The following is a 122,161-nucleotide window of genomic DNA, read 5'->3' as shown; positions in this document are numbered from 1 at the left end:
TGAATGCTTTGGATCCCCCAAAAAATGTGGTCCCCACCATGGTTTGTGCAGCTGCACACAAACCATTTCCTATATATATATATAGGGAAAGGTGTGCGTACTCGGTCGAGTAGATAAGCTTATCTACTCGGTCAGGTTAAAAACAGTGGGGGCCCACATTTTTGGGGTGATCCAAACCATTCATTTGAAAGGCCCTTACCTAGATAAGGTGTCCACGAAAAATCAGCCCCATAGGATCATCCTAACCCATCCAACAGTGGAGGGGAAAATGGGCAGATTTGTGGACAAGCTATGTTTGTCCATTTTTTCCCATTTTCCCCTCCACTGTTGCATGGGTTAGGATGATCCTATGGGGCTGATTTTTGGTGTACACCTTATCTAGGTAAGGGCCTTTCAAATGAATGGTTTGGATCACCCAAAAAATGTGGGCCCCCACTGTTTTTAACCCGACCGAGTAGATAAGCTTATCTACTCGACCGAGTACGCACACCTTTCCCATATATATATATATATATATATATATAGAGAGAGAGAGAGAGAGAGAGAGAAAAGTGTAGCTACACATACGTGTAGCTAACTTAGCTACACCGACCACTTAAAATACAGTGGGCCCCACATTGTTTGGGTGATGCAAACCATTCATTTGATGGGCCCTCACATAGATAGGGTGTGCCAAAAAAATCAGCTCTATAGGATCATCCCAACCCTATGATTTGTGGAGGCAAAAATGGACGTGCAAAAACCTTCACAAATCTGTCCATTTTTGCCTCCATAGTTTGAAGGGTTGGGATCATCCAATGGAGCTGATTTTTTGGGCATACCCTATCAATGTAGGGGCCTATCAAATGAATGGTTTGGATCACCCAAACAATGTGGGCCCACTGTATTTTAAGCCGTTGGTGTCGCTAAGTTAGCTACACATGTGTTGCTTCACTTTCATTTGATGCAAACCATTCATTTGATGGGCCCCACATTGTTTGGGTGATGCAAACCATTCATTTGATGGGCCCTCACATAGATAGGGCGTGCCAAAAAAACCAGCTCTATAGGATCATCCCAACCCTATGATTTGTGGAGGCAAAAATGGACGTGCAAAAACCTTCACAAATCTGTCAATTTTTGCCTCCATAGTTTGAAGGGTTGGGATCATCCAATGGAGCTGATTTTTTGGGCATACCCTATCAATGTAAGGGCCTATCAAATAAATGGTTTGGATCACCCAAACAATGTGGGCCCACTGTATTTTAAGCCGTTGGTGTCGCTAAGTTAGCTACACCGTCGGCTTAAAATACAATTGGCCCACATTGTTTTGGTGATCCAAACCATTCATTTGATTGGCCCTCACATAGATAGGGTGTCCACCAAAAATCAGCTCCATAGGATCATCCCAACCCTACGATTTGTTGAGGCAAAAATGAACGTGTAAAAACCTTCACAAATTTGTCCATTTTTGCCTCCACAGTTTGAAGGGTTGGGATGATCCTATGGAGCTGATTTTTGGTGGACACCCTATCTATGTGAGGGCTAATCAAATGAATGGTTTGGATCACCAAAACAATGTGGGCCCATTGTATTTTAAGCCAGCGGTGTAGCTAAGTTAGCTACACCGGCGGTGTGGCTTCACTTTCCTCTCTCTCTCTCTCTCTCTCTTTATATATATATATATATATATATATATATATATATATATATATATATATATATATATATATATATATATATATATATATATATATATATATATATATATATATATATAAACAGCTTAACAAACTGGTTCATACATGAAAACATAAAATAAAGAGAGGGAGGGAGAAATTAAGAGAGAGCACTATCAATGGGGAGAAGAATCTTTTCCACTTACTTAAAATATCCAAGTGAGGAAAAGCGTGGAGAAATTGAGAGCCTGCCCTTGTTCTTATGCTTTTCTCTTTGTGCTGACTCTGAATTTTAAAATCGTTAAGAAACTATAGCATATATAAATCTCAAAAAATAATCAAATACATAAAAACAAAGGTCGTTACATAAATTAGGGAAAAAGTGAGCGTACTCGGTCGAGTAGATAAGCTCATCTACTTGGTCTGCTAAAAACAGTGGGGGCCCACATTTTTGGGGTGATCCAAACCATTCATTTGAAATGTCGTTACGTAGATAGGGTGTCCACAAAAAAACAACACCATAGGATCATCCTAACCCTTTCAACCGTGGACGGAAAATGGGCAGATTTGTGGACAAATTGTGTCTGTCCATTTTTCCCTAATTTTCCCTCCACATTTGGATGGGTTAGGATGATCCTATGGAGCTAATTTTTTGTGGACACCCTAAGTACGTAAGGACCTTTCTAATTGGTTTGGATCACCCAAACAATGTGGGCCCCCACTGTTTTTAGCTCGACCGAGTACGCTCACTTTTCAGTAATTTATCCTTCGCCAAATATTTAAAATATGTGACACTTATTTTTTTCAACTTTTGTTTCCCCATGCGAAATGATATATTCACCCTTTTTTACCGGGGACATGCCGCTCTGGTGTACTTATGACCAGTCATTTATAAAAACTACCTGTGACCACTCTTTTACACTAGAGGGGTCCGTCCCAAGTAAAAAAAGGAGAACGAATATATCACTTACCCTTTATAAAATCCATCTCACAGATGTGTAGGTCTAAAGTGGGCGTAAGAAATATTATTTTATTGGTCCTTTTGGTGGGACCCAATTAAGGGATCCTCGTGTTCAGCCACCAGAGCTCTCACGGCATGGTCGTTGTTGTCCGGATGATTCTCTATTTGGGCCCGTCTCAAGTAAAAAAAGGCGAATATATCACTTGCCCTTTATTATAAAATCCATCTAACAAATGATAACGTGTAGGTCTAAAGTGGGCGTAAGAAATATTATTTTATTGGTTCTTTTGGTGGGCCCCAATTAAAGGATACTCGTGTTCAGTCACCAGAGCTCTCACGGCATGGTCATAGGTGTCCCGATGATTCTCTAATGCTCTGTTTGGATGCTGGTAGATGTTGGGAGGATTTGGAGAAGAAGAAGTCAGAGAGAGATTAAAAGCAAATCAAAAGGAAATCAGTTAACGGGGAGATTGAGAGCAAATCTAAAAGATGTTGTTTGGTTTGGCCAAGATTTGCCACTTCCTAATAAAACTCAAAAGATAAGATTTGCCCGAGAATTTCTCCCCTTTTTTATTCGATTTGGAGAAATTCATCAAGCGAATTTTGAGGATTCCACATCACCGACAAAGCGCCGGACATCCCCGGCGATCAATCTCCCCAATTTTGCTAATTCCCTACCAAACACCCTTATGCTATGTTTGGTTGCCGGTAGATGTGAGGAGGATTTGGAGAAGAAGAAGTCAAAGGGAGATCAAAAGGAAATCAAATCAGTGCAGTCAACCGGTGGATTAGCTGGGGATTTAGAATTCGTTGTTTGGTTGCGTTGAAGATGTGTGGGAGATCTCTGAAATTAAGCCAGCGATTTGATCTCCCGAGAATTTCTCCCCAAATGTTTTCGATTTGGCAAATTTTATCGAGTAGATCTGGAGAGCGTCATGTCAACCGACAAGAGCCCGACAGAGGCAGTGGTCAAAGTTCCCTAATTTGCTAAAAAGGCAACCAAACAAGCTTCGGCATTTCAAGAGAAGTTGGTTTAAATAGTAAAAAGAAGTTGGTTTCAAAATCTATAACTGGCATAATTTTAATAGTAATAAAAAGTAATCAAATGACACCAAAAAGCCCATTAGCAGTTCAGTCGGATGGGCCCATAGTGAATTGAATAAATTTGGATATGTCCACTGCAAGATACCACACCACAAGGCTAATATTTCTATGAAATACAGTAGATAGGCTCATAGGCATAATAAATGGCTTCCTCTTTAGTCTTCAAAAGAGCAATATGTCAAAATACTTTTCTGGATTAAATTAGAGAATCAAGACATGACTACGTGATTTTTGGCCTCTCATTCTTCATGTTAAAGATGTAAAAGATATTATTACAAATCCTACACCACAATCTGATAGATTATAGTCATCAATCTGGTTGTCTACAGATAGTTTTCCAGCAGAATAAGAGTAAATAAATGTCTCATTAATTATTTTATTAAATGTACTTTGGTGAGAAGTTTGGAAGGTTAGGTACATTTGTAATTGCCTGGCAACCATGAAAAAATATTCCAGGGAACTTTTGTGGGGCCAGTTGTTAGACGTGAGCGTAAGTTGTTAGACGTGAGCGTAAGAGGGGTATAATTGAGATGGTAGGCATGAGCGACAATGAAAAAATACCTAAAAACCATGAAAAAACCCAACTTATGAAAAACACCTTAAAAACCCTGAAAAACCCCAACTTTAAGGAGTAAGGATTTTTTTTTCATGATAAATTAGTATCTCCAGGTGGTGAGAGAGACGTAGGGCATTGGGAGAGGGAGAGAGATTTTAGAGGGCACGATTGAGATGAGCATGAGAAGTGGCTAAAAAATCGGAAAAAGTCATCCTATGAGTATAGTTTTTTGGTTCCTGACTTTTAGCCACTTCACTTTCATCTCCACTTGGAGACACCGATTTATCATGAAAAAAAAATCCATGGTAGCCAAACGTGCCCTAAGCAGTGTACTTCTTTTCACCATTTTTAAGGATTTCCCATTCTTTGTCCATCCCTATCCTCTCAAGTCCCTGCTTCTCCGTCTTCCTGCCATCTCTCACAATTGGGCCAACAGATATTCCATGGAATAATTTTTCATGGCCGATGAATGGTAGATTTGGTAAACTTAGAGTGTGTAAGAGACATAGATGTATTGATTAGGATAATGATAAGGTGATACATGAAGTCCAGCCTCGTAGCGTTATTTGATGCACTATTGGTTGCATAACTAATTGAAACCAGTGGACCAGTAAGTCATTTTGAGAAAAAATAAAATAACAACTTTTTCCACACGTTCTATAAATTGCACCGATGGGAGTAGCCCACCCCGTGACTTTTTTTCATAGCCTAAGAAAATAACTGTTATGTGTAGATGATGTGCACGCATGGGAGTTTCTTGATCATGGCTTCAATATTGAAATCTGAGTTTGAGTTTATCCTCTCACTCCAACCAATTGTGCTTATGAGATTCCACACTCTCATTCAATTAGATCTACCTAAGCTTTGGTTGTGAACCACCCTCATTAGGGTGGTTCATCTTGTCTATTCTGCTTTCTTTTTGCTGGTTATATGTGTTAACTTACCAATTTCCTCAAAAGCTTAAGCTATTGGATAAATGCGTTATTTGTCTTTCATACTTTAACACTCTCTCGCACATGTGGCCCACTTGGCAAACACGCGGCACATGTGGTCTCACTTTGGGCCGACCATCGCATGCGGATTTTTGTTATCCAGGAGATTTGAACTCGAGACCTTTGGCTCTGATACCAGACCAACTTCTCCAAAAGCTTAAGCTGTTGGAGAAATGCGTTATTTGTCTCTTATACTTTAATAATATGGTCCAAAATAACCAAAACCTAAAGAGTGGCACGAGTCTTCCATCTTGTTTACAAGAGATTTGCCAGGTACCATCGTATAAAGGCATTTCACGTGTTGGCTGTTGCATGAAAGAGCAACCACATATGCTCGGATTTTGTCTCATTCATTTAATTCATCTGAGGTGGCTGCTTTCTCAATGCAACAACTGGTCCGCGATACGCCTTCTGCGATGGCCCCTAACAAATCCTTGTTTACAACACTTGGTACATCTTGATGTGGACAAAAATTACCAAGAATAGTTTGGTTCGTTGTTGTGGAACAAGTTTTTCAGTATTTTTTTAGGGCATCAAATCTTGTTCTTTTGGCCTGATTTTGGTGTTTTTAGAAAGATTTTTAGATTACCTATCTAAAGAGCTCAAGATTACGCGATTTAGACTTGAGTTGGCTAAGTTATAGGCAGTTTTAGAATATGGTAAGTGTCTATTATGTGATTACTATTTTAGGTAAGTTTTGGTCAAGTTTTAGGTTTTATTTATGTTATTTTAGATGGACGGCTATGATTAGTTGCTTGGGTATTAAGTTAATTTTAGGGCTTTTTTCTTATAATTATATGCTATGTAAGCATTGTAATGGACTTGCTTTTTGAATGAGATCTGCCTTTAGGCTCTGAGTTATTTTGAGAACTTTTGGTTGCTTAGATTAGCAGCTACATGAGTATTTTTTAGTTTCGCTCTGAGAAACTTGACTTCGACGGGATCGAAGTAAATCACATCCCCTTCGACGGTAAACGAAGTATTCTATTCCCTACGACGGTGTTCGAAGGGCTCATTTTCATTTATTTTATCAATTTTGCATCCACTGCTGCGCAACGAAGAGCGTCCAACATTTTGGACTGCATCACATCTTCTCTTCCATAAGATTGATAATGCACACATTTAAAATCCCTGCTAACATTCACATATTATCAAAAGAGGTTCGCCGATGTCACTTGTTTGAAGTGTTGCTTTTTTATATTTAAATATGCAAGGTCCAAAAGTTTTTAAGGATTCGTTAGGGTCCATCGCAAAAGGCATTTCTCGGAACATCTGTTGCATGAGAGAATAAGTACCTCATGAATAATGACAAAATCTATTGGAAAGTGAACCTATGTGGCTGCTCTCTCGTACAACAGACGTTCTGCGAAATGCCATTTGCAATGGGTCCTAGCAAATCCCAAGTTTTTAACATTCTCTGGGTCGGATTGAATGTTAGGTTTTGTTTTTTGTTTCTTTAAATAAGATCCTACCCTAGATTGGGTTAGGTTTTTCAACCTAAAAGCAGGTTCAAATTTTACTTGAATTTCTCGAGAACGGTTTTCTCTCTCTTTTATCTCTCTACCTTATCTGATATCTCTTCTCTCTTTATATCGGGTATAATGACACCCTGTACCATTACTATCCGAGGTTGACAACCAGACAATACTTACCACTATTCTCCAGGGTATGTTCTAGGAAAATCCAACGCCTGTCTCCTCCCTCAAGCCTACTTATTATTCCACTACTCTATTTCTGTCTGTGATGTACTGATGTGCAACCAAACAGAGGATTTTTCCTCCATGTGGAAAGTCCATTCGAACTAACAAAACAAAGGATGATTTCCTCCTAGCATTTCTGTCATATAAGTTATTTTTTCTCCTTCACTGACAGCGATCGACATTTCGAAGAAGGAGAGAAGAGGAAGAAGGATTCCAAAGGTAATCCTCCTTTGTTTTCTTTAATCTTCCTTCTTGTTTTCCAAGTGAAACCCCATTGTTTTGCATCATCCAAGCCCTCGAATCTGTAAATAAAATGCTCAAAGACCCTCTAGGTTAATCACCGACTTCCCGGAGTCATTGAAAATTAGGTTTTCATCTGGTCGATACATGTCATTTTAGTCACATAGGCCTTAAGGTATCAAACTATTTAAAATGCCCACCACCTGTTTGTTCTGTGTATTTGCATTTTTGTTACATATAATGTTCGACGTTCAAATGTTGGGATTCATATTTTTATGAACAATCTCACTGCAGACAGACATCTGGTTATTCAAGATGTTTATATCAAGGTTTTTTGGGAGGACCCTTTTTACTGCAGCCAAATCAGAAGCTTCTGCTGCTGCTAATGCCTCGGTTAGGACCATGCGCAACCCTCTCGAGGAGTTTTTTGAGGCAGATCGAAGTCAGGAAGAGGACAAACCTGTTGTTTATGGTATTGAAATCTTCTCTTGTTTATCATCACTGGATTAGGAGTTTATAATATTAAGTTTCTAATCTTGGAAGGGTACTGCCTATTTTGTCATGGAAACATACTAATCGACAGCCTGTTTAGTTATCACTGAGAAACTGACTTTTAAAAATAAAAATCATTGTTCTATAAGGATGCATTTTGTGATTTACAGTAACGTGGCATACCCTAGCAATTTTTTTTATTTTTATTTTTTCTAACTCAAACATAGTAAGAATGTCTCACACTCCCACTGGTACTTTGATACAAAAAAGGACGCATTCCCCCATCTCTTAATAAACATAGTAAGAATGTCTCATACTCTGTTATGTGCATTTTCTATTTTCTTATGATGTATATGGCGTGGGTCAGAGTGTAGTTTTTATTTAGTTATGGCTGTAATTTTTATTTAGTTATGGTTTATAGGTTTTAGGGTAGTGGGTGTTGGTTATGTGTCTTTTAAGTGGGAAAATGAGTAGCACATGTGTAACTACCTTTTGTGTTTGTATTTAAGTTATTTATTTCAATGAAATGGAAGGGAAGAAGATAATTTACTGCAAAGGAAACTTTGTTTTGGAGAGTCATGGCTCCTCTCGAATTGAGCCGTTGGGAGGTCTGGTTGCCTTGAATCAGCCCCTATCACCCTCTTTTTCTATTTTCCTTTGTTTATTTTGGTTACGGCCGATTAGGCACGTAACTGTTACTTTGATACAAAAAGGGGACTCTTTCCATCTCCTAACTGCATGTAATTCAGGTCAGATTAATGTGGCCTGCTTCTGTTTCTGTTACACTAGAACCAAACCCAGCTCTTCCCATGGTTATCACTTCACGGCACACCAATATATTTTACGGAGGGTTGCATGGAGGATTTTGGATTGAACAGATCTTATGCAATGATACCATTCTACTTGCACGTGCTTGTTCTTACTTACATATGTTTACATGTGCAAAACCAGTGTTTAAAAATGCGGATGCGGGTTAAAATGTGGGCAAGAAAAATCCTTGTCAACTCGGCACGGATGCGTCCAAGAACGTGATTCGGCTGATGTTGTCATAACTCGGGAGAGTCAAAGGAGTTTTTATTGACTCTGTAGGGTAAAACGCGGAGCACGACCAAGGGAAAAGGGAGTCAACTTGGGGGAGTCCACGATGACGCGGAGGGTTTTTAAAACTATGTGCAAAACCAATGGCACACAGCATTCCAAGATGCTCTTCATTTAACTTTTGATTCATAGACATACTTATCTAGACAAGATTACGATATTTAAATAAATGCATGCATACTGCTTGAACATGTATGTATACTCACAAGGATTTTGATTAAAAAATGTGTGGATACTTACAAGGTGCATATTTAACAGGATGCATGTATGCACAGCTGAAGGAAGAAGGGAAACCAAGCAGAACCCATTTTTTGGGGGGGCTGTGGTCACTGACTCCTTTCTACATATCAAGTTTAGGGACAAGTCCTCGTTTGATTTTATTCAAAACTAGGGTGCACTAAAAGTCTAAAACTTTTTAATATGTCATGTTATCCTCTATTTGGCACCATTTTTTAATATCTCAGCATTTCCTATATTTTAGTGTAATTCTTTTCGTTTGTATGTGTGGGGGCTAGCTGTTGTCACAATCAAACACAATCTGGTTTTGTGTCTTGGGCCTCTTGGCTATTGGTACACACTCTCTTTGCTTGGCAGTTGGCACGCTACCACGAGCATACTTCTTGTTGGTGATCAAGGCAAGAATCACTCTTTTCTATTCAGAGCATCACTTGAAATGATCCCCGTTTTGTCCATTTATTTCTCTTTATCCAAAGTAATGTGACCTTTAGTATTTTTGTTTAATTTTTTTTCTCATGCTTGAGATTGTCCCTGATGTCTCCTAGACTCAAGATATATGGAAGAAGCCTAAGGTAATGGAAACAAATTGTTCTTTTGGAATTTCACCTTTTTTTTGTTGGTATTTGGAGAATTGGTTGGAGAGGACACCCATATTTGGGGTGACAATGACTCCCTCTTTAATATACTCTTTATTTAACCGACAACCCTGGTATGCTGAAACGTAATCGAGTAGGCATCAACATAATCCAACACCTCTTCAAGAGCATTGACAAATCTCCATGGAAATCATCTCCCATCCTTAACTTTGATCACATTAAGGGAATCGTCCTCAGCAATCAAAGAGTTAAGGGCATCAGGACCGAGGAGAAGAATGCCATTCTTAAGAGCCAACACCTCCTCATGTCAGTCTTTGATCTCAATTGGACCCAAATACACCAAAGAATTCCGCGCTATCATGACGATGAAGAATTCCGTGCTATCACGACGATGAAGAATTCCTCAAATTCCACTGACTCTATTTCTTGAGCTTGAACCATCAAAGTTGAACTTGGGAGCAGCAAGAGGAAGAGGGAACCACCTAGGAGAGGGGGACTCATTAGATAGCAAATTTGTGCAGATCGCATCCCATGAGAACCAATGACCTGACTTTGATGCCTCCACAACACAATGTATAGTGGAAGAGAAGATCGTCTAACAATTGCAAGATGAGTCAGTGCAATTATCAAAACATCGTAGTGGCAACATCAATAGCCTACAATTATTATTCAATACCTATCAATTTTTTTTATCACGTTGACTTCAAGGTTTTGACTGTTTATAATCTATGTAGTCTGGAAGAATTACACATATAGATGAATGGCATTCTCCTACATTTTGAGAAATTCAATGAAACTTCTCTGCGAATGTTGCTCCTTTGTTCAGGTAGAAGTTGGAAGGCATCTGAACTACGTCTTAAATCTTGGGATGATCTTCAGAAGCTATGGTATGTTCTTTTGAAGGAAAAAAACATGCTTATGACTCAGCGTCAAATGCTCCATGCACAAAACCTTCGGTTTCCTAATCCAGAGCGTGTCCCCAAGGTATGTTTTACATTCTTTTGGTAGTAAGTAGATGCCAAAATTTTGCTGTTGTTATCCTGAACTTATAAGTTGTTCTATTTATACAAACTTAGTATATCCATATGAGAAGCTTTACTCCCTTAAAAAATTTATGTTGCATATGGATTTCATCTACCTTGTATTATATATTAGCGTGAGGGTATTGTTCTTTGTACTGAGTCAGTGACTATTTTTTTCATTAAGTGAAATCTTATAAATGAAAGGCAAGCTAGGGCTGGGTGCCACATAAAAAACACAGAAGGAAACAAAAACAAAAGGAAACAGCAAAGTATACTACAAATTATGCATCCCATGCCATACTCTCAATTCTGTACATTTCAATTCAAAATTTGCCTGTCGATCTGCAGACGAGTTTCCATAATTTATGGATATGGGAGGAAGAACATTCAACACTACTAAGTCGCTAACTTCAGAATGACATTTATTGATCCAATTATTTAGAGAAATGTTTATTGTTGAAATCAGAGCAGAATTAGGGGTAGATCAAATGAAGCATTGAAAAGAGAAAAGACTTAAAAGAAGAGGGCATAAGATGATCAATCTATCATCAAGCAAATAGATCAAGCTCTAAACTCTTCAATTTGTGAAAATGTATCATGAGAATATATCCCTAAAAATAACTAGCTCAAGCTCTTAACTTTAATCGCAGCTGATGGGGACCATCTTTTACAAAAGTCAGAAAGGGGCTTATTTTGAAAGTGAGACTTATTAGAAATATTTAGGGTTTTTCTTTATTTTGTAGGATATACTTGTCTTTATTTTTATAGGGACATATTGCCATATTGGTCATATTGGCAAATTTAATCTAATGGGGTTGGGTTAATAGTTTTTTTTAGTCGGTTGGTTTTCTATTCATGCATCACTATTCACATGGTATTATTCACACACCACTATTCACGTCAATATTCACTTAGATGATTAGTCACCGTCTTTTTTGATGTCCAAAACAACAAATCACCTAATTATTGTTTCTTCGGAAGCCCCGAGACTATTCTCCGCGTCATGCCTTAGGCTATGTTTGTTTTTTTCATCTTCCGTCACATGAGGAATAAACTTTCCCCTCATCACCAAGTTTGTCTTTGTTGGATATGTAGATGGTTAGAAAGGCTACCATTGTTATGACCCTCGTCAACTTCCTACGCATGTCTCACATCATTTTGTTTCTTTAAAAGGTTTACTTTTCCCCCTCCCACAAGAGCCATGTCCTCCAACAATTTTGTCTCTCTCGCTATCCTATGAAAGAAACTTCATTTGGTTTTGATGCCTTTTCCTCCTAATCACTTACTATGGAAAAGGCATAAAGACACCCCATTGCTATTTGTTTAATTCTTTTCTCTTTTCAATGCTTGATTTGGTTTTGATGCCTTTTCCTCCTAATCACTTAGGGTGATATTTGTTTACTTTCCCTAGAAACCTCTCCCTCGGATGAATGTTAGTTCATCATTCTAAACATCATACTCATCCCCCTCTATCATCTTGGATTTCCATCCCAGTCTCTCTTTGTCAATCTTGAAAAACATTCTATACCTGCCACATATAAACAACCAAAAAGCAGTACTGTTGAAAAACTGCTGTGAACGAGGAGCTTCGTGCTCTTTGGGATAGTGACACTTGGGTATTGGTTCCATGTGCACATGATACATCTGTCATTGGAAGCATGTGGCTTTATTATAGCAAGCTCAAGTTTGTGGGTACCTTTTGTGTGTGTGTGTGTGTGTGGTTTCAAATAGATGTAAAGAATGCTTCCTTACATGGATACCTTATTTAGATAATATATGTGTCCCGCCTCCCCTGTATTATCTGTTCCTACATCTCCATCTCTTTGTAAAATAAAGAAATCTCTTTATGTTCTCAAACAAGCGTTACGAGCATGATATGAAAATTTTCAGACAACAGTAGTTACCCATGAATTTTTATTTCTTTTGGAATGGTACCCATGATTTCGAGTAGAGCATGACAAATCATACTTTTTGGGCCTAGAATTATCATGAACCAAATGAGGCTTTCTTGTAAGGCATACCAAATATACCATGTGTTTAATTCATGTTGCAAATCTGACTGAGAACCAGGTAGTCAACAGCCCTCTTGAGTTGAATGTCAAGTATTGAGAGTCTGATGATTTACTTCTTGATGATTCGATCACATATTGACTACTTGTGGGGAGCTTAGTATATTTGACAATGAATAAATCAGACAATGAGTCAATTTGTTTTTGCTCATACGCATCATCTTGGAGCAGTTCATTGGCCATTTGATTCTTACATGGAATTGTGTCAAAGTCGCTTCTTGCCACTATCTTCCTTAGAGTTGATTGCCTATGCTGATGTTTATTCAGACACACATTGTTCCACTACGGGTTGGTGTATATTCTTAGGAGATACTCTAATCTCATGGGAATATAAGGAATAGGATGTTGTTTCCAAATATGCTTCTGAAACAGAATATCGATCAATGCCAGAGGCATCTATCGACATGGTCTGGCTTCGAGCACTTCTTTCGGATTTTGACATTTCACTTCCATCCACCTTTCTTTATGGAGATAATAAGAGTGCTCTTAAGATTGACAAAAATCTAGTCTTTCATGAGCAAACAAAGGTGTATTGGCACTATATACGACAATTCTATTCCAAAGAGTGGATCACATTACCCTATGTTCCTTCGACACATCATCTCAGAAACATCTTTACAAAACCAATGTTGGCGCTGGGCATGAATTTTTTTTATTTTGCAAAGTGATGCTTCATGACCCAGTGCATCAATTTGAGGGGGAGTGTGGAGCATGTGTGACTCATATACATCATTACAGGGTGTATATGAGTCAAATGGGAGGATCTCTGTAATATTGTAAATATACACAACTGAAGGGGGAATTTCGGAGTTTTAATCCCAGCTTACCTATCAATAAAAACTTTGGGGAAATGATAAATTCACCCTTTTATTTACCAAGGCCGCTCCCTCCTAGTGTTTTCATAACTTTGGAAGGGTGTTTCAAAAACACTGAAGGATGGCCATGGTTAAAATTGGGGGCACATTTCTCATGAGCCCAACTTAAGTATGTAAAATGAAATAGGAATATACCCGTATGCCCCTCATCTCATGTACAATACAACAGGTGTACTTTCTCGTTCTCCCATTTTCGTGAGCAATGCTCAGGCATCTTCTTCCTTTTCTTCCTTGTCACTTCTTTAAGATATCTTGCTTAATTTGTCATATCAAACTGAACTTTGATGGTTACTCAGTTGGGAACCCCGATTTGCTATGTATTGGTGGGTGTTTTCAGAAATAGTATGGGCTCGTTGGTATGGGATTTCTTGGGTCCCATTCGCATGGCAAATTCTAATGAAAACTGAAGCAAAGGCTCTTAGAATGGGTCTTAGAGTTTTCTGTTCTAAGTTTGATTGTTGTCTTATTGTTGAAGGCAACTCCAAAAATGCCATTGGGTGGGGGCTGGAAACAGCAGGGCTCCGTTGATTGTCCTTTATTAACAAGATCATTAATCTATCGGGAGTCACGAATTGCACATCCAGCATGCATGTCCTTGAAGAGGCTAATGAAGTCGTCGACTCATTGGTTTTGTACGTCTTGTTGGATTTCTGCTGCCGCTTTTGAATAAATTTAGTTACCATTTAACAAAAAATGCTAAACCACAGTAGGGGTATTTGGACAGTTGTATTATTTACTTAATATATATTTTCAGTTTGGAATACTTTCATATTTGTAATACTACTCAAATATATTTTGTAACTATACTTGGTTGGTGAACCCTATGTGATATCCATGATAGCTTGAGGGGAAGCACTAAAGAGTAAGGGGCATATTGCGACACTTGTAAAATTAATTTAATATATTTTTAGTTTGTGATAGCTTAGTATTCGCTATATTATTCAAATATATACCACAGCTTTTCCTTTATCTTTATATACTATTAACCCAATTTGTGCCCAGCCATGGAGCGATTAGTCATGATCGTTCTTGGTTTTCCTCTAAACCTCAAGATGGAAGGTAAGCATGCTGAAAATCTGATGTAGAGCGGGTCCCGGCCAAAGATTATGGGTACTATTTCGCATAGGGAAACTATTTTTCTTTTCACCACTTCCATGTAATAATCCATATAAGGGGTAGTTTTGTCCTGTTATTGTAGTAGGGATTAGTATAAATAGGGAGGGCTTTGTCATGTTAGAGGACTTTCACAAAATATTGAATTGGAGAATTAGGGTTTTTCTTCTTGGAGAGAATTCCAAGTTGTTCTATCTTTGGGAGTGTTCTAGGAGCGAATTTCCGAGTGAATTTTCAGCGTCTTGGACTCCTCTTATCTTCCCTGTTGCAAGCAGGTATTTGCATTCCTTTGATTTTATCTTTTATTGGATGTAAAGCCCCATTTCATCAATCTAATTTCATGTTACTTAAATGGCAAATGGAGATTGGAGCTTGATATTTTACATTAAATTTGTCCTGTAATTCCTTCACGAGTTCTGCCCTTCAATTTGTCGTGTATGCGAAATCCTCCGAAATAGATTTAAGAGGCCCAGCTGATTTTAATCCATGAGTACTTTGAAGTTGTTGAAGGAATTGAATGTGAAGGGGTCAGGTTCAGCTTGCATTATAGTAATTGTCTGATGGTAGAATTGTAGACCAAGGATTTTGATAGCCTAATTCAATATCATTTGACACTGGGCATGCTCTCGATTAGGTGAGATTGTTGAATTCGTGCCCTATTAATATGCTTCTATGTAGTTATTGCAGATGAGTGTTTTGGTTTTCAAGAGCATCAACTGCTTGTGAAAATGTTAATTGCCAAGGGTTTATAGATGGAATTTTGTTCCTTGAACCTCTGTTCACAAGGCATTTTTACAATCTTGCTCATGTTCGGTTGAGTTGCATCAACATTGGAATGCATAGTTTCATGTATGTCCAAATTGCTTGCATGTGTACTGTTTGTTGGAAGACCCCAAAGAGGTGGCTTGCATGTGATTGTTTAATCCTTGGAGGATAGGGGTTGATTGACTGCCTTTGAATCTTAGTTGCATCCAGTCTTGAAGTTTGAAGCTTGTCCACACTTGGTACCCTTGTTTCGGCAAGTTACCCTACGTCAAAATCCCACTTATTTTTTAATAAAAGAAACAGCCCACTTCATTTTTTTTTTTTGAAAATGTAAAACACCCACTTCATTCCAAACCAGTAATACTATTTGTGCAAAGATTGGCAGTAGGAACCTGTTTGTGATGCTCTATTGAATATCTTTCATTTTTTCTGAGATACAGGTGAGAAAGTCAATGTGCCGAATCAAGCATGTACTTACAGAGAGAGCAATCGATGAGCCCGACCCTAGGAGGTGTTCCGAGATGAAGAGGATGATCAACGCCTTGTGAATTGTGATGCTTTCCAAGTTCCAACTTACAATTCTTGTCCCTTTTTCGTTAGATACATTTGTTCCAATCATAATCATATTTCATGCTGTCAATTCTAATGTTTCTATATGTATTAGTTTTGAGAATAGCTAATTTGCATGTAATGCCATAAAACTATGTAGGTAGTTGTTATTATGTTATATGATATCCTGAATTTCATTTTAAGCAGCTGTGAGAACTGTCTGATTTTGATTGGACGGCTATCGCACGTCCGGATTATGGCTTGAAACTGATCAGGTTTCAGGTCCACCAATCTAACAAGAAATTTGGTGTTGGGCATTTAACCAGAGTATTCTCCTTTGAATAAATAGTAGACTACTAAGGACTAGTCTTGTTAGCTTTGCAGCAGTACCAATTGAATCAAAATTAGTTTATTATCAGTCAGATGTGCTTCTAGACACCTGTTGTGATTATTGCTCGAACAAAATAGTCTTGTGGTCGCCAATCTAGCGGGAAGTGGCCCCATCTGTGACAGTACACAGATTTAAGTTTGCTTACATTGAAATATTAGGTGCTGATTGATTAAGCCCAGATTGTTTTCCTTTGGATAACTAGGAGGACTAGTAATGGAGAGTCATTTATCTTTGCAGAAGTACTTTTGAATGAAAATTATCTTATTACCAATCAGTAATGTGCTTTTAGATACAGTACTTAACTATTTTGGGTTTTCTGTAGCCGACAAGGTGTGTAGTTTTCTGTGGGCTTGAGATGTTTAGGAGAATGTAGAAGCTTTTTTATTTTGGGGTGGCGATGAATCCGCGCCCTCCCCCCGCGCGGAGCAGTCCACATTCACCCCATTTGACCATGTAAACCACTAATTTCTCCGCTAAGTAGCCCAGTACCAAAAAAAATCTCTCTCCCTCATTTTTCTTGGGCAGCTTATTTTATAAATAATGCAACACATACCTGCATTGAACTGGGTGTCCATTTTTCTTGGGCAGTTCCCTTCTTCACCCCCTCATAAATGGCAATTCCCAAGAGCTAAGTACCCAAAACTTTAAATGCCCGAAGCTAAACACAAACAAAATGTGAAAAGCTTCGAGCTCGAAGCATAGACAACAAGAAATTGCTCGTAAAACATGGGCCAAAGCCAAGAATTGCAGCAGGAATTCATTACAGATTGGTTTTATAAAAAGGCCCCAGCAGTAGGGCTCTTCACTATTTTTTTTCTTTTCTCGTTAGCTTCGAATCAGACAAGATTTCTATATTGTGCCCTTAGGTGTGTAATATTTTGGTGCAATGCATAGGCCATGCTTAAGAGCCCCATCTTCTTAAGAGGCCTCCCCAAACACGGACAAGATTTGTAGTGCTTGTGCCCTTTGGTGTAAAATATATCTTGGGTTTAGATTTGGTTGGGGTGCGCCGGGCCCGTGCAGTAGTGCAACACATGGGCGACACTTAAGAGCCCCAATAGCAAGCTATTGTGGTGGGCCCTTCCCCACAAAAAATTAGGTTAATATCATGTGGTCCGATGGACCACGTATCAGATATTAAACTGATAAGAACAGATACTACACTTGATCTTAGCCAAAAGGCCGAGAAAGGTATGCTTTCTCTCCGTGCTTCCTACTCTTTTTTATACACAAGCACCCTCCACCTAATTTCACTCCTAGTCGATGTGGGACTAAATGAGAGCAGCAGAAGAATCTACAAACCTCGGAACCCTTTTTTCCCTGGCCACCTCCTTGTGGTGTAAAAAGAATAGTCGTAAATACACTTTGGGGGTGGCCTTAGGAAGAAAAGGGGGGAAATCATATATTCACCCCTTTCTACAGGGCCATCCCTTTTAGTGAAATCAGGACCATTGATCTTGTTGAACATCATGAGATAAGCCCCATGGTTTTAGTCCCATTCCAAACGGGACATCCCATGCGTAGGATAAACAGATCATAAACATCAAAGGTTTAGCTTTTCTTTTGTGGAACCCGAGAAAAGGCTCGATGGATCGAGAGACTCTGATCATCCCTCTAGATCACTATGGTCACGTAAACCACGCAAAGGTGGAGCCTGGTAGGTTTCCTTAGGAAGCGTAAGAGGCTTTCTTTTTAGCATTTTAGTCATGGAAGATACGAAAGAGAACATGATGACCGGAGTTAGAAATTGGATGTGGCTTTCTCAGTATGTATTGTTTTTAGGAAATGCACCGGGCCATTTGATTTGGAAGATTAGGCATAGGCGGATGGGAGATTTATGAATCCATTGTCGATGACTCAAGATAAGGGTGCAACTTGGGTAGGTGGACCGTGGGGTTAAGCTTTTCTGAAAAATGAGTTGGTATTAACCTGATTTTACGGTAAAAGTTCAACCCGAATTCCTAAAAAATGACCCAAGTTGTACGGAGACTTTGTTTGGATTGGGTATAGTGACGAAATTATACTCTCAACTCAACAAAGCCTTTGTTCCAAACTAGTTGGGGTAGGCTAAATGAATCATTTGGAAAAAAAATTATAAAGAAGGTAAAATAAATTTATTCGGCTCTAATCCTGGTTCTAGTTGGGTTCTTCTACGTGAATCATTTTCTTCCATTCTATCATATCCAAGGTCATGTTCTCTATTATGTTCCTAGTTAGCAAGTCTTTCCTCACTATTTCTACACAAATTGTTTTCGGTCTGCCCCTACCTCTTTTTACTCCATCAATTTGGCACGAGTCGCCTCTTCTCACCGTAGCATCCAAAGGCCTACGTTAGATATATCCAAACCATCTTAAGCGGTGCTCTCTCATCTTCTCCTCAATTGGTGTCACCCCCACTTTTTTACGAATGTCTTAATTTTTAATTCTATCTAACCTTGGTTGGCCGCACATCTATCTAAGCATTCGCATATCTGGTACACTAATCTTATGCACATGTTGTTTCTTTGTGGCCCAACATTCTGAGCCATATAGCATGATTGGCCTTACAGCTGTCTTATAAAACTTTTCCTTCAAGTTGGTAGGGATTTTATGGTCGCAGAGAATTCATGAGGCAACCTTTTACTTCACCCAACCTGCTCTTATTATATGGTTAACATCCTCTTCAATCACTCCTTCCTTATATAGAATTGAACCAAGATAGTGAAAGATATCCCTCTTAGATATCTCCTGTCCACTCATATTTATTACATTCTCGTCCCGCCTCCTTACATTAGTAAAGTTGCATTCCATATATTCTGTCTTAGTCCTACTCGGTCTAAAACTTTTGGATTCCAAAGTAGTTCTCCATAACTCTAATTTAGCATTTACTCTTGCTTTGGTTTCGTCGATTAATCCTATATACCCTCCTCTGTAAGCTCATCTATAACCATGGTTTAAAATTTTGGTCTGAAATTTGGTAATTTGGTTCGAAATTCCGACAGAATTTTTGAAATTTCGTTCAAAATTTTGTAACACTTAAAAAAAAATAAAAAATAATGGCATTTAATCGAAATTTAAAATTTCGGATTTCGGTCGAAATTTAAAACCATGTCTATAACTAGCGTAAAAAAAATAAGGGCTTAGAGTTGATCCTTGGTGCAATCCTATTGTAATTAGAAACTCGCTAGACGTGCCATCGGTGGTTATATCTGTTTTAAATACAAAAGTGGGCCCCATCATTCAGTGATCTGTACCGTTGAAATCATGCAATTCTAAGGATCAGTTCATAGGGCAGGTCATGAGTGCAAACTATAGATAGCAGTGGAGAGGAACGAATAATTTTCAGGAATAAGGTGAGCTCGACAATGATTAAATGAATTTCTACCATATATCTCTGAAAATTTCAGACATTTGATTTAGGTCTATAAATCAAATCAAAGTAGGGCCGATCATTCACTGATATACACTGTTGCTTCTTTGTTCACGCCTCTAACGTTCTAGACTCTCGAGGATATTCTTGTGACACACATATATGGAATATGGTGATCAGGCCTCTGTTCTGTTCACCCAATTCCCATGATACTTTACTTGAAAACAGAACAGAGGTCAAACTGAATAGATGAAACCAACCAAGTCTATTCGAGAATTAAACAAACCCCGGTCTGCTATCCCATGTGAACAACCCCATTGGTTGTAACGCCCATCCTGTCTTACATGGCCCCTCCCTTTGAATAATCTGTAGAGATATACTATAAAAAACACAGGGATTGGTAGAGACCGTTAGAGAAAACTACAAAAGAGCTTACAGAGGAAATAAATGATATCGGCACACCCATGTCTTACGAGAGCTTTCTGGGAACTGCAATAACTTTCGACAGCTCTTTAAATAATAAAAAGATAGATAACATGAGTTAGTGCCGATATCAAATAAGGGTTGTGCTGATATCATCTCCCATATAGGTAATCTTCCCCAAGATCTTTCCAGAAACACCGACGAAATGTAAAACCGACGGCACAAAGCTGCTGATTCTCACAAAACCGAGTGCCAATGGCCAAATCTGCCATGTCAGATGATGACATGTCACCCTGGCTGCCACGTGTTACACTTTGTGACCATTCTGAGCCACGTGTCATTACTATGCCGACTTGGTTCGAGAACACGTGGCAGATCGTTGAAGTAACTTAACTTAGCCTCGAAGTCGTCAAACATTGACACGCTTGACTAAATCCCTTCAATCAAAACTCGCCAAGTGTCATAACGCTTCGAATCATAACCCTTGGATGTCGGTCCGATCTACGGCTGGGAATCGAGATCTTCTATAAATAGGGATTATTGTTACACCTTTTCTTCTACCAGAGATATTCAATAGGGTTTTTGCCGTTTGCGAATCTTACGTTTTACATATAAAAAGGTTCTCTTTCTAGGGTTTCAACATAACTCCAAAAAATCACAACAATGGCGGAATCAGATCCAAAACAGCAAACAGAAATAGTAATTCTCTTTCCATTGAATTTAAATCCTGTACAAATTAGGGTTTTTTTTTTTTTTTGTTCTTTGCTTATGTTTTTTTATTTACAGACTGAAAAAGAGGTTGAGAGGCTCAAATATTTGGAATTCGTTCAAGCTGCTGCCGTACATGCCGTATTGTTCTTCTCTATCGTGTACAATTTTGCGAAGGAGAATTCGGGCCCGTTGAAGCCCGGTGTTCAGTCCGTTGAGGGCACCGTCAAGACCGTTATCGGACCCGTATACGACAAATTTCATGACGTCCCGTTTGAGCTTCTCAAGTTCGCCGATCGTAAGGTTAGCTCCCTCTCAGGTTCTTGTACAGTTGTACTACTCCCACGGCGTGTTTTAGAGGGATCCTGTCGGAAACCCTAACTTGCGCCGTGTGTGAGGTTTCCTGTCCATATATTTTTTCCACTGTGATTGATCTATGAATGGAACGATTCTGACTAATATGCGCCGCATTTCCCTGTGGTCGCGACTGTATGCGGAAATGCGCATATTAGTCGGTCCACGCTGTAATTGCTACGGTACGCCACCGGTCCCATGTGCAGCTTTTAATAACTGACCCATCGTTTGTGCGGCGTAAATTAGCTCTGACACGTGTTATGTTCTGTGTTCCTTTGACACTTTCATGATTTCAGCTCCAGATCTCTCCGTATAAGTTAGTCCAGCCTGTACAATATTTGATAGAGTACGCTCGAGGCGCACCCTCAAATCGCAATCGAGTAGTTAGCACAGAATTAGTTTTGTTGGGGAAATGATAATAAATTCGCGCCCCTGTAGGATAATTCGCACCCCTTGAAACCTTAATTCAGGCAGACCTTAACGCTTTTTCACGCCAAATCACGTTACAAGTGGTGCGAAATATCCCAAAAGGTTTGCAAATTTATCATGACCCAACTTGTTGCCACGATAACCCTTCGGAGTTAGTTGCAAAAAAACGACTCAAACTTTTTTTTTGTTTTCGATCGTTTGACAGGTTGATGGATTCGTGCGCGGGGTGGACCGGCACGTGCCGCCGGTGGTGAAGGTGGCTTCAAGCCAAGCCATGTCTGCGGCTCAGAAGGCTCCAGAAGTGGCTCGGGTCGTGGCTTCGGAGGTGCAGAGGCAAGGAGTAGTGGAGACGGCTAAGACGGCTTACACCAAGCTGGAGCCGACTGCAAAGGAGCTGTACGGAAAATACGAGCCGGTGGCTGAACATTATGCCGTGTCGGCTTGGCGCACTCTCAACCGGCTCCCGCTCTTTCCAGAAGTGGCCCACATCGTGGTCCCTACGGCGGCGTATTTCTCAGAGAAATACAACCGGACCGTATGCTATACGGCCGAGAAAGGGTATACGGTATCTGCATATCTGCCGTTGGTTCCTACGGAGAAGATCGCCAAGGTCTTTGATGGGGCCCACGAGAATGGAACCGAGCCGGCCAAGCGGACGGTGGATGATTCGGTTGCTTCGTTGGATTGACGGTTTGGATTTTGCGAGATAATAACGTCTATTGCGTAAAAAAAATTTGAGCACAAAAAGAACATGATTGCTGCTTGTGGTGCTAGTTATTGTAAAATCTGTATTTTGTTTTCATTATCTTGATGAACGGTTCACATTTTAAGTATTATGATCCAACGGCTGCAATGTTGATTTTCACTTTCGGGGTTTTTAACACACGTGTTTGGTAATGTTAAATAGAATAAGCTGTTCCTGGTATTGGCACCCTTCTTGGATAAATTAAACTTGTCCAATCAATGGAGTAAAATGAATCTTGGATAAACTATTACTGTATTACAGTAATAAAATTTGGGGAAGAGGCAGGATAGCCGATCCTAGTAACAGCTTATCCAAGGATTTCTATCCCTGTGAAGAGCAGCTCCAATGGCAAATGGAAAACAGTTGTTTCTCTTGTTTTTCAGTTGGAAAATGAAAATAACTTTTAGTGGAGACGGTAAGAAATCATGGGACATGTCTGGTGTTGTAAAAGTATTAGATGGAACATGGAAGGACCGCCTTTTGTCCTAGATAGGATCCTCCCACAAAGGATTGACCTTGCCCGAGATAGGATTTTTCTCTTCGTAGAGCTGAAATTCAACTGGTCACGAAAATCAGGACCAACTGGCATTGGATGTCTTTTTCTGGTGTTTTTATGCCCCATCGGCAAGTATTCTAACGAGGTTGGGGTTCAAGCTCTCCTTTTTGGCATTTGATTGGTGGATCAGAATTTGTTACATCGGCTGCTCATCATGGAGGGTGACCTTCTTATTGTTATTGGATGGTTGAAGGCCCTTTTGATACCTCCCATTTTGTATTTGGATTTGGAATTGAGTTTTGAATACAAATTGAATAGATCCGGCTGCCCACCTAGAGGGAGACACGTAGAGGGAGACAGAGAGCGAAGGGGGTACTTCCTATTGGAAGGGAGAGGTTGATGAGCAAAGAGGATGAAGGAAACTGCCAGATCTATGGATTTCCAATTTCTTATTTCCACGGCAAATTTAGAAATCTGATTTTTTTCACCGTCAGGTGCTGAATTAGAAATCCAAGAATTTGATTCAATCCAAATTACAATGCAAATAGGGCTGCGAATGTGAGAAATCCTAATCAAAATCTTCTCGGCATCCAAACGGCGGCTCGCTTCATTCTTGTCCCGAATTACCTAAATATAAGTCTTTTTCCCCTTAATTTAGGGCAGTGATAAATTGACTCCCGAATATCTTAAGTCGACTCCCTATAGGTGTCTTTCTCTCTCCTCAGGGTTTGAGAGAGAAAGAGGAGAGAGATGGACACATGGGGGTCGATTTAAGATATATGGGAGTAGATTTATCACTCCCCTTATTTTATTGTAGATTTTATGTGAATTTGTTTCTTTCACGTTATGTTGTTCTTGTGTACTTCACATTTTCTTTTATTTTTGCGATCTTGTTGTTTTCTTTTCTTTTATTGATATTCGTTAAAGACGAATAGGCCTAAATAAGGGATAGAGGACGGTTTTGAGTTTTTGTAAGAACAGTAATATGCATTTTGTTGATCTCACAAGAGAAATGTGACTCAACTTGAATAATTAGGCACGGTGTTTTCAGACCCAGATGCAGGCCAAAACATGGTCAAATAAATCCTTTGCATGATGCGGTTGAGCACTCAACACAGTCATAACTTGAGAGAGTCAAAAGGAATTTGATCAAGTTTGTAGGAAAAATTGCAGACTCGGCCAAGAATGTGGCCAAGGTAAAAGGAAGTCGACTTAGGAGTCCACAATGATGCTGGAGAATTTTGAAACTATGATTAGACAAACTTGAGAACTCACATCGACCAATTGGTTTGGAAGAATTCACCAAAGAAATGTAACATAACTTAAGGCCCTGGAGCTGTTTTCCCTAGAAAATAGCCTTTTTTTTCCCTGACAAGACCTTGACAGGACAAAATTTATGTGTTCACTTCTTTTCCAGGGAAAAATATAATCAGATGTGGAATTTCTTATTTAAAAGCTGAAAATGACGTGAAAATTGACTTTTTCCCTGTTACTCAATATTTGGTTTCCGATTAAATATATCGGAAATAGGCTTTCCAAATAAAACGAAACTTTTTCCTTGACAGTTTCCCTAGATTCATTTTCCTTTTGACATGTCACCTGGAAAGGAAAGGAAAACGAAATCCTTTCATTTCCTTTCCGGGGAAAAGAAGTGAACAGAGCCTAAGGGAAAATTGAATAATTAGACAAACTCGAGAACCCACAAGTGACCGGTTTGGAAGAATCCAAGGTTGAAACCGCCTTTTTTTTCTTCTTCTAATGGTAAGGTTGAAACCACCTTAGTGTATCATTATATTTAAACCTACAAATGTAAAGATTAAATACTTATAAATCTAGAAAATTGGGCAACCTATTTAGCCTTGTCCCCCCCCCCACCTCCCTTTTTTTTGTAACCTGGAATTTATCTAGAAACTTGAGGTGGCACCTTAAATTTTATTGATTGGAATAAAAGATACATGAGGAGGACATAAAACCTTCCTCTAATTCGTAATACAATATAAAAAATAACAGTGAATCCCTTTCCCTTCAGAAAGATATGAAAAAAAAAAAAAAAAAAAAAAAAACACTAAACATTATTTAGTACGAATATGGAATACACATTTGGTCACATCTAGTAGCTCCTCAGGGTTCCTTTGGATGGTTGGGCTGATCCTATAAGACAGAGTTGAGGCCAATATCACATGCATATTTTGCCAAACTGTCTACAATAAGATTGCCTTCGCTACAGATATAAGTGATAGAAATATTGGTCCTCTATCAATGGTTCAGCTTCATGGGTCAAAGGCCTAGGATTATCCGATCAATGTTTTCTAAAGCGCATTATATGGGTTAGGAGTGGGTCCCATAACCACAACTTTTTAGCATTCCTCTATTAGTTAATAAAAAAATTTATTTGAGACAATTGTGTTTTTCTTTTAATTCTTATAAATTTCTAAGTTGGAAATTAAGTATTAGTATATGACCACCATTAGGTTGCTTTTAGTATTCATTTTTTTTCCCATTAGAAATTTCTTATTTAAAAAAATAATAATTATTAATGATTTCAGGGTTCAACCGGTTTGGCTCGAACCGGGGTATTTCCCGGTTTGATCACCTGTCCGGTTCTTAAAACATTCCAATTCGCAGTTTTTACCGAAATAGAGAGAAATTATACGGTGTAAGCCCTTATAAGCCCTTATTTTTCAAAAAGTACTGCATCGACCACGCTGTAGGATGATCCAAACCGTTCATGTGATGGGCCCAAAAAATCATTCCTACAAGATGATCCCAACCCTCCAATCTATAGAGATGAGGGCTAGGATTATCCTCTGGAAATGATTTTTGGGAACAACCTATTTACATTGTGTTCCATCATACGGACGGTTTGGATCATCCTATGATGTCGTCCGCACAATACTTTTTGAAAAATACGGGACCTTGTAAGGGCTTAAACCATATAAAATCTCCGAAATAGGCCATCACCCAAAGTTCCAAACGATCTAATTTATCTCTTGTTGGGTTTTAAACGAGAGAAAAGGAGAGACAGTGAGAAATGGCTTTGGGGAGCTTAGGGTTTCGTAGCTCTGGTCTACAAATACCCATGGCTACTTCACTCTCTTCTCCTCGATGCAGCAGCAAAAGCACGAAGGCCATTCCTATGCCTCCTCTAAACCCTCGTGACCCTTTTCTCTCTAAGCTCTCTTCCTTAGCTGCTGCTTCTCCAGATACTCTTCTCCGACCTCCCGCGGATTCAGATACTCCTCCATATCTCGATCTCTTCGACAGTCCAAAACTCATGGCCACTCCTGCTCAGGTTTTGTTTTAGGGTTCTTGTTTTCTCACACTTCTTTTGTTTATGTTAGATTTTGATGTTCTCAATTGAATTCCCTTGTTTTTTTTGTGGACTGGTGTTTCTTTTGATTTTTTTTTTTCGGGTTCTTGATTGGATTTGTATGCATTTTTGAGTTCTTTTTTATTTATTTTTACCTGAACCAGGTAGAGCGTGCTGTTTCATACAATGAACACAGACCAAGAAAACCCCCTCCAGATTTGCCATCTCTTCTTCTCCATGGACGAATTGTTTACATTGGCATGCCGGTAAGTATTGTAACCTAGCATTTGCTTGATATTTTTGGTCAACATCTGTCCTCGACATCTAAAGAAACTGAGATTGACTGTGAAGTGGTAGTCTGGAGTCCCTGGACATTTTTAAGAAATAAGGAATTTAGCCCACAAATGACTCCTACATTTTTTTTCTTTGATTGACTAGTCTGAAAATCTTGGTTGCCTATTAAACTGAATTATAAATTTTCTGAATTTCATGATTTCTTCCCTTGCCGGCCGTCATGAGAGCTGTTCCTGCTTAGCAATAGTTTGTAGATTCATCCCAGTTTTAGGTTAGTTATTTTAGAGATTGTATTTATGATTGTTTTATATTTGTTGGTAATGGTTGTAGCATTTGGCTGCATAGTTAAACCTGTTATAGATTACTAGGAGGAAGTAGATGCATCTTTGCATGCTTTGATTACTCGTATTGGAATGTTACTTTAGAAGCTTTGCTAACAACAAGGGTATTAAGCACGGGACATCTTTTTGTTTGATTCTCTAAGCATGCTTAATCGGTTATAGGTGGGTATGCATTTTTTAAACAGAGAGTTATCTATTACACAGAGAGAGAGAGAGAGAGAGAGAGAGAGAGAGAGAGAGAGAGAGAGAGAGAGAGAGAGAGAGAGAGAGAGAGAGAGAGAGAGAGAGGGAGTTATCTGTTCGAGATAATTTTGCAACCCAGCGTCTTTGTAACTCTGATTGCTTTTTATAGATTTATCATATTTACATGAAAATAATGCCCTTTGTATGAGGACCGTATTACAAGATATAACGTTACATCCTATTACCCTCCCGCAATTTGAACGAATTTGGGGCAAACATTCAAACTAGATTTTAAAATTGCAAAATGTGAGGATTAGAGTCCTTTGGTGAAGATATCGGCAAGTTGTCTTTCAGTTGGAAGGAAAAATACTTGTAGTTCACCTCGTGCAGCCTTTTCACAAATAAAGTGGTAATCAATATCGACATATTTCGTTCGTGAATACATAATAGGATTTGCCACCAAATAAGTTGCGCCAATATTGTCGCAGTGTACTGTTTTCGGATTTAGGAGAAAAATGTGAAGTTCTCGTAATACTGACTTGATCCAACAATTGTCTGCAACAACATATGCAACTGCATGATATTCTGATCGGTACTCGACCGAGAAACTGTTGGTTGACCATGAAATTAAGTTGTTGCCAATGAATATACAAAATCTTGTGGTTGATCTTTGTGTATCTTGCCCTTCGGCCCAATTCGCACAACGAAAAGCTTGTATATAATTTATAGGTGTGGAATATAGACATATTCCATAGCATATTGTTCATTTTATGTAAGAAAGAATGCGTTTTATTGCTTGTAAATGTATGGCTCGAGGGGCATGCATGTATTGGCAGACGAGATTCACCGCGAATGAAATATCAGGTTGAGCGAATGTAAGGTACTGAAGGGCTCCAACAATATGTCTGTAATATGTTGGATTATCTAACAGTTCACTAGAATCATCAGACATTTGAAATTAATGTGATTGGAGTAGAGGCTGCTTTAGAGTTTTCCATTTTGGACTTTTTCAGAAGTTCAACCGCATAATTTTCTTGGCTTAAGAACAAACCATCATCTGTTTTGGAGGCTTAGTTTCTGAGAAAATAATGAATATTAATCAAATCTGTCATTACAAATTCACTATGCAAAGCGCGGATGATTGAATGTAACAAAGTATCACTTGATGATGTTAATATTATATCTACTTAAAGTAAAAGCACCGCCATACATGCAACACTATTTAAAATGAACATGAAATTATCAGATTGATTATACTTGAATACATTTTCTTTTATAAATCCTGTGAACGTTGAAACTACGTACGTGGAGCTTGTTTCAAACCGTATAAGGCGCGTTTGCGTTTGCATACATGATCGGGGTAATTTGGATGGACAAAACCTTGTGGTTGTGACATATAAACTTCCTCTTATAATTCACCATGCAAAAAAGCATTTTCGATATCTAGTTGTCGAATTGGCCAATTTCTTGATAATGCAAGTGATAGAACAATTCGAATAGTGGCGGGCTTGACAACTGGAGTAAATGTTTCTTCGCAATTAATTTGTTGATTGTAATACTTAGCTACCAATCTTGCTTTATAACGTTGCATACTGCTATCTGTGTTTAATTTAATCTTGTATACCCATTTTGAACCGATGCTATTTTAATGTTTTGGTAATGGTACAAATTCTCATGTGTTATTTGTAAGCAAGACATTGTATTCCAAAGATATTGCTTCTTTCCGTTTTGTTGCTTTGTTTGATGTTATAAAGCAGGTAGGTTTTGAGATTTGATTGGAGTTATCTTAGATTTAAAAAAGAGTGGGAAAAATGCGTACTTTTCTAGTGCCATCTTTTGAACATGTAACCATATGGTGCGTGGGGCCAGTTGATGGAGTTGTGACAGATCTTGTATTTTGAAGAGACGGAAAAAAGGAGATAAAAGTTGATAATATGGCAGTTGAGAAGAAATATGTGGAGAATTTAAATTGGTTTAAGTGTAATAACTTCACATATGACACCTTCTGGAGGTATCTTTTTAAATACAACTCCATATATTGGTTCGGACAGTATCTATGTGGGAATTGATCAACTTTTGCAAATTTCTCATGTAGGAAATTCAACATTAAAAACTGCTAATCATCAGTTTAAAACGAATGATGTATTAGTAGTCCCAAATCTTAAAAAAAATATTATTTCTGTCAAGAAATTTGCGTCCGATAATAATGTTTCTTTCGAATTCAATTTTTCTGGCTTCTGTGTCAAGAATTCGGGGGCGAAGAGGCATCTCCTTCATTGGACTAATCGTTATATCCGCTTCCTCTATTATTGGCTCGTGTAGAACTAGTAAAGGAAGAAGCTTTTTTTGCTGCTCGCATTTCACAATCATCTGGCATAATAAACTTTGCCCTCTTTGCTTGCCTTCTATTCAGCCTGTTTTTTCGTGGAGATGTGGTTTTGAATGATGGAGAAAAATTAGGAAGTAGAAAAGTGGCTGGATTTATGAAATTTGAAAATAATGGAGAACGTGAGTCCTCATGATTTTTATTAATATTATCAGAAAAGGAAAATAGGATTTAAAAAATTGCACATGTCTATATTAGTTCTCAAATGTAGACATATGTAAGATTGATAATTTTGAGCATACCCAACGAAAATACATTGTGAAGATCTTGGAGACAGCTTGTTTGCAGCTGTGGAACTCTGGTTCGGAAAGCATAAACATCCAAAAACTCTTAATAGATGATAATTTGGAAGATCTGTAAACAATATAGAATATGGAATTTTAAATGTTAAATTAGTCGAGGGTAACAGGTTAACAACATGAACTGCAGTGAGCAATGCTTCAACCCAAAAGAAAGGAGGCAAGTTGCTTGAATTGCAGTGAGCAAAGCTTCAACCCAAAAGAAAGGAGGCAAGTTTGCTTGAAGCAACATAGAACGTTCCACGTTCAGTAAAGTTTGATGTTTACGTTCTGATGCACCTTTTTGTTGTGGAGTGTATGGTGAAGAAAGATGAATTTGAATACCATTTGAATCTAGGAAATCTTGAAACTATGCATTGGCATATTCGCCTCCACCATCACATTGTAAATATTTTATTTTTTGTTCTAAAAGATTTTCCACCTTAGCTCTGAAAAGCTTAAACTTATGTAAAACTTCAGATTTGCGTTGTAATGGAAAAACCCAAGAAAACCTTTAATCATCTAAAAATAGCACATAATATTTGAATCTTGAGAAAGAAGGTACATGCGACATCCAAACATCCGAGTGAATAATTTCTAAAGTTTAGAAATTGAGGAACGATAATGAGAAACCGAAAAAGGTAATCTTGTACTTTTACCAATTTCACAGTCATGACACGTAGTGTCTATACATTTAGTCCTTTCATGCTGAAAAACAGAACGAAAAACATGCTGAAGAGAAGGAAAGTCAGGATGGCAAAGTCTATTATGCCAGATGGTTTGTGAAATGTGAGCAGCATAAAGAGCTTCTTCCTTTGCTTGTTTTACACGAGTCAATGATGGATGAAGCGGATATAACGATCCACGATTAGCGCAATGAAGAAGAGGCTTCTTCGTCGCCAAGTCCTTGAGACAGAAGTTAGAAGAATTGAATTCGAAAGAAACATTATTATCAGAATCAAATTTCTTGACAGAAAGAAGATTCTTTTTAAGATTTGGGACTACTCGTACATCATTCATTTTAAAATGATGATTAGTAGTTTTTAATGTTGAATTTCCTACATGAGAAATTAGCAAAAGTTGACCATTTTTCACATAGATTCGGTCTGAGCCAATATCTGGAGTTGTAGTTGAAAAGATACCTTTGGAATGTGTCATATGAGAAGTTGTTACATTCAAACCAATTTAAATTCTCTACTTCTTCTCAACTGCCACATTATCAACTCTTAATCAATTCTCCTATTTTTTTTCCTTATTTTCAAAATATAAGATCTATAACAACTCCTTCAACTGGCCCCACGCACCATATGGGTGCACGTTCAAAAGATGACACTAGAAAAGTACGTATTATTTCCTCTCTTTTTTCAATCAAAGATAACTCCAATCAAATCTTAGAACCTACCTGCTTTACAGCATCAAACAACGATACGAAATGGAAAGAGGCCATGTCTTTCGAATACAATGCCTTGCTTGTAAATAACACATGGGAACTGGTACCATTGCTAAAGCATAAAAATGTATATGTTCAAAATGTGTTTACAAGATTAAATTAAACACCGATAGCAGTATTCAACGTTACAAAGCAAGATTGGTAGCTAAGGGTTATAATCAACAAGCTAGAATTGATTACGAATAAACCTTTACTCCAGTTGTCAAGTCTGCCACTATTTGAATTGTTCTATCACGTGCATTATCAATAAATCGGCCAATTCGACAACTAGATGGCGAAAATGTTATTTTGCAAGGTGAATTACAAGAGGAAGTTTATGTCACAACCACAAGGTTTTGTCCATCAAGATTGCCCAAATCATGTATGCAAACTCAAATGCGCCTTATACGATTGGAAATAAGCTCCACGTGCGTGGTTTCAACTTTTCACAGGATTTATAAAAGAAAAAGGATTAAAGTGTAGTCAATCCAATAATTTCATTTTCATTTTACATAATTCTACATGTATGGCGATGCTTCTACTTGATGTAGATGATCTAATATTAACATCATTAAGAGATACTTTGTTACATTCAATCAGCCGCGCTTTGCATAGTGAATTTGCAATGACAGATTTGAGTAATATTCATTATTTTCTTGGAATCCAAGCCTCCAAAACAGATGATGGTTTGTTCTTAAGCTAAGAAAAGTAATGTAGTTGAACTTTTGAAAAAGTCCAAAATGGAAAACTCTAAAGCGGTGTCTACTCCAATCACACTCAAATGCCTGATGATTCTAGTAAACTGTTAGATGATCCAACATATTACAGATATATTGTTGGAGCCCTTCAGTACCTAACATTTGCTCGACTTAATATTTCCTTCAGTGAATCTTGCTTGGCAATACATGCATGGCCCTCGAGCTATACACTTTTAAGCATTTAAACACATTCTTCATTACATAAAAGGAACAATAGGCTATGGATTATGTCTATATTCCACATCTATAAATTCTATACATGCTTTTCCTGATGCGAATTGGGCCGGAGGCCTGGATACACGAAGATCAACCACGGGATTTTGTATATTAATTGGCAACAACTTATTTTCATGGTCAACCAATAGTTTCTCGGTCGATTACCGAATCAGAATATCGTGCAGTTGCATATGCTGTTGCAGACACTTGTCGGATAAAGTTAGTATTATAAGAACTTCACATTTTTCTCCTAAATCCGGTAATAGTACATTGTGATAATATTGGCGCAACTTATTTGGTGGCAAATCCTATTATGCATTCACGGATGAAACATGTTAATATTGATTACCACTTTGTTCGTGAAAAGGCTGCACGAGGTGAACTGCAAGTATTTTTCCTTCAAACTGAAAGACAACTTGCTGATATCTTCACCAAAGGACCCATCCTCACGTTTTGCGGTTTTAAGATCCAATTTAAATGTCTGTCCCAAACCCGTTCAAATTGCGGGAGGGTATTATAATGTAATGTTATATATCTTGTAATATAACCCTCATACAAAGGGCGTTATTTGCATGTAAATATGATAAATCTATAAAAAGCAATAAGAGTCACAAAGACGTTGGGTTGCAAAATTATCTCGAATCGATCACTCTCTCTCTCTCTCTCTATGTAACAGATAACTCTATATTGGAACATGGAACTATTGGAGTTTGGATTGGCTCGCGAAGTTTTGGAAAGTTGCATGGATGTGTTGATTGAGACCTATCTCGTAAATTGATACATATTCGTCTGAGGGCAAATGATATGGGACTTAGGACTGCAAACGAGGCGAGCCGAGTCGAGCTTTGGGGCGTTCGTGCTCGGCTCGCTTAGTTTGAACAAAGGCTCGAGTTCGTCTCGGTTCGTGACGGGCTTAATACTACAGGGCTCAAGCTCAGCTCGCTAAATATTCAACCAAGCTCGAGCCTGACTCGGCTCGGCTCATCAAATGGAACGAACCGAGCTTAAGCTCGTTATCAAGTTCGGGCTTGGGAATTTACAACTCCAAACACATTCCAAACTCCAAACACATTCCAAGAGCATGATATCAAACAATTACCGTTAAGTTATATATATATATAATCCGAGCTTTAAAGCTCAGCCTGTTTATGAACCGAGCCTAAAAAGTTCACGAGCTTGTCCAAGCCGAATTATATAAGGCTCGAGTTCGGCTTGTTTATTTGACGAGCCTAATTTTTGGGCTCGGGTTCGTCTCGTTTAGTAAACAAACGAGCCTGGGCCGAGCTTTTAATGAGCCGAACCCAAACACGTTCATGATCCGGCTCAGTTCATTTGCACTAGCAAGCTCTCTTGCTGAAGTAATCGACAAAGCTGAGTTACCAATTGGGCTTGGTTTTCTCTCTTGTATTGCGATTATCTTTATTTCTTTGGCGGATCATCTTGCTCCCCTTCACTCTATTTTTATATTTTTAGTGACTTTTTCTTGTTACTTCTCTCAAAAAAGAGATTTTTGAAAGAGCATGCACATTTAATTTCTTTGTTTTTTGGATAGGTAAGCTGGGGTTAGGCAGGACTCCTACTAGTGTGTTAGTATAAAAAAAGATATTACAATCAGGCACACAAAGCACCACCCCTTCACTCTATTCTAATTCTTCGAACTAACCCTAGAGACAATAACTAGGTTCCCAATGATCCAATATATGATGTGGATGTAGCTCAACACTCATTAGATGAGTGCTGAGTGACATAATGGGAATCTATTTGTTTATCGTTTCTATGTTATGAGCCAGATGAAATCACTCAATATGGATGTAAATTAGATGAAATCACTCACATTATCTTCATTAGGAAAAAAAAGGATGGGGTGTGATCATATTTTCCTTCAAAAATCATAAAATATTAAAATTATTTTCTAGAGTTAGATCTGATCAAAACAGTTCAGATCCTTCTTCTATATTTTCATAAATGTGAAGTATGAAAAACTCCACATTCATTTAAAAAATCCAGAAAATTAGGTAAAATCTTCATAAGGAATAAAAATAGGAGGATCTCCTTTTCGTCAGACCTAAAAACCCTTTGATGCCTTTGGGTTAATTAGATGTAGGAAGGATCAGGTCTGAACTCTTCGCTTGTCATACACCTGCTATGATACCACCATGCAGAAAATCACACAATGAAGAAAAATCATGGAAAGAAAGGAGGGGAAGAAGAGTAAGGAGAAGAAAGAAGTAAGAAAGGAAAAATATTTCGTGGGAATGAGGTGCTTGTAATCGTTGGATTCCTCTCCTCTTTTATTCACTTCAGGTATACCGTGTAAATTATATAAATGTCATTTCAATAAGAAATCTACATAAACAATAATAATAACACAAAATAACAATATCCCCCAATTAAAATTTATTCCAAAATACATGACAAATGGAGGGAGTATGGAGTGAGAAAAAGTAAAGCAAGACATCTTCACAACCCTCTAGATTATTTACCCTCCTGTACAAGTGTTCTTTTGGTTGACTGAAAAAAAAAAAACTTGGTTTTGTGTTGCAGGTGTTTATACAACACACTTAGACTATATAAAACATAACAGTGGCCCTACGACTACATGCACTCTTGTTTATCCTTTTTTATTGGGGATGCTTTTTTTCACTCCTGTTTTCTTTCTGAGGTTTATGGAGTGCAGAATGCTTGTGTAAGGTGGGACTAAGAAAGTTACTTCATGGACTGTTCTGATACTAGATGGCAGGATCTATAGCCATGTTTCTGACTTGTGCCTTCGATCTGACCTTAGTTTTACCCAGTGAGGAGATAATTTTTGTATAGACCATTTCATTTGCAATATTGTTTTATTATTTTGGCTTATGTAGTTAAATTGATGTTTTGAATAGGGGTTGGCTTTTAATTGCTTTATGTTTCCCATGCAATCTGTTCCCTATTGTTTTCTTACTTTGTTATTATTCTTGCATGTTGATTCTAGTTTCATTTTATTTTAACTACAACATGACTTATTTTGATGTCAGAATGTTTACAAAATTAATTATTTGCATTGATTAGTTGGTACCAGCTGTCACAGAGCTTGTGATCGCGGAATTGCTTTACCTACAGTGGATGGATCCAAACCAGCCAATTTATCTTTATATCAATTCAACTGGAACAACTCGTGATGATGGTGAAACGGTATTTTGTTTCTCAGCTGCCTTTTATTTTGGTCCTAACATTGTTTATATTAATGAACAAGGGCCATTATGCTAATTCATTGTAAATAAGTTCAAATATTGTTAATGGAGTATTATTATTACTATTATTTTCAAATTAACACTTTGTCATGAAATCATAATAATTTTTAATAAAATTACTTCTTTGTGGATACTTTAAATTGGCAGATGTTTTTACATATTTGTAACACTTTTGTTACTTGATTTACATGGTAATTGGCCAATCACTTATTAATAGGTATAGTGTTTTCTGCTTTGTATGGTCCATTATGGATTCAAAATGGTTGCATTTCAGGTTGGGATGGAGTCTGAAGGTTTTGCTATCTATGATGCGATGATGCAGTTGAAAAACGAAGTACATTATTCTACTCGTTCTGTTAATTTAGTTCTGTTTAGGACTTTGTATTTTAGTTTGTGTGCAAATGAATTGTAGTCGTCATTAGTTTTTTGTATTTCTTTTGTGTATACAATTCATATACTGCTTATTTATGTGCTATAGTTTCTTTTTTGGAATGGTTTTGCTATAGTTTTTTTTATAGTTCTTCAAGGGAAAACAGTTTTTTATTTTCACTCCTTGGCCAATGGATCAACCCAAGTACAAAAGGGTTGACAAAATGCTACACAATTTTTTTTATGACATAGGAGTACGAACACACAAATTTCTTTCACTTAAACTGAAAATGGAGAAAGGTAGACTTTAATATTTATAGTAAAATTTATAGAATGTAAAATATGGATGTAGAAAAAAAAATCTCTTAAACACTTATGCAAGTTGAGAACACAAGCTAATTGAGACCTCAGAAGGCATGAGTTAGTGCTTATCACATGACAAGAACTACTCGAAGATAAGTAATTGAACATCCAAATCAGGGAAATTTTACCAATACAAAATGATACCCTTGATATATTTTGTTTAGGCATGAAAACATGATTCACTGTCACGGCCATGCCACTTCTACTTTCAGATGAAAGTGCATATTTACGATTAGTAGCTTGTAAAAGAAAGCCTATCCAGGTCGGTAGTGGTACTAGACATAGTATGCTATTCTCTCACCGCTAGTGTGAACAATTATCCGTAGTTTCTTGCTACCAAAGAAACTATTATGGAACAATCAACTGACTGAAATTTTGTATGCCTGATATTTCAACAATCTCAGTTTCGTGTATGATGATCCATCTGGGAGGATTGTATTTGTAGGCTGGAGGCTGTTAATTATAGCACCTTACTTGCATCACATAGTCACCATATCTGCCTCAAGAATTTCTAGGCAAGGGTGTTTCTCATGATATTTTAATTTTTTTGGCTTTATATCAAGGAAACACAAAGTGAAATTTAAATTTTAAAATATAAAAATGTAAAAAATTTAATAAAAATTATAAATATAGGAAATAAGAAAAATTATATCGTCTAAATTACTTTAGTATATCCTTTAAAGAAATCTTACATGCAAATAACAGGTATATCATTAAATGAATTCTAAAAAATATCTACAGATAACAAATATACTCTGAATAAATTATAAATAACTCCTAAAAATTCAGTGGATCTTTAGGTATTTTGCATTCCTCTCTTGTCTTCGTTTTTCCTTTTATATTTTGAGCTTTGTATTTTGGGGTGCACTTCCTCAGTCGCCCCGTTTCTCTGATTAATGAATTCCGCAATCATTCAAAAAAAATAAAATGTCAGTGGATCTTTGGGTATTTTGCAACATAAGATAATTTAGGTGAGGTTCTTTCAAAAATCTAGACTTGTGCAACATGGCGTTTCATTGGTGCCAAAGTTCTTCGAGAATGCGATTTATATTATGTTGATTGGACAAGTGAGGGTTTGACCCTCATGTTATGCCAAAGAAACATGAGACAGACGGTTTAAATCCCAAATGATGCTGAACGGTGATGATGCCACTTGTGATAAGTGTGTAAGGTCTTCCAACTAATGAGGTTTTCAATGACGTGCGTTTGCGGTTTAGATGGATCGAGCAATGTTACCTTATGGTGATGGTCCCTTGCTTCATTTTTCTTTGTTGCCAAGAAGAAACCGAAGAAGACAGCAAAAAAAAATTACTATACCACTTGAAAATTTTCCTTTTTCAATGGAATAAATTTTAAGCTTAGGTGGTCCCTTCATCTGTTCGTTGTTTCCAATTTGTGTTCCTTTTTAACCTAAGTGCTAAGTTTTGTCTACAGTGTTGCTGAGGGGCTAGCCGTATTTGGGGAAATTATTGTGAAGGTTTGAGGACTGCTATCACTTCCAACAATGTTTTATTCCACCAGCCAGAGTAGTTAAAATCTTCCCGACTGTCAATCTGTAATTAGATGGAAAGACCTGCTGGCACCTCCTCCTACGGGACTAAACATTTGCGGAATAAAGTTCCGAACTTTAAAATTGAGTTATAGGTCTCTTAAAACCTAGACATGTAATAAATTTTTGGGATGGATCCTGTCGGTGGGCTTGTTTGCATGAAATTTACCCTTTTATTTAATAACATTTTGTTTATACCAGTTAAAAGGGAAGATAGATTGAGGATGTGTTGTTGAATCTAATCTGTCCATCTACTGATGATTACTCACTCAGTTGGTTCATTTTCTGTGTGGGCATATTGCCTTCCGCTTAAAAAAATTAAGAATGGTCTTTTATATATATTCAATTTTTCGGTGTCAAATTGTAGCTGTTTTAGTCAATAATATCGGTGTATGCATCCTTGACTTCACATATTAGCAGTAAGCTCTCTTTTGACCAATTCTGATTCTGGGCTTTTAGTTATTACCAAACAGTCAAACACACACCATAATATAAATACTCATCAAACTGATTATTATAGTTAAGTTTCTTAATCTAAAATCATAAAGACATCAAATTATATATATCAGCCATAGCGAATGTGCATGAGAAAAGTATATTGATGTCCGAAAATTTTCATCCTCTCACAAGTCACAACACCTACTGAATGAAAATACATTCTTTTTCTTTTGGAAAATTGAAAGTTTTACATAGAGTTGTTTGCTTCTGGTTGTTTCTATTTCATGGTGAATGTGCATGAGAAAAGTATATTGATGTCCGAAAATTTTCATCCTCTCACAAGTCACAACACCTACTGAATGAAAATACATTCTTTTTCTTTTGGAAAATTGAAAGTTTTACATAGAGTTGTTTGCTTCTGGTTGTTTCTATTTCATGGTGAAACTGAAGAAGCTTGCATATGCAGATTCAAACAGTTGCTGTTGGAGCTGCCATAGGTCAGGCTTGCCTTCTTCTAGCTGCAGGAAAGAAGGGTAGACGGTTTATGATGCCTCATGCCAAAGGTTAATTATTGTTTTGTTTGGTGTTTTGAATTTTTCACCCTATTTTTGTTTCGTTATATTCTATGCTGCAACAAGCAATTCATTCTTATTCTGTCTCAGCCATGATTCAACAACCTCGTGTCCCATCATCTGGCCTAATGCCGGCAAGTGATGTCCTTATTCGTGCTAATGAGGTCAGCTACTCTGATTCTCTCACTATTATTTTCAGGAAGTTGCTAGATACCTTGGACCTTGGTTTAGTTAGGCATAAGTTCTGTTTTGACAAACAAGATGTATTTTCCAATTTGGACGTCAATTGATATAATTAGTAAAGTTGTTTGCGAATGCAAAATCAGAATGTTGTTGCTCAGTACATGCGTATATTTTAGATTTTGACTACTACACCAGTTATTGTATAGACGTGAATTGATGATACTCAGATTAATACTCTTAAGTGTAATGTGAGCCAAGACATGCTAAGATCAAATAAAGCAGACAAATCCATTAGAAAACTGGTCATGCCACTTTCCAATAGAACTGAATTTAATTTTTCAACCTTGGCAATCCTGTAACACGTAAAACAGAACATGGAAATAAAAGCTGCTAATTTCAAGATCCATTAAACCCCTCATTGAAAAGCACCTCAGTTCTAGAAAAATATTAACTACAAGGTTCAAATTTTTTTGCTGCCTACAAACATTGTTTAGCCATTTGTTGTTGTTATGATGACCATTGTCAGTTTCTATAACTTTGAGAATATTGCTACCTATTTTCCGTGGTCCTGACGATGATCACATAGCCTATGCTTTAATGTATTTTGAGTTCCCCTCTTCCCTCAAATTTGGTCAACTGATCTTTAAAGATACATAGTGCGATAGTGCTCTAATTTCTGCTTTATTTCAACATTCCGCCACCGAATAGGTATTTGAATAGAGGGAGTGGGATACCCGATACTCATGGAAGCTCGTGGATGTATTTGAAGATATATTAGAAATATTAGATATTAATCGCATCCATTTTTGTCATGTGAAGATAGAAGGCAATGCGGAGGCTGATAGTTTAGCATATGAAGGAGTACTCTGTCCTAATCTGGTTATTAGAGATCACATGGCTGAGTAGGGAGGCCACAGCAGTCTTTTAGATTCTTTTTTTTCCTCGGCATTAGTTGCTGCTGTTTGGAAAAAAGACCTAGAGCTTAAAAATGATGTGCTACATGGATATTTCATTTGAAAAAATATGTGCTTTATGACTAAGTTTTGGTGAGGTAAAAATAGGCCTACAGCTATAAAGATTTTCTGTCTGGTTTAAAAAAAACATTAAAAAAAAGCCTACAGCTTAAAATTGTAAGGTATTTAAAAGCTAAAAAGAAATTTACATCATGAGGTATTTGATAGCGGGAGAGAAATTAAATGTATAAAATATCTAATATCTATAAAAAATTACATTTATATGGTTTTTAGTAGTTAAAGAGGACTTTACATTTATAAGTCTAATAGTAAAAAAGAAATTTACATGTATAAGGTTTTAAATAACCTTGGTAGCCACCCAAATTGTCCCGTTATATAAAACATAGATAATGCATTTAATACATAGTGAGACATTTACATTTATAGGGTGTTAAATAACCTAGGGGCTTGTGGGCACGACAGCTGGGTTCCCCATTTTTTTTTTTTTTTGAAAAGTAACTTTTATTAAATGCATCAACTAACATTACAAAGAGGGGACAAGAGGTCCCCAAAGGGAATTACATAAAACAGTTCATAAAGTTGTGGGCACGACAACTGGGTTCCCCATTTAGAATGCTTCGTCTTGTTGCTGTCAAACAACCAATTACTCCAAAAGCTTAAGCTGCTGGAGAAGGCGTTGTTTAATCTTTTATACTTTAACACTCCCCCTCACGTGTGGCTCCCCTTTTTAGGGTTGGCCTACATGTGGCACAGATGGACCCTCTTTTGGGTTGGCCATTATATGTAGATTTTTAATATCAAGGAGGTTTGAACTCGAAGCTTTGGTTCTGATACCATGTCGAACAACCAATTACTCCAAAAGCTTAAGCTGTTGGAGAAGGCATTATTTAATCTTTTATACTTTAACAGTTGCAATAAAGAAATCTACATTTATATGGTTTAAATAACTAGGTTATTTGATTTCCTTTGGTATTTAAGATTTTGGGGTTGCGCACAGCAAAGCCAGTTTTCTAGCTATATAGAGTATACATAATAAACTTGTTAGCTTTTCATTCACTTGTCCACATAATTCGATGGTTAATGTGATTTCTGGAAACCTGGAAATGTTATTTATTGATATATTTTTGAAGCGAAAATGTTATTTTTTCTTCTTGTCATGTCCTAGATATGTTTTTTATTTTTTTGAAAATGGTAGCCAGATGGATTAATAAAAAGACCGAGATGGTCAGAGTACAACTAGAAAAAATTGAACAACAATATAAAAGTACAAGAATAGTGATTCACGGCGGAAGAGAGTCAAAGAGAGCTAGAGAGTCCTCGAAAACTCCTACTCTAGCTAAACCATCTGCTTCCTGATTAGCGGAATGACGCACATGAAGAAAGACAACCTCCATAGACTTTACCCAATCAAAAATTTCATCGAACCATCTATCAAATCTCCATGGGGGTTTTTGAGGTCCTTTGAGCCACCGAATTACATTAGAAGAGTCGCCTTCAATTACTACATTATTGACGCGATTTTTCTTAATGAGCTCCAATCCTTGATGCACTGAACGCACTTCCGCTTCCGTAGCGTCTGCCGTCTCAATAGGCCCCGCATACGCCCAAAGAATTTCACCAAACTCATTTCTTAAGACACCTCCTACTCCAGCGGGACCTGGATTACCCAAGCTAGAACCATCAAAGTTAAGCTTTAGAGAACCTGGGGGGGGGGGGGGGGGGTGCTTTCCACTGAAGAACTATTTTCTGTTTACTCTCACTACTATTACAAACTTCTCTCCACCTTTCCCAAAGATCATAGGCTGACACAAATTTGAACAAAGGAAGAGATTTAGCCCATGATATCGAAAGCGCAATCATTTTTACAAATAAACAGGTCCTTGAAATGTTGTTGTCGTTATTGACATTATTATGATTTTTTTTAATGATATTATTATGACTATTATTATTTATCTCAATTAGAGGGCAAGCCTTGGCGCAACGCTAAGGTTGCTCCATTGTGGCCTGGTGGTCACGGGTTCTAGTAACGGAAACAGCCTCTCTGCAAAGCAGGGGTAAGGCTGCGTACATCTAGCCCTCCCCAGACCCCGCAATGGCGGGAGCCTCATTCACTGGGCCGCCCATTATTTATCTCAATTGAGCATGCCCATCGTTTCAAAGCTGTTCGAGGCTAAAAGCACATATGCAATGTATTGTATGAGAAATTAGATGAAACAAGTCACCATGCTAAGTTTTAAGAGTTGTCACTATTGAAGAGAGTGTAATGGCTTTACTTTTCAAATTGCTCTCATGGATTCAAGGTTGATTCACAGATTACTTTCACCATGTATTTGTTCTGCTTTGAAAAATTTCTGCAAGATTTTCATTTCACCAAATCATTTTGCAGGTTATCAAAAACAGAGATACCCTTGTTAAACTTATAGCAAGACATACTCGAAATGTGAGTGTTTAACACATTGAATTCTCTTCCTTTTAATATAATATTAAGATCCTTGTAATCTGACTAGATTGCTCTTCAGCCAATTGAAAAGGTGAAGCAAGTGATGCGAAGACCATTCTATATGGACTCTGTAAGGGCTCAAGAATTTGGTGTTATTGATAAGGTACATTATGTTTTCTACGCCGTTGATGCCATTCCGTAATGTGTTCTTATGTCCAACTATGTGCACAAATGCATGTGTGGTACTGTGGACACTGGAAACAGATGTAGGTAGATTCTATTGTAAGGATACATATACGGGTTAAAGTTTCCAATAAGAGAGATAGTCCAGCATAATCATTTAATACCAATTTTTTGTTCAAACAATCTGAATCTGTGTCAAGATTGTGGAAGGCTGTCATGTGGGTCCACTACCTATGAGGTTGGTGGTGTGGTGTGCCCCATGCTTATCAGTTTCTTGTGGTGATCTCCTCTTCGTAGACAACCTTTATCTTTTTTTTCCTTGTTTTTTGAATGGTTGCAAAATTCATTAAAAATGATGAAGACCGGGGTGGCCCACGAAAGATTACAGCAAAAGAACCTATATCTTCTTGATACTAATAATTGATCACGCATTAAATATTTGACCTTCGAGATACCTTAGACCATTCTTTTACGACCTTGGACCATTCTTCTTACCGTAAATGTAAAACAATGATTTATGGATGATTTCTTGGCATAGGTTCTTTGGCGTGGTCAAGAGAAGATAATGGCAGAAACTCCGTCAGCAGAAGAATGGGATAGGAGAGCTGGCATTAAAGTTATCGATGGGATGTAATTTGCTCCTGATAGTGTTCACCCACACTGTAAGTACGAATCCCTGCATCACTGCTTTTCCTTTTGTAACAATACATCAGTCCCCTGGTATTGTCATATCGTAAACTTACAGTTTCTACCTCCTACATGTAATCAAGGTTGAGCTTGTAAGCAGATGGTACTTTTGATTTATTATTTAAATCACAGGTGGATCAATGCCGAAGAAGAGCTATAAAATGCATATATCCTTCTTAAATCATTCACTACATTTACATTGATTAAAGTTGTATTCTCGTTCCTCCGCCATTAACATTTCTGATTAAATGTGATAAATAATAGTGTGTCTTCATTTCTAGAAGTAATTAGTGCATTTGTTAAATTATTGTATGAGAGACTTGATTGCCTCATCTACAAGTTAGAGAAACCTTAAAGCCCATAACCTGCTACTATAATCTTCCCAGCTGAAACAAATTAGAAACCAAGATTTCTGTAATTTCAGACACAATATTTCAGTCACCTGGTGTTTCCAGATGATGGGTAGTTACCAACCTAAATAAGGAAAGCAGCAGGAGCTTGGGGAAAAGAAAAGGTTGCAGCAGCTTGCACACTGAAGAAGAACTAGCAGCCAAAGGGTTCACGCTCCGAAACTAAGAAACTTAAAGCAGAGAGTAACAGACATGAAAAACTAGGGGCCGTTTGGATATGCGGATTTTAGAATCTAGCTTTTTAGTTTGAAAACAGTGTAAAAGAGAGTTCACGATCAAGCTGCTATGTGCTGTCCTGGCAGCGTTTCTTGGATTTTAAGTAGGAATACCAGGTTTTAGAAACCTCTCCCCCATTCATTTGCAAGGCCCTATCATAGATAGGGTGTGTACCAAAAATCAGCTCCATTGAATCATCCTAACCCCTCCAAAAGTGGAGGGCAAAAATAGGCAGATTTGTGGTTTGTCCATTTTGACCTCCACAAATGGATGGGTTAGGATGATCCTATGGAGCTGATTTTTTGTACACACCCTATCTATGTAAGGGCCTTTCAAATGAATGCTTTGGATCATCCTAACAATGTGGGCCACATGGGTTTGAGAGCTCAAGCTCACCATAAGGATCCAACGCTCAAGCTCACAATCCTTTTCCTCATATATATATATAAAACGATAAACCTTCTTTTATATTGTTTTCAAACTAAAAACTTGGATTCTAAAATCGACCTATCCAAACGGCCCCTTAAAGTAAGCAACAGAAATTCAACTATGAAATTAGTGTGAGGAGGCTGCCCTCTTTATTTATAGACAAACATCTGTTGTCCCAACGCAGAAACTTGTGCCGTCATTGTGGGTTTTTTTTTGCAGAAATCGATGGTGGGGAATTCAGATTAGCCCTCGTCTGGGCCCATCTATGGATCTCAACTCAACTCAACTCAACTAAGCCTTTGTCCTAAACTAGTTGGGGCCGGCCCCATCTATAGGTCTACTAAGCAAATATAATAACTTGAAAAATGAAGAAGATAAATGCAGCCCATGTAGCACTGATGCTGCCTTTGGCACTTCATCAACCCTCACAACGCAGTACAACGAATTGAAAACCCTGACATTACTGGTTTTAACCACGATTTGAAATATCGGTCGGTATGTATTTGTATGTATGTATTCATATGATCTAGGCCTGCTGCTATTTTATGGATTATCAACTCACGACTAGCAAAAAAAATCCTCAGAGAATAAGCCGCTACAAATGAGAAGGTTAGGGCTAATGCAGTTTTAAGTTATTTGAGGTTGTGTGCATGGTTTCGGATTTCGGTGGGGACCGAAACCGGTATTTGGCGAAATTAAATATTTCGCCGTCCGAAATTTCGAGAAAATGCATTTTTTATTTTAAAAAAAAAAACGTTACAAAATTTCGGCCCAAAATTTTGGAATTTCTGTCCGGAATTTCGAACCGGAGTACCAAATTTCGACTTCCCAAATGTCCGAAACGGTTACCTAAGCCGAAATTTTAAACCATGGTTGTGTGACATAACTCAGCATGCATCTGCTTGATTCATTCACACACAAAAACAAAGGGCGATGATAAATTCGCACCCCTTTAAAAGAGGGTATGTGGCAGGCTTCAATGCTTCTTTTTTTTTTAACGTTTAAAAGGGTGCGAATTATCGTACAGGGTGTGCGAATTTATCATTGCCCAGAAAAAAAAAGAAAAAGATTTGAAGCATGAATTGATGGATGGAAGTCGTATCTCTCTTTTTGTGTAGTACATCAAAGTCATTCATGATTCATTAGATACACTCCCCTACTTGGACTCTCATGAGAGCTTACTCGTAAAACTCCCATGTGAGCCTGAAAGCATGCCCTGATAGTACTTTAATGAGGCCATGCGATAAATTAATTCTCAGCATGAGAGTCCATGGATGTGGCCTTATTGGTACTTTTATATGGCCTAATGTATTTCATTCCATGGATGTGGCACGCTAAGGCCTCCTTTGTTTTAGATTTTCAGAATTTACTTTTTGAGGCCAAAATTAATTCTTAGCAAAATCAGGCATCTGGCTGGCTGGCTGTGTAGAATCGTTTTTTTTTTTTTTTTTTCACTCAAATTGATTCTATATCCCAGTAGTGCGTATTTTTTTGTTGGGAAGTGATATTTTCACCCCCTTTTCGTCCTTGGGCCACACCCCTTCTAGTGTAAAAAGACTAGTCCTAAATACACTAGAAGGGGTGTGGCCAAGGATGGAAAGGGGGGTGAAAATATCATTTCCCTTTTTGTTTGGTTCTAGTATTAATTTGAGTCCAAAATTGATTTTACAATTGAGAACCAAACAAGAAATTTTGCCAATAATCAGTTTGTAATCCATCGATTCTCTAAATCTAAAACCAACATGGCGTAAGGGTTGATAAACATCGCCCAATCTTGCAGATCTCTTAGCATTCCAATCTCAACCTAAGACGCCATGGATGCACGTTCATCAATGGTGGCGTGGACTGATCAAATTAAACCGAAAACCACCATTACAACCCCTCTGTAGCACTTCCACATTATTTATTTTTGTGAAAAACTTTAGTTCCATATCTGCCCAGATTTAGAGCATGAGTGTTTAGCTTGGTTTCAGTCTAAATCTCAGGTTTGTTTTTCCCAGAATTTTAGCTTTATTTTCTGCCCAGACTGAGAACTTGCTCATATTCGAGCTCAGTTTTTGTTATGATTCCAAATTTTCCTAGGCTTTAGCTTGATTTCAGCACGGATTTTGGGTTAGTTACAGCCAGTTTTTTAGCTTGGTTTATGCCCAATTTTGAACTTGCCAGATTTTGCCTTCTATAAAAAAAAGGATTTGCTAAGGTCCCTCGCCAAACTGCTAGCATCCATCTCAAAACGCTTTTCGCTTTTGGCAGCTGGTCTGTCGCACGTCAGACCAGCCATCTCGTGAATGGAGATAGCCTTTTTGCTTTTCGCGACTGGTCTGTCACACATCAGACCAGCCACCTCATGAATGTACAGTGTCTGCTGCAAATACTTTGAATCGTGTTCCTGCAACCAAGTAGGCTTTACGATGGTTCCCACTATGATCCAAAAATTAGAGATTTCTTTCCGATCTAAACTTGGACCTCCCCCCTTAAATTGAAATGGCGTTAGCAAAAATATACAATTAAACGAACATTTTCTAAAAAAATATTAGGCAAAAAAAAAAACAATACTCTTGAGTTGATTGAATGGCTTTTTCATCAGCACAAGTTTTTTGTAGTATTTAGGGAGCTTTTGAAAATATTTTCTACAAAGTAAACTCTAAGCAAGTTCTAGAGATTTAGGCTATGTCCAGGATTTTTTTTATTTTTTTATGATAAACTAGCATCTCCAAGTGGTAAGAGACAGGTGGGAGCAGAGATTTGTAAGGGCAGGATTAAGATGAGGGTGAAAATCAGGAAAAAGTCAATCTTATTTTGAGTAGAGTTTTTTGTTCCTAATTTTTAGCCATTTCTCACAACTTCGTTCCTGATTTTTAGTTTCCTGATTTTTAGCCACTTCACCTGCCTTACTGCTCTCTCACCTCTTGGAGACTCTGGTTTATCATGAAAAAAAAAAATTCATGGTAGCCAAACGTGCCCGTAGAGGTTAAGAGTTTGATGATTCAGAGGGTTAGTATTGTGTGCAATATGGGTGCATTTTTGTGTATAAACTTGCAATCTAAGAGCCCAAATCAGTCAAACTAATATTTGTGGCGAAAAAGAAACCTTTCTGTAAAAGCCGAGGGCCATTTAAAGATAGCAAAATGCCTTGAGGATGCCAGGCAGGGCCGAGACGGAGTTCCCACGAGACGAAGATTAGGCCACCTCACCGTGTGATATGCACTTCACATTTCACAGTTCACCTGTCGAGCAGGGGCAAAAGTAGGCCTTAGTGATCCATTGGTGAGCATAAGTGGCGTTTAGGAGCAGTGTCTTATTCTAGCCTTAATTCGAATACAGCGTAAGAGGAAAGAAAGAAAGGATGGATATATGATGGATAAACACAACGGATTTTTTGAAAAGCAGATTCTGAACTGGGAAAGGATTTGGAAAGCTCCAATTCCTCCTAAGATCCAAGATTATATTCGTGGGTTCCGCACAGGATCAACATTTGATAGATTTGAGAGGAAGAACCTGCACTTGCTAACAGGTGTGCATTATGTGAAGAAGCAGTCTTCAAATTCACTGTAAGATGGCAAGAAGAAGCTGGTGTGATGCCAAATGGGTTGCGGTCCTCTGGATTGCATCTTGGAGCCCCCTTTTTGCAGTGATTTGGAGCATTTGGAAGGAGAGAATCAATGTGTTTTTGGGGTAATTTGAAACTTTTGATTACTTGGGCACTTGCAAGAATGATCTTTGGGATGTGATGACACTATAACTTACAGGAAGTGGAAGGAAATTCTTGAAAGTAAGACTAGGAAAAGAAATTTGTAAAACAGACACAGTCGCCTCAACACATGACTAAGATTGGTAGAAGAAATTTGTGAAGCAGACACAGTTGCCTCAACACATCACTAAGCTTCATTTTGACAGTGATTTGCCGGGTGTGAGAGATCTGTTTGGATGGTAGAGAAGAGGCTATTTTGGATTTTCAAGTCTGAGGTATCACCGAATCAAACGAAGCTAAGGCTAGAGCTCAGCTTACAGGGTTGTGAATGTTCAATAGGGAACTTTGAGGGAAACTTCAGTTGAAGGTGATTCAGCAGGCTGTTCTGAGGAGTGCTCATCCTTGGAGCTTGGTTCATATTGTCAGAAAAATAGTGGATGTGTAGTGGTTTTGATCTTTATTTTTTTGTGTTAGTAGTCAACAAGGTGGCGAACGCCCTCACTAAAGAGGGGCATGTAGGATCCCATGAGGCAATTCTGCCCCAGATTTTCCTCCTGCATTTTCTGCATTTTCTCGTCAAAACTATCATCTGCCCTTCATTTTTATGACACAGGCACCACTACTAAAGAAAACGAAACAATCAAGAATCAATGGAAAATAGAAAAGATAGTTGCCATTAAAAACACAGAAAGAGTTCACAGGCGATGAATGGTGAAGGTTCGGACACATGCAATGAATGGTGAAGGTTTGGAGTAACCAAATGTCGGAGTCGTTGGACTCAGTTAAGCAGTCAATTTGTGACCACTTTTTAGAACAGTTTCAAGATCAAAACTACTCGTTACTTTTCATGGCATAGGCACTACTAATGAAGATGAAACAATCTTAAACCTATGGACAATATAGAAGATTGTTGTCATTAAAGAAACAGAAACGATTCACATTCGATTAACTGAGGAGGTGTGATGTTAAGGGCTTTTGATAAACAAAATGAAAGCACTTGGATTTTTTGAAGGTACAAAGAAGAAAGAAATTGTTTTTGCATTGTTAGGATAGATAAAAGTTTCAGAAATCATATGAAAGAATCAGGTAGATCTTCATACTAACAATGAAAGCTTTTAGCAGTAACTGGAACACAGAATAGATATCTTTGATAAATAAATGAACCAAAATCCATGAAACATCAATAATTCCCTCTTGGTTCCATCTCACTCCCCTTACAACTTCCGCCTAATAACAAAAACATAAATAACTGCAGAATTTCTAAACTGAAATAACTAGAACATTATCCGGGATGTAAAAGAAAACATTTTAAATAAACCATGCAAAACATCAAAATGGTTTCTAATTCTTGATACCCTTCTGACCGAAATTAATGACTGAGATGAAAAAGAGAAAATCTAGTGCGTGAAATGAGACTCACCCACCCAGAAGGTCCTGAAAATGGAGGCAACGATCGGAATGATACCCACAAGTGCGATTTGAAGCTGCTCCGAGCTACTCGTGCGAACTGTAATCTGCCCACTTAACTTGTTGTTCAATCCAACACGGACTGCCATCTTATTGTTTCTTCCAATGGAAAACTGAGACTGAAGGTTGGCTCCCAATGCCAAGTCACCCCGCCACCTCATCAAAGACAGACCCAAGGTAGACTGGTCTTGCCCAATTGGAAAATCCTTCTCTTTGAGACGCGCTTCCAAGTTGGCTCCATATGCCACGTCACCCTGTGAACGGATGGCACCCGTGCTACCAACCAGACTCACTCGCTTTCCAATTGAAATCTGATCCTCGATCTTGAGTCCAGTGGCAACATTTTCACCTAAGAAAGTAACAGACACCCCAGCAACAGTCTTGTTCTTTTTCAAGTTTTTAAATTTGGTTTCACCTCTGAGAATATAGGCAAGTTGCTTTCCAACAGTTTGAATGTCGAAGCCTGCGAGGGTCGAACCATTCTCCCCGTGCTTGGTGGAAACTGATGAATCCAAATGAATATTGAACTCCTTCTTATCCTTTGTAATTTGAACTGCCACGGCTGCTGGAAACCGGCTAGCAATGGCGAGACTCTCTTCGATGCTGACACCGTCATACCCGCAATCATGGTCCCACCCATGTGTGTCCAAAACTGGCCTAGTCAAAAGCTGAGAGGTTGGCTCCAAAAATCGGTATCTGTACGCAGGATTATCCCCATCAAAGGAAGGTGGCAAGACCATATCAGGTAATGGAACTGGAACCGCCGCGGGAATTCCATTTTCCTGATCAAAATCTTCACCCATATCTCCATACCCAATATCATTCTGACCTCCCTTTCCCTTCTTTTTGCTCTCCCTCAATCTTTTAAGCTCCTCTTTCCACTGTTTCTTCTGAAGGAGCTTCACCCGATAATCATATTCGTCAAAATAAGCCTTCCTCTGGTCCTTGCTGAGCTTGGCAATTTGAGACTTCTTCAGAGGCTTAAAGGGAGGAAGCTGATCATATTCGTCCTCTTCTCCTTCTTGGTCGGAATCTGAGAAGTCGGCCAAGTCAATATCGGAGTCATCAATCTCACCACCCTGATCACTAGAGAGTTTAGGATGTGCTCGAGACTGCAAAAGCGAAGACAACAAGAAGGGCAGTGGCGGTGAACGGACGCGAAAGCCAAAGAGTTTTCCAGCAGATGGATCCTGAAGTTTCAACAGGGAATTTGCTTCTGATAAGATCTTTGAAGAGTAGCATAAGAGTAATAACTGGGATCTCCAATTTTGGCCATTGGGGAGCACTCTTTGCCCTTCCCTGTTCCTTCTACACGAGGGATGGTTTTCAACGAGGGCCACAGGATTCATCAGACGCATATCACCCGCTGCCTGTCGGATCGAATGCTGGACGACGTGGGATCTCTGAGTAACGAAAACCTCATAGCTCAGTGGGGATCCGGTGGGTCCGTCTGGAGGTGCAGAAGCAGCATGGGTCAGAGCAACAATAGCGTTGAACCAGATGGATGAACCCAAAGTACTACTGATCGATCTTAACAACGGTAAATCGTTAAAGTCTCTGGTCTGAGTGTCAAGTCTATCGATGTACAGAACAATATCAGGTGGGCATTTTTTTGTGAACTTCTTTATAGATGATAAGATCCTCCTGTTGAAAGTTTGGTCCATGACAGAATGTTTGAGACCTGGCGTGTCAATGACCCGAAGGTTAACCCCATCTACGGTTCCGGTGATCTCTTTCACTGTCGTTGTTGCAGGCTCGAATGCACTGATGGGAGTCTTTTCTTCACCGAAAATGGAATTTATGGTAGCGCTCTTACCCACTCCACTTTTCCCGAGGATTAGAACATTGATAGAGAATTCCAGATCTTCTTTCCCAACTGTTTCCAGTTGGGATGCCGCCTTTCGGGCTGCTTCAAGGCTAAAAGCTCGACTGGTCTGCCTCCCCCGTCTGAGCCCCTCAGCAAGGTTCAGCCGATATAAAACCTGTGCGGCTACCGTGTCCTCTGGAGAATGGCCTAGTCTCTGAACCAGGCGTAAGAATTTGACTCTTATCTGATGTATCTTTTCCTGCATCTTCTTCTCTTCCTCATCCATGTTATTGTCTGTGTTTTCCCCTACAACTGCAAGATCCGAGGGGGCAAAAATGCTTGGTCGGTTTGATCGAGGAGCGGGTTTCAAAGAAGGGATCGATGATCCCAATCCAGCAGGGCGCTCGACGGAGAAAAACCTAGCTGCATCTCGTGAGGTGATGGTGACACTTCCGTCAGGTGCCGCACTACCTGCGGCTTTCAAAAGTGCAGCCAAGGCAGCGGAGTCGAATAACTCTTTTCCGTCACCCTCCTCATCAGTGTCTACTTCTTCATCTGAGTCGGAGATGATCTGCCCATCAATTCTCTGTGAATTATCCTGAGAGCTCCCAAATCCTGACTGGGCACTGCTAGAACCTTGCTCCATTTCTTTCATGATCTGTTCGGCGGTTTCAGAGCCACCAAAGATTAGACCTTCAACATGCTCTTCTGAAACTGAACCTTCATCTTCAGCGTCATTCAGGTCAGCATTTTCTTCATCTTCAGCATCAAGAGAGTCATTAATGTCATCTTTCACTTTTGAGCACGAAACAGAAGATAATGCCATATTTTCTGTTGAAATTGCAGGTTCATGGGTGTGGTTATCAGCAACAACCCCATCTTTCAAGATGTCACCAGGAGCAATCACATGGGCAACCTCATTCGACTTATCCGAACATTCGGGACCCTCAGAGACAATAATATGTGATTTAACCTCCTTGTCTATATTCGATTCCTCCTTGTCTATATTCGATTCTGCCGGAGAAGCACTTTCATTAATATCCACAATATCAAGTTTTTCTAAAGGTTCATTTCTCGCAACATCAACAGACACTGGCCCTGCATCCAAATCCTCATCTTTATCACCAGTTTCCGACTCGTGAAACTCGGGTTCTGGGTTTTCAACAATGGTGTTGGTAACAGATACAAGGTTTTTGTCAGAACCAGTTTTCGACTCGTGAAACTCGGGTTCTGGGTTTTCAACAATGGTGTTGGTAACAGATTCAAGGTTTTGGTCAGAACTGCCATTACCAATAGCCTTATTTTTCTCCACAACACCAGCATCTGCTCCGACATCAAATTTCGAATCCACCACTTCTTCAGTGACAGGACTTGCTTGATCAGATACACCATCCAAACCCGCACTTTCTTCAACCACCTCCAACCCTGTGGCTTCAGAAGTTTCATTTTCCTCGAACCCCTCCACCGGTGCCGATCCATGAAACTTGGAATTTTCAGTTTCAACAGCTGAACTCCCTCCTGCCACAGAATTCTGATGGACAACAGGTTCACTAACCAAAATCCCACCATGTTCCACCTCTGCTACGCCACTTTTCAACTCCTGAAACTCGGGTTCTGGAATTTTTGAAACAGCACTGAGAACAGATTCGAGACTTTGATCAGAACCGCCATTACCAACAATGTCATTTTCCACAACAACATTGCCGCCCGCTTCATCGAATTTTGAATCTACCACTTGTTCAATCACAGGGCTTACTTGCCCAGACTCACCACTCTTAGGCACACTTTTTCCAACTACAGCATCCTCCACCAGAGGAGTTTCAGAATCCCCATGTTCCTCAAATCCCCCAACCACACCTATTTCCAGTTCCGCCGATGAATCCCCTCCTATTGTGTAATTCTGATTGATGATGGGTTTGCTACCCAAAACCTCATTTTTCTCCTCTGCATCAAAACCTTTGGTTTTAATTGATTCCAGCTCCCTACTTTCAATAGCAGGGCTTTCTTCAACTCCCAAATTTATACTCTCCTCTGTTGGATTAACTTGCAAAGTATCCTCTTTACTAATAGTTTCAACAACACCAGAACCCCCATCTCCGCCCGATTCCACCCCAATTGAATTCTCAACAACACCACTTTCTAATGAAGGGTCTTTTTCTTCACAACCCAAAACTCCATTTCCATCCTTTTCAGCAATTTCAAGTGGGTCTTTTTCTTCACCATCCAAAACCCTAATTCCAGGGTTTTCCACCAAACTAGTCCCATCCATTTTCGAACTACTTTGAGGAACCCTAACCCTAACCACACCAAAAACCCCATCTTCATCCACCTCGCTGATCAAACCCTCATCGTCATCAAACTCACCAGACAATTGAGCAATCGGAATCATCGCCCTCTGCGAAAAACCCTCAGATTCCACAAAAGGAAACATTTTTCCCTCACTCGTAACAAAAGGAACTGCATCTTCACCTTCCTCCATTTCTAGGGTTTCTTCATCTGGTTCTACTGCAGTTTCAAAATCATCATCTCCACTCAAATACCTCTCTCTTTCAGAACTAAAATCACTCTCTGATTCAGAACTTCTATCACTACCATTAATGGGTTTTTTACTATCTATTTCTTCATCAAAAGAAGGAGGAGCTCTGATGGGAAAAGAACCTGAATTTGAAAGAGATGGGGCCCGATGTGCTGTGAAAAGAGAGGCAGGGAGCTTTGATTCCATGGCTTTGAGCTTTTGTTTCTACACAAAAACACACATGCAATAGGGCAAAAAACAGAACAGTAAGGCAAACCCACGTTATTTTTGGGTTTTTCTATCTTGGGTTCTTCTGGTTTTGGATTGGATTTTGATACGGTGAAGTTATGGAGAGCCACAAAACTACTGCGGAGGGAGATAAGACACAATTCATATGCAGGGGATTCGTGTGTGGAGATACGGATTGTGAAATGACAGAAATATCCCTGCCTCTAGGTTTTTTAAGGCAGAGAAATGATGTGATTATGGCTTTTGTAGAGGGTTATTAGAATGACTTGAAAGTCCTTGAATAAAACGTGAACTGCGCTTGTTCGAGTTATTTATTTCTCTGTGTAATCAAACAGTGGAAAAACAAGAAATTCTGGGGAAAAAAAAATCTCCTTTTCAAACTTTTCTGAAAAATTCGTGCAATCCAAACATGGCATGTCATGAAAGTTTTTACAATTTTACTAATCCAAACATGGCCCCAACTCAAGAAAATATTTTTCATAAACATTTTTATAGAAAAAATTTTCAACAGAAATTGTTTTCCAAATAAATTTTTACCTATTTTCAAGGAAAATTGTAAGCCCGTTAGTCCTTAGATTTTTTTTTCCCATGAATTTTTTTTTTTTTTTTTTTACATCTAATGTCCACCATATGTGGAGTCCACCATTTTAATCCTCATGTGTTTGATGGAGTGGGGCCCACTATTTTATACCTCATCTTTTGATGCGTGGGTCCCACCATCTCAGTCCAAAGCCATACATAGGGTTGGGCCCACCACTTTGCATGTTGTTTGATTGGGTGGTGTCCATTATTTTACACCCATGCATAGCATGCGTGGAGCCCACCACCTGTATTTGATGGGGTGGGGCCCACCATTTTACACCTCATTTGTTGATGGGTGGGTCACCATCTCTACCCAAACCATGCATAGAGTAGGGCCCACCATTTCATGTCTCATCTCTTTGATGGGTTGGAGCCCACCTTTTTACCACATACTATACTTTGTTTTCTTTTTCCCATATAATTCGTTGTCCTTTCGTGAAATATTTTCATAGAAATTTGTTCATGTATGGTTGATTTTTTTACACCCTTCATGCGTAGGGCTATCATTTTACAACACATGTTATGGTGAGGCCCATTATTTTACACCCATGCATATCATGGGTGGGGCCAGCCATTTTAGAGCTCATGTTTGATATTGTAGGGCCTACCATCTCTACCCAAATCCATGCATATGGTGTGGCACACCATTTTACACCCATGAGTGGGGCTATCGTCTACCCAAATCCGTGCATTATGGTGGGGCCCACCATTTTAAACCAAATTTTGATAAAGTGGGCGCTACCAAATCCATGCATAGGCTAGGGCCCACCATTTTATACCATGTTTTGATAGGATGGGTCTCATCAACTACACTCAAACCCATGCAATGGGTGGGATCCATCAATTTATCCCATGTTTTGATGGGGTGGGTCCCACTATCTCTCCCAAGCCCATACATAGAGCAGGACCCACCAATTTACAGTGGTGGGGCCAATTATTTTACACTCATGAATGACATGGACCAAGAATGCTAGTCTCTATGTAAATATATTTCAATTTGCTAGTCATCATGAATAATGATTTCGCCAAAAATATTAACTTTCTAAGTAAGTATTTCTATTGTATAAGTGTTTGCTCCCCTGTTTGTTTCTTGCTTTCTACATGATCTTTAAATATACGTGAGATTTTCTAATCTTTGTTGGTGGGTAAGAAAGAAAAGTAAAATGAAATTAGAAATCTTATGGGTTCATTTTTGTTTTAATTTGTATTCATTTATACTTTATTATGAATTAGACTTCCTTATCATGAATGGGTATTCCTCATTGGCAGGGTGCCCATTTCTGCTCAGCTACCAAGACTATTATGTTTAGCTTTTTATGTCTTTGTTTGGTGGGGCAGGTTTGAATTGAAATGTGATTAGATAGTCTTCTTGTAGTCGTTTTTTTTCTTTTTCTTGATTTTTAACCTATCATATGATGGGCATTTTCTTAGGAGGAAGTCTAAACTGAAAGGAGCCCTTGCAAAAAAGAGGTGAGAGGGCTCCCCCATTGGCTGCACATCACCATCATGCATTAATAACTGCCGAAAACTCAAACATGATGGTGATTTACAGCCAATGGGGGGGGGGGAGCCCTCTCACCTCTTTTTTGCAAGGGCTCCCTTCAGTCTAGAATTCCTCTTTTCTTAGTTATGTATATATTTATATATAACCTACAGAAGGCGTAGGGAAAAACCTATTTTTTTATTTACATGTGAAGGTCACTTTGGGTATTTTCCCTGAGTAATGCGAGGCTTGCCTAACTTGGTTGTCAAAAGTAAAAAAATAGAAATAAATAAATAAATAAATAATCCATGGAATATTATTTTCCCTCAGTAATGTGAGTCTTGAAAATTTTGATTGATGGAATGATAACCTTGATAAGAGGGGTTGTTTGGATATAGGGGAAAGGAGTTATGGAAAAAGAAATTACAAGGTCTAATATGTTCCTAGGTTTGTTATTTTACTTCAAGATATCAATTTCCACAGAGAAAATTTCCTTGCATCCAAACAGCCCAACTCTGTAGAAGATCCCTGGGCTGTTTTTGGCTTTTGGATTAGGATTCTTTGTTATGCCACAAAAGGGCAGCTCTTTTTTGTTTGCTTTATATTTGCATGATAAAGGTATGTTGGGAAGTGATATTTGCATGATAAAGGTATGTTGGGAAGTGATATATCCGTTCTTCAAGGTTTGTATGGTTGTGTTTGTTTTGTTTTCTATCCCTTTATCTTCTCATCACACCAGCTACGTGTTTCTCACTGTCCCTCCTCTTCCTCATCTCAAATCATCGGCTAAAATCCTTCTCATGTACTTTTAATTTAGACAGCTTTAAGCTTTAGGGTGTTTGGAACTGTGGGAAAAAATTTCATGATATTCAAATGAAAAAAAAAAATCAGGGTACATTAGTTTTGCAATTTTTTTTAAGGGAAGTGATATATTCGCGCCTTTTGATCACTAGGAACACCCCCTGTCAGTATTTGTGGCACTCGGGGGCATTGAATTCTTCCGACATAAGTACAACAGCCTCTCTTTAGTCACTGATACACTGACAGGGGGGTGTTTGTAGTGATCAAAAGGGGCGGATATATCATTTCCCCTTTTTTAAATGAGGTTAATTTTCGTTTTAGAAAAAGAAAAATCATGGAAAATAAATTGATCAGAATTCAAACATTGGAAAATACATTTTTCATGGAAATTTTTTTTGAAAATGATTTTTGATGAATTCAAACAGCCCGAAGCAATATCCATTGATGTGGTTAGGAGGAGTGCTTAAGTAGGGGCGACCTCACTGCAATAGTATGAGGTGCCACTAGAGATTCATCACAGGACCATCAATGGACCGTCTGGATCAATCAAAGGTGTTTGGTTACTTTGCCAGGCTTTAATTGTGGAAGAGATGTAGGGGAACAGGACCATGTCAAAGGCAAGAGCATCGGGTTGTTCTCTACTGGTATAGTAAGTCGAACTTTATCTTATCCTTTGATAGGCTTCATATCCTATATGTTCATAATCTAGAACATGCCCAATACGCTTGGTAATTTTATTGGAGTTTTTAAACAGTGAATGCATGTGAAGTGGAGTAATTTTTTATAAGTGCACTGGGCCAGTTCAAAGGACGATCCAAACCATTCATTCGTTGGGCCAAAGCGTAAATATTTGGTACACTGTAGATCAGAGGGTTAGGATTATCCTATGGAGATGATCTACGGTGCATAGTCTATTTATGTTGTGGCCCAACAAATTAACGGTTTGAATTATCCTTTGAAGTGGACCCATTGTACTTTTCTAAAAATACTGGACTTCATGCATACTCAACATGTAAAATCTCAATTTATTCATGATAAAATTACCCACGAATGGTGGATTACTATCCATGGGGAGAACAAAAAAAAAGAATGAGGGAACTACTTAGTATTCCATTATACGAAATTGCAAATTGTACAAGGAGATCGAGCATGATCTCATCTCATATATCAGATCCAGGAAAAATTGAAAGTGGGCCTAGGAAGCAGTAGCTCCCTTAGAACATTCCACCATGAAGCAGTCTATTCGCCCTCGTCCTCCCAATGCAACCAAAGCATGGATGATCCGTAAAAGGCACAGGTACAATCCTTGCATCTTATCCTTACTGAAACATGGATGATTAGTATATCCCTATTTAACCACATTAGAATTAGTTAAATAGATTAGGTCAAATAGAATTCGCTTAAGGGTGAAAATCTAGGAGATCTTTTATATAAATAAGGGGGTTGGTCTTCCCCGTCAAAGATCAGGTCAACCAAAGAGGCAATAGAAGATCCAACCCAGATTGATCACCGCTATATTCAATTTATTTGCATGGTTAGATTACTCGGCTGGGAGTGTTTACACTACAAAGCATATCATCCAGGGTGGTACTGATGTGAGAGTGCTTCAAAATGCAGATGCATGTATGAACGCAAGTAAAGCAAACCCTATTAGGCTCATAACGGCATGGTCGAGTAGTCGGTTGACGCGGCTGAGTAAAACGATGCATTGTGTGATCAAACATAGTAGTCAATGAAGGGAGCCAAAGCTAGCTTTCTAAAGGTGTTTTCTTCACAATTTTGATTTTTTGAGGAATACAGGTTAGCACGCTTGGAAAAGCTAGGGCATCGTCTTTGATTGATGTAGATCTTCCACTCTGACAAGTCCTACTCAGGATCTCTAATGGCCCAAAAAAAATAAACACAAATTAGTTCAATTTTTTTCCGAGTTTTTTTATATGGCGTAAGCCCACATAGTACAATATTTTTTTCAAAATTACTGTACGCTCACACCAGGATGATTCAAACCGTCCATTTGATGGGCCACAACGTAAATAGGTTGTGCACCAAAAATCATTTCAAAAGGATGATCTCAACCCTCACATCTACAAAGGTTTCCATAATATGCAGTTCGTCCATACATTGGAGATCTAGGATCCTGCTATGTAAATGATTTTTTGGGCACAACTTATTTAGGTCATGGCCCATCAAATGGATGGTTTGGATCATCCTATGGTAGACCATACCGTATAAAATCTCCAAAAAATATATACAAATAGAACAGTCATACCTATACAACTGAATGTATTTTTGCCACTAAATGTGGGCCCCTTCCTAACATGCAATTATTGACCGTCCATTCAATGATCGGATAGTCAAGATCATCTGATCATCATACAATGGTGGAGCCCATAAGAGAGTCACTACAGATTGGCTAAACATAGGACCCACATAGATTGTTCCCAGAGCTTAGTGAAGTTCCTTCCTCCGCACCCTCTTTCCTTCTTCTTCCTCCTCTCTTCTCTCTCTGGCCTGTCTGCTGAAAAAAAGAAATGCTCCGGTCCCTCCTCAGAGCAGCATCGGCCACTTTGGCTCGAACCCTAAACCTCCAAAACCCCCAATACCCATCTCACGCTCTCTCAAACCTTCTCCTCCCAACAACCCCAAAAATACTCTCTTCCCCTTTTCCTTCCTTTCCCTTTTCTTCAAAATCATCCTCTAAAGCTAAAGCCTCAGCTTCAAAGGCCAAAAAAGAGAAAGGCAAGAAAGAGAAAAAAGAGAAGAAAGAGAAGAAAGGGAAAAAACCCAGCACTAAGAAGACCGGAAAAATCGATGATATCTCTGCTGCTGCTGCTGAGGACATCGATTTGAGCGATCTTCCTGAAGATGGTGCTCCTGATTACTCGGCCATCGATGATAAAACCCTAGATGTGGGTCCCAAGGGCTACCCCCTTTTCACCACTGCACAATCGATTTCTCAATTGGGAAGAAAAGATATCTGCACTTACATGGACTTTAGGTTTTTATTATCCTCAATCTCTCTGTCTATATATTTCTATGCAGTTTTGTAAGATGTTTTTGGTTTTTTTTGGGTTCTCTCTTACATCAGCTTTTTTGGTTACTCTTTCCACTTCTCTCTCTATCTCTTTCTATAAAATGCAATGAGTTTTGCAAGGGGTTTTGGGTTCTTTAGGTTCTTTCTAACATTAGCTTTTCAGGTTCCTCTTTCCTTCCCCCCGCCCCCGCCCCCTCTCTCTCTCTATCTCTTTCTATAAAATGCAATGAGTTTTGCAAGGGGTTTTGGGTTCTTTAGGTTCTTTCTAACATTAGCTTTTCAGGTTCCTCTTTACATCCCCCCCCCCCCCCCCCTCTCTCTCTCTCAAATGCAATGTAGTTTGTCAAGCAATTTTCGGTTTTGGGTTCTTTGGGGTTTGTTAGTGATGTGATCTGACCTTGGATCTTTTATTTTAGTTGTTAATTTTGCTCATTTAGGCATGTTATTTTGTTACATTGAGTACTTATTATCATTTTTAGTTTTTTATGTAGTTTTAATTGTGAAAATTCACCCATTGAGCTCCTTAAATTCTCCATAGTTGACCAGTTAGGAACCCGAATCAGTTCGCAGCATGATTGATCTTCTCAGAGGAAGATCAGCCTCCCGACCCTCTTTGAAGGAAGGGTCAGTCCTCCTCTGTGCACAAAAACACACTTACCTGATTTAAAAAAAGGCTACTTACATGTTAATTTGAAAACCCACTTTGCAGCTTCTTTCCACTCCCTCTAAAAATGCTACCCAAACCAATCCAATCTTGTATCTGCAAAGAAGGAAAAGATAGAAATGGAGATCAGGAAGGGGGCTACACAGGAACTGCTACCGGGGAGTTTATTTTCTTGGATGTCCTTACCACCAGCACAATCACCTTGTATATATAGGGTTTTCTTGAAGTTCCGTTAAACCCCCTTAATTGTGCAAACGTTATGGAAACCCATAATGTATGCCCTCAGGAGTTACGAGGCGGCCTGTGGTCAGTTGACATAACATTTCCCACTTGGCCACATTGGCCGAGTGAATTCCTTCTGTGTTTATGTCTGGGATATTTTCCCCAAACAATTTTTCTTGACTTAAAATTTCCAAGTCTCGCCCAGCTCACATGTTCGTTGAATTCCGCGGCTGGGATATTTCTCCCAAACACCTTTCTTAGACTTAGACATTTCTAAGTCCCATCAAGCCCACATGCTTGATGAATCCCGCACGAACTCCCTTTGTAAAAAGATCAACAATTATTCCGTCTGGGCTGTTTCTTGGTCTAACAAGAAAAAGGGTTGTGTAGCGAAATACACACGGGAAGTTGAGTATATAGCCTGTAGCATGGCACCTAGATACCGTAACCCTTATCTCTAAGACTCTTACCCATGCCAAACAACTAGATAGCAAACACACAAGCTACACAAATCTAAACTAATTTATTCCACCCAAGTGGGGCCCCATCTTGGTACGTAACAGGTTTTTCGCCTCTTCTCTCTATAAAATGTTTCATTTTTGGGTTCTTCAGGTTTATCTCTCATTTTAACTTTTCAGGTTCCCTCTCTTCCTCTCTCCCTATAAAATGGAATGCAATTTTCAAGCAAAATTTGGTTATGTTCTGGGGTTTTTATGTTCCTCTCCAATTTTAACCATTTTCTTCTTTTGGGGGGATTGTAGTATGGATGATTTGAATTCGGTTTTGCGAGAGGGATTGCCTGTGGGGATGACTAAGGAGTTTGAGGAGACAAAGCGGAGTGCCTTGCTCATCCGACAAAGCTACCTGGAGCTTCGTGATAATTTCAGGCGTGTTGTTGATCCACCCTTGCACGTCAACAGTAAAGGTGAGATTTTTACTAGCTTTCTCTGTCTCTTTTTTTTCCTTTATTTGATCAACTAATTTGTGTGGGTTTGAACAATTCAGTTTGAGTAGTTTATTGAGTTACTTGATTTAGTTTGTATTCGGCGAATGTACTGATTTGTAAAATATGCAGAATTCTTGCACATTGGATTTTTAATCATCCTTAAGGGTATGTTTGGTCGCACAAAAGTGAGGATGGCTTAGGGGTTTTGCTTGGCATTTGAGTGCCATGCCAGCAAAACTCCTTGTTTGGTTGCCAGTACACCATTGAAATTGCTCGAGACTACTAGGGATGTCTACTGCGTAATAATTGCATGTCTGCTTATGTGTGACCCTTGTCTCATTCCAAAGAAATCCGAGCCAAATTCCACAAAATGATGGAATTTTAATTGGATTTCTTGGGACTGATGCTTTTTCTCTCTCTTTCTCTCTTCTCCATCTATATTGGTAATGAGTCTAATGACACTCCCGACCACTATACGAGGCCGGCAACTAAATACAACTTACCACTGGTCTACGAGGTAAGTTCCAGGTAAATCCGAGGCTTGTCTCCTCCATGTTGACTACTTATACCACTACTATACCAGGTAAATGCCTACAACCAAACAGAGTTTAAGGTTCTTGGTGGGTCGTTATTACTAATCTTTTGCCAGTAAGATTAGAAACACAATCCTTTATTAAAGATTCAACCATCACTTTTACCTTCCTGTGGGCATGGTGAAAGCTGATACCAAGTGAAATAATGCTAGAACTGCATATCTTCTCCCCAGTATGTTTGTAGGCCCATGGCATTGGGCCATTAAAACTTACAAGAATCCACCGTGTGACAGCTAGAGAGTTTCCTTCCTCAATCGTAGGGCCAATGGAGATAGGTTATCAAAATCTAAAGGTTTGCTTTGGTCTTATTGAAGTCACTAATTAACATAGTCTGCATAAAATTATCGATTTGAGGCTGTAGAGACAAAATGGGTTGGTCCTTAGAACCCAATATTTGTTACTTGGCGGGATCGTTTTTACTATCAATGCCTAGATATTAGTTTAGTGAGAAGCTAATGTTTGTCAAGGGTAAAGTCGAGGAAGTTGGATAAGCAGAGAAATTTTGAGGAGGAGAGGAGCGAACTGGTTTAGGAGGTAGCAGAAAGAAATAGGGTACACAAATTATTTAGATCGTTGTCTATCCAAAACTGGTAGATCCTTTCACCTTCTTCATGAAAATCCTTCTTCATGAAAATTTTCTAAAGGATGCAGTAGCCGACCCCAACTAGTTTGGGACAAAGGCTTAGTCGAGTTGAGTTGAGTTTAGTCTATCCAAAACTGGTGGCAAAAATCTCGCTCCAAATGGATGAAGGTGACAAGAATACTGTGTTTTTTCATGGGATCACTAATAATAGGTGGAGGAAAAACTGGATTGGCAGATTGATGGTGGAGGGTGTAAGTTATTTGGACCCTATTGTCATCTATGATTTGGTCATTACCTTCTACCAGGACTTGTACTTGGCGGATGTGTCCTATTGTCCCAGATTGGATGTCCTCTTATTCTTTAGGTTGGGGATGGAGAGTGACCATGGTGTGATGCGCCTGTTGACCAGGTTATGGAAGATCCTGACTCTTCCACATGTTCTTGCCTTCTGCTGGAGTGCATGTCTGGGTAATATTCTCATGAAAGATTATCTTATCCATAGAATTCGCATGATCGCCAATCACGCTTTGATATGCATGGCGGACAGAGTTGGTGGACCATTTGCTTGATCTTTGGGATGGCCTCTCAGGTTTGGAGCTTTGTCCTCGGGCTTTTTGGGGTCTTGTGGGTGTTCCCGCGCTCGATTTGATGGGGTTAATTGTTGAGTCCTGGGTCCCTCTGTACCCCATCTGCCAGAGGGAGGGCATCTTTGGTGGCTACTGGGTGGGCCCTTTGGAAGGAGCATAATAGTTGGGTTTATTTATTTTTATTTTCTTATGGTAGCCGTTCTCCATCCATGAGTGATTTGTGCCTCTGTCCTCAGTATGATCATCATTTGGACTATTGTATCGGAGGGCTTTGAGTGAGTGTCAATGGTCAAACTTGGGAGATCCTACGCGTGCTATAGAGATTTTTCTGAGACGGCCCCGAAACAAGGGAACATGAATACAAAAATTGGGCGAAAGGGGTTGGACTGTTGGGAAAGAAAAATCTTTGAGGCCTTATGAATGTTAAAGAATTTCTGGTGATTTTTGTAGGTTTTTATAGAGAGGATATTGTCCATTTAGATATTGTTCAAGAAATTCATAGAAAGATGTGACTAATAGCATGTCAGCAGGCATAGAAATTTATATTCTCTTTTTTAGCCTTCGTAAGTCATTCTAGGATTAATCTAGAGTAGATGCTTAATGTTAAAAGTAAGGTTTTGGTTTTTTTGGCAGCATGTATATTAGTTTTTGTTGGAGTTCTCAAGAAAATATTGGATGTTCTGTTATGTTTACGAAATTAGAAAGCTTATGCTCCATGTTCAATCGTGTTAAAGTATGAAAGAATAAGTAACGCCTTATCCAACAGCTTAAGCTTTTGGAGTAACCGGTCGTTTCACATGGTATCAGAGCAAATGTCCTAGCAAAGTTCCTGAGTTCAAACCTCCTTGATGTTAGAAATCCACATGCAATGGTCAACCCAAAAGTGAGTCCACATGTGCCACATGTAGGCCAACCCAAAGAAAGAGGGGCCACACATGAGCGGGGTGTTAAAAGTATAAAAGAATAAATAATGCCTTCTCCAACAGCTTAAGCTTTTGGAGTAACTGGTCGTTTCACAAATCACATAGCTCACTTTTTTCTTGCTGACTCTCTTGATCTTTTTCTAATTCTCTATCATCCAAGAATCTTAATTTGCATTGCTAATTACCACGTGAAGTACTAGGTTGATTTTGATCGTTTAGAAATCAGATCTCATATGACTACTTCATTTAATTGTGATGCATGAATTTAATAATTTTATGAATGTTACTTTGGGTCCATGAAGGACGTTAATTTTAGTTTGCGTTATTTTTAAGCTATTGATGTTGATCTTGTTTCCTTGTTTTTAGGTCTGAAAGTTCGAAAGCAGATCGTCTTGGATGGCGCAGTTAGTTGTGGAAAAAGTATTGCACTTGCAATGCTTGTACACTGGGCTCGTAGTGAGGGTTGGATGGTTTTGTACGTTCCAAAAGGTAAGGAGTGGACTCATGGCGGGTTCTTTTATACACACCCAGAGACTGGTCTATGGGATACACCCGTTCAAGCTGCAAAAATTCTCCAGGTATGAATTTTTCTTCATCTTTTTGAGAAAGTAATTAAACAAACGTTTAAAAAGAAAGAAGAGAACTCCCATATAAAATCCCCTCAGGTAACCTTTAAATCTATGGTAATCACTTTAATTAAATTTTGAGTGGAAAAACTTTCTAAGCATTTGGAAGAACAGCATATGTTTACATATTACCATCCTTGTTTTGGACGGTTCCACTAAAACTAGCCTGATAGTCCACACCTTTTCTAGCCAATAGGTCGTATTGAGGGACTCACATTTGGACCAATTGTCAAAAGGAAATCTTTGACGGACGTTTCTTATGTTGCAATTTACCTACTATGCCTTTGATTTGAATGCATTTGAATTACCTGTAGGACCAACCCATGTGGACACATCATTGTCCTTGCTTGAGAGAAATTCACCCAGCCAGATACTTCACAGTTTCACACCTTGTCTTGCAACCTTATTATTACTGTTAAAGTATAAAAGACTAAATAACGCCTTTCTCTAACAACTTAAGCTTTTGGAGTTACTGGTTGTTTCACATGGTATCAGAGCCAAAGGTCCCGAGTTCAAAGTTCAAACCTCCTAGATAGCAAAAATCCACATGCAATGGCCAAACCCAAAAGAGGGGCCACGCATGAGGGGAGTGTTAAAAGTATAAAAGACTAAATAATGCCTTTCTCCAACAGCTTAAGCTTTTGGAGTTACTGGTTGTTTCACAATTACTATTGATGTTCCAGCTTAATGGGCCTTTTACGATGTAAGAAGACGCATTAAATGTGATTTATATAGGATCGCTTCGAAAGTTGGCTTTGAAGATTAGATGAAGTTTGTTTTGAAAGTAATAAGTATGAAATATGGCGTAAGCTTTGGAGGTTGGGAATATAGGGTTATTGGGAATGTGGGTAATGGAGTGAGCTTTGCTAGTTTGAGGAGTCTTTCAGGGTTGTTATTAGATATAAGGTAGGTGTTAATCACTTAGGATTAGGTTATGGGAGGACCCAAGGTATGGAGATGCCTCTTCTGCCCTCCTTAAGAGCTTTATATGGGATTGCTTCTGTTAATGATATTAGGGCTGTTGATTTCTTTGATAGATGGTAAAATAGGGTAGTGTTGGTACCTTCTTAGGAGAATATTTAAAGAGCACTAGATAGATTCTTTGACCATGTTTTTTTTTCACTGGTAGATAAAAAGGGCTGCCCGGTGCACGAGGCTCCCGCCATTGCAGGGTCAGGGGAGGGCTAGATGTATGCAGCCTTACCCCTGCTTTGCAGAGAGGCTATTTGCGTGACTCGAATTCGTGACCACCAGGTCACAATGGAGCAACCTTACTGTTGCGCCAAGTAGGGGTGCAAGTTTGGCCCTGTCAGCCCTGACCCGCCGTGAGCCCGAACAGGGTCAGGGTTCATTTTCTTAGACCCTGACTCAGGTCAGGTTAGGTTCTGGGTTAATGCCCCGGGTACCCTCACCCGGCCCGACCCTAAGTTTTCTATTATAGAATTGAACCATCTATGCATGTTTCTTTTGCTAATGTTTTCTATTATCTTTGATTTGTGTTTCTTTAGATTATTATTATTAATTGTCTCTGTTGCCCGTCATGTTGTTGAATTCATAGTCTTATTTTGTTCCCTTTCTATGTTTATTGATCATTTTGTTCTATATGATAAGTGGTTGCTTTATTTTTGGCACTCTTAACAGGTATTTGCACTAGGGTCAATTAGGGCCGGCCCGGCCCGGCCCTGCCCAATCAGGGCCAATCAGGGCGAGCCAGGGCCAGCACTGAACCCTGTAGGGCGGGCCATGGGTTGAGGTTTTTCGGCCCTGACTCAGGGTCAAGGTGGGTCAGGGTCGAGATAATGGAATCTAGGGTTGGGCTAGGGTTTTGAAAAACCCGACCCAACCCGACCCTGTTGCAGCCCTAGCGCCAAGGCTCGCCCTCTTTTTTTCATTTTTCGATGGTCTTGATTTTTTTTTTCGGGGGTGGGTGGATGGGGGGTGGAGAGATTTCTAGGAATTGGATTTGGAGTCAGAAGACTTTTTTTTGTCAACTCTTTCTTTTTATCTTTGGTAGCTGCGGTGTCTGTTGGGTCCTGGGTAGATTGTGGTTTTTCTTGATTTCTCCTATGGTGGTCACTTTCTTTGGTCCTTCATCTCAAAAGAGATGCTTCAACATTCACTGATTTGGTGCTTTCTTGCCTGCAAACTTTGGTCCTTTGTATTTTCTTTTTTGGAGTTTATTGGGTCATGCAAGGTATGATTTTTATTGTTATTGGAACCTTGGGCTTTTGTCTCTTTCCATCTAGAGGGCTTATCCCGTTGGAAGGACCACAGTAATAAAATTTTGAGATAAAGGAAAGGATTCTATGGGTTGAAAAAATATAGTTCGTCATATTATCTAATGGCCAGGCACCATGCACCCAAAAGGATTTTCGTGGTATTAGTTGTTGGGACGTGCAAAGTTGCTGAAATGTAATCGTAAGTGGCAATTTGAGAAGAGATGAAGTTATTGAAAGTTGGATTCCTTCTCTGAACCATATAAAGGCAAATCTTGATGGTTCTAATGTGCGGCAACAATTATTCAATCGGAATCTGTGGTATAATTAGAGATCACATAGGGGAGAATATATTGGTGTTTTTTAGGTTTTTGGGTGACCATTTTAGCGTGATGGAGGTCCTAACGTTACAACAAGGAATCTGATTGCTTTCACCACTTTTTGTGATTTGTAAATGACCTTGTTGTTTGTGGTGGAATGGTAAACATTATTGAGCGGGTAAATTAGAATGATGGATACCTTTGGAGGTTGAAGGATCCTATTCAGAAGATTAAATACATCATAAATCTTTTAACCTTACTATTTACCATATATATTGTGAGGCAAGCGAGGACGTGGACTTTTTGGCTAAAGAAGGGGGTGGGGAGATCAGACCTTGTTATCAGCCAACACTTTCTTATTCTTGAATAAATTCATCATCATTCAGAAACATGAGAAAAAAAAAATCTCATTTCCAGGGTGTACTGCAGTGTTGAGTGCAACCTTCCCTGCCCTTGGTTGTGTATAATGAGATGGAACGAAGAACAAGTAGCGACAAGTGTCACCAACTTGAATTCAGTACAAAAAAAGAAGAGAACAATTGCTGAGAGCACACTATACAGGCACACACACACACACACGCACGACATAAAGAGCTCTATCTACTATATCTTTTTTTGTCCTATCTCTCATTTTTTTTCTTATATCGGAGTCATTTCATCCTTTTCTTTCATCTGCGGGGGTGACCCTACCGTGGATCAAATCTGTCAGCCAATCAATTCATTACATTTGCAAAATAAACAGAAAAATCTCTTGACATCCACCCAATTAGAACTCGAGTGAAATCTACATTATCAATTTGATGGGGAAAACATCTTATTGATTCGTCCAAACTGAGCCGCTACAAATTCGTGTCTACGTCAACGGGAAAATCTTCAGATGGCTGGGAAACAAGCCAAGGTGGGGATTGTTGGGAAAGTTGCCTTGTTTCCCATAGCTTTTGGGATTCAGTTGAACCAAAATAAGAATGTCTATTTAGGATTTTAGGGAAGAGGTCTTTTTTAGGTTTTTGGAAAACCTAGTTATAAAGCTGTAGATACTAAAATTATCTAAGAAATTAAAGATGCAATTCTTTGATTTTGTCCAATCAACCAACACTTTTGGTAAATTGAAAAGACTTTTTCCGGTTGTTGAAATGCCCTGAGAATTGAACTGTGGACTCTATAAGAGATGTCACACTCACCTCAAATGTTTTTCCAATTTTCAAAAATTAATTAGCAGACAGTTCTCCCAAAATGAAGACATTCGTAAAAAGGTGGGGGTGGCTCCAATTGAGGAGAAGATGAGAGAGCACCCCTTAAGATGGTTTGGATATATCCAACGTAGGCCTTTCGATGCTCCGGTGAGAAGAGGCGACTCGCGCCAAATTGATGGAGTAAAAAGAGGTAGGGGCAGACCGAAAACAACTTGGGTAGAAAAAGTGAGGAAAGACTTGATAGCTAGGAACAAAACAAAGAACATGACCTTGGATATGATAGAATGGAAGAAAATGATCCACATAGAAGAACCCAACTAGAACTAGGATTAGAGCCAGGTAGATTCCTTTTACCTTCTTCATGAATTTTTTCTAAAGGATTCATTTAGCCGACCCCAACTAGTTTGGGACAAAGGCTTTGTTGAGTTGAGTTGAGTTGAGAATTAGGAGACAGTTCTCCCAACCAAGTTATTAAGTTGATCAAACCTTTCTGAATTGGCTAGAATACTCAAAGCCGATTGCTTAACTATTTTGATCCCAAGTCTGGCCAATCTTGTTGTCCCTATTTTGATCGGATGGCTGTGGGCCTTTGATCCATCAAGTCTCAACCTCAAGGGAATTACAAGTCATCCAGTTTGCTCACCACTAATCATGATAAAGAAGAGAACCCTCGTGTTGCGTCATTCGACCCCTCTTCTTCATTCAGGTCAAACCACGTCCTCGTGAGGATCTACATCAGGAGGAGGCACTCAGATTATATGGGATGCTGTTTTAGCCATCTATCTTGACAACTATAGCTCTTGACTTAGATATGTGCACAATCTGAACAACCTTTTTTTCCCCATCTTTGAGTAGTTTTTTTTTTCATGAATAACCTTTTTGGACACTAGTACAAACCCAAGAACCTCTTTGGACCCTAGTAAGCTTTTGGAGATTTGACAACCAACAAAAGAACTGCTTCACTTAGAGGCTATGTGGATTCCACTTAGGGGCTATGTGAATGTCTATAACACTATTAAGTTGAAGAGACAAGGCATTAAAGCTATACACCCTTCCAATGGGGCTAACCAGATGAAACTCATATAGGTTGGTGACTTGGTGGTATTTATTGAATTACTAATAGAAAACAGAAGAAACATGAAAGGCTTCAACTGATACATTATATGGCAGTACCAGAAAATGTAGGATTAACTGTAGTTTCAATAGAGTTAATTCTAGAGACAGGGTACTTCAGCTTACTGGTTCATCATATGTTTTGACAACGGCCATAGTTAAGCAAAGTTGGAACTTAGTGCCTTAAATAGTAAAATAGTTTCCTTTCATTTTTTTTTGTAGGTTATACTCAGATGTCTTAGAAATTTAAGCATTATGTGTTTTTTTCTAATTTACTGGGGCGACTTTCCAGGATTTTCTGAAATGCAATGAAGCGCGCTTACGAGAATTACCCATCCAAAACTATGATCCAATTCCCTTAGGAGAGGGTGCTGGTGTTGGTTGGATGAAAGATGTTGATTCCATGGCAATGCCTGATGGCTCTACTCTGTTTGATCTGATTCAAACAGGGCTTACTTACACACATGCGGCAGTTGGGGTAGTAGTTCGTCTACGGGAAGAGTTATCACTGGTGAAAGATATTCCTGTGCTTATTGCAATTGATCAGGTAAGTTAAAAACTACCTCTCGGTTCCATTTAAGGTTCTGAATTATCTCTGGCATAGGCAGTCTGTTTGAACGGCAGTGTTCAAGACCCATAAATAGTGAATTTGTAAATTTTGACCCCATGATTTCTATTATTTCTTCAGTATAATAGTTGGTTTACCTTCAGCGAATATGAGGAACCGGAAACTGTTCGTTCTTGCCGGCCAATTCATGCCAAGGAACTGTCAACGGTTCGTATTTCAATCTCCCATTCCATTGAACCTTTTATTTATGAAAAAATGTTTTAAATGTATCAATTCATTATCGAACTTTTCTTTCCTTTTTTATTTTTCAGACCTGGTTTTGTGACTCTTGAAGTCTCTAAATGGGATATGCCAGAAATATACCACCATAATTCTATTCTATAGTTACATATTTGCCTGTTTCTAACTTGTTCTGCTACCAATTTCATCCAGTACTTTCTTTTATCAGACACTCCCCTCCTCTTCTCTCTCAAATTTGGGATTTCCCCCATAAGTTGATATTTAGGGATTTTTTTGTAAGTTACTTTCTAAATTAACTCTCTCTCTCTCGCGCGCGCGCGCCTGCACTAATGAAAAAAATCTGAATAAGCGGCTAAGAGAATGGCACCTTAGCTACATAAGTAGGGATTTGTTAGGCAAATTCGCGAAAAGCCATTTCGAGGGTGATTTTTACACGTGAGAACACCCACACATGCTCACTTTTTAGTAGATATTGTCTTATTCCATTTATTCATCTGAGGTGGCTGTTCTGTTGTGCAAAAGTCAGCGCGAAATGGCTTACAGGGAAATTAGCTAGCAAATCCCACATAGGGTTAGGATCATCCTATGGAGATGATTTATGCAGTGGCACCTATTTACATCGTGACCCAACAAATGAATGGTTTGTATCATCCTATGGAGTGGGCCCCATATTTATTTTTTCAAAAAATACTGGACTTCATACGCAAACAACAATATAAAATCTTGTTTAAAACACTAACATTCTTGGGCCATTCTATCCATGGGTGTAAAATAGTGGGCCCACCCATCAGAACATGAGGTGTGAACAGTGGGCCTTACTACATCAAAATATGAGCTGTAAATTGTGAGCTCTACCTTATGCACGGGTTTGGGGGGGATGGCGGGCCTCATCTATCAAAACAAGATGTGTAAAATGGTGGGCCCAAAATGGTAAAACAACCCATTCTTTGCCCCCCCTGGAGCAAATTCCTGGCTCCGTCCCTGTTTTTATTACTTTATGGTAAGAAGTAAAAACTAATTGGAGTGTAAATGTCAGTAGCCTATATATCTATAATATAGTCCATATATACTTCTTTTGTATATGAAGATACTTTACCTAAACTCATGGACAAGGTTGGGTGCTGTGTTGCTCTTACAAATTATTTTTATTCTTTTATGCTTTCATCTTGCCCTGTGATAAGGCTTGTTTGGTATTGATTCTTCCTTTATTTTCCATTTGTAGGTGAATGCATTTCGATCTATGATGCATAATGACATGATGGTGGGGGCTTTCTCTCATTCAACTGCTGTAGGCAAGCTACGTCAACACCTGCCAGATGTTCCAATAGATGCCCGTGTTAACTTGCCTCGGTACAGCTTAGATGAGGCTGCAACTGTTTGCCACTATTATCTTAGGTATGGCTTCTAAATCTCTTATCTCAACTCAACTCAACAAAGCCTTTGTCCCAAACTAGTTGGGGTCGGCTAAATGAATCCTTTAGAAAAATTTCATCTATAGGATTCATTTCATAGAAGAGTGGCAAAGTTTACGGCTGGCTGCCAACCTGACGCCAACCCTCCTCCTTTATCCTGGCTTGGGACATGCTGTGAAAAACACAAGCGGAGTTCTTCTAAATCTCATATATGCAATTTATTTTTTTTGAAAGGTAACAAAAAATTTATTCTAAATCTCATATATGGGTTATTGATGAGTACCTACCTTTGGTATCGGTGGTACCACCTAGGGATTGAACCATTCATGTGAAAATGAATTAATTTCATTTTATTATTATGAAGTAAAGAAAGAAAAGGAGGAGGCTAGACGGAAACCAATTGATTCACCTTATTCCAAGGATCAACTACTACACCTTTATATCCTGCAACCCGTAACCAGTTTTCATAATGATCCCGAAAGGCATCTGTCTTTCTTAGAGCAAAAGCGGGATAGTTAGTTATAGACGTCCAGTCCTCGATCCCGTTGATTGAGGACCAAGGCAAGCAGGGACCCGTAGCGGGGGAATAGATATCCGATTCTAAACTAAATACGATATTCCATTCCGGTCCTCGCTAGCTCTTCGCTTGGTTGTACAAGGAGTATGCCTGAGGGGGCTACTACGCTCACCGTGCACTTGCATCACCACCTGAGCTTCGCTACCTCTTCGCCCAACTCCTACGCCTACCACGCACGAGCTTAAACTGTGAACGGCATAAACAAATGAAGCTTTTATTCATTGTACTACGTCTGGCCCACATGAGGATAAACTGTGAATGACAAAAAAAAAATTGTGAAATTGTTCGTCATTTTGATCAAGATTCTGAAGCAAAAAAGATGAATGATTTGGCCTACCGGGGGGAAGGAGATGGAAGAAACTTGACTAACCCATCTTTGTTTCGATGAGCACTCCACCGCTCCCCTTGAGCGATATTAGATGCTGGGCAATACTCATGAACTGCCATCTACCACAGCACCGGGCGGCTCACCTGAATGCCGAGTCTTCCTCCGCCGCCAACTCGACGTCGTCGTAACCAAGTCAGCGTCATGACATGTTTCGATTCCTTAACCTTGTTTGTTCTGTTCGTTAGATCCGGTGGGTGAGGAGGCACCCCTTCTCCCGAAGTTACGAAAAAAGAATAATATAATAAAAGGTAAGGAAGGATATAATAGAAGGTACCTAGATGGCTCATGGAGAACGAGCTGGTGGGAAAGAGCTGGAGATCGTGAGAAGCATTTCCACACAAGGAGCCCTTGAGAAAGTAATCGGCTGGGAAGTGAAGCTTCTAGAATGCCGACTACATGGGAACAGATTAAGGATAATCGAAGCTTCAAAGTCAACTGATGTTCTTGCACCAGTAGCGGTGGGAGAAGCCTCACCTCGTCTCTAATAAGGCTTGGGACTAGCAGCCGGGTCAGTAGGACTGTGGTCAGAGTGTTCAGATAGGATAGAATGACCAAAAAGATGAGAATCATTAATAGCACTGTAGTAGGGACTCATCAATAACGACACGATTCTCAGGAAGGAGGACACCTTCCTTTGCTAGTGCATATGCCATTGAGTTTGCTGACAGCCTCCTGTGCTCAAGCTGGGGTCAAATAGAGCGAGCAAGGTCACGTATCGTATCGAGAGTGCAAGCAATTCTCCAGGGACCGGAGCTCGGACTATCGGCCCATGCAATCCCATTAGCTGAGTCCCCTTTGATGATAAGAGGACTTAAATTGTGACTCGCAAACCACCTCAAAACGAATAACAACGCTCTAGCCTCCGCTTCGTTGTCATCGCAAAAACCTGCTGGACCAGAGAATCTCATGACAGAATCACCCTTCGTTTACGCAGCACACCACCAATGCCGGCGTTGCCCGGATTCCCCATAGAGCTCCCATCTAAGTTCAGTTTAAACCATCCTTCCGGTGGTGGAACCCATTGAGGTTTAATTATAACCTTGTTAGATTTCCTTTCTGAGATCACTGCATGAGAATTGTGCAGGATGGAGCCGATAGAGTAAGTAGTTCCAGCCCCAGCTTTGGACCACGCAATAATGGCCAATTTAATATCCAGTGTGATGTGGTTCCAGCTCTTAATCTTGTTATTAAAAATGAGATTGTTCCTCTCAAGCCAGATCAACCAACCACGCATTTTTCCTCTCATATATGCAATATTGCAAAAGATTATTATTTTATTATTGTTCTCTGTGACCACGCTCATTTCTGTGGCATATTGTCATAAGGAAAGCTGGTTGGTTGATCAAGTGGTAGTTGCTCAATTGAAACTTTGCAATATTGATGAGCCTTGTTTTGATTGATTACTTGTTTTATTGATGATTTACAATCTTAAGTTCCATGGAACTGAATTGGCAATTGAAAATTTCTAGATAAGAGCAAGGTTTTAAATTTCGACCGAAATCCGAAATTTCGGGTTTCGGTTGATACCGAAATCGAAATTGGTTTAACTCGAAACATTACCTTATTTCGACCGAAATTTCGTTTTCCTGAAATTTCGGTCCGAAATTTTAGGGAAAATCACGTTAAAATCTATATTTTATTCATTATTTAATATTTCCCTGAAATTTGGGGCAAAATTACCGAAATTTCGGTAATTTCGCCTGAAATTTCAGCCTAGATAAAATCAAGCTTTTTTTTTATTTAGTCGGATTTCGAACGAAATTTCATAATTTCAGCAAAAATTTCGGTTTCGGTGAAGACCGAAACGCATTCCGAAACCGAAATTTAAAACCCTGGATAAGAGACATGTGGAAAACATTGGTTTCGGCCTATTTTGACTCACCCCTACACCTAGTTATAATCCTTTCTTCAAAAATGATAAGGAATTGTTGCTACCAATAAATTTTATTGCTCACAGTATTGATTTTAACCTCTGGTCCCCAATGTAACTTTCATAGTATCAATAAAATTGTCATCTTTTAAAAAAAAAATGATAAAGAATTGTATCATACATGATTTTAGTTTAAGTGCAAGTGATTGATTAGATTTTTAAACCAATTGCTTGTATCTCATGTTTTCAAATGTTTGTTCTTTTTCAAGTGAAAACTAATTGTTTGGTTAGTGTGAATTAAACTCAGTGATTTCATGTCTGTGGACCAACTCTATTTTATTGCTGTTGTTAAAATCTATGATTTGTGGACACGGACACAAGTGTCACGTTTCGACATTGATGCAGATTGTCGGACACAGCATTCCTCCAAAATTTAGAAACCGGAACAGGGATAAAACAGAAAGTGTGTGTGTGTGTGTGTGTGTGTGTGTGTGTGTGTGTGTGTGTGTGTGTGTGTGCATATATAATTAATTCATTTGTAGACACAATAAGATACTATGAATATAATACTGGAATAAGAGTTTGTTTAGGGTTTTAGATTTAGGGGAGGGGATATAACAATAAATATTAGTTAAAGAAGATTTAAAATAAGAGTTAATAATAAAAGAGGTTAGCACAATAATCAATAATAAAAAAGAATGTCACACCTGGCATGGTAAAAAAATGTGTTGAAACACCCACATTAAGTCTGGCACTTCTAACATTACGTTTACAGTTTACTAGTGTCGAAAGGAGTGTCAACACGTATGGACACACGCGTTAGTGTCGACATGACACGACATGCGTGTTAAGAATAAATTCAAAGTATTTGCTAAATCATAGGTTAAAATCATGCTCTTTAAGTTGGGAGAGAATTCTGAGAAAAGGAAAGAAACTGAGATCTTCCATAATACAACTTATCTGGTATAATGGAAAGAAATCCATGAATGCAACCATTCCAACATGACTTTGGAGATACACAAAGGGGCAATCCAATCTCATCTAGATGAATTCAATACAAAGACACAGTGGGAGTTTGAGTCTCGTGGCTAATCTAATTGTTAGGAGTGTGCATGCCGTAGGGCATTATGGTCTCTGTACTTTATCTAAATATAAATACATAAGTGAGGGGGAGCTAGACTCCAACTTACTCATTCTCTTTTCTATTCTCTTCTAACATTGTATCAGAGCCCCTAGGGTTTGGCTCCCTTGAGACCTTCTTGGAAGAACCCATCTTCCTCCCCTCCCATTTGACAACCTCCATCTTCCTCCTCCTCACCCCATGCATTTCACGCCTCACCTCACCCCTAGCGTCATAGGCTCCGTCTGTCTCCACCCTTGCCGCCGCAGACCACCTCCCTTCTCCAACCCCACGCCGCCTCTACCACCCTCAAGGGCCTAACAAGTGCCGTAACCCTCCCCACCTCCTCCACCGGTCCCGTAACTCCCTCCCACCTCCTTCAACAGTGGTGTAACACCCTCCCACCTCCTCCAGCAACGCCGACGCCCCGAAAACCCTTTTCTTGTTTAAAACCCTACTTCCTCTACCCACTGGAAAACCTAATCCTCATCTCATAGTTCATACTCTTCTTCATGACCTAAATCCTCTGCCTTTGCTTTTTCTTCCTTCCTACGGCTCCGATTCACTTGCAAGCTAGTTGTCTCATCCACCTTGCCAACCCTATCATGTCTATGTCCCCTATTGATGAGAGAGAGAGAGAGAGAGAGAGAGAGAGAGAGAGAGAGAGAGAGAGAGAGAGAGAGAGAGAGAGAGAGAGAGAGATCTTATTGAAAAATGAAAAGTGAAAAACAGAAAAAGACACAAAATCAGAGATTGGCCAATAACCAATTCCACCCTAGAACCCCTTGAACAAGGGTATGAGTAATGAGTCTGTCTAGTCGTTTCAGAAAATTCTACTTCGACGAAGATTCTGTTATTTAACTAGGCACCAAGAATTTGAACCCAATTGAACACTGCCAAATATCATTTGAACAATGCTTCATGTCGTAGACTAAAACTGTCATTTGTCATCTGTCTAGTCATACCCAATTGGGTTTGCAGTAATCATCTTCAATTGCAGGCAAAGACTCATCCGACAGGACGGATTTTCGGAGGAGAAATGGAAAAAGGTTTACTACTTAGCTAATGGAAATGGTGCAGAGATGAGATGGTTGGTTCCTTTCATTTAACAACTGCAGAAAGAACTGGTCACCAGCACTGAGGCGACAATTCAATTATTTTTCCGACAGTTAGTTCACAGTTTCCCGTCCAACATCGCTGAGATCATTCCTTACCATGATGGATTCATTCAGAAAGAAAGGTAACGTGAAATCATCATATTTTATGTGATCTTCCGGATGCTGCAGACATGCCATTGAGAATTTCTTCTCAGATGAAAATGAGTTGTTCCTGTTATGATATGATTCTTTCTTATTCCATTGGAGAGCATTCTGCTCTCATTTTGGCTAAACATGTATGGGTCCCATTTTCAATCTTCTGTTAGCTATTAACTGCTGTAACATAGTTTTTATTTGGTGGCTTGTCTTATATAACTCATTATTGGTCGGATTACCATCTTCGAGTTATATCAGTCTCATCTTCAAAGGCATCCCAGCACTACTAAAGCTTACTGGTACTGGTAATGCTGTGTACGTATACACCAAATTTCAGCATATTTTTGTGCAAAACTTTGCCTCGAGGACAGTGTATTTATCGCGGAAAGATTATTTTACGGACTGTTGGACTCACTGTTAGGATTGCATGGCAAGGGTCGGCATTGACTATAACGTGAGATATGTGCGATATGGGCGGTTTCAGATGAACCATCATGAGCAATCCCCACATGGTCTTGGTCTCATGTTGGACGGGCATTTGATCATCTGATCAAGGCAGTCCATCAACAATGGGTCGCAGCCAGATCAGCGGACCTGATCATGTCCACGTGGCATGCACGATGTCACCTTCATTGTCGAGATGTTTTAAGATCTAACAATGATCCACCACTTCTAGAGGAGCCCCACATTTTTCATCACGGATGGGGAAGGAGAAGGATGGGGAGGTGGAGATTTTATTTTATTTTAGGCGCCATTGAATAAAGGAATTTTTATATGGTGCCGATCGTCAAGTACTGTCAAAACAGTACCCCTCTTGATATTTGATCCAACAGCTGCCTACTTTGTAAGAGGCTGCTGTTGGATCAAATATAAATATCAAGGGTGGTACTTTTCAAGTACCACCTTGACGGGACTTGACAGTCGGGCATCATATAATTTCTCTGAATAAATAACACATTATTCACAGAGATATAAAAAAAGATCGCAGCCATGAGAAGATTAGATTCAGAGAGTGTTTGACTAAAGGGAGAAGATGCGTTGCTAATGCTTTTCTAAATTAATGTTTCAAATATCCAAGGCTTTGTTCTTCAATCTTTCACAGTTAATAGGGAAAGAAATAAAATGGAATTGGAAATCACCATTTTCTATAGCAAAATCACATTATTATGATCATTTAGAGCTTTAGCAATTATAACATATTCAATCTTTCACGTGGTAAGGGGAAGATTTTTTTTTTTCCCCTCGGTGATTGATCTGTTATTATATTCGTAAAAAAAATTTAAACCTATGGTAGAAGTATGAGTAGAAAAATATGAGGAAATAGAAGTATATGCGGTGCCCACATGTTCAATGATCCAAACCTTGTATCTTCTAGGCCTCATTGTGGTTGAACCATGCACTAAAACCTTACTCTCATAGTCTCATGGGATCATTCTAACCCTCAGATACCAAAAAAGCAACGGTCTGTATTCATGGCCACTAAATACCATTGTAATAAAAATGTGTCACTCTAAGTTGGATATATTCAAATGACCCAATGATATTAGTGGGCAATACTATTGCTTGATCCAAACCGTTCATTTGATAGCCCTTGCTTTGGATCTCCTATATCCGAAAAATACTCCAATCATGCAATCATAAAATCCAATAATGTTTTTTTTTGTTGTTGTTGAATGTGACCCGTTGGCTATATATATGAACGGTTTGGATTAATCAAGATTAAGACCTTTTTTTTTTTCAATCGAACAGCTCTGATGACTTATAAGAAGTGGGTCCATGCTTTTGTGTAATGGATCAGAAGTTTGGGGTCATCCTATGGAAATGGTTTGATGGGCACAACCGGGCACATCAAATGGACGGTTTGGATCATCGTACGGTGTTGGCCGTACAGTCCATTTTGAAAAATACCGGACAATACGGGCTTAGACTATATAAAAAGGGAAATGTTATCAGCACTACTGTATTTTGATGAAGGCACTCCCCACTTTATTAAACGTACGGTATGGCCCGCACCATAGGATGATCCAAACCGTCCATTAGATGGGCCACAGCCTAAATATGTTGTGCCCCAAAATCATTTCCATAGGTTGATCCTAACCCTCCGATCTGAATGTTAGAATCTTTGGGGCACAACCTATTTAGGCTTTGGCCCGTATAATGGACGGTTTGATCATCCTATGGTGCGGGCCATACCATACTATTAATAAAGTGAGGAGTGCCCTCATCAAAATACAGCAGTGCTGAACACATTTCCCTATAAAAAAAATCCCTTCTTTTTAATACTCTTCTTGGAGGAATGATAGATGCAAGGGCCCCCTCTTTTTGCAAGGGCTAAAGAACAAAAGGAATTGATTGTGAGTATTAAGAACAAGAGCAACAGGAAAAGAAAGCTTGGGTGCGTTTTTTCAAGGCTTAAGAACAAATAGATTCTCTTTTGCAGGTATTTTCCTGCTCTGGGTTATGGAAATTTTCTTGTTTTTTGTGCTTCAATTTGGCCCTGTACTCGTTTAAAGAAAAAACCCATAAATGAAAATAAATGGGAGCTCTTAGGTTTTTTCGAAACCTCAAGAAGACTAAAGTTCTGTAGTTTTTTTCTTAATTAAAAAAAATGTAATTTTGGTATCTAGTGAGGCAACCCATTTGACGAATTGATGAAATTTCATAAAAATGAACATTTCTCTTGATCTTGCTTGCATTTTGATATTTTAATGGCTGCTGTTCTTCATTTTTTTTCTTATTTTATTGGGTCATGTGGTGGTTTTATGAAGGGGTGATATTTTAAATGTTTTTATAGAATATTCTGAAACATTTTATAATTAAAAGAAACAAAGGGAAAAAAAAAAAAAACTCTCCAACTTGGGTTATGTAGGAAATAAAATAAACAAATCCCTTTTTTATATTAAGGTGATTTTTAAGACTGATTTTGTTGATTGTAGGGAGTGTAAGGTTCTAAATTGGACATCTAACTCTGTTATCTATAAATTTCCTTTTCTTTCTTTCATTAACATATTACACTTTTTCAAAGAAGGAAGAGAAAAATAAAGAAATGGGTACTAATGACAAGCCCAAAACAAGGGTGGCTTTTGTTCTGATCGATGGGATAGGCGATGTATCGCTGCCAAGGTATCGTTATAGGACGCCTCTGCAAGTAGCCAAAATACCCAATTTGGATGCTATTGCTTCAGCTGGAGTGAATGGGCTAATGGACCCAGTTGAACCAGGATTGGCTTGTGGTAGTGACACTGCCCACCTTTCTCTGTTGGGGTATGACCCCAGAGTCTATTACCGAGGTCGAGGCGCCTTCGAGTCCATGGGCGCTGGATTGGCAATGTCTCCAGGAGATATTGCATTCAAGGTCAGTATTTCTCTTTACCTTTTCATATTTTTCTTCTACATTCCTGCTTGTACCTATCTCCATTTCCCCCCCCTTGCAATATGTTATGAGTGTATGAATAGTGTAGTGTCATATTGCCATGTCGTCAAATTAGTATGTTATTCACAAGATTGTATTCATGGATACGTTCAGTATTTTTTGGATTCTTCTTGTGGAGCAATTCTTTAAGGTGTAGAATAGTGTGCTGCTATATTATTGGTGGTGTGATGCTACCAAATTAGAGTCCTCTTGCTCTTAGGTGTGGGACTTTCAGGATAAGGGTATATTTAAGTTGAACAGAATATTGATTAAAATTTTCAGTTTTAGTTTCAATTTTATTATTATTTTAGTTGTTAAGGAATGTTTTTCCTGCATCAATTGTTGTTGCTGGAATGTTTCTTTCCTGCATTAAAATTGGGTAACAGAGCATATCTTTTTTGCATTAATTGGTAACATGATTCCTTTGAACAAATTAAGTACTTAGGTTGGCACTTGCTGAATTCCATCAGTCCACAGATTGAAGTGTGACACACTGACACGTACGGATATTATTTTGCATAAATTTATGGCATTACATTTATGTTATCCATTATATTCGCATTCGTAATATGATCCAACTTGGGTCAGGTCAGATTGAGCTTGCTAAAAACTGAATTGCATTGAACTTCATAATTAATAAATTGAACCTGTAGGTGGGAAGCACGTATGCTTCAACCATTATTCCTAGGATGTGATCTGGTTGAGTGCTGGCCAGGTTGAGTGTCCAAACCCCAGGTGGTCTCCCCCTATCCCTGGGTTTGTGGAGCTAAAACTCGATGGTTCGAGCTTAGGGAATCTGGAACACTCAGACATTGGTGACCTTCTTTGCAGTGCAGATAGCATTGTCCGTTGCGCATTTTTTAGTTCTATTGGGGAGGCTGATTCCAATGAGGTGGAAGTTCCGTATGGGATCTGTCTTGTCGACACCCTCACTCCTATTAATACTTTTTTTTTGTGGTGGAGAGTGATTATCTCAATGTTATTCATTAGATGAAGAACGGTATGGGATAACTGTGGAGGTTTGCGGGCACTATTTAGGAGATCTTGGACGTGGTGGAGGGGCATGTGACTTTGTTACCAACATGTATTCTACTCTGCTAACGGGGATGTGGATCCCCACAACAGCCTATCTAAATGTGTTTCTTTAAAACTAATGACTCTTGCATGCTGCCTCAATTCTCACTTATCACTTCATTCCCTATATGCTTCTGTTTGTTTCCCATGTACGTCATGTTTTCTTACCCTATCACGGTCGAGAGCTTCCCATTCTTTAATCTTCCCTTGCCTAGGGATCTCACTTCCCACCCTGGCAACTTAACCCGAAACACGCTCACAAGGTAAGCTCGACTTGATGACTAGAAGACTTATACCCCTTGCCTGTTATTATACTAGTAAGACAACTTTTTAAAATTGTTTAAAGCATTCTGCTTACTCTGAGTCCTATTTTCCAGGGTTGCCTAGTGTGGTACACATGATTAGAATGTGATCATATGTATTCAAAATAGGGGAAATTTTAATGAATACTTTTTATATGGAACCATGTCGATTCTTGACACTTGTGTTCTTGCCTTTGCAAAATATCAGCAAATGCATATAATGCTGTTTCAATAGCAGATTATAACAGATTGGGCTCACACTTTATGTGTTTGGGTCAATATGTTTTATTTTAAACTGCAGGTTTACATGTTGCTTCTTGATATCATTGGGACTTATTTTGTTTATAGTGAAGGATTATGCTATTTGCATTCTTTTCTTCTTCACTGTGATGTAGGCAATTTATAGAATCCAAAACATCCCCATGAATTATATGTAGACTATACATTGGATGTAAAGTCGTCATGTTAAAAATAATTGTAGACTTAACCTTCCTCATATCCATTTTTAACTCATTCCAACCAGGATGTCTTTTTACTGCTGATATGAAATGTTCCTTCATATTCTATTTCTCAAAATGCGGTTTCTCTGCTTTCCATCTTTCATTCATTGTCTGCTGAAACCCATGGATACAAGCTTTAGCACATGCAATGACTCGCTATTTTGCATCATAGTTGCTTGTTTCTCTTGATAACCCTTAGCTTCTATTGCATTACAGTCTAACTTTGCTACAATGGATACAAACACTGGAGTTGTTATCAGCAGGAGAGCTGATAGGCACTTTGAGGAAGAAGGCCCAATCCTCTGTGCAGCATTGGATGGAATGAAGCTGTCTGCTTTCCCAGAATATGAAGTGAGAGTCAGGTTGAGATACTCCTACTAAATTATTTAAAAAAAAATTGAAAATAAAAATGAATGAAACAAGTTGTTGAGTTTCCTGCAGTAGTCTTTTTACCAGACTGTCCAGAGGGCCCTTTCTCCCTCTGAGTGATGGTGGTGGCCTTGTTTACCTTGGAAAGGATTCAACCGTCAGCATTCATCAATGGATTAGTGCCAATTTTCTAACATTATTTGTTTGTTGGTGTGTTTCACATCAGAAAATAAAGTTCTTTGTTCTGTTGCTAGTGATAATAATGACATTACAAAAACATAAATAGCAACCAATAAAGCTTTTTTTTTTTTTTTTGGGAACTTACCTGAACATTGTCCTGCATAACACTACATCTTCCACCTTCTGATTGGAATATTTTTATTTTCTTAGGTATAGAACCAGTAGTTTGCGGTAATTCTGAGTTTCTGACAGATTTCCAAAATGAAAGATCCACACCAAATAATTTTATAAATCAAAATCATCCCTTTTTTACATTCTTCTTTAAACTTTATAGTCCACTCAGCTTTCTATTAACCAATCAAGACTTTAAATCGTGTAGTGCATGACTTAAAGGCCAGATATACTCTGGTGTGCTTCTACTTTTGCTCCAAGTCAGTCTGAATTCCTTAATTTTAACTTACCTACGAGTAAATCAAAATAAATGAATGAGTTGCTGTCACTTATTCTGTGTTTCAAAGAACTGAGAAGGTTACTGTCTCGTACAGATACGCAACAGAACACAGATGTGGAGTGGTTGTGAAGGGGTCGAACCTGAGTGGAAATATATCGGGTACAGATCCATTGAAGGACAATCGCTTACTTTTGAAAGCCGAAGCCCTGGATGATACATTTGAAGCAAAGAACACAGCTGCAGTTGTCAATGAACTATCCAAGGAGATATCACAAATCCTAGTCTCTCATCCATTAAACAAAAAACGCGCCGAAGAAGGGAAAAACATTGCAAATGTTGTCCTTCTGCGGGGTTGTGGAATTCGAATTGAGGTCAGTTATATCAACCTTTTTTTAAAGTTTTGTCATTTTCTTTCTAGAGAGTTGGTGTTTATGGGATTAACTACGAGTGCATCCATCATGACCACACCAGGATTGGATGTGCGAGTGGTTACTGGTTTTGCAGTTGGTATTCTTACCCACCCTAATCAGCAGCAACTAAGGAAGCGATATATGCACTCCATTGTTTTGAAAATGGCACTCCTCACTTCACTAGACACTTTCCTGATTTCCTGTTGACTGTTTGGAATTGTGATAGTATTTGACAGCTAATTAGAAATGTCTAAATAAAAAGAGGAGTGTCATTATTAAAACAATGGAGTGCTGATATCATTTCCCTGGTAACTAAAACAAGGTATTGGTAGAAAATCTATTATAGATTAGTGACTGGTCTGTATCCTTTACTATGCTAAATGCTTCGAATTTTGTTAAGGACATTGAGATCCTTTTTGCTACACTTTGGTTTCACTTAACAACAAAAGGAATTACTTGTTCGGAGCGCTCATAAAAATTGTTTTTAAACAAGCTTGAAATTGAGGTACCATTGGATTTTTATGTAACAAAAAATATTTGAAATTGATTGCTGGCTTCTTTTCATTTGAAGGTCTTCACTTATCATACTCAAATATCTTTTTTTCGTAGGTAATACTGCTACCAGAAAAAGATAATCTTTGCTTATTTGGGGGAAATTTTGGTATTGTGAGTCTGTGACACATCTCTGAAATATATATTGGTCCTGGGTTTGTCATTTTTTGCAGGTTCCCACATTTGAAAAGAAGCACGGTTTGTGGCCTTGCATGGTTGCTCCCACCAAGATTATAGCAGGGCTGGGTCTTTCAGTGGGTATTGATATCCTAGAAGCTCCTGGTGCAACTGGAGACTATCGAACACTCCTAACTTCCAAAGCAACCGCTATAGCTAAAGCACTTTCAGCTCCATTGCAGTTATGCCCTCGTGTTTTTGTACCAGGAGGAGATGATCACAAACCCGGGCAAGCTAATGGCTATGACTTTGGGTTCCTCCATGTCAAGGTGGAAACTACTTAGCTATTCCATTTCTGATCCCTTGGCCGGTTTCCTGTTCACAAAGCAAAGTTTTGAACAAAAAACAACCAGTTTTTCTTACATGTGTTGTGTTTGCTATATACTTCTCTTTGTTCCTTTTCATCATATTTTCTTTTTTATCGTATGCATGCTTCATTAATTATTGTAGTTTCCTATGATGTTAGTGGCTTGTACTTTACGTCTATGTTCTCTATTTCTGTTTATGTTCATTGATAGTTGTTTATCTGATTTATGGCTTCTACTCCTTTTAAGAATCTTTGCAGTTTCTTTATCCCTTTTAATTGGAGCATGGATTATTCCTCGGAATGCATTTTGTGATCCGTAAAGGGAGATTTTATATGGTGTAAGGCCTTACAACAATATGGTAGGGGTACCGCCCTTGATATTTGATCCAACAGCAGCTCACTTTTTGAGCTTTTTGAGGAGCTGCTGTTGGATCAAACGTCAAGGGTGGTACTTCCACCGTACAAAGGCCTTATTGTTGTAAGGCCTTACACCATATAATTTCTCCCGTAAAGGAGCTATAGCTTTTCTTTTTTGTGTTTTCTTGTAATCGTTTCCTCATCTTCCTCCAACCAAAGGTAGAAAAAGAGAATGTCTCAATGAATCATATATTTGAATAACAGACTGAGTTCTATTTACTAAACTGAGTTCTGTTTACTCCATCCTGATCAATTATGGTACCAAGTACTCTCAATTTCTCATGGACTCGGATATTAACAAGCGGGCAATGTGGATTCTCTCAAGTCTCAACTATAGATCTAGTAGCAGTATTTTCTTCAAGCCTTTTATACTAGATTTGGCTATGGTGTTACTAATCTTTTTAGATGGTTCTTGCTACTACAGGCAATAGACGATGCCGGTCATGATAAGGCAAGTTTGTTCAAAGTCAGAGGGTTGGAAGCCGTGGACAGAGCAATCGGGCAACTGGCCAGGATCCTATGGGAGGCGGAATCTACTGGGAACTTCCAATACTCGCTTTGTGTCACTGGAGATCACTCTACTCCAGTTGAATATGGCGACCACAGCTTCGAACCAGTCCCATTTACTCTGTGCCGGTTAGTAGACTATGTGGGTGCTGTTGGTGGTGAGACTGTTGTGATGGCAACTCCTCTTGATGCTTTCCCTCTTCCTAAAGTTGAGGCGGGCGAAGACCTCAAGGAAGATTTTGAGGTTTCAGAGGATAGCAAAAGCAAAGACTGCAAAGCTTTTGCGGGTGATTCAGTTTGTGAATTCAGTGAAATAGCAGCATCAAGGGGGTGTCTTGGGCGGTTTCCAGGGAGTGAGATGATGGGAGTAATAAAGAAGTTCCTTCAGCTGAAAGCTTAGAAACTGAGGGATTTCAAGGTTCCATCTTTGTTTTTACTACGATGATCATTTGTTAGTTCTGTTGTGGGCTTGAAAAAGAGATGAGGAATTATGTTCGTGCTCTTAAAGAGTTATGTTTCTCATTTAAGCTATGTTCTCTTAAGTTTTTGCCACGTTGGGAAAGGTTGATACCAAAAGCTCTTGTATGACTACAAAACATAAATAATTTTTTTTTAAAAAAGGACTGATGTTAGGGTTCTTCCTAATACACGTTTCGAGTCCCTATCATTCCATGTTTACATGATCGAGTTGATCCGGCCGGCGAGTCCCTATCATTCCATGTTTACATGATCGAGTTGATCCGGCCGGCGACCACAAGTCTCGCCAAATGCTGTTGAGAATGCCTTGATCGGACCAACGTATGCCCGTTGGTCCATGGAGCCTCATACAGGGTCATTCCATGTATAGTTAAACTGTTGATTTTTTTGTAGTCTTTTATCCATAGGATGAGACCAAGGCCTTGCAAGTTGTCTCATGATTATCTACAAGATCAATGGTGTCGATTGCACATGGATGTCCCTGCGTGGGACTAAAAAAATGATTTTTAGCATTGATCTCAAAGCGAAAATTGCCTCCTTGATTTTGATTACAACTCATAATGTACAAGAGAACTCTCAAATGCTTTCAAACCAAGCAATCTATATTCAAAATGCATTGGCAACCGTCGTAGGTGATGGGAAAATTTTGAAGAGTGAACTACAGTAATAGTTGTTGGTTCCACTTCCACAGCTACTGCACCACTAAAAGATGAAGAAATGATCTTATCTTTACATCTATCTGTGGAACAAAATGTAGTGATTGTGAAGACTCGTTTAAAAAAGGAAGCGTTTGCATGTAAAGATAAGGAAACATATAAGGTCTCGTTAGAAAAGAATCATGGAAGGATGCAAAGATAGGAAACCATATAAGGTCTTAATTTTGTTTGGGTCAAGCTCCAGTGTTTTGATAAACATGCGCTCCACTTGTTTGTTGTGTAGTATTTAAAGGGATGTCAGAGGATATTACGGTTCTCAAAAAGCTCTTAAAACCCTTTAAATACTACATGACAAACAAGTGAGCGCATGTTTATCAAAACATTGGAGCGCTGAAATCATTTCCCTAAATAAAATATCATGAAGTGTCATTTGGGAACACAGTTGTAATCAAAATACCTCTTATAATAGTGAAGCATGGTTTGGGGTTTATGGATTCCATTACAATAGATTTTTTATGCTGTGTACATGCGAAGTCCGGTATTTTTCATAAACGTAATGTGTTTTTTTTTTTGTAGGTAAGCTGGGATCGAACCTCACCCAAAAGTTGGAAGGCCAAAGGCCAATGCCTTTACCATTGGGTCTGCTCATAGGATGATCCAAACTGTTCATTTGTTGAGCCACAACGCAAATATATTGTACCCTGAAAGTTTTTCCATAGGATGACCCTCAACTTCCGGTCTATAGAGGGACTGCACATTATAAAAACCTATATAGGTCGGAGGGTTAGGATCATTCTATGGAGAGGATTTACGGTGTACAACCTATTTACATTGTGAGCCAACAAATGAACAATTTGGACCGTCCCAACAATTCTTCTATTTAAAGATTTTTTTTGGGTAGGTAAGCTGGGATTGAACCAATAGCATCTAGCTTGAGATACAAAGCCTAGACCATTGAGTTACCAGCCCCACCCCGGGAGTAACTTTAGGACTTTCCAATAATAGGTCACCCATCCTAGTAGTACTTCCACAGTTCCACCTGAGCACAATCAACTTTCAAGTTTGGATGAGACCCGGTGGGATCGCCATAGCAAAAAATAATGGACCTTTCCCGCACACCAAATTATAAATGGGGGTGCGGTTCGTGAGCTAGAGCTCAACCTGTGCTAGAGCTTAGAATACCTCATCTCCCATAGTGGTTTGACTCATCAAACCTATTCATTCTATAGGACCTCACATATATAGGATGTTCCTAAGAAATCATCTCCACATCATAGTCATAACCGTTCGATCTATAAGAGCGTAATTTCTAGCCATTCATTTTAAACCTCCACAAATAATAACCCTAACCTTAACCCATCACTAACAATAACTATAACCTATAAAACTAATCAGATGACTCAAACAAATATGGCATATATGGTTTGTGAGCTCTAGCTAGCTCAAGCTGGGCTCTAGCTCACAAACCATATCAGGTAGTGGTTCAACATAGTATCATTACAAAGAATTAGAAGTTTAGAACCATGATTCGACATAGTGTCGACTCATTACCTTCATCTTCGGGTGCCTTTGTCAACAAGTAGTGAGTCAAGTCATATATGGCCCATATCAAATTGCCCACACCAATCAGACAATCCTAACCGTCCAAATATGGGGCCTACAAATTCAAAGTTCCACTGATCATATGCTCAAACCGAAACCATGCAGTGGGATCCATTCACCGAAAGAAAATGGCATGAAAACCCATTTTTCTCTAATGCTCAATTCCATGGCATGGTCACAGGCACCGTCCATTCCCTCTTCCCTCTTTCCCCCTTATTCTTCTTCTTCTTCTTGCATTCATAATAAAATGAGAATTAGGGCTTATCGTTCTCCTCCATTTCCTTCAAAACCCATCCATAACAGAAAAAACTACCTACGCCAAAAGCTTTTGAAAACCCTAACCCAAAAACCTAACCCCTCTACTCTCCTTCCTCACCAAACCCTAGAATACGCAAATAACCAGCTCGAGAATCCCTCTGATATAAATATTTTCGAATATACCTATAATCTCGTCCAAGAAGAAGAAGAAGATGATATAAAGGAGCTCGATTTTCAATCCCCCGGTCACGGAGTTCCAATCGAGTTAGGGTTTGTTTCTTCAAGGTCAGTCCTCAATCTAGTTCTGTGTTTTTTCGGATTGTTTGTAATTCATACCGTATGTGCTGTTTGGGTATTTGGTGGGTCTATTGATTTGGACGAGAAATCCGAAAATTCTTTGGTGGAAAATTCGAATTCGGGGTCTGAAACTACGAATGGGAAGAAAATTAGGGATTTTTTATTGAATAAGGGTGGTGGGTTTTTTGGTTCAAAACCTGGTGGTCTAGTTTCCATTGACAACTCGGAGATTGAACAAAAAATCTTGCAAATTAGGGTTTTGGCGAGGGAGGCTAGGGCTAGTGAGCGGAAAAAATCGCACTCTGATGAATCTGTAATTGGGGATGAAGATGGTGTTAGAATAGATATTCGAAAAGAGGTAGATAGCCGATTGATGAAATTAAGGAAGAGCCTTCATTCTCGGAGGAAGGATATGCCATCATTGATTAGTTTTTTGAATGGCTCTGGTAAGATTATAGATGGGAAAGATTCATTGAGTTTGAATTCCAAAGGAAAAGCGGGGAATTCTGCGTCTAGAAAACATCATAAGTTAACTGGTTCTTCTGCTAGGCCTAGAAATAAGCCAAAAGGATTTCCAGGGTTGAAAAAAGATGTTATTTTGACTGAAAATAATGAAAGAAATGCGAGTGGCGATGTTTCGACTGGTAATGGTTTGGATGGTGATTCTCGCGATGGTAGAAGATTAGCCGTGAAGGAAGAAGAGTCACTCTTGTTGAGAGATGAGGTTTTGAAAAGAATTGTGTTAAAGGTTATGGCAAATGAAGAAGCGGGAAGAGAACCATACAGTGGATTTGATTCTGAAGAGATGAGTTTCTTTCGAGCTCTGGAGAGGAAGTTCGAGAGAGAAGGGGAGAGCGCAATACGATGGATGGAGATGAGTGTTGGCAGTGTTGATCTTGACAGTGGTATGACTCTTGAACCCTCCATATCTGCAAGGAGTGTTCGCCAGTTTTGTTATCTTCCACGTTTTTTATTTTTATTTTTCTGATGGTTTTTTTCCCTTGTGCTAACCAAGGACATTGATTTATTTTACTTTGCAAAATGCTGTTAGCTTTCCAATTGGTTAATTCTTGAAACTTTGGATCATGTTGATTTCCATTGGATTTCCTAATTATTTTTGTTCCTATATGTTCTGAAGAAGGATTTGATAGAACACTCATCATAGTTAGTCGTGCCACTCTTTCACCTGGTCCTAGTCTACTAGATATTGTCATCTGTTTTAAACAGATTAAGAATATCAAGAAAGTGAGTTGTGGAACATGAGAACTTCTGGATTGGTTGAGCCACGGGTAACAAAGCTGGACATGGCAGCTTTCTGGGCTACTTTCCAGTTTGGCATCCCTTTTAGCCAGTTAGATCTGCCTTTTCACGTTTTTCTATATAATTATTATCACATTCTTCGAGATTCCCAAGTTAACCTCACTTAGTCCTGCAGGTGCTGGAGTTTCACCTCAGCACAATGATGAGATTGTACAGAAGATACATATCTAGACTATATGTGCAAAATATGTGAAATCACCTGCTGATTACTGCTGTTAGAGAAGCTAGTTCAATGAGTTATTTTGTTTGATATCTCTCTCCAGCCAGTTAGACCTGTACAATGCTTATATAGGATACATATGTAGACTAAGGCCCTGTTCGTTTAAGATTATGACAACCGATTGTGAGTGCTAAGCTGATTATTGTACTTAAATTTAAATGTAATTTTGAGTCCAATAATTGGTTTGAAACTCACAATCGGCTATCATAATCCTAAACAAACCGGGCCTAAATGTGCAAAACATGCAGAATCACCTGATGATTCCTTCTGTTAGTGAAGCTAGTTCGCTGGTCTATCTTTCAGTTTGATATCTCTCTTCCAGACAATTAGACCATTCTCACATTTTTCTAAATAACAATATGACATTCTTCCAGATTTCCAAGTTAACCTCACTTAACCCTGCATATGCTGGAATTTCACCTCAACGCAATGATGGGATTGTACAGAGTGTACGAAATGATGGGATTGTGCACAAACATGTTGAATCACCTGCTGATTACCGCTATTAGAGAAGTCACTTACCCATTTTGCACCCAATAATTGAAAGATCGATGTTTTGCCACATTTTATGAGCCTGAAGTTGGAGCTGCTGGAAGTAACATGGCACAGTACAGTTATATATCTTCTGTTATGCTTTCTAGTTAAATCCTCCTAGCAAAGGTTATTTACTGAAACTTTCCAGGTGAGCTGTAGATGGATCTACAAGTCTACAACTATATAAATACCTGCTACGTCTTTCAAGTATACTGAGATTGAAGCCAGTTGCTAGCATAATATTCTATCCATTAACACAAATTCTTAATTTTACTGTTCTCTATTGTTTATCATTGAGACTGCCTTCCTCGTAAAGGCACAACAATTTCGTTCTATCGAAAACAACTTCGATATGGCATATTTACTCCTTTATCTGATGATCTTTCTCTTCAAGTCTTCTTGAACATGGTAGTTCATTATTCTTATTCTCTTACAAAATTTGTCATACATGTTTGAGGCCCCTGGATATGCTGGCTAAATCTGATAACAGTTAGACAATTTTTACTTCTAGGTGGCAATCCTCAAACTGGGAAGAAAGCCCACCTTGAAGAATCTGTAGAGCCAGAAATGAGAAAATCGAATGCACATGATGTCACCAACAAGTTAATTGAAAGATCGGAAAGCGAACAGGGCACTTCAGTCAGCAGTATCAAGAGTGACGGCAGCTTTCTGGAGGATTCTCAGAATAACCATTTATTTGGAGAGAATGGTTCACACGATAGAAATATTGCTTCTCAAATTTCTGAAGTGACTGGTAACCCAAGCGAAGGCTCAACAATGGGAATTAAATCAAAGGAGTCGGAGGCGGCTCATTTTTCTCAAAGTCTCATAAAAGCAGAGCAGGACACTCCCACAATATCTGAACACCAAACTCTGTTGAGTAGCAATGGCACCAAGCTGGGATCACACACTAGAAGAGTTGGACGAAAATCAATACTTCACAAAGTCAAAGATGGGCAGGCAGATGTTGAGAATAACTTATGGTGGCTGAATCTTCCATATGTCTTTGTACGTTTATTGTGCTCACGTGCTGTGGACTTTTATCAAGTTCTATTCTTTATCAGTAGCTACATTATACTTTCTTTATAAGGTCATTCCAATCATATTTGATGGGTAACTATGACAATTTATTTCTTATATTCTCTCTAATCTTCAATCGATGTTTTTTAGAACATTGTTTTTATGAAGGTAAACAATAAATACTCTGTTTTCTTTTCTTTATAAGTTCTAGATAGATTGTATGCTAAGCACTCTACCATTTGTATCCTGTTTCAGGCTATTCTTTTGCGTAGAGGGTCTGACCGTGAAGGCCCGAAAGGTCTTTATTCCTTAAAGATGAATTCTCATCCAAACAGTGCTAGTTGTACGTCTTACACTATTGCTTTTGAGGACCGTGGTGATGCCACTAACTTCTGCTATCTACTGGAATCATTTTTTGAAGATCTAGAGGATTTCAGTGCTGATATTGTTCCTTTGTCAATAAAAGTAAGACTTTTACCTGATGCTGGTTATTTGAACTTCACATATTCATTTATATAATCCATAGTTTTCTGCAATGGAAACTGATGCATTGATTTCATCAATTGCTACATCATGTGTATTTTCCTATGATATGTGGCCACGGATTTGTGTGTTGAGTGTTGACACATATACGAGGTGTCTGACACAGTAACCCCCAAAATTCTAGAAATGGGGGTACTATGGGTATTTACATATAAAATTACTGATTGCTAATTATAATTTGCAACAAAAAAAATATGCTATTCATTTAATAAACTAACAAATCTTAGGATTATGCAATTATAAGTCTCAAATAACCATGAGATAATCAAATAACAATGAATTTATCAATCTAATCTTGTTAGATTCAATCAGCAGTACGCATCGAGTAAGAGAGACCAATAGGAAACAATGGATATGATATTGGAAGAGTGTTTAGTGTTTTAGGTTCAGGGGAGGGGGATAAAAACAAATATTAGTTAAAGGTGTTTCGATGATAAATAATATTTCACTTGACATCCTCGAGAGGCTCACATTAAGTTGACAGTTCTAGCAGTACGTTTACAAGTTTTGAAAGGAGCGTCGATGAGTGTCGACACACGTGTCCGTTGATAATTCATAGTGTCAGCTAAATCATAGGTATTTTTATGTTATTCAAATTTAAAATGGAATTTTTGTGAATCATTTGGAACATTTTTTCAAACAAGCCTAATAATCAAGGAATTTCCATATTAACTACACCTGTCCATTGAATAAATGCCACATCCTTCTTTCTTGACTTTAATTTATTGGATTTTGATAAATGACCAATATGCTGAGCAGATGTCTAGCTAATTGCAAATTGCAATAATCAGCAATACATCAAGGCATTTATAGTTTATTTATAGAGTAATTTGCTTTGAAAAACTAAAATATCGAGGAAACATATCTTGGTTCATGCTAAGAGAAATGTTTTTCTACTACACTTCATGCATGATTTCATGGATGCATTTATTCTTAAGTCACGTAAATAATATCTAAAAATGGGTATGTTTCAGGAGCTTAAACAGGCAACAAATTCTAGTGCCATGAATGTAGTTGTTTTGAGAAAGGGGCAGCTTCAGCTTTATGCAGGACAGCCTCTTGGGGATGCTGAGATGGTGTTGCGCTCCATTTTGGAATGAATCCTGTGACCAAAGACCCAAAATAAAAATTGACCAAAAAAATAGAGGAAACTCATATGAGGTAGCATCTTCCATTATGAGGAAACTCATATTGAAGACTTCAGAAGCTTGATCCTGACTTCATGATGAGAAAATCTTAACTATCAACACGGGTTTTTCCGGTGTCAATTTTGAAACCCAGCTATGGAACAGATTAAAATAAACAGGTACCTGATATTTGTTTTCTGTTGTCGTTTATCTCTGTATGATAACCTCTTTATATCTGTGCTTTTTTTAGGATGACTGAAACATGTGAAGCAGGGTCACAGGCTTGAATCAAAGCTGGCTGCATCATCTTCAACTATGACATATCCTTTGCCAAAGGCAACCAATGGTGTGATCCCTGGTGTAAGCATTTTAGTAGCTTTAAATGGGGAAAGTGTACAGTTACCCTTTAATATCAGTTATTTACTTATACCCTGGAAGAAAAGTAATTGTGCTCATGCCCTGTCAGATAACACGTGACTTGCAATCATGTCTGTACTTTTTTATTATAACATTGGTCGAAATGTCAGTTACCTGTCGCTTTACCTAGGTTAGGTCCATCTCTAACAGTCAAAATCTGCCACTTGTTGTCTGCCTTTTAAGCAAACCTCAAGACAACAATTACCAAAAAAAAATAAAAATAAAACACTCTTTAACACTCAGTGTACAACTTCCATGATCATACCTGGTGCTCTAAACTTGTTTATGATTGAATCCTCTCTTCCTCGCTTTTCAGGAAGCCTCTTGAGTCCTTCGACCTGTCATCCTCATGTCTCTATAACCTCTGTCGGAGCGAGATCTCAAGACAGACTACCCTAAAGGAGTCAAGATGTGACCAATAGCTTAAGTAACAGTGATTTCTATTCTTAATGAGTCTAAATGTTTAACAAAAGGAAAACAAAGGGTGATTTTTTCCCCACGGGATGATGAACACAAACCCACTCCAATAATACTAGTTGATTGGATTTTTAATGTTTTTTTCTTCAAACTTGTAAAAATATGAAAAAATTTGCATGTTGGGTGATATTGTGCCTACTGCTTTTGTCGTAAATTGGTTTTGCAAATCTGGTTGATGGTTGTAAGATGGCTGTTTGCAACCTTGCTATTGTAGAAAGAACCCTATTTCATTAAGTTACATGCCATCTTTTCTTAATTTTTTTTCTTGGGTATTTTAGGGAAGATGCAATTGCTTGCTAACTTTTTTCACTATCATATGCTCTATTTGTCTTGAACTTTCAACCGTTTTCTCATTTACTTTGTTATTTTTTTTACCAGCTTGGATTGAGAATCATCTTTGAAGAGGCCTACTTCGCTCTATTGTTTCCAGATTTAAGCTGAACTGGTGTTTCCAAGAAACGGAATAACATCTATTGCAAGTTTTTATAATTGGTATGGGGTGCATCTTGGGCCAGCATATTATGACAAAAAGAAATGAGTGTGATTGTGATTGCAATTAAGCTCTTTCTTATTCTTCTTATTTTGTGACTTGAAATCAGTTCAGGCAGAGCAAAACCTTCTGGAGCCCATGGCCTCCCTCATTAGAGGGGTTCCCTTTATCACTCCACCCATTGTATTGGAAATTTTTTGTTAAGTGTACCAGTGCAATTATTTTTTTGCTAGGCTATTAAAGCAATGCATGATATTCCATGAGTATTAGCACAATTTTCCCATTTTTAATGCAACCTTTTATCATGTCTGCAACTACTTTCATTTCTTTAGAATGAAAATTACCAACAGACTGATTGGCAGGACTCATGTACTCGAGTGCTTGAGAAGATATAGAAAAATTGTTTTTACTCTAAACTTTGTGTATGAGTGTATGTAATGCATGTTTCCAGTGAAAAAAATGTGCATGAGAGGATTTTGCAATAATTTATTCACTCATTACTTACCATCCAAAAACAAATATTCACTCACTTCTATAAAATTTACATTAATTTATTTTTTAATGGAAACTTGATCAGTGTGCTTGCCTAAATTGTGATGTAGAGAAACAAGAAAAACAACTACAAAATAGCCAATAGTGTAGGTAGAGAGCAACCAAGTAAGCTTCAACAGATCAGAACCAATCATCTCTGGCACAAAACTTTAAAACATTCACAAAGAACATTTTCGAAATATTCTTTTTTGAATGTAAACTATGCAGGTCCAAACGGATGACAATTTCCAAATATTCTCCATGCTCGAAACTAGCATCAATTGATAAATGGGGTCCATCCCAATCCCAATACACACTTGAAGTGCAATTAATAAAGATGCATATTGCTGCCCTAAATCCCCAAAAGCATGAACCAGTCAATTCAATAACCACTTAAACATGAACCTCAAATAAATAGCTTTGGTTGCCAGAAAATACATGTACTTTGGAGTTATAATAATTGCAATTAAAATGAACTTTGGACTATCCTAATTATGCAAGCACCTACCACTTTCTGAGCAATAACTGGATTTTGTTTAAGAAGTATTGCAGACATGATCGAACTGGTTCATGAAGAGAAACAGTAAGTAGAAAGAATGCAAGAAACACTAGAACACTAACTATGACTGTTATTCTCCACTACAACCTTCTCTCTCCATGTCCCGTGTACATGCCGAAATGCGACACTAATGTGAGAACTCAAATATCTTGGTTTACTACCCTGCACCAGACACATCATCTTTGCTAACCCATTGCATCGCATTCACTGCTTCGCCTTCAATCACGAAAGTGCCTGCAAAACTATTCTAATTGCTCCACACTCTGGCTCAACTGCTCAGTTCAAAGACCTCTGCCTCGCTAGTCTCCTTGATTCCAATGAATTGAAGAAAGCCATTCTTATCACTCCTAGATGATCCCTTTATCATCCACCCCTTCTGATCCCAAGGAAAGGATTTTTTCCCATGGGAGATTTCCCATTAATGATGTTGACTGCATGCAGAGAATCCAATTCAATTCATATGTCTTTGATGCAATTTGCTTTGGCGAGGAGGATTCCTTGATGAATGACTTGAATCTCTAAACCATGGATTTCTTCAATAGCAGTATTGAGGGAGAATAGGCTGAGGATTTTTCTAACTTTGTCTCGCAATATGCCTCCAATTGATGCTCGGGTACAGTCTAAAAATGCGTCCGAGTTGAGTTTTATGACCTCTGGATCTGGTTTGCTCCAATACAGACCTTTGGTTCTGATAATCTTCAACCTTTGTATCGTTGCCCCTAACAGTCCTGAACAACAATGTAAAGGAGGATTTCAAGGAGGCAGCATCACATCATGATAATACCAGAATCTTATTCTATTGCCAGCTACAATAAACCAATCCCTAAATTGAATGGCTCTTCAATCTCACATACTGGCCTCTGAACCCACATTCCTATATACCATTCTGGATGCCTACTCCCCTAAGCCATCACCATATTTGTTTTAGTAACTTGTTTCTGTTGCATCTCCCTCTTTTCCAAAATTCCACAACCTCTTGCCCAACATGCTTCCCTTCTCTTTTTAACCTACACTACTTTTAACTCACCATAAGACATCCCATTCTCCTCCTATCATTTTAGAGGAAATCCCTTTTGGATCCTTGAGCTGATCAATCACACTTGCCAAACATTAGAAAAGGGACATAAAATAAATCTACATATTGAACAAAGACAATTTATGGGAGAAATCCTTCCACAAGTACTAATAGACTCTTCTAGGTTCCTGAGGTCTGACTAAACTCATATATGAACTAGGAAGGTCACCCCAACTACAATCAATCATCGCAATCTCCACTGTGTTATCATCATCTTGGATTCCCATAACTATAGAATTTGCAAAATTTAACGTTTGCCCGGACCCCGCCTCAAAGCACCTTAGGACTACATTCCAGTTGCTTGCTCCACCCTCCTGTTGAGAAAAGAGAGTATAATTTCTGCTGAGGCTCTGTTTCTTTCAGCGTAAAATGGGCATATGACAATTTCTACATCCAAAAATTTGTCTTACAACCGTTTTACGTCGAAAGAAATGGAGCCTAAGAGTAATGAGTAGAGGAGTTACTGTATCGCCCTGCCTTGATCATCTCGATCTCCTGAAGAAACCTTTGCGGAAATCATTTACTAGAGAAAATCAGCTTAAATGACCTCTTTTGTGGAATTCATTGAAAAATCCAATTACCTTAGATTTTTTCAACACTTTCCGACCAACGATTTAGAAGAAGAAGATGAAGAAATGAGGAATCTAGAGACGATCCTTGGATTTGTTCAAGAAAAGCCAAAGAAAAATATGTAGAAATTTATATACTGATAATGATCAGAATATCAATAATCATTCCGTCATTATGATACCACAGAACAAATTCATTACTTAAATTCACATTGAACTTACGCAACGAGAAAATGGGATTCCATCAAGGTGATGCAGAAATTTCTAGGAGGAACAAGTTTTCACTTGAATATCTATAGATGTTCTCTTTGTTTGGCTGTAGGTATTTTCTTCGTAGAGTAGTGGTGTAAGTAGTGAGGGAGACGAGCCATGGATTTACAATGAAGTTACCTCGTAGAATATTGGTAAGTAGTGTTTGGTTATCAATCTCGTTAGTAGTAGGGGTGTCATTACCAATATCTATACTTATATAGCAGAAGAGAAAATCAGAGAATTTCTATCGGATTTACACGTCACAGTTATAATTTTTACCACCACATCCCTATCCACATGTCTCTCAGTTTCTCTCTCCCTTGAATTTTACCATTCACCCCTTTGCTGCTGTGTGTATTAAGTACATACATGAAAGGGTAAAATCGGGACTCTGGAATCCTTTATGCTACGTGTCCTCGGTAGTCAGAGATATTTACGTCTCCTCCGTTATATATATATATATATATATATATATATATATATATCGATATAATAAGATACGGAAATTCAGAATTTTTTTTTACTTTGTTGAAAAAACCATTAGCTTGACACGTGGAAGATTAAAATGTTTAGGGATTTGCTAACATCCATCTTAGAAGACATGTCGCAGATGTTCTGTTGCAGATTTTCTCTTCATTCACGAGGTGGCTGCCAGTTGCAACAAACCATCCGCGCAATGCCTTTAGCATTGGACGCTAGCACATCCCAAATGTTATGCGGATCAAAAGTCAACATTTGCTGCTATTAGCCCACACCATAGGATGATCCAAACCGTCCATTTGATGGCTAAAACCATTATCCAGCCCCACTATTGGATGATCCAAACCATCTATTTGATGGCCAGCATATCTCCCACGTTATGGATGCTCTGTGGAGCCCACTTCATATAAATGTATGCCATTTCCCGGTGATAAATTCACCCCCTTCTACAGTTCTACTACAAGATTCACCCCTATTTTTCAAAATGGACTATACAACCCACACCATAGGATGATCCAAACCGTCCATTTGATGGCGACAATGTAAAAACACTATCCAACCCCCACTATTGGATGATCCAAACCGTCCATTTGATAGCCACAATGTAAATAGGTAAAAAATTTCTTTCGAAGATTTAGAGGGATATTTCCAATCTCACTCATTGTGTTAGTTTTGTATTACCATTGTTATCATGTCCCTTGCTCCCTTTTAACTTCTCTGAATCAAAACTAACTTCTGATTGAAATAATTATAATCAATGCATTACTTTTTTTTGTTAAATAACTATTAAAACGCCGTTTTATAACAATTAAGTTTTTTTTCTCGCCCGCGCATCGTGCGAGGTGATTTACTAGTGTGTGTGTGTGTATATATATATACTAGTAAAAAAACCCGTGCGATGCACTGGACGACAAAGAACTGTACGGACCACGTCATAGGTTGATCCAAACCGTCCATGTGATGGAACAGAACATAAATAGATTGTGCCCCAAAAATCATTTGCATAGGCTGATCCTAGCCCTCCAATCTATAGAGGTTTCCATAATTCCTCTTAAATCAGACGGTTAAGATCACCCTATAGATTTTTTATTAAGAAACCATAAAGGAAAGGGATAAGATTGAAATTATGTGGCTTTAATGGGTGCATTTGTTAAAAAGCATAAAGGAGGGGGTAGGATTGAAAATATGTGAGTTGAATGGGTGCATTTGTTAAAAAAAGTCAAAAAAAGTGATGTGTAATTCTCATAGAATTTTCCAAAAATTCAAAAAATTCTCTTCTTTTCCTCCCAGCTTATAGTAGTAGATACCAACAAAGAACTGTACGGACCACATCACTGGTTGATCCAAACCGTCCACGTGATGGAACACAACATAAATAGGTTGTGCCCAAAAATCATTTCCATAGGCTGGTCCTAGCCCTCCAATCTATAGAGGTTTCCATAATATGTTGTTCCTCTTAAATCGGATAGTTAAGATCACCCTATAGATTTTTTATTAAAAAAGCATAAAGGAGGGGGGGTAGGATTGAAATTATTTGGCTTTAATAGGTGCCTTTGTTAAAAAGCATAAAGGAGGGGGTAGGATTGAAAATATGTGTTGAATGGGTGCCTTTGTTAAAAAAAGTCAAAAAAAGTGATGTGTAATTCTACAAAAAATTCTCTTATTTTATCTTCTACTATATATATATATATATATATATATATATATATATATATATATATATAGAGAGAGAGAGAGAGAGAGAGAGAGAGGAAAATGATTGTGAGCTTGAGCGCACCATCCTTATGGTGCGCTTGAGCTCTCAAACCCATGTGGCCCACATTGTTAGGATGATCCAAAGCATTCATTTGAAAGGCCCTTACATAGATAGGGTGTGTACAAAAAATCAGCTCCATAGGATCATCCTAACCCATCCATTTGTGGAGGTCAAAATGGACAGACCACAAATCTGCCCATTTTTGCCCTCCACTTTTGGAGGGGTTAGAATGATTCAATGGAGCTGATTTTTGGTACACACCCTATCTATGATAGGGCCTTGCAAATGAATGGTTTGGATCCTCACAGAAATTGTGGGACCCATGTGATTGGTGCACTCAAGCGCACCATTTGATTACAGCGCTCAAGCGCACCATTTGATTACAGCGCTCAAGCGCACCAACACATTCCTCATATATATATATATATATATATATATATATATATATATATATATATAGAGAGAGAGAGAGAGAGAGAGAGAGAGTTAAATCATCATTCCTAAGAAATCTTAGCAAAAACTCACCTTGTTGTGGTTTTTGGCTTGGATTTTGTTCGATGGAGACAAGAGTGACACATCAGCACACAAGGAGACCACTAAGGTAGTCTCCTGGGATTTCAATACTATATTGACAATCTAACAAGCAAAACCCTTAAGCCATCTCTTTTGTGCAGTCAAAAAGATTTTTTTATAGTATGCACTGTCCATTTCAAGCGAGGCCTTAGATATTATTAGGCCTGTAGCATGGGATGCTATATACATTGATGAGAAGTACTTGAGTGGACGTGATGGCCCCAAAGAAGCATTTAGTAATTAGTACAAATTGCCTTTTGACTCATTAATTACAAGGTTCAAGTCATTCACGGCCTCCTTGTAGAATCTGGATCACCGAAAGTTAGAGGAAAACACCAAAGAAGGCTAGTTTATTTTCTGAACTCCAATAGGCAGCGAGTTTTCAACTTTACGCCTTGACACGCTCAAAGTACATGTGTTAGACCAAATTAAGATCATTTTGCCCTTCCTTGTTCTACAAGTGGTACACATCACAATCAACATTTTTCCTGCTGATTGCGTCTCTTTTTCTACCTGCATTAAATATACCTCGACATCTCTTTTTCTACCTACAATCGGAAAATACATGGGTGCGAGTGAACTAGCCCATCCGTCAAGTTGAAAAGTCAAGTTGAAAACTCGACATCTCTTTTTCTACCTGTATCAAAATTCAATGCTTATGTCTCCAAAACAGAGAGAGAGAGAGAGAGAGAGACTCACAATTCCAGGTCCTTTTTTAATCTTTCAAAGTTCTTATCCTTGTCACAAATTTACCCAATATTTTTTAAAGGGATTTGCTAACGTCCATCACATAATGCATTTCGCGGATGGGCTGTTCCATGTCAGAGCAGAGCAACCACCTCATGAATGAAGACAAAAGCTACTGAAAAGTGAACCCATGTTGCTGCTCTGACATGCAACAGATAATCTGCGAAATGCCTTTCGCGATGGACTCTAACAAATCCCTTTTTTAAAATATTGTGACATTTTGCAAATTTTTGATAAAATGACAAAATCTTAAAAATTTATCAAGATTCTTAAGAAAACATTGAGATATCTTTACATTTTATTCTTACCACAAAAATAGCACCATAAGTTCAGCATATTATTTGTTCTCCTAACTTTGTTCTAGAATTTCATATCTTTACATCTTTATTTTTCAGCTTTTTTTTTCCTATATAAACTCAAAAAATAACAAACACGAATTACACCTTAATCGAGTATTTACCGAGACAAATATTTGTAACTCTGATTCTTATCTGCAATGAGGCCTTGAGAACGTCCCCAAACTGTTCGAAATATCTTCATGTTTTCTCAGTGGGTGTGCCTCACCAAATCCCCAAAAGAAGACTTTAGCAATAGTGTTAGCTATCAGGCCTTAAATTATGGGGCCTACTTGTTCAAAGATACAAATTATTAAGACTTTAGACTTTGGAAAACGTTGTATCCCCAATCAGCAATAGTGATAGCTATCAGGCCTTAAATTATGGGGCCTACTTGTTCAATGATCCAAACTATCTATCTGCTAGGCCTTACTATGGAGATGTCATACAACAAAAATCTTTCCCATCAGACTATCTTAATTATTAACCTTTTAATTTGTGAAGGATTTTTTAATTAATACAGACCCACTACTTTTATATTTTTTAGTTGTCTGTCCCAAATTGGTGGCATAGAATCATTAGATGGAGGAGAAATTTGGTGTATGGTCCATCCATGGCAAGGCCTAGCATATAAATGGTTCACATCATTAAATAAGTCGGCCCCACTTGCACTTCTCCTTCCACATAATTTTCAAAAGAAAAATATGGCCATCCATCGTACAACAATCCAAGTCTTTAATTTTGACTAATTGTTCATTGTGTTAGAGGAATTAGGTCAAGCAAGAGGTTGCTTGAAGCATTACACCCAAGGTATCTAATTTGGAATACCAAGTTTGTTGCCTCCAGCCCCTATATATAGAGATACACTAGGGTTTTAATAGGTTAATGGGCTCTAGCCCCGATATATACACTCACTGTATCCCCATGTCGAAAGTAGTTTTTCAATATAATGGGCTTGGTGTGGACCCCGATCCGAGGACGGTGCCGAGGGACGCGAGATCCCTCCTGCGATCCTCTAAGATCTCCACAATGTGAAGGAGAGCTCTGCCAAGGAACTCTCGAAACAGGTGCCACCCTCGCAGCATAGCATGAGTGGCGATACAAAACGAATGAGATACATCCTGATCAGGAGCCAGGGCTCGAAACCAAGATGTACCTAAAAATAACTCAGAGTCGCCATCCATGGACACGCCATGGAACCAAAACAAATGCTCTGTTTGCAATGGATAACCAGAGATACAAAAGGTCCGTGCCTGGTGACGAATGGAGAAGGTCCGAAGAGCGCCCCCAATTCGCCCGAGTGCGAACACTTGGTCTCTTATGCCATTTATTATTAATCTCGAAGAGTTTTGGGCAAAAATCATGTGAAATGGGAACAAAATATCCCCGGGAAGACGTCTACCTAATCATGCATGACCGGGGGATAAAATAATAAACACACACAAAATAAGATAAAAGATGTGTCACCTAATGACAGCTAGGTTCTGAGTGACATGCCTAACAGGTGTCTAAGTTCTGGTGGACGAACGCATGCATGCTACAGCTAAAGGTATAGGTCTGCACAAGAAAGTAAGAAAACACAACAATACACACAACATAACAAAACAACAAAGCCTAAGACTCTAAACGATCTAGCCCGAGTCCTCGGATGGTCTGGTATTCATCCAAAGAAGCCTACGTATCCCCGCCTCCACGAGAATCAAGGCAACGTAGTTCTTCGCGCCTATTCTAAGCTATGATGCCTAAGACACCTAGACCTCTATCCTAGACTCGATCTAAAAGACCTGACTAGTTATTAAAGTTTCTTGTACGATTATTTAAATTCCAATGAATTGTAGATTTTAGGACACCCTATATGCCCTAACTGAATGCATGTTAGCCCTAGGCTAATGCAAGTGGTTCCTACAACCTATGTGTAACTAGGCTGAGTGTCCTAAGGGAAATAATGGGATCACTAGCGTATCCAAGACCTAGTCATCAGTCGGTGATGTGAATCGCCAACTGACCGGACGGAGGCGCTCCTATAACTCTAGGACAAACCCCTAACTCTAACACAAACACAAACAAACCACACAACACATCAAAGACAAACTCCTGACTCTAAAACTCTCTATCTAGGACAAACTCCTAACTCTAGAGGAAGATCTTGTTGAAAACAAGGTTTTGAAGAAAAAAGGGGTAAAACATTTATTTACAAAGTTTGGCTGGACTTGGGATATGGATCCCAAGCTGCACTACGTACCTCGTGGAAGAGGATCAAGCCAACGTAGTTCGAAACGAACTTTCCTAATACGCTATAAACTCAACACTTTAGATTTTTTAAAATTTTTGATGTTTTCACCCTTTTGGTCAAAGACCGGAGGGAATATACAAAACAACAACCTAGGGACGAACCCTAGAGCTAAAATGGGAAACTAGGCTCTAATAATACCATTATAAGAGCAAATGAGTCCAAGACTCTCTAATAGCAGTAACTGACGAATAAATGAGTCAAAGACTCTCTAATAAAAGCAACTGAAGGATAAAAGAGTTAAAGACTCTCCAAAAAGAGCAACTGAGGGATACAAGAGTCAAAGACTCTTCAAAAGAGAGCAAATGAGGGATACAAGAGTCAAAGACTCTTCAAAGAGAGCAACTGAGGGATATAAGAGTCAAAGACTCTTCAAAGAGAGCAACTGAGGGATATAAGAGTCAAAGACTCTTCAAAGAGAGCAACTGAGGGATATAAGAGTCAAAGACTCTTCAAAAAGAGCAACTGAGGGATATAAGAGTCAAAGACTCTTCAAAAAGAGCAACTGAGGGATACAAGAGTCAAAGACTCTTCAAAAGAGATGGAAACACGAGTCAAAGACTCCACTGACAACAACACAAGTCAAAGACTCCACTGATAACAACATCACAAAAACAAATGAGCCAAAGACTCTCTTAAAGAAATGGAAACACGAGTCAAAGACTCGAAAAAACACCAACTAAAGAATAAATGAGTCAAAGACTCTCTAAAAGAAATGGAAACACGAGTCAAAGACTCCACTAATACCAACTAAAGGATAGACGAGTCAAAGACTCTCTAAAAGAGAAAGAAACACGAGTCAAAGACTCCAAAAACACCAACTAAAAGATAAATGAGTCAAAGACTCTCTAAAAGAAATGGAAACACGAGTCAAAGACTCCACTAACAACAACACAAGTCAAAGACTCCACTGATAACAACATCACAAAAACAAATGAGCCAAAGACTCTCTTAAAGAAATGGAAACACGAGTCAAAGACTCGAAAAAACACCAACTAAAGAATAAATGAGTCAAAGACTCTCTAAAAGAAATGGAAACACGAGTCAAAGACTCCACTAATACCAACTAAAGGATAGACGAGTCAAAGACTCTCTAAAAGAGAAAGAAACACGAGTCAAAGACTCCAAAAACACCAACTAAAAGATAAATGAGTCAAAGACTCTCTAAAAGAAATGGAAACACGAGTCAAAGACTCCACTAATACCAACTAAAGGATAGACGAGTCAAAGACTCTCTAAAAGAGAAAGAAACACGAGTCAAAGACTCCAAAAACACCAACTAAAAGATAAATGAGTCAAAGACACTCTAAAAGAAAAGGAAACACGAATTTGAACATTTGGCAGAGGTAAAACACCCAGCCGGGCCGGACAGCTACCTAGCCCTAGGGTGCAACAAATGTGCAACCCAATACCCATAAGGGTAGGGGTATGAAGCCAAGCCGAGTAGGGTGTTCTCCCAAAACCAAACGGCGCACAAAGAGGACTAACGAGAGAATGAGACCGGGCGGGTCTCCCAAACACACACAAAGATGGGCTCCAAGTAACCTTATCATTGCCCTTGCAAGGGGGAAGCAAGGCTAAGACAACTAATTGAGAGGATTCTACAAATAAGGCCAAGCAGGCCTTCTAAAGGCTAATTACTTACAAAGCCAAGACAGATGACTCCCTAATAACATCAATAAAGATCAAATGAGTCAAAGACTCCCCCGATAACATCACCACACAAACGAATGATTTAAAGGCTCTCTAAATGAGGCAAGGCATGCCTCCTACGGGTACACCATTTATCAAAATCAAAGCAACCTCCCTGAGGTTTAAGCTAAAAAAGAGGCGTGCCTCCAAAGGAAGATTGCCTAACGAGACAGAGTATGTCTCCTAGTACAGGTTATAGTATCTAAAGAAATCTAACAAAAATCTAAAAGACTGTGCTAGTCTATCCAAAGAGAGAAGAAAAATGATACCAGATAATCTCAAATTTCCAATCAATTATTATAAAAACAAAACAAATATCCACAAAGTATGATTTACAACTAAAGAGTGCACAATCTGTAAGAATATCAATCATAAAATGGTAAACAACATTAATTAGCCCAGACCAGCCGCTGGGTAGCCTAATGAAGTAAAAAAAAATGATATTAAACACTTCAAAGCCAACCACAAACCCCAATACGGGGACTCCAACGAAATCAGATGATGCCAAAGTAATCATCTGATTTCAATACACATAATATTTCTACAAACCGCCTTGAAATCAGACAGTACTCATGTCGATAACATCGAATAGAGTAGTCATCTGATTTCCTTCTCCACTTAAACAATTTATTTAAATAAATACAAGTATGATAAGCCTCAAGATAGTCTCACCTGAACAATCCATTCATTACAGTCTTCAAAACCTAACTCAAATGCTTAAGATAAGAAGAGCATTAGATTCTCAATATATTCAATAATATTCCCAATTTGTAAAAAATTTAGTGCATAACAAGGGGGCATCTACTTGGACTAAATCTTGTGCCAAAAAAAAACGGTGAGCCACAACAACACAAAGACGGGCTCCAAGTAACCTTATCATTGCCCAGAGAAGGGTTCTAACTAGTTAAATACTCTGAGAGAAGGAAATCCCTTAACCTGCGAGAACTCTAAGGCAGGAAGGGAAGAGGTTGGCTCAAGAAACGTTCCATCGTTGCCAAACCCGACAAAGTGTTCTCAAGACATGATGGAACATCGAAACTCGAAGAGGATCCCAAAGAACGCATGAAGAACAATCCCGAAAAGAAAGGAAACCCCTCAAACCTTGTGAAAACCCTAAGATGGGAAAATGATAAGAAGGGCAAGGGGTTTGATTTGCATTTTCCAAAGATTGAGTTGGTATCTCTGCAAATTCTAAGTAGAATGAGCCCTGATGTCATCAGCAGATCAAGCTATACAATGCTCTCTAATGACAAATTTTCTAGGGTAAGAAATCAGTTTTAACAATAACATCTACCCTTAGATACAATCAGATCGTAAAAACGATATATATGATCAAATTCTCGAATTAACAGAAGCCCCAAAATCTTATTTATTAAAAGAAATGAAATCGACCTGTCAGTGCAAAATGATATAAAATGATGAATCTGCTCTTTGTAGATAACATTTGAATTGGGAAAAGTAAGCTAAGGAAATGATGTCTCTACATCTATGTTTTCAAACCTGCACCACCAACACAACTTATCTTTTACCATGGAGACAGTCATCCGTGGCCATTGTAGCTCCCAAATGGGCTGAGAGAGATTACACAAGGGAAGACACAGAGAGTTGGTGCAACTTATCAAACATAGATGTATTGATACCAATCCTCGATGAAATGGTTTTAGTGAGGGGGATCTCAATTCAAAATTGGGAATTGAGAATTTGAATCGATCGCAGGATCTACCCTCCCAGACGATCTACGCTCCCAGACTTCTGTGGTCGGATAGCCAATGAATTGGTAAAAGTAAAACAATCTCACCAACTAGCAGGGAACATGTGTTACACCAATTAACAAAATTCAAGTATTGATCATGAGTTAAGGAGAAGGAAAGAGAATTACCAAAGCTTTTCGGCATCGAAGAGATTGAGACTTTCGGTCAATTGCAGAGGGTCAGTCAGATTTGTTGACGGCAAAGATGGACGGTGATTGAGTTCGCCGGAATTGCGAAAATAGAAGTTACTGGACTCCGGGGAAGGCAGAGATGATGGTGCCGGTTGTTCTATGGTAGCCGGATTCCGAGGGCTCGTCGGATTTGTGTCCTGAGATGGCGATGGCCGGATCGAAGTTCTCCTCCGTCACAGATCTGGGCAAGAGTGAGATCACCTCCAAGCTTCTTTGGACTCCCAAACAAACCCTCTTCAAGTGATTTGATGGAGATGGGTTTTAATGGGGGAGGCGATAGAGGTGGGATTCGGCCGTGGGTTGCAGAGGATGAGGATGGTGGCGGTTGTGGAGTGAAATGGCAGAGGAGATGGAGGTGGGTTTGGGTTTTGTAGAAGACGATGGTGGTTGGTGGTGGAGTGAAATGGCAGAGGAGATGGAGGTGGGTTTGGGTTTCAAAGGCACAGGGGATTAGAAATTAGATGAGAAATTAGAGGTGGCTGTGGAATGGGGTTGCCGGATTCCGACGGGGTGTGGTCGGAGGTGGTTGGCAGGTGATGGGAGGTGGGAGATGATCGAATTTAATGGGGATGTGAAGAAGGAAGTGGTGATGTAAGGAGATGGGGTTGAAACAGTGGTGAGGGTCGGTGGCCGGAGAAGATGCCGGAGGAGATGAAGTTGGGGGAAGGGGTTCCGATGGCTTCGCCGGAGGAAATGGTTAGGGTCAAGGAGATGGTGGTCGTGAGGGGAGGTAGGAGGTGGAGAGAGTGATGGTGATGGTGGAGGATGGTGGGCGGTGGTGGAGATAGGCGATGGCTGCAAATCCCTCTCCTCCTCTCCCTCTCTCTGCAGCTGCTCCTCTTCGACGAAAAATCTCCCTCTCCTTTTTTTTTTGCAGAAAAAATGAGGCGCCTCCTTCCCCCCCTCTCAAACCCTAATTCGTTTGGGTTTAAAAGGAGATGGGAATGATAAATTCGCACCCCCCCTCCTCTCCTAAGACAGCCCCTTCAAGTGTATTTTACACTTTTCCTACCCTACAGGGGGGTGCCTCGGGCAATAGCGAGGGCAAAGGAAAAGAAATGATATTTTAGCACCCCCCCTCTCTTTTCTGAACAGCCCTTTCAAATGTATATTTTAAGATTTATTATATTAGCAGGGGGGTCCCAAGCAGAAAACCGGGGGATTAGGGTACGGTCAAAATGGGGTGTCTACACTTGGCTAAGAGTAATCCCTTGCTTTTCAAAACTTACTTTCATACCAAGAATGGTGGCAACCACACCAAGATCTTTCATGTCGAATTCTTTAGCCAAAGTGGATTTCACGTCACTCACTACAGAGAGATCGGAACCAAGAATCAACATATTGTCTACATATAAGCAAATAATCGCAACCTTATTCGACATAGAACAAAAGTAAATGCATTTATCGGAGCAACTGGTCTGAAAACTAAAGCTCTTTACTACCTTGTCAAATTTTTGATGCCACAATTTAGGTGCTTGTTTAAGATCATACAAAGATTTGTGTAACTTATAAACTTTGTTCTCGAAACCTTCCTTGACAATCCCTTCAGGTTGGTTCATGTAGATTTTCTCTACTAGGTCTCCATTAAGGAAAGTTGTTTTTCAATCCATTTGATGCACAACATACTTCTCAATAGAAGCCAAAGCGAGAAGAATTCTTATCGTTACCAAATGAAAGACCGGTGAGTAAACATCAAAGTAGTCTATCCCAATTACTTGAGTATAGCCCTTAGCTACTAAACGTACTTTATACCGAGCTATGAATCCGTCAGGATTAAGTTTCTTCTTCAAAATTCACTTACAGCCCACAGTCTTAGCCCCTTTTGGCAAATCGACTAGCTGCCAAGTTTGATTTTGTAACAGAAAGCTCATTTCATCATCAATGACTTCTGCCCACAACAAAGAGTCCCTAGATCTCATCGCTTCCTTATAGGTTGATGGATCATTCTCTACATGGTAGGTCACAAAGTCATCACCAAAGTTTTTGGATACTCTATCTCTTGTAGAAACTCTCAAAGGTTCTGATTTAGAAATCAGTGTAGGACAGGTGTCAGAAATATTCTGTTCAACTTCTCTACATGCAATTCTTTAACCATCTCAGTATCTCCAGGTAGGTTCAAACCACGATCTCTGAGAAATTTATTCTCAAAAAATACTGCATCTCTAGATTCTATAACCAAATTGGTAGATAGATCCAAAAACCGATCAACAGCACTATCTTCTACACCACCTAGATAAACAAAAGTGTTGATTCTAGGTCCTACCTTAGGTCTCCTAAGGTCTTGTATCCTCACATAAGCAATACAGTCCCAAGTCTTAAGAGTGTCATATGATGTTTATGCCATAACTCATAAGGAGTAGAGGTCAACTTAGAGTGTGGTACTCTATTCAGGATGTGATTGCAGTTAAAACTGCTTCTCCCCAATAGCTAGTAGGCATGCCAGCTGTCAATAACATAGAGTTTAACATTTCAGTTAACATCATGTTCTTACGTTCAGTTATGCCATTAGATTGAGGTGAGTAAGGAGCAGTAGTTTCAAGTATTATGCCCTAAGAGGCACATAATTCCTTGAACTCTGTCAGAGTGTATTCTCCTCCTCTATCACTCATAAATCGCTTAATTTTCAAGTTCAATTGATTTTCAACACGATTCTTGAAAATTTTAATTTATCAAAAGCTTCATCTTTCGATTTTAGGAGATAAATATGACAATATCTAGAAAAATCATCTATAAAAGTGATTAAGTACTTGCGACCACCTCTAGTAGTAAAACTTTTAAAGTCACAGAGGTCGGAATGTATTAACTCAAGAAGTTGTGTGCTCCTAGAAACTGAACGAAAATGTTTTCTAGTGATCTTGGTTTGTGCACACACTTCACATCTGTCAAATCTAATCGATGTATCTAAAGGTATATTATAAGTTTTAGCAAGTTTGACCATTTTCCTATAGTTCACATGTCCCAATCTAGTGTGTAATAACTTATGATCAATCAAAGTGAAACTAACCTAACTAACGATTTCATTTGCTAAACTCAATCTATACATACCATCGATTAAGAAAGCACAACTAAAATAATAAGAGTTAACTGTTAAAGTTACTCTACCACCCAAAAAGGATGAACGCATGCTAGCATTTTCTAAAAGACTAATAGAAATTAAATTCTTTTGAATAGTAGGAACTACTTTAACATTTTTTAAAGTTAGTATTTTACCTGAAGAAAAGACCAGGTTCGCAGTTCCAGTGTGAGTTACTTCCGCCTCGACTCCACTAACCACTGTAATGGTCTGTTTCACGCCAACAACATCTGTAAGTGGTTTCTTCGAGTTGCAAACATGGCAGGTGGCTCCTGTATCTAACCACCAGTCTGAAAAAGTACTGGCCTTACCATTGCCTAACATGACAACAAAACTCTTAGGCTCAGCACTACTCACCATCATATGAGCTTCTTTTTGTTGTGTGTCAGATTTAGCCTTCTTAGGTTGTTTACACTCTGCAGCAAAGTGACCCCATTTCCCACAGTTGTGGCACTTGCCCTTCTTTTTTTGAAAGATAGTCTTTTTGGCCTCCAACTTGGGATGTTCACTTTTAGGTGACTTGGATTTCCGAGGAAATTTCTTAGGATTTGTCACCACGTTAGCAGTAGATTGTTGCTATCTAACCATCTCCAAGTTATTCCTGGCTCGATTCTCATCTTGGATTCGAATGAATCGTTTGAGATCATCTAGTCCCACTTGCACCTTTTTCGATACATTTCAGTTTTAAAATAGTGTCATGCAGATGGTAACTTATATATGATTGCACCACAGGAAATGAGTCACAGACTGCAATTTTCTCATTGTGCAACTTAGATCTTAAATTCTTAAGATCAGTCACTTGAGGAGTGATTTCCTTGTCTTCTTGAAACTTGAAATCCATGAATTTGTCCACTAGATGAGTCTTGGACAATTCCTCCTCTTTCTTGAATGAGCGTCTAAGTTATCCCAAATTGCTTTAGAAGTATCATATTTGCTATAGGTTTCTGCAAGACGGTCTGAAAGACAATTCAACAAGTAAATCCTCATCTCTAAGCTATTGAGATTCATCAACTTCTTCATCCGTCTCAGCAAAGGCACTCAAAATGGTGTAAATGCAATTCATATATTTTAGACCGAATTGAGTCTTTCGCTTCCATGAATTAAACTCAGACCCACCAAAGGATTGAAGTTTGACCATCTCAAACGAAATAGTGTTCTTATCCATTGTATTTTTAAAGGAAAATAAAAAATTGGAAAGAGTGCACCTGATTGGCGAATTGCGAGAATCGAAGCCAAGAATCGTTCCAAGAACTAAAGTCCAAGAACCGAATCAAATAACCGAACCCAAAGTTTCTGCACCTGATCTTTAGAGCCTCTTCACAGCTTCGGATCAAAGTAATGTTGGTTCTAAAGGTTGCACCAACAATTTAAGATCCAAGGATTGTTCGAAGTGTGATCCCAACCTAAAAAAAAAGGTTTCGGCCTCCGCGGTTTGCAAAAGGTATTCTACCCTCGAAACAATATTCAGACCCAAACGAGAGACTCAGCCACCAACGTTATTTGATGAAAAAACAAATCTTGCACGCAAAATGGACAAACAAGGCATGGGCATATTCCAACTAGGAATAAACCCACATAAAAAATAGTGAGTTTCCAATTCAAAAAACAAGCGTGGCCTACTTGCCCACTTTAGAACAGTTGTCTTTTTTATTTGGCAAGGAAAGAAATACCAAGAATAGCCCCACTTCCATGAGAACCTCCTCCCTTCTTTCTGGCTTGATAAACGTGCTCCCAAAAGAGAGTTTTTGACTACGGATTGGAAAGAGAGGCTGACTTCCTCCTTGTTTTTTAACAAGCAGACGATCCAAAACGAGAGGGGTTTCTACCAAGAATCCAACGTCTCTTTGTGTAATCCGATTGGGATTATACCCACGCCCTATATTTGCAAGTGAGACAATCCCACGCCCAGAGATGGAATAAACCCACGGCCAAAGAGGATGATGGATACGGTCAAGTCTAAGCAGAAACAATTGGCTTTAAAAAACAATGGTAGCAGAACTCCCAACGGTGGTAGATCATTTTGGCAAGAATTCCCAACGGTGGGAGAGCTGAGACACCCAATTACTGCCGTTTATGAGAGATACAAACCCAAGAATTCCCAAACGTGAGATCCAAGGCAGAGAAACGTAATTTCTTTCTTGTAAAGAAAGAGGAGCAAACAACGTATTTAGGGTTTTCCTACTGTTTCAAGATTGTTAGAGGAATTAGGTCAAGCAAGAGGTTGCTTGAAGCATTACACCCAAGGTATCTAATTTGGAATACCAAGTTTGTTGCCTCCAGCCCCTATATATAGAGATACACTGGGTTTTTAATAGGTTAATGGGCTCTAGCCCAAATAGGCCCGCTACACCAGTCCATTATCTTATTGGGCTTATATTAGAACATAATATGGTTATATTATATACCCAACAAATTGAACATAAGTTGATCAACCTACTATTTAAAAACTCATAGACAATCATCGACTCACTCGAGTCACCTCTCTTTTACCTTTGGTTGAGTTCTTGTTTGTGTCCAAGTTTTGGCCTACTGAGTCCATCGAAACTCCTTTCACTCGGCCGAGTTAGTAAAATAATAAACGCATTAAGCATGGACTCGCCCGAGTCGACTCACTTATACCTTGACCGAGTTCACAACTCACTCCAAGTTTTGAGACACTATCTACAAGTCTCTAGATAAAACAAAGAAGATAACTCTTGTATATGAAAAAGGGAGTGCTGCTAAGTCACGATCCAGTGGCAGATTATCACCTTTCGCAAGTATTTTTGGTCGGCAGAGTATACTTGATTTGTGCCTTTGACAGGTTTGTCTTTTGCTAAACACATGCATTCTTCGGATGATATTGAGATGATATGTTGAGATGATATGTCAGCTTGATGAAAGCCTCTCATCCTATGGGCCCCCATCCTTGAGATGCGCCGCAGATGATCCTAACCGTCGTATTTGGGACGTCCAAATCCGATCGAGTAAAAATTAAAGTAATTAAATTAAGCAATAATCTAAATTCAAGGCCATCATCATCTATAGGATGAGAGAAAAATTTCAAGTTAAAGTGTTTCCTAGAGTGGGTCCCACTGGTGACTGGTCATGTTGAAATGTATTCTATTTTCAACAATTGAAGACTTTTCATGGCACATAATTTATGATGCTCTTATTAATTTTTTTGTGGTGGGGCTTTGGTTGTCACAACTCACAATCTAATCTACATGAACAGTGGATGATGTTGAAATGGTGGGTATACATGCCAAAAAAAGGATAAGAGGACATGTATACTTGGTCTGAGAAGAACACATGTTAGAGAGAGAGAGAGAGAGGGACTTGGATATTTCCGGTGGCAAATTGATGTGGCCCACCATATGGATGGTCTCGATCAATGATTGGATTGGACCCACATGCCTGCTTGTATGGGAGCTTACCATAATCTTTTTTTATTGACTGGTATGCTTACTATAATCTAGGGAAAACTAGTTGCATAAAATTACTTAATAAATAGGGAAATGATATGGGAGATGGTATTTTCAGTTCACCCCCTACAATCCGCATGCGCCCCTTACAACGTGATTTGACGTGAACAGTGGGCAACTTTAACGCTTTTTTATGTGAAAATACGATCGCCCAGTGATATATGCACCCTATTACTATTTTGTCTGTCTCTGCTTTAAAATGACAACATTTCCACTATCTTTTGTGTGTTTATTCAGGGAAGATACAAACAAGGTGGGAATATCATTTCCCAATAAAATATGCATGACTAGAAAGGGTGAAACATAGAGAGGGGGGTGGTTTTATCCTCACGTTGTCATATTTTTTATTCTATGACAAGTGAAAAAGTTCAGACCTCTGTTTTGATTGGTTGTTAAGAGTATCTTAAAATTTTAAACTGGCATGATTAAATCAATTTTTCTATACTGGCACTCCATACTTGATGACAGCTGTTTTGATTGGTTGTTAAGAGTATCTTAAAATTTTAAACATCTTTAAAAGCTGATTAAAAAGTGCAATGTGAGTGTAAAACCATTATTGGAAACAGGGGGTTGTGGTATCAATTTCCATGTTATGCTGCCATGATCAAATCATTTTTTGTTGGGCGTCCCAGGTAGAACACACCTTTAAAAGCTAACCGATAAGGGGAGGGTGCCAAAGCCATTATGAGCCCATGCACAACTCTTTCACTTTTGGATCTTTGCTTTCACATGGAACCCCCAAAAATCTCCCCCTCCATGCGGAAGCAACACGGGAACTACGAGATCTTCCCTAGGTAATTTTTCTCCATCCTCGAGGGCAAATAGGGATCGCCGAGGTCTTCAACGAGGGATTTCCTCTGTCCACAAGCGTACACTGGGGCCGGGTTACTACACCCTGGTTCTGATATCCCTTGTTGAGACCCGGGTAGAACTCACCCTTAAAAGCTAGCGTTAAGGGGAGGGTGCCCAAGCCCTTACAAGCTCATCCACGTGTCTTTAAACATTTCCAATGTGGGATCTTTTCTTTCGCGTGGAACCCTCGATAATTTTAACAGTTGTGGCCTACTGCAAGATCAATAAACATGATAGATGATCTGGTCGGTCTATTTCGGTAGGTTTCATGTCCATGTGTAGTCCATTGTTGCTATTCCTGCCATGATCAGATGATCATAGCCCTTAATATGTGTTCTTATCCGGGCTTTTCCAAGAATAGTTTAGCCAATTTTTTTAGGGTGATGATATATTCGAACCCCCTTAGGATGATTTGCACCCCTTATAACATGTTTCGACGTCAAAAGAGTTAAAAGTCTGCTACAATTCACTTATAAAGGGTGCGAATCATTCTACAAGGGGTGCGAATTTATCATCTCCCCTTTTTTTTTAAAGCCCTCTAATATAAGGGACGATCTTTGTTCAGACCTAACTAAAGAGAAGCTTCCTGCATGGTTTAGTTGGTGAGTGAAAGATAAAATATGGAGTTGGAGAGCTGAAGAAACAATAATAAAAAGGCAAAAGATTCAAACCAAGGTTGACTAGTAATAGCTTTTAACATTAAATGGCCACATGATTGTGATGAAATAAAACAGGAGTGGGTCCATAGAGAGGACTACTTAAACAACCTTCATGCTTAGTAACTCATTACCATTTTCTTTAACTTTTTATTGGGAGAGATGGCTCATGAATGAAGTGTCATGATCGGGGAGTTAAACAGGTGAGAGTGGGAGTGTAATAACGCAAAAGGAAAGACTGAAAAGATGATTTCCTTTACTAGTTTAAGGGAATAGTGACTGATTTCCTTTACTAGTTTGAAAAAGGGGCTTTCTTTGTCGTCAACATACAAAAGATGAAACAAATTGGAGAGAGAGAGAGAGAGAGAGCAATATGGGGAAATGCTATTTCCACCCCTTCTTCAAGCATTTTTATCTGCTCTCTTTTGTTTCTTAAAATGAAGTCACTTTTAGGAACAGACAAACAAAAGAAGTGGAAATATCATTCAGATATGTAAGATTTTATATGGTGTCCACGTATACTTGTGCATATTTTTCAAAAAATTATAGGGAGCCTACCTTGTTCGAAGATCCAAACCATTCATTTGGAATGCCCCAACCTACATAGTTTGGGCCCCAAAAATCATCTCCAAAGGATTATCCTAACCCTCTCATCTATAGAAGCATGGCACATTATAGAAAATTAGAAACTCTACAGAGAGGAGGGTTATGTTCATCCTTTGGAGATGATTTTTGTGTGTAGGGATTTGCTAGGGACCATAGTAGAAAGTCTTTTCGCGGCTGACAGTGCATGAGAGAACAGCCACCTCAGGTGAATAAGACGAATAAGACAAAATCCCTGCTGAAAAGTAAGCCTGTATGGCTGTTCTCTCAGGCAAAAGTCAGCCCAAAATTCCCTAGAAGACCCCTTTTTTTTTTTTTTTGCTATCTATCCCTAATTTGCAGAACATATTCAATTAGTCTCAAAAATTATGAAATGACCAGAAAGTTAAAACCTTATGAAAGATATTTAAAAAAGGTCCTCTAATATTATAACAAACTTTGGTTGAAAAGTCATGATTCTTTTAGCCTAATTTTGTTACTCTTATTGTTTCTTATTTTAAAAATGATTAAAGGTTTCATACAAATATCAATACCATCCTAAAAAAAAATTCTATGTTCAATGAGCAAAAATTTGATTAAGTGGAGGGTTAGAATTGTTTGATCAATACATTTAGATCAAAATATATAACCATACATTTAATAATGATACCAAGAACCAAGGTGTTTCTACTCAAAATGTAGCTTCTTGAGAGCTCATGTGCTCACCAACCACCAGATTTTAAAATAAATAAATAAAATGCTTTGTTGCTGGATAGATAGTATATGATATGATATGTAATGTGGCTAATCCAAAATTTGAAATTGTTGTAAATCGAAATACTAATTTAAATGGAGAATGAAAATGTGCTAATCAATCTTAAAGACAGAAGTCTTGTTTGAAACTCTGCATGTTAAATGAAGAAGGAAGGAGATTGGTCACTTTCCTTAAGAATCATATTCACCCCGGAGGATGCAACTTGGCTGTACGAATCGACACTCCAAGATAAAACAGCCCGACAAACTCCGGTAGATGTGCACTCAGTTACTAATCCTCTTCGAACCACCTCATAATTGTGCTCATACACGAAATGGATACGGAGGAACAAAGGGTAGAAACTCAAGAAGAAAATGGCATTTTTTGTTTGCTTATATGTATATCTTGGGTGGATCAACTCTTCTCTTTTTTTATAAAACCTTTTGAGAAGAACCAACGTTTTTCTCTGCGACAGTCACTTTGTGTATCTGAGAATACAAAACGTTTTGAAAATGGTCACAGAAACAGTAAAAAATAAATGAGTCACACAAACGACGCTTAAATGGTGTCCGTTCAAGAAATTAAACCCGCATAATTTTTTGGTTAAAATGTAACTACAAAGCGTTGGAAAATAAAAAGATAATTTTTTATCTGAATCCGGACCTCGGTCCAATACCCAACATGCGCGCGCGTGTGGTAGTTCTTGTTAAAATTGGTTCACCCAAACAAATCCAGTGCCCCTTGAAAGGCCCTAAGCCTTTGTCTCAACACCACCTCTTATAAGGAGGCAAAATTTTCTTCACTTTCTAATGTGAAACTAAATGTTTTGCTTTGGATTTCAAACCCCCTCTAACAACACACATTGTCTTGGGTTCAAGTTTCAATGCAACATTAAAAGACGAATTTAAAAGCAAGAGGGAGGTTTCTATTTTGAATATTTTCTCTAAAATTTTGAGTAAAAAATTCCCACATTTGCCCTTCGGGGAAGATTTGTATCCCCACCTCTCACTTCCCTCCCTCCTCTATAGTTGATTAGTTGTGAGGTGAAAGAGAGATGCTAAGCTTTAGGGTTTATATTATATTTTTGGACCCTAGATTGATTCTTTCGTAACTCATGTTTGGGAAAAAAGAGACTCGGTTGAGGAAGCCTCATCTAGCACTAAGACCGGTTGATGTTAAGAATATATGTACTGTAAGATGTTTTAATAAGTCAGTCCCCATGAACCTTATATATTGTACCAACATCGTCTTAAATCTAGAGAGAGCATCAGATTTAGCTTTTAATAGTGTTTGGATAGCTAAAATCTTGGATTTTATAGTCTTAGATTGAAAAAATCTGGATTATAAAATCGCCGATGTGATTATAAAATTGGTGAATATGTGATTATAAAATTGGTGAATCACATCGGGTTCCTGTTCCTTCATCTCTTTCCCTCTACTTTTCCTCTTCCCATTCTTTCTAATCTCAAAATAGATAAATCACCAAATTGAATCCATGAAGATGATCGCCCAAAACCACATCAATAAATCTCGTTGATTTGAAGATTGAGGCCTTTGCAAGAATAGAATCGATACATATCCTTGCTTCATTAGAGATTGAGAAAGGACGTGTGTTTTTCTAGCAGGATGCCAAGGATGGTGGTGTTCCTGCATGTAGACTAGACCGCACAGGTTTTTCGGCCCACATGCAGGGTGCAGAAGGAGTGGGTGATTGCCCTCCGTGGGCATCCTCAGATCAGTTTTCTTTGAATAAACCTCCATAAAAATGTGAAACAACATATTACTCCAAAAGCTTGAAATGTTAGAGTTGGTGTCATTTAATCATTTATACTTCAACATTTCCCCACCTGTGTGGCCCCTCTTATCTGTGTTGGCCGTACACATGGCACGTGTGACCTCTATTTTGGGCAGGCTGTATACGTGGATTTTTAATATCAATGAATTGCTAGGTTTTGAAACCAGGACCTACCGTAAGGTAAACTCTGATACCATGTTAAACAACCAATTACTCCAAAGGCTTAAGCTTTTAGAGTTGGTGTCATTTAATCATTTAACCAATTAATTCAAAAACCAAGATTAAAGGTAGATTTGGTAGTCAGAATAGATTAGCAACTAACATGGATTAAGTGGGTAGGTTTTCTATCCTTATCTCCATGTCTATGTTAATCTCTTCCTATATTTATCCCTTTGAGCGTTATTCATATATACTTTCATTAGGGCTACTTGTATGGCAATCGAGATTAAGATAAATTTTCTTTCTTATCAAAAAATGAATCTTGAATGCATGTGAATGGAAAATTAACATTATATATACATCATGTGTTCAAATGATTAAGAGTCGTCGCTAACTCATACACGGCGCCAGAGCGGCCGGGCCGACATGATGAGTCCTAGTTAAACTCGGAATTATGGTAGGTTTAGAAGTCTTGTTTAATAGGTTTCTAATCTGGGATGGAGTGCAAAGCATAGTAAAAGGAAGTGAATGTGTTGAGTAGCTATTTTTGGTTTTTATGGAGTCTATTAGAATGGGACTTTAACTATTAGTTGATTTTTTAGAGAAAGAGCAAAGTTGTATGTGGTTTTGTGGTTAGTTTTGAGTCATAGTTAGAAGCGGTTTTGTGGTTAGTGGAGTTTGCGTTCTAGTGGGTGTTTGTCTTTAATTTGTTTATATAAGGGCAAGTGCAAAACGTGAAAGTATATGGACATAATATTTTGAGATATTATTCAAAGAGAAGAGATTCTCTCCTTAACCATGAGTTTTGTTGTTTGTGTTCTTATTGCTTTGATTCCTTAAAATAGCTGGTATTAGAGTCATTCATCACGGACTGATGTACGTTCACAGATTGAAGATAAAGCTACAGGGACGAGATCCGATACATCTGTGCTCAGGATCATATGTAGAAATTATAGATCCGGGATCCGACTTCGATCTTGCCACTTGCCAGAAACTAGATCAAGAACAATGAGATGGATTCACCAATCCTGTCAACAGTCAATAAACGATGCATGTTAGCCTCGAGGGCGAACTTCCCCTTCCTTTCTAGCATTACTCTATGACATTGAAAGGGCCTTAAAACAAAAAACAGGCAACTGATATTGGCACTACCTTGTTTTGATAATTGAACTAACTCGTGCTTTATGATTTTGAACACCTATCACTATCAAAGGTCATTATAGTTCCCAAAAAGTTCTTAGAAGCCAAATTAAAAAGAAACAAGCTGAGTTTCGACAATTATCAAAATATGATTGTGCCAAAGTAGTTTACAAATGACGAAGTTATATATAAGAGGACTGCTAAAATGAAGGGCGCCCTTGCAAAAAACCAGACATAGAAGTGCCTCCGTCAAATCCACCCTGTAAAAGTGCATTTGTAATAGCACTGAAAAATATAGAATTAATGGAATGCTTAATGCCATTGCCCTTTGATGATGCGGTTCCAATTGGGGCGTCCCCTGTGGCCCGCTTTTTTGTAGTGGCCCCCTTCACTTTAGCATTGCTCTATAAATAATTAGGAGATTTAAGCAAATTTATAATCACTTGTAATAGTTATCATGTTGACTCACTGAGTCAAACCGTGAAAGCTCGTCCTCTATAATAGGCAAAATAAAATACGGCGATAAAAGGGAACTGATATATTGGCCCCCCTTTTCTTCCCCAGTCCACCCCCTTTGTTGTATTTAACTATTTATGACTTATGAGTAGTCTTTTTACTCTACAAGGGCAGTCGGGAAAGAAAGTGGGGCGAATATATCATTTCCGAAGATAAGAAAATCTAGAAAAGATCCCCAAATATTGGGCGTCCAGGAGAGGACCGGGGGGACGGTTGGGGATTTCGCTTGTCTTTGGATTTGGAGAGAGAAGAAAAAAACTAAAACCATCGACCTCATTTTCAATATTCACACCCCTTAAGTAGAAAAACTCAAATCACTTTCTTTCTCTCTCTCAATAAAAGAAAAGGGTACCGATACCTGCACGACCATATTTTGATAACGAAACGAATCACCTTGTTTTACGCTTTTTAACCACTTGTCAAACGCTATTACAATTTTATAAAAGATAAGTGATACATTCACCCCTTTTCCTTCCCTGATCCACCCCTTCTAGTGTATTTATGACTGCTGTTTTCTAGGGCTGCAACTTGGGCCGGGTTTAAGTGGTACATTCACCCCTTTTCCTTCCCTGATCCACCATTCTAGTGTATTTATGACTGCTGTTTTCTAGAGCTGCAACTTGGGTCGGGTTTAAGTGGTTCATTCATCCCTTTCCTTCCTGATCCACTCTTCTAGTGTATTTATGACTGCTGTTTTCTACGGCTTCAACTTGGGTCGAGCCACATCGAACCGACCTGAAATAACCCGGGTCGGGTTTAGAAAACATGGGTCTTGGGCAGGGTAGGGTTTTAGGATGAAAAACCATACTCAATCTTGAGTCGAGTGGGGTTTAAAGGAAAAAAAACCCGACATGACTCTTATAGGTGAACTATGACTTTCTTATATCTCTTGACTAACATGGCAAATCATTTTCTAATATACTGATATAATTGTTTTTGTTGAGCTGATTATGTTACTGATGTGAAGTAATAGTTTCTTTCTTAAAATTATACACTTGATGATAAATCTAGAGATTTTTGGTGTCAAAATTTGTTGTTTTCTGCAATCTTTGAAATTAGTCATTGTCCAA

The 122,161-nt window shown here is 38.7% G+C and overlaps 7 protein-coding genes, 1 long non-coding RNA gene and 1 other non-coding gene across 15 annotated transcripts; 6 read left to right on the top strand and 3 right to left on the bottom strand.

Annotated features, from left to right (window-relative positions):
- Window positions 1-6,776: 6,776 nt before the first annotated feature.
- Window positions 6,777-16,230, top strand: LOC143853318 (uncharacterized). Of its 3 annotated transcripts, XM_077363041.1 has the most exons (6): window positions 6,777-6,937; window positions 7,144-7,190; window positions 7,506-7,683; window positions 9,317-9,436; window positions 10,461-10,618; window positions 15,919-16,230. In XM_077363041.1, exons 3-6 carry the CDS (start codon window positions 7,527-7,529, stop codon window positions 16,024-16,026), a joined length of 543 nt encoding a protein of 180 aa, XP_077219156.1. In that variant the 5' UTR covers window positions 6,777-6,937; window positions 7,144-7,190; window positions 7,506-7,526; the 3' UTR covers window positions 16,027-16,230. The 3 variants fall into 3 exon arrangements, with proteins under 3 accessions (XP_077219156.1, XP_077219155.1, XP_077219157.1); XM_077363040.1 differs by lacking the exon at window positions 6,777-6,937 and having other exon boundaries at window positions 6,965-7,190; XM_077363042.1 differs by lacking the exons at window positions 6,777-6,937; window positions 9,317-9,436 and having other exon boundaries at window positions 6,989-7,190.
- A 1,187-nt stretch (window positions 16,231-17,417) lies between these two features.
- Window positions 17,418-17,613, bottom strand: LOC143853637 (U2 spliceosomal RNA). Its single transcript, XR_013237252.1, has one exon. It is a non-coding gene; the product is annotated as a U2 spliceosomal RNA (small nuclear RNA).
- A 3,119-nt stretch (window positions 17,614-20,732) lies between these two features.
- LOC143853385 (stress-related protein-like) lies at window positions 20,733-22,546 on the top strand. The gene is made up of 3 exons (XM_077363137.1): window positions 20,733-20,889; window positions 20,977-21,201; window positions 21,887-22,546. The coding sequence occupies exons 1-3, from the start codon at window positions 20,854-20,856 to the stop codon at window positions 22,367-22,369; spliced, it is 744 nt and encodes a 247-aa protein (XP_077219252.1). The 5' UTR covers window positions 20,733-20,853; the 3' UTR covers window positions 22,370-22,546.
- Window positions 22,547-25,872: 3,326 nt separating this feature from the next.
- Window positions 25,873-43,388, top strand: LOC143853013 (ATP-dependent caseinolytic (Clp) protease/crotonase family protein). The gene is made up of 9 exons (XM_077362708.1): window positions 25,873-26,214; window positions 26,397-26,498; window positions 35,166-35,288; window positions 35,622-35,681; window positions 38,533-38,629; window positions 38,729-38,802; window positions 42,182-42,235; window positions 42,315-42,398; window positions 42,957-43,388. The coding sequence occupies exons 1-9, from the start codon at window positions 25,954-25,956 to the stop codon at window positions 43,050-43,052; spliced, it is 951 nt and encodes a 316-aa protein (XP_077218823.1). The 5' UTR covers window positions 25,873-25,953; the 3' UTR covers window positions 43,053-43,388.
- A 3,828-nt stretch (window positions 43,389-47,216) lies between these two features.
- LOC143853532 (translocase of chloroplast 159, chloroplastic-like) lies at window positions 47,217-54,006 on the bottom strand. Its single transcript, XM_077363336.1, has 2 exons — window positions 49,272-54,006; window positions 47,217-47,387 (listed from the first exon to the last, which is right to left on the bottom strand). The coding sequence occupies exons 1-2, from the start codon at window positions 53,845-53,847 to the stop codon at window positions 47,377-47,379; spliced, it is 4,587 nt and encodes a 1,528-aa protein (XP_077219451.1). The 5' UTR covers window positions 53,848-54,006; the 3' UTR covers window positions 47,217-47,376.
- Window positions 54,007-59,174: 5,168 nt separating this feature from the next.
- Window positions 59,175-77,441, top strand: LOC143852857 (mitochondrial 28S ribosomal protein S29-like protein). Its single transcript, XM_077362480.1, has 7 exons — window positions 59,175-59,753; window positions 61,437-61,600; window positions 64,674-64,885; window positions 70,068-70,322; window positions 70,464-70,550; window positions 71,806-71,978; window positions 76,951-77,441. The coding sequence occupies exons 1-7, from the start codon at window positions 59,287-59,289 to the stop codon at window positions 77,057-77,059; spliced, it is 1,467 nt and encodes a 488-aa protein (XP_077218595.1). The 5' UTR covers window positions 59,175-59,286; the 3' UTR covers window positions 77,060-77,441.
- A 2,024-nt stretch (window positions 77,442-79,465) lies between these two features.
- Window positions 79,466-86,401, top strand: LOC143853192 (uncharacterized). Of its 2 annotated transcripts, none has more exons than XM_077362926.1 (6): window positions 79,466-79,643; window positions 80,232-80,558; window positions 82,708-82,853; window positions 83,586-83,862; window positions 84,627-84,899; window positions 85,779-86,401. In XM_077362926.1, the coding sequence occupies exons 2-6, from the start codon at window positions 80,250-80,252 to the stop codon at window positions 86,259-86,261; spliced, it is 1,488 nt and encodes a 495-aa protein (XP_077219041.1). In that variant the 5' UTR covers window positions 79,466-79,643; window positions 80,232-80,249; the 3' UTR covers window positions 86,262-86,401. The 2 variants fall into 2 exon arrangements, with proteins under 2 accessions (XP_077219041.1, XP_077219040.1); XM_077362925.1 differs by having other exon boundaries at window positions 80,229-80,558.
- A 2,196-nt stretch (window positions 86,402-88,597) lies between these two features.
- LOC143852727 (ABC subfamily C protein) lies at window positions 88,598-95,582 on the top strand. 4 transcript variants are annotated; one of them, XM_077362296.1, is made up of 6 exons: window positions 88,607-90,056; window positions 91,737-92,233; window positions 92,501-92,710; window positions 93,763-94,094; window positions 94,166-94,261; window positions 95,188-95,582. In XM_077362296.1, exons 1-4 carry the CDS (start codon window positions 88,679-88,681, stop codon window positions 93,886-93,888), a joined length of 2,211 nt encoding a protein of 736 aa, XP_077218411.1. In that variant the 5' UTR covers window positions 88,607-88,678; the 3' UTR covers window positions 93,889-94,094; window positions 94,166-94,261; window positions 95,188-95,582. The 4 variants fall into 4 exon arrangements, with proteins under 4 accessions (XP_077218412.1, XP_077218413.1, XP_077218411.1 ...); XM_077362295.1 differs by having other exon boundaries at window positions 94,166-94,275; XM_077362297.1 differs by lacking the exons at window positions 93,763-94,094; window positions 94,166-94,261; window positions 95,188-95,582 and having other exon boundaries at window positions 88,598-90,056; window positions 91,737-92,338; window positions 92,501-92,638.
- On the bottom strand, window positions 93,581-94,306 carry LOC143852728 (uncharacterized). The gene is made up of 2 exons (XR_013236850.1): window positions 94,099-94,306; window positions 93,581-93,891 (listed from the first exon to the last, which is right to left on the bottom strand). It is a non-coding gene; the product is annotated as an uncharacterized LOC143852728 (long non-coding RNA).
- Window positions 95,583-122,161: the final 26,579 nt, after the last annotated feature.

Source organism: Tasmannia lanceolata, unplaced genomic scaffold (genome assembly GCF_043159265.1).
Source record: "Tasmannia lanceolata isolate RefF3 unplaced genomic scaffold, GAP_Taslan_0.1 ptg000019l, whole genome shotgun sequence".
Lineage (NCBI taxonomy): Eukaryota > Viridiplantae > Streptophyta > Magnoliopsida > Canellales > Winteraceae > Tasmannia > Tasmannia lanceolata.
Note: the sequence above shows the minus strand (reverse complement) of the source record. Positions and strands in the feature narration are given on the sequence as shown.

Bases quoted from the DNA above. Each gene is read 5' to 3' on its own strand.
- LOC143853318 (XM_077363041.1), top strand. From the start codon at position 7,527: ATGTTTATATCAAGGTTTTTTGGGAGGACCCTTTTTACTGCAGCCAAA. The intron at 7,684-9,316 runs GTATTGAAATCT...TGTGGGGGCTAG, and splicing joins GGACAAACCTGTTGTTTATG to CTGTTGTCACAATCAAACAC. The intron at 10,619-15,918 runs GTATGTTTTACA...TCTGAGATACAG, and splicing joins ATCCAGAGCGTGTCCCCAAG to GTGAGAAAGTCAATGTGCCG.
- LOC143853385 (XM_077363137.1), top strand. From the start codon at position 20,854: ATGGCGGAATCAGATCCAAAACAGCAAACAGAAATA. The intron at 20,890-20,976 runs GTAATTCTCTTT...TTTTATTTACAG, and splicing joins CAAAACAGCAAACAGAAATA to ACTGAAAAAGAGGTTGAGAG. The intron at 21,202-21,886 runs GTTAGCTCCCTC...ATCGTTTGACAG, and splicing joins TCAAGTTCGCCGATCGTAAG to GTTGATGGATTCGTGCGCGG.
- LOC143853013 (XM_077362708.1), top strand. From the start codon at position 25,954: ATGGCTTTGGGGAGCTTAGGGTTTCGTAGCTCTGGTCTACAAATACCC. The intron at 26,215-26,396 runs GTTTTGTTTTAG...TACCTGAACCAG, and splicing joins TCATGGCCACTCCTGCTCAG to GTAGAGCGTGCTGTTTCATA. The intron at 26,499-35,165 runs GTAAGTATTGTA...TGCATTGATTAG, and splicing joins TTGTTTACATTGGCATGCCG to TTGGTACCAGCTGTCACAGA.
- LOC143853532 (XM_077363336.1), bottom strand. From the start codon at position 53,847: ATGGAATCAAAGCTCCCTGCCTCTCTTTTCACAGCACATCGGGCCCCA.
- LOC143852857 (XM_077362480.1), top strand. From the start codon at position 59,287: ATGCTCCGGTCCCTCCTCAGAGCAGCATCGGCCACTTTGGCTCGAACC. The intron at 59,754-61,436 runs GTTTTTATTATC...GGGGGATTGTAG, and splicing joins TGCACTTACATGGACTTTAG to TATGGATGATTTGAATTCGG. The intron at 70,551-71,805 runs GTTCGTATTTCA...TTCCATTTGTAG, and splicing joins ATGCCAAGGAACTGTCAACG to GTGAATGCATTTCGATCTAT.
- LOC143853192 (XM_077362926.1), top strand. From the start codon at position 80,250: ATGGGTACTAATGACAAGCCCAAAACAAGGGTGGCTTTTGTTCTGATC. The intron at 82,854-83,585 runs GTTGAGATACTC...TGTCTCGTACAG, and splicing joins GAATATGAAGTGAGAGTCAG to ATACGCAACAGAACACAGAT. The intron at 83,863-84,626 runs GTCAGTTATATC...CATTTTTTGCAG, and splicing joins GTTGTGGAATTCGAATTGAG to GTTCCCACATTTGAAAAGAA.
- LOC143852727 (XM_077362296.1), top strand. From the start codon at position 88,679: ATGCTCAAACCGAAACCATGCAGTGGGATCCATTCACCGAAAGAAAAT. The intron at 92,234-92,500 runs GTACGTTTATTG...ATCCTGTTTCAG, and splicing joins TGAATCTTCCATATGTCTTT to GCTATTCTTTTGCGTAGAGG. The intron at 92,711-93,762 runs GTAAGACTTTTA...GGTATGTTTCAG, and splicing joins TTGTTCCTTTGTCAATAAAA to GAGCTTAAACAGGCAACAAA.